At 46.8% G+C, this 144,179-nt stretch overlaps 1 protein-coding gene and 3 long non-coding RNA genes across 5 annotated transcripts; all 4 read right to left on the bottom strand.

Annotated features, from left to right (window-relative positions):
* Positions 1–4,224: 4,224 nt before the first annotated feature.
* LOC130367640 (uncharacterized) lies at positions 4,225–10,540 on the bottom strand. Its single transcript, XM_056570208.1, has 2 exons — positions 10,005–10,540; positions 4,225–5,988 (listed from the first exon to the last, which is right to left on the bottom strand). The coding sequence occupies exon 2, from the start codon at positions 5,605–5,607 to the stop codon at positions 4,786–4,788; it is 822 nt and encodes a 273-aa protein (XP_056426183.1). The 5' UTR covers positions 5,608–5,988; positions 10,005–10,540; the 3' UTR covers positions 4,225–4,785.
* A 17,836-nt stretch (positions 10,541–28,376) lies between these two features.
* Positions 28,377–59,167, bottom strand: LOC130367645 (uncharacterized). 2 transcript variants are annotated; one of them, XR_008892128.1, is made up of 4 exons: positions 58,983–59,167; positions 58,718–58,882; positions 28,793–28,957; positions 28,377–28,690 (listed from the first exon to the last, which is right to left on the bottom strand). It is a non-coding gene; the product is annotated as an uncharacterized LOC130367645 (long non-coding RNA). The 2 variants fall into 2 exon arrangements; XR_008892129.1 differs by lacking the exons at positions 28,793–28,957; positions 58,718–58,882; positions 58,983–59,167 and adding an exon at positions 29,060–29,246.
* A 30,901-nt stretch (positions 59,168–90,068) lies between these two features.
* Positions 90,069–134,785, bottom strand: LOC130367646 (uncharacterized). Its single transcript, XR_008892130.1, has 4 exons — positions 134,642–134,785; positions 134,377–134,541; positions 134,030–134,274; positions 90,069–90,134 (listed from the first exon to the last, which is right to left on the bottom strand). It is a non-coding gene; the product is annotated as an uncharacterized LOC130367646 (long non-coding RNA).
* On the bottom strand, positions 90,256–90,854 carry LOC130367652 (uncharacterized). Its single transcript, XR_008892136.1, has 3 exons — positions 90,741–90,854; positions 90,478–90,642; positions 90,256–90,375 (listed from the first exon to the last, which is right to left on the bottom strand). It is a non-coding gene; the product is annotated as an uncharacterized LOC130367652 (long non-coding RNA).
* Positions 134,786–144,179: the final 9,394 nt, after the last annotated feature.

The following is a 144,179-nucleotide window of genomic DNA, read 5'->3' as shown; positions in this document are numbered from 1 at the left end:
AACATCTGGAGGCACCCTGGTTGGGAAACACTGGCCTAAAACAGTGTTTCCCAACCAGGGTGACTGTTTTAGGCCAGTGTTTCCCAACTGTTTTAGGCCAGTGTTTCCCAGCCAGGGTGCCTCCAGCTGTTGCTAAACTACAACTCCCAGCATGCCTGGACAGCCAAAGGCTGTCCAGGCATGCTGGGAGTTGTAGTTTTGCAACAACTGGAGGCACCCTGGTTGGGAAGCCTGCGCAACTTACCGGCTTCCGTAGGATCCAGCGCTGCACGACACTGCCGCGCGACACTGCCGCGCGACAGTGCCGCGCGACGATCTCCGACAGCGATCGTCGCTGGAGCCTCGGAAGGGTAAGTGAACTTCTTCGCCGGTCCCCTTCAGCTGTTTAGTTTTGCAACAGCTGGAGGACTACAGTTTACAGACCACAAACCAGGGGTCTGCAAACTGTGGCCCTCCAGCTGTTGCAAAACTACAACTCCCAGCATGCCTGGACAGCCAATGGCTGTCCAGGCATGCTGGGAGTTGTAGTCTTGCAACATCTGGAGGCACCCTGGTTGGGAAACACTGTTTTAGGCCAGTGTTTCCCAACAAGGGTGCCTCCAGCTGTTGCAAAACTACAACTCCCAGCATGCCTGGACAGTCAAAGGCTGTCTAGGCATGCTGGGAGTTGTAGTTTTGCAACATCTGGAGGCAACCTGGCTGGGAAACACTGGCCTAAAACAGTGTTTCCCAACCAGGGTGCCTCCAGATGTTGCAAAACTACAAGTCCCAGCATGCCTGGACAGTCAAAGGCTGTCTAGGCATGCTGGGAGTTGTAGTTTTGCAACATCTGGAGGCAACCTGGCTGGGAAACACTGGCCTAAAACAGTGTTTCCCAACCAGGGTGCCTCCAGATGTTGCAAAACTACAAGCCCCAGCATGCCTGGACAGTCAAAGGCTGTCCAGGCATGCTGGGAGTTGTAGTCTTGCAACATCTGGAGGCACCCTGGTTGGGAAACACTGGCCTAAAACAGTGTTTCCCAACCAGGGTGACTGTTTTAGGCCAGTGTTTCCCAACTGTTTTAGGCCAGTGTTTCCCAGCCAGGGTGCCTCCAGCTGTTGCTAAACTACAACTCCCAGCATGCCTGGACAGCCAAAGGCTGTCCAGGCATGCTGGGAGTTGTAGTTTTGCAACAACTGGAGGCACCCTGGTTGGGAAGCCTGCGCAACTTACCGGCTTCCGTAGGATCCAGCGCTGCACGACACTGCCGCGCGACACTGCCGCGCGACAGTGCCGCGCGACGATCTCCGACAGCGATCGTCGCTGGAGCCTCGGAAGGGTAAGTGAACTTCTTCGCCGGTCCCCTTCAGCTGTTTAGTTTTGCAACAGCTGGAGGACTACAGTTTACAGACCACAAACCAGGGGTCTGCAAACTGTGGCCCTCCAGCTGTTGCAAAACTACAACTCCCAGCATGCCTGGACAGCCAATGGCTGTCCAGGCATGCTGGGAGTTGTAGTCTTGCAACATCTGGAGGCACCCTGGTTGGGAAACACTGTTTTAGGCCAGTGTTTCCCAACAAGGGTGCCTCCAGCTGTTGCAAAACTACAACTCCCAGCATGCCCGGACAGCCAATGGCTGTCCAGGCATGCTGGGAGTTGTAGTCTTGCAACATCTGGAGGCACCCTGGTTGGGAAACACTGTTTTAGGCCAGTGTTTCCCAACAAGGGTGCCTCCAGCTGTTGCAAAACTACAACTCCCAGCATGCCCGGACAGCCAAAGGGTGTCCAGGCATGCTGGGAGTTGTAGTCTTGCAACATTTGGAGGCACCCTGGTTGGGAAGCTTGCGCAACTTACCGGCTTCCGTAGGATCCAGCGCTGCACGACACTGCCGCGCGACACTGCCGCGCGACAGTGCCGCGCGACGATCTCCGTCAGCGATCGTCGCTGGAGCCTCGGAAGGGTAAGTGAACTTCTTCGCCGGTCCCCTTCAGCTGTTTAGTTTTGCAACAGCTGGAGGACTACAGTTTACAGACCACACACCAGTGGTCTGCAAACTGTGGCCCTCCAGCTGTTGCAAAACTACAACACCCAGCATGCCCTGACAGCCAAAGCCTATGGCTCTCAGGGCAGGAGCCCGGGCTGACATTACAGTGCAGCCGCCCGGGCTCCTCATACGGTCTCCCCGCTACCCCCCTTGTCTCCCGCCCGGGCTCCTCATACGGCCTCCCCGCTACCCCCCCCCTTGTCTCCCGCCCGCGCCGCTCAGCTCCCGCTGCTACAAGACTGCAACTCCCAACATGTCCTCACTGTAAGGGCATGCTGGGACTTGTAGTCTTGCAACAGCAGACACATGGGAGTTGTGTGGCGCTGGCAGGTGAGAGGGGGGATGTAAATCACTGTAGTGTCCCGGTAGTGAGGGTAGCGGGGAGAAAGTATGTCGGAGCCCGGGCGGCAGTAGCTTTTCCTGCTCCATGTTGGAGCTGGAGTAAATTTAGTCAATTTTTATGGCCGTTGCGACAGTTTATTGCGCAACTGCGACTGTCTCAGTTAATAAATTCCTGACCACTGCAAGTAAAAAGTGAAAACTTGCGTAAATTAAGCGGGAAATTTTTTTTTTACTTTCTAGCTCTTGCTAGGGAAAGTCGCACAATTTATAGGGTAGGCGCAATTGCGACAATTTTGCGCCAAAAATAGTCAGAAAAAAATGACTAAACCCCTTAGTAAATGCCTGTCATAGTGTTTCTGGATTTTGCTAAAGCATTTGATACTGTCCCTGATAGACGTCTGACAGGTAAGTTAAGGTCTTTGGGTTTGGAAATTTTAGTTTGTAACTGGATTGAACACTGGCTCATGGATCGTACCCAGAGAGTGGTGGTCAATGATTCGTACTCTGATTGGTCCCCGGTTATTAGTGGTGTACCCCAAGGTTCAGTACTGGGCCCGCTGTTGTATAATTTATTTATCAATGATATAGAGGATGGTATTAACAGCTCTGTTTCTATCTTTGCAGATGACACCAAGCTTTGTAGCATGGTACAGTCTATAGAGGATGTGTATAGGTTACAAGATGACTTGGATAGACTAAGTGTCTGGGCATCCACTTGGCAAATGAGGTTCAATGTGGATAAATGTAAAGTTATGCATCTGGGTACTAATAACCTGCATGCGTTGTATGTCTTAGGGGGGATTAAACTGGCAGAGTCACTGGTAGAGAAGGATCTGGGTGTACTTGTAGATCACAGACTACAGAATAGCATGCAATGTCAGGCTGCTGCTTCCAAAGCCGGCAGGATATTGTCATGTATCAAAAAAGGCATGGACTCAAGGGACAGGGACATAATACTCCCCCTTTATAAAGCATTGGTACGGCCTCACCTGGAATATGCTGTTCAGTTTTGGGCACCTGTACATAAAAGGGACACTGTGGAGCTGGAAAGGGTGCAGAGACGCACAAATAAACTAATATGGGGCATGGAACATCTTAGCTATGAGGAGCGATTAAAGGAGTTACAATTGTTTAGTCTTGAGAAGAGACGTTTAAGGGGGGATATGATAAACGTATATAAGTATATTAATGGCCCATACAAAAAATATGGAGAAAAACTGTTCCAGGTTAAACCCCCCAAAGGACGAGGGGGCACTCCCTCCGTCTGGAGAAGAAAAACTTTAGTCTCAAGGGGCGACACGCCTTCTTTACCATGAGAACTGTGAACTTATGGAACAGTCTACCTCAGGAACTGGTCACAGCAGGAAAAATTAACAGCTTTAAAACAGGATTAGATACATTCCTGGAACAAAATAACATTAATGCTTATGAAGAAATATAAAATCCCATCCCTTCCCCAATATCGCGCCACACCCCTACCCCTTAATTCCCTGGTTGAACTTGATGGACATATGTCTTTTTTCGACCGTACTAACTATGTTACTATGTTACTATGATGCCGCTGTTGGGGGTGATTTGACTGGTGTTACTGCAATTCGCACGGAGGGGGTTCTTCGGGTCCAGCCTCCTGTCGTCGATGTGAGCCGAGTCCGTGATGTCCGGAGCCGTCCCGCAGCTGGAGTTACGGCCGCTGGTCCAGAGACGGTGAGGTCGGGTGAGTACACTGTAAGGAGATCTGATCTTATCTAGGTACCCCTGGTACCGAACTTCGGTGGTTAGCTTGATTTAAGTCTTTATCTGGATCCAGGAGAATGAATTTACCAGAAATAACACGTAACAACAGTTTATCTGGTCAAATTCACTCTAGTTTATTCGGTAGTCCGTAAGCACATAATATAGGGGGGGGGGGGGGTTGCACCCCTCCTTCCGTCACTCAAATATTTGGTATAATCTCTAGCCTATAATATTAGGTATATGGAGGTTTCTGAGAGAATTCATGGGAGAGACAGATGATAGAGAAAGCCATAACACATGTAAGAATAGGAAGTCCTAATATGGTTAATTAACCTTCGCGGCTACATTCCTAGAAAAGAGATAACATTAAATGCTGACAGGATAAAGACACTGTGTGATGGATACATACAATACAGTAACCCCTTCAATCCCCTCTTAGAACCTTATATTATTTTATACTATACGGTTCTCCTTTTTTTAACTTCCTTTCTCTGTAGAGTTTTAGGTATTGCATGTATCCACTGGGTGTAGTGTCTTCATTAGCCAATGAGGGCGTGGCCTGGTAAAAAGTGGCCGTGGCATTGGCGACTCCCTTTTCTAGCAACCTCCTAATACATGGTATCACACATAGAGAAAATGCAGCAATAACTATAATGATTACAAAAATTATAATGGCTAATTGTGTTAATGCATGTTTCCAGTTAGTAAACCATCCAAAATATTGATCCCAAGGATCTGTAATACCTGAGTTCTTTTTTTAGACAGGTCCTCTAACTTTTGTATTGCAATAGTTACTTTACCATTGGGACCAGTGTTGTTAGGTATGAAGGTGCAGCATGATGTAGGATCCACAAGCACTTTGCACACCCCACCTTTTTCTGCCAGAATCATATCTAAGACCATTCTGTTCTGGAATGTCATAATTGAATCAGCTTGGAGCTGCTCTGCAACACCTCGTAACGCATCCCTTGTGTAGTTTACAAACCTTTGTTGTTTATAGTAAATGTAATTAATCCAGTCTACATTTTTGTTCACAGTGATTATAGAAAGGATAGATTCAAAGCCCGCAGCTACTTGATTCCTGGCTTTGAACTCATCAGGGACCCCTCTTGGGACCCCTATTGTGTCTATGTATACATGTGGATCGAAGCTACCTGCAGGTGTTGACCTCTTTATCCTTTTTGTGGCAGAGTTTACGTGTTCTCCCCCTTCTGCGAATATGTGAATGTTCATAATGGCTTTAGCTAGAGCACACTCTCCTTTCCACTTGCCCTCTAGCTTGAACCTTATTCTACCATCGCCACAGATCCAGTAAATGTCACCTATTGAAAAAACTTGGTTCTGAGTGAGTGACACTTCTACAGAGCTATAACTAGCACAATATCCCTTTGTGAAGTTCTTTCTATTGACACCTTCCTTTTCTCCCCTATAGCATGTGTAATTCCCTGGGTATATGTGTATACCTGCCCCTGAGTGTGGGGTCTCTGTTAGCAAAGGGTATTTCATTTTCCAGGTTCCGCAATCAGTGTCATTATTAGAAATTAACTGCCAGAACTTATGGAGACTTTCGCTTAGTTGGGGGTCAGGGCTGTCTGCCCCCGTTTGTACCCCTTCTTCGCCTAGTTGGGGGTCAGGGCTGTCTGCCCCCGTTTGTACCCCTTTTCCGCCTTTTTCGAGGTCAAGGCTGTCTGCCTCCGTTAGTACCTCTCTTTTCTTTAGCAGCTTGATCCTTGTGGCGTGGATCCAGGTGGGTGACTGCTCAGTGAGGACCGCTGTTCTGGTGATGGCCTCGGTGGGTTGTCCGTAGATGAAGCTCCCCGGCTTCTTTCCCTTCTGGAGGGCCTTGACAATCACCTGGTCTCCTACCCGGAATGGGTGAGTTGGTTCCTGTGGAAGAGAGGGAGATTTACAAGCAACTTTTTCTTCAGTTTTACTGAGGACCTTGATCAGATTAATAACATACTCATCTCTGATCAGGTCCAAATCCCCTTCCTGTATCACTAGGGGGGCGCTGTGCCCAGGGTGTAGGGAAGGGCCTATCCATTAGAATTTCAAATGGTGACAACCCTAGCTTCTTATTAGGTGTCATTCTGATCTCTGCAAGTATTATGGGCAGGATTTGTTTCCATTTTTCAAATGTTCCAGCAGTGGCCTTCCTAAGTTTGTCTTTCACTGTTCTGTTCATCCGTTCCACGACCCCTGAACTCTCTGGGTGATATGGAATATGGAATAATTTCCACTCCACCTGTAATAGTCTTACTATGTCCTTGTTGAGCTTTGTGGTAAAGGCCGGCCCACGGTCTGATTCAATGACCAGAGGACAGCCCCACCTTGGGACTATCTGTTGGGTCAGGATTTTGGCTGTAGTTTTAGCATCCTCTGACTTTGTAGGAAAGACTTCTGGCCATCTGGAGAACATGTCCACTATCACTAATGCATATTCCTGTTTTCCTTTTGTTTTACGTATATGCGTGTAATCCACCTGCAAGTGAGTGAATGGTGTAGTGGGGTAGTCAAGGTGTTGGTGAGGAATTATCAATGGGTTGTTAGGATTGTTTCTCAAACATGTGATGCATCTGTGTATGTAGTCTGTGACTAACTGCTTGGCATCAGTGATGTGAAAACATCAGTAGAGAGACTCAAGGTTGTGAAGGGAAAAGCATGTGAAGCAGTGTGAGGAATGTAGGATTAGCAGAGCTGAAACTGTATAAAAATGTGCAATGAAGACAGATGCGTTGTGTTTTGGTAGGCACAGCTTCCCCTCTTTGCAGATCAATCCTGTTTTTGGATTTTTCTGCAAAATTGGATAGCACCAATCTTTGTTCTGACATGTGCTGTGTATGTACACCTTTAAGTAAGCCTACAACATCATGTGTGGTTTGCAGGAAGGTCAAGTGTCCCAGGGTAATAGGAGTTGTCAGTTCTACCATCATTGCACAGGCTGCAAGAGAACGCAGACATGCCGGCATCCCCTGTACAGAGGTGGGCATCACCTTTGAGAAAAATGCACAAGGACGTAACTTGCCTCCATGTTCTTGTGTCAGTACCCCCGCCATGGTTTTACAATTTTGGTGTGCAAACATGTGAAAAGGCATTTTATAGTCAGGGAGGCCAAGCCCCGGACTCGACATGAGCGAACATTTCAAATAATCAAATGCATCATACATTCCAGGAGACCATTTCACCAAATCTGGACTCTGTTCCAGAGTGGCTTGCCTCAGAACATTGTCATAGTAGGAGCAATCAGGGATCCATTGTCTACAGCAGTTTATCATACCAAGGAAGGAAAGCATTTCTTTCTTGGTGTGCGGGGTGACCAGGCCCGCAATAGACTTGACCCTTTCTGTGCTGATTCTCCTTTCTCCCTTCGTGAGGACAAACCCTAAATATTTCACCTGCGTTTTACACCATTGCATTTTCTTAAGCGCCACTTTGTGACCACATCCTGATAACCATTGTAACAGTGATAAACCATCCTGAATGCTGGCCTCCGCTGACATGCTACATAACAACAAATCATCCACATATTGCAGCAGCACAGAACCTTGGGGGGAGTACCATGGTTTTAATGTGGCTTGGAGGACTATGCTGTACACAACAGGTGAATCAGCATATCCCTGGGGCATTCTGCACCAGGTCAGTTGACGTCCGTCAAAGGAAAAAGCAAAAAGTGGTCTGGTCACCTTATCAACTGGGATAGAAAAGAAAGCATTCTTCAGATCTATCGCACTGAAATAGACAGCGTCTGCAGGAATGGCAGAAAGAAGTGAATTGACATCTGGGACAATAGGAGCAATAGGCACAATAATGTTGTTTATTGCCCTCAAATCCTGTACAAAGCAGGTAGTACCATCTGCCTTTGTCACTGGATTGACGGGCGTGCTGTAGGGTGAAATCACCTCTTCCAGGATTCCTTTTTTAAGGAATTCTTCTATCATTGGCCTAAGTCCATCAAGTTTTTCTCTTGAAAGGGGGTATTGTTTCTGATATACAGGTGTACTGCCTTCCCTTAGGGTAGCTTTGTATGGTGTGCAATCAATGAGCCCTGTGTCATAGTCCCCATTTGCCCACAGTGATGGGTCTATGTCCCCTAGCTCTGGGTGTTCCTGTATGTTTGTAAAGATCAGTGGAGTTACAATGGGCAAAGCATCAGAGTATATACTGATACCGTTGTTTTCAACTGTGAGCTGTAATCCCAGCTTTACAAACAGATCTCTCCCAAGAAGACTCACGGGGCACTCAGGTATAATGCTGAAAGTGTGATCTGTAATGTATTCCCTGTCAATGGTCTCTACTGGCAAGGACTCTGTGCAATAGGTCTTTGTTAAAACCCCATTTATTCCCATAGAGGGCTCAGACTTTCTCAATGGTCCCTTGTACATTGAACTGTTCAACACACTAGAAGTAGCTCCACTGTCTACCATGAATCCCACCTTTCTTTCCAATGTGTTGTGACCTGTGTGAAAGTCGGGTTTTGTCCCTCCGGGCACCCTCAGTAGGGCTGTTGCTGGCTCCAGTCCAGTGGGAATCTGGGCTGTCCCTGTGTGGATCCCTGTGAACCCTGTGCCTGAAGTGTCTGACCCACTTGATTGTGTTGTGACTGAACATCAGGTCCCTGTGCGTTTTGTGTTTGAGCAGCTTTCTTTGGTGCGCAGCACTGTCTAGCCCAATGTCCACTCTTCCCACAATTGTAGCAGCAATCATTAGCTATGTATGAGCCCTGCTCTCTGTTGTAGCCCTGTCCTGCACTGTGGGATCTGCTGCTGTTCCTCCCTCTTCCTCTACTGCTAATTCTGCTAAAGGTTGTGGCTGGGGAGCTCTCCTAGCTACGACTGCTGTGACTGCATCGTCTTCATCTGGAGTCAAAACTGGGTACTGAGGCACTACTGGAGGGGGTCTGTTATACGGTGAAGGGGGTGGTGGTGGAAATTTCTGGTCTCTCCCTTTCAAACTTATTTCCCGTTCTATCTCATGAAGGGACCTATCATCTTTGGGACAGCTGTGGTTCTTATTCCTTTTCTTATTACCTGCATCATACCAATGGGGGGCTATTTCTAGCCACTGTTCCCCTCCCTTGGACATATAATCCATGTCCCAGGAAGGGTCCGCATCGAAATGCGGCCAGGCTGCCTTATCACCCAGACATAGTCCTTTGACCATATCCATATGATACACACTATTGTCACCGTCTCTGGGGAATGGATCTGCAGCATCCATTACCTCAGTCCAGCCTGCTAAATCGTCTACCCATGGATTGATCAGGTAATAGTTTTTTTTGGACTAACACAGGCTACATAACATTTGCAAGTTTCCCCTGGCTCTGGTTTAGGGTACTTAGTTTTAGAGCCTTTTGCTCCCATGTTAGTATGTTTGGTTTTGGAGTGCGATCATACAATCACTGTCAGGACTGGCTGTACTGTTTGCTCACTCTCCCAAAACCCCTATCGACTAGTGCTGTTTTGAGCCGCCACTTGCGTTCACCGGTCTCTGGGTCAACAGATTCTCTCCTAGCCAGAGGGGTGGGGTGTCTTGCAGCTCTCCACAACGCATGCAATTTTACACAGTCAATGATGTTAGTACAAAAAAAATCACAGTGAGATTTGACCGTACACTTACCACCCGGTCAATGTCTCACACAAACAAATGATCTTATCACTTCTAAAATTTCTTATTATTACAAACTACATATATATATATATATATATATAAGAGTTAAATCAAGCTTGTAACCTTCTGTTCCCCGAACAGCTTCTTTTAGTTTTAAGTGCACTTATCTCTGACTAAGGTGATATGGGGCTCCCGGAGCACCTCTTATAATCACCTATGACTCCCTGAGCCTTTGTCTATTGTGTCCCTGACACTCTGTGTCCCAGACACAGCAACCCCCCGAAGTTTCTACTTACTTGGATCGAGACGCTGTCAGTGCCCTCGGATCAGCCAGAGGATAAAACAGATATCCCTCATACGGATCCGGGGATGACTTTCTCGATCCCGGACGAGCCCCCAGATTGTAAGGAGATCTGATCTTATCTAGGTACCCCTGGTACCGAACTTCGGTGGTTAGCTTGATTTAAGTCTTTATCTGGATCCAGGAGAATGAATCTACCAGAAATAACACGTAACAACAGTTTGTCTGGTCAAATTCACTCTAGTTTATTCAGTAGTCCGTAAGCACATAATATAGGGGGGGGGGGGTTGCACCCCTCCTTCCGTCACTCAAATATTTGGTATAATCTCTAGCCTATAATATTAGGTATACGGAGGTTACTGAGAGAATTCATGGGAGAGACAGATGATCGAGAAAGCCATAACACATGTAAGAATAGGAAGTCCTAATATGGTTAATTAACCTTCGCGGCTACATTCCTAGAAAAGAGATAACATTAAATGCTGACAGGATAAAGACACTGTGTGATGGATGCATACAATACAGTAACCCCTTCAGGTACGGTGTGTGGTAGTATTATATTCAGAGAGTGCAGTGTGTGGTAGTATTATATTCAGAGAGTGAAGTGTGTGGTAGTATTATATTCAGAGAGTGCAGTGTGTGATAGTATTATATTCAGAGAGTGCAGTGTGTGGTAGTATATTCAGAGAGTGCAGTGTGTGATAGTATTATATTCAGAGAGTGCAGTGTGTGGTATTATATTCAGAGAGTGCAGTGTGTGATAGTATTATATTCAGAGAGTGCAGTGTGTGGTAGTATATTCAGAGAGTGCAGTGTGTGGTAGTATATTCAGAGGGCACAGTATGTGGTAGTATTATATTTAGAGGGCACAGAGTGTGGTAGTATTATATTCAGAGGGTGCAGTGTGTGGTAGTATTATATACAGAGGGTACGGTGTGTGGCGGTATTATATTCAGAGGGTACAGTGTGTTGTATATTCAGGAGGTACCGTGTGTCAGAATTATATTCAGAGGGTGTGTGGCGGTATTGTATTAGAACAATACAGTGTTTAGCAGTATTATAATAATTATTGTTTTCATATAGAGGATCAGAATCTGCTGACATAGTGAGGAGACGTCTGGGCATCAAGTTCTGCAGGGAGAACATTTAGCTGGACCTGGCGGTATGTACCATCTGAATTAGATAAGGGAAGACTATAGAGAAGACGTCACCTGTAGTCACTGATATCATTCTGTATTCTCCTCACTATGTCCCATCAGAGCTGGAGTCACTTGTAAGTTCTGCAGTTATGATGGGTGAAACAACAACTCCCAGCATCCCCTTACCACTACTTAGGTCATACTGGGAGCTGTAGTTTTAAATGGTAAAAACTTCTTTAGCACTTTCCCATTCTGTGGCAATTGGTATATTTGATAATTATTCTGACATGTGAACATGGCCAAAAAGTCTTAAACAAGGTTAGGACTGTATGATACATTTAATAATATTGTAAGTTCCGTGAGCAACATCTTGTTTTCTGTCCGCCAACACAAAATACTCTAATAGTGCCCCTCCCGAGACTCCACTCTGGATCCGCCCCTGTTATGTCAGCTATTACTATAGGAACAGTGTAATTCACAGTGTAAACCTATGGGGGCAGTGCATTCTTTTGCAACCAACACATTTACAGATGACAAAATGATGACAAAATAAAATTTAGCAGCCAGTGTCAGGCAGTTGCTCCCAAAGCCAATAAAGTCCAATAGGTGCATATGATGAGAAAAAGTTTACCTCAATATACATTCTTAGGCGGGTCATACATGCAAGACTATCAACACTTGAGATTGGGTTTGAAGGTGGGTGAGGAAAAATACGTAAGTGCATTGCGCTACACAGAAAATACATTTTCGGGATAACTTGAAGGGGTTTTCCATAGGATTAGCAGTGCCCATCTGCCAGTTATGACGAGGGCCTGACTCTTGAGCCCATGACATACTGCCTCACCCGACCCTTGATGAATATGTCATATTAGATGAGAGGGGGCTAAATTGGTTCTCAGGCTGATGGTAAAAACATACAAAAATATGTATATATATATATATATATATATATATATATATATATATATACATATATATATATTCCCTATGCTTCCCTGCCTCTGCCACTTGGGTGGCCAATTGGATTTATCTTGGCCTTTTTTTCGGGATATATCAGCTGATAACATTAGATACAAGTCTTCAAAACCCGCTTATTTCCTTGGGAATGGCCAACCATGGGGGCCTCCTGAATCTCCCCGATTTGCAGATACCAGAGTAAAGGCGGATCAGGTAGTTTGAATTCAATATACCTGAGGCATCTGACCGCGGCTTACTGCCCTCTCCCTATTCAGAACACTCAGCCTAGATGAAAGTTTTGTGAGTGGTTGTGAGTGATAGCTGTCTGTTGGATGAACATTCAGCCAAAAGCCACTGGAAGTATATTATCATCTTAACAGTGGAGGTATATAGCCAGCTTAAAAAGTAAACATGAAAAAGTAGGGAATTCCTTTAGAATATATTCCTCTGCTAGTTACCACAAAGCCCTCCATCCATTCTTAATTTACTACCAATAACACCAGTACTGATGAGAAAAAGAATGAACACGCTCTCTATTTCTAAAGTTTTACAAATACAACCTCAGATAGTTACATAGTTAGTATAGTTGAAAAAAGACATACGTCCATCAAGTCCAACCAGGGAATTGAAGTGAAGGGTGTAAGGGGGTAAGGGAAAGGGATGGGATTTTATATTTCTTCATAAGCATTAATGTTATTTTGTTCCAGGAATGTATCTAATCCTGTTTTAAAGCTGTTAATTGTTCCTGCTGTGACCAGTTCCTGAGGTTGACCGTTCCATAAATTCACAGTCCTCACGGTAAAGAAGGCATGTCGCCCCTTTAGACTAAACCTTTTCTTCTCCAGACGGAGGGAGTGCCCCCTCGTCCTTTGGGGGGGTTTAACCTGGAACAGTTTTTCTCCATATTTTTTGTATGGGCCATTTATATACTTATATACGTTTATCATCTCCCCCCTTAAACGTCTCTTCTCAAGACTAAACAATTGTAACTCCTTTAATCGCTCTTCATAGCTAAGATGATCCATGCCCCATATTAGTTTAGTCGCGCGTCTCTGCACCCTTTCCAACTCCGCAGTGTCCCTTTTATGGACAGGTGCCCAACACTGAACAGCATATTCCAGGTGAGGCCGTACCAATGCTTTATAAAGGGGGAGTATTATGTCCCTGTCCCTTGAGTCCATGCCTCTTTTGATACATGACAATATCCTGCTGGCTTTGGAAGCAGCAGCCTGACATTGCATGCTATTCTGTAGTCTGTGATCTACAAGTACACCCAGATCCTTCTCTACCAGGGACTCTGCCAGTTTAATCCCCCCTAAGACATACGACGCATGCAGGTTATTAGTACCCAGATGCATAACTTTACATTTATCCACATTGAACCTCATTTGCCAAGTGGATGCCCAGACACTTAGTCTATCCAAGTCATCTTGTAACTTATGCACATCCTCTATAGACTGTACCGTGCTACAAAGCTTGGTGTCATCTGCAAAGATAGAAACGGAGCTGTTAATACCATCCTCTATATCATTGATAAATAAATTATAAAACAGCGGGCCCAGTACTGAACCTTGGGGTACACCACTAATTACCGGGGACCAATCAGAGTACGAATCTTTGACCACCACTCTCTGGGTACGATCCATGAGCCAGTGTTCAATCCAGTTACAAACTAAAGTTTCCAAACCCAAAGACCTTGACTTACCTGTCAGACGTCTGTGAGGGACAGTATCAAATGCTTTGGCAAAATCCAGAAACACTATATCCACAGCCATTCCTCTATATACACAGCCCCCCCTCTATATACACAGCCCCCCTCTATATACACAGCCCCCCTCTATATACACAGCCCCCCTCTATATCCACAGCCCCCCCTCTATATACACAGCCCCCCTCTATATCCACAGCCATTCCTCTATATACAGAGCTCCCCCTCTATATACACAGCCCCCTCTATATACACAGCCCCCCTCTATATCCACAGCCATTCCTCTATATACACAGCCCCCCCCCCTCTATATACACAGCCATTCCTCTGTCAAGGCTTCTACTCACCTCTTCATAAAAGCAAATTAGATTGGTTTGACAACTTCTATCCTTAGTAAACCCATGCTGGTTATCACTTATAATACAATTATCCCCTATGTATTCCTGTATGTAATCCCTTATAAGTCCTTCAAACAATTTACCCACAATGCACGTTAGACTTACCGGTCTATAATTGCCTGGTGAAGACCTTGAGCCCTTCTTGAAGATTGGCACCACATTAGCCTTGCGCCAGTCCCTTGGCACAATACCAGACACCAGAGAATCTCTAAATATCATGAACAAGGGTACAGATATTACTGAACTTACCTCTCTAAGAACTCTTGGGTGTAGTCCATCCGGCCCTGGAGATTTGCTTACATTTACTTTACTTAACTTACCTTGTACCATCTCTACATTAAGCCAGTTCAGTACATTACATGATGTGTTACCAGCACTGATCTGTCCAATGTCAGCTCCTTTTTCCATAGTGTATACAGAACTAAAGAACCCATTCAGTAGCTCCGCCTTCTCTTTATCGCCTGTGACAACCTCCCCATTATCATTATTAAGGGTTCCTACATGCTCTGTCCTTGGTTTTTTTGCATTTATATATCTAAAATTATTTAGGATTAGTTTTGCTTTCTTTGGCCACCTGTCTCTCATTTAGAATTTTTGCTGTTTTATTACTTTTTTACAGATTTTATTAAGCTCCTTGTACTGTTTAAATGTTATCGCTGACCCCTCAGATTTGAATTTTTTGAAGGCTATTTTTTTGTTGTTTATTGCTCTTTTAACATCATTTGTCAGCCATGTAGGATTTAGTTTTAATGGTTTATATTTGTTCCCCTTTGGTATATATTTAGCTGTATAGTTATTTAGAGTTGATTTAAAGATGTCCCATTTACCTTCTGTATCAGTATTTGAGAACACCTCCCCCCAGTCTATGTCCTGTAGTGCAGCCCTCAGCCCAGGGAAATTTGCCTTTTTAAAGTTATATGGTTTTGCCTTCCCCGCCTGTCTTTGTTTTCTACATTTTAAGTGAAAAGTAACTATATTGTGGTCGCTATTACCAAGGTTTTCCCGCACAGTTACATTACCAACCAGCTCTGCGTTGTTGGAAATGATCAGATCCAACAAGGCATCACTTCTTGTTGGGTCCTCCACAAACTGGCCCATAAAATTATCCTGCAATAAATTTAGGAATTGTCGCCCCTTTGTAGTTTTAGCCATGCCCGGCCCCAATCTATATCTGGATAGTTAAAATCTCCCATTATTACCACTGTACCTGCCCGGGCGGCCCTCTCTATTTGTTTATGCAGTTGACCTTCTATCTCTTCAGTGATATTAGGGGGTCTGTAGATTACACCAAATATTATTTTTTCAGTATTTCCCTCCTTTTGTAATTCTACCCACAGTGATTCCACCTCCTCAGAATCATCACACACTATGGCATCGTTCACACTGACTTTCATACCACTTCTTACATACAGACAGACTCCACCACCTTTTCTGTTCATTCTATCCTTGCGAAACAATGTAAACCCTTCAGATTAACAGCCCAGTCATGCGAGGAGTCCAGCCATGTCTCAGTGACCCCAACTATATCACCAGCCATGTCTCAGTGACCCCAACTATATCACCAGCCATGTCTCAGTGACCCCAACTATATCAATATATTCCTCCAGTATCAAGGCCTCAAGCTCCCCAATTTTATTTGTTAGGCTTCTGGCATTTGTGAACATACACTTTACATTTCCATTAATTTTTACACATATAGTCTCACTAATGGGATTTTCAGAGTCATTGGGGTTAATGTTATTTTTTGAGTTATAAGGGCTAATTGTACTATTTAAGTTATTGGGGCTAATGTGATTTTTTGCGTTATTGGGCTAATGGTATTTTTTAATTTAATGGGGCTTATTGTAGTTATTGGGGCTAATGGAATTTTTGAATTATTGGGATTACAATTTTTCGGGCTACATACAACAATACTCAGCTAATTCCACTTTGTCATTTAAAAAAAAAAATGTTACCCCCCCCCCCTTAGCATATAAGTTCCCCCCTTAGGTAAGCAAGTTCTTAAGTAGGTAGTTTCACCTCTTAGGTAAGTATGCCCCCAGTAGGTTGGTTTGCACACTAAAGTAAAAAGGGTCCTCTAGTAGGTAGATATGCTCCCTTAGTAAGTAGGTAGGTTCTCCCATAGGTAAGTACATCCTCCAATAGGTAGGTATGTAGGTTCCCCCTTAGGTAAGTATGTCGCCCAGTAGGTAGGTACCCCCTCATCTGTGCCATCATAAAAAAACATATCACACGTTCTCTCCGTTCCTACGCAGAGCAGAAGGGCCCCTCTTCACCTTGTTCCACCTCTGCTCTGACGGCAGCACTCGCAATGATGATGTAATCATATGTGCCTGGATGTAGAGGTCCTCGGCGGGTGGTACCTTACAGCATCCTATAGGTACCACGTAGCTAATTGCAGGCACAAAGCTACCAATAGCTCCTTGACGTATCACATCTTTCAGCCGCATGTGTGTCTAAACAATGCACATGCAGCTGGAAAGAGGGCACTACACCAATACTGGCCATGATCAGGAATATACAGGGCCTGACGGTTGCCCTGGCCCCGTGATTCCACAGGTCCTGTGGCAACCAATATGGCTGCTATGGCACTAACTCCACTTCTGTTTATGGTGCCCTGAGTGTAGTGCTGTTTATATTTCATTGATACGCCTCCCCCTTCTTCATTCCTAAGATTTAACCCCTTCCACAGTGATTTTTGCAATGCTTGTTACTCCACATCATCTAAGAGCCATAATGGTATTTTACCATAAAATATGCTGCAAAAGAAAGCAGAAACAAATATTTGGAATATAATTTAAAAAAAAACAATTTTGCAATTTTTGAAGGATTAAGTTGAGACATAGTCTTGTTTTTTGTTTTTCTTTTATTTCTTTTTTTGTGCATTGCAAGGTCTGATTGGGATCGGTTGTCAACTATCTTGAATGTTTTCCACTTTTTCACTGTAGAATAATCAACTTCAAATTGTTTAGGAATGGTCTTTCCAACTAGCAAACTTCTGCTTTTATAGAGGTGGTCACACTTGCTGTTGACTACCAGCACCTGACTGCTTCTTGCCCTCTTAATTCCTATGGAAGCAGTAAGGGTGTATTTATTTTTTCACACACTGCTTCTGCATTTTGGCCTAGAGTCCATCCACACACAAAAAAAGAATATGACATTAGATTTTATCTTAACTGTAATTCTAGTTTTGTCATCTATGTCTTGTGGTGCCCGTGTGAGATGCTTTATGTAGGAGAAACCAGTCTAGATTTTAAAACTAGACTGAACCAGCACCGTTACACCATACGGAAGAAGAGACTGGATTTACCAGTCTCAAAGCACTTCACAGAGGCTAACCACAAAGAAAGAGACCTAAAGTTTATGATTATTGACCATATCCCAGTGCCAAAAAGAGGTGGTAACAGAAGTTTACTTTTAAAAAAACGTGAACTGCAATGGATCTGTAGACTGGGCGCATTAAAACCTAGAGGGCTAAATGTAGATTTTAAAGTAACCCCTGGTATGTCAATCTAATATTTGTAATTTATTTTATAATACCAGATAAGTTGAATTAATATTTAGGACTTATTCACATTATTTTATCACATTGATATTATTAATTACACAATTTTATGGTATTTTTCTGATACATTATTTAGATTTTAGACTATTATGATGATGTGAAACCAGGAGATTTAGTCTATATGGTGGGATTGCTTGGATTGGGGCACCCCCGCAGTGGTCCTCAGGGTGATGGGTTTGCTGTGATCCGAGTAGCATGTTCATTTGACAGTAACATATTCTAAACACTCTTTTTCTCTTTTATTTTTCTAGAAACGTGGAATGGGGAGGCGTTTGCACATAACCATTCACTTTAGAGTCAAGATCCTCATTAATAATGCTCGTCCAAACAGTGTATATCATTGGAAAACTCTGAGTATCTATACTTATCACCTATGGCTTCCAACAGGTCCCATATTATGCATGAATGATTTGACACCCTATACCCTATACTGTGAGCGGCGGTGTGGGTTAGCCAATTGAGTGGGAGGAGCATCGCGCCGACTATGTGGTTGGTGCGGTGCCTCGTTCCGCTTTTTCCAGAGACCGTGGTGCCAATAGCTCCATGGTCTCTGGATTAGTCTGCTCACGCACCGCCAACAGGGATATGGGTTAATCTTTTATATGCACGGACTTTATGTAACTTGCCCATATCTAAGATGGCGACTTGGGGAGCATAGGAGGTCGGCGCGCATGCACAAATCATTACTGAAGAGTTTCCGTGACTACGGTGAAGCTTCTACACTATTGGATGAAGATGGGAGCTACAACTTCCGGCTTATCCGGTGCGCGGCTGCGCACCAGAGAGGATCCACGCCAATATGGAGGACAAGCATGGAGATGCGATGTACTGTGTTTACAATGGTATGTGCAACGCCCCCCTCCACTGATTATCGCTATTATTGTTTTTATGAAACACAGGTGGATTAGTTTATAAGGTATTACATGCACTGGCACTTTATGTTTGTAACATTCTTGAATTTGCACTTATTTTTTATGTGAGACTGTACACTGATGCACTTTATAATGTGTTTACTTGAAAATTATACCGTATATGCACTTTGTTATGTTAAATTATGTATAATTATGTACAATTATGTAATGACACTGAATAATGGGAGGGGCTATATATACCCTCCCCATAAGTCACTTGAGCATGCTTGAAAATGGCGGCGAGAGGCTGCTGAAACGTAGCACCTATTTTGTAACACTGGGAATGAAATAAATCACCTTCTCTTTTTTTTGGAAAAACTCCTGTGTGCTGTGGAATCATTGGATGTTATATACTGAAGGAGTTCTTCACCTAGACTCTGACCTCTGCGAGCACCTCTTCATTTATTTTTCTACATTTTTAAATTTGTAGTTGTGCTGTTCTGTTTGGGATTATACATTGTTGATTGGTGATTTATGATTTTCCTCCCTTAGTTCTGTCACTGACAAGACTATATCTGGTTCCGTCCCAACAATCGACATCAAGACAGATCAGCGCTTTTCTGGTAAGGTTGTAGGCCTTCTGGTATCTCCCTTCAAAATTTTTATATTTTGAGATGAAATATGCTTTGACCAGCAAATACAGTAATCGAAATCTGATGGACCCCATTCAAGTCAATGGGATCTATGGGGATCCCTTGGTGCCCATTGCTGTTCTTCAGTGATTATTATCATTATTATTATTATTATTATTATTATTATTATTATTTGTAGAGCGCCAACAGATTCCACAGCACTTTACTATTGACAAATATATGCAAATTTATACACTGATAGTTGTCAATCATTCAGTAGGACCGCCCACTTGACAAATTAACCCAGAATGTGCAGAGGTTTACATGAATAAATGATACGTTATAGGAAGATTACGGCTCTCTCTCTATGTATAAATGTGAGTGCATTTTTATAATAAAATCAATAAGGTGACACTCCACTTGCAGTGAAAAATTATGAAATATTTATTTTTGCTATCCAAAATAAAGGTAACATTTTGGTCATTCAGACCTTCATCAGACCTACATCAAAACAAAATGATAATTTAACCCCTTAAGGACCAAGGACGTACCAGTACGTCCTGAGTCCTTTCCCTTTCTCTAACGCGAGGCCATGACATGGCGGAAATACTTGCAGAACATATTACGGTATATTGGAGACTGCAGTGTCCACGCAGTATTAGCACCGACTGATTCAGTCGGCACTGGCCACACTCGAAATTTTCTGCCCGGAGATTCCGCAGTGTGAATCTTGCCTTACGGTCATTTACGCTCTAGTCTTTTCTCCCTGGCTGACTATTTTACTGCAATTGCCAAATAAATTGTCCTCCAAAAGAATGAGTCTATCTGTAGATAGGGAGGGTGATGGTTTTCACTGAACAGACCCAGTGTTTTATGTATTCGTTTCTGTACTGAAAGAAAAGCTGTCTACAGATGGGCGACTCCTCATTTTGGAGGACACTCTGATTTAGTTAAATGGACCTGATAATAAGTCTCCATTTACCATTTGGTCTCTTTGATGACAGTCAGTATTTTTCCAAATTGATAATTTTATGAAAAACCATATTAACTCATGATTTATCCATGATAACTACCAGAGGTTGCGCCTCAGCCTTTTGGTTAAGATACAAATTAGCCCAATGGCTACTGTGAGCAACCCAGACCCCAGGATCAAAGGGGTACTCTGCTGGAAAACATTTTTTTTTTATCAACTGGTGCCAGAAAGTTAAACAGATTTGTAAATTACTTTTATTTAAAAATCTTAATCCTTCCAGCACTTAGCTGCTGTATGCTCTAGAGGAAGTTCTTTGCTTTTTAAATTTCTTTAATGCCTGACCATAGTGCTCTCTGCTGACACCTCTCTCCATGTAGGAAACTGTCCAGAGCAGGAGATGTTTGCTATTTGCTGATACTCTGGACAGTTCCTAAAATGGACAGAGGTGTCAGCAGAGAGCACTGTGGTCAGACAGAAAGGAAATTCAAAAAGAAAAGAACTTAACAGCTGTTAAATACCAGAAGGATTAACATTTTTAAATAGTAGTAATTTACAAATCTGTTTAACTTTCTGGCACCAGTTGACAAAAATAATGTTTTCCAGAGGAGTACTCCTTTAACAATTGTAAGTTGTGGGTACAGAAAATGAGATGGAGGATTTCATTGGGGGGCGGGAGTCATTGAGTGACAATACTAGCATACACTTTTCCTTTACTCTTCTGAGCACATACTTCTGATTGCCCGGCCTTCTGGCTTTTACTAGGAAATTTTATAGACATGTCACTGTTTGTTAACTTTTACATGTGTTTGCCATAAAGAATTTGCAGGGTGTGGTGCTCTTTGTGAAGTGCTTCTGAAGGTCTAGGTGAGATATGTGGTGATAAAGCTGAGCAGAAAATCATTTGATACTAGACAAAGTCAATTTTAAAAAGTGAAATGAAACTCATGGAGAACAAAATGTTTTCATTGGAAAATGTCGTCTACGTACCAGCTCTTGACATAATAAAATTGTAGTTATCTTGTCACATTAACCCCTACCTACGAAAAAAGTATTCATTTTTATTAATTCATTTTATAATTTTAATATAAAAAAGTAACAATTATTACCTATCCTCGTCCCCCACAACACCCGTTCTGACAGCTCCCCACTTGTGGTTCTTTTCGAGACAATATATAAGAGTAGGACCTGCCTTCTCAGTCAATCACTGGCTGCATTGGTGTTCCGTCCTGGACAGTGATTGGATGGGTAACAGGCCCTGCTCTAATGCATAATTTTAGAAGCAACTATAAGTGGGGAGCAGTGGGGGACAAGCTCTTGGCATCACATGACCAGGCCAGATATTTATAACTGTTGAATGATGGGAAGCCGAGACCTTCATAATTGTTAGGAATTGTTACAGAACATATATTTGAAAACGTTTCTTTCCATCATATAACTTTTATGTTGGAACCCATGAAATCCCTTTAAAGTGCAACTGTCACCAAGAATATGCTTTTGAAGCTGCACACACAGTGTACTAGGGTTTCACAAGTATATTCTAGGCATACCGTTATAAATGCATTAGGCTGTTATATACTTACAAAAAATAAAAAACGCTTTAGAATTTCTCTTAGAGCCTGGCCAACATTCGGAGAGGCAGAGCCCTGGGTCCGCTCTGCTCCAGGGTCACACCACCTCTCTACAGCTACGTCCTGCAGTTGATTGATAGTTGGCGCGCAGGGCCATAGCAGGCAGGCAAGCTCTCTGGAACGTTTGTGGATACATCTAGGCCTAAAGTATCCCACATATGGGAAATCAATTTTGGGGGGGTATGAACTTTAATTTACTGCACTTGGGCCTCTTTGGTGCTCCTATAGAGAATAAATAGAACATGTGCTGTCTGTAGCACAAGCTCCTCCTTTCAGAGAGGCAGGGTGCCAGGGTCCTCATAAAGAGATCTTTACGGCCCCGCTTAGTTTACGGGGCGTAGATGTTAATGAGCCGGAGCTCTTGTCCCTTCATGAAGACATCTAAGATCAGGCACCTCCCAATTTCTAACTCAATAACCCGTCTGCATTCAACAGGAGCAGTAAAAAGGACCGCCACCCCACTATACGGCTCAGCCGCAAGAGACCAGTGGGAGGGACTGCGCCTCCACTCTCTTCTGGCTTTTACCAGGGAGGCTAGATCTGACAACCTGGTCTCTTGCAAAAAGAAAATGTCAGCTTCAACACGGCCGAGAAAATGAAAGGCTGCGAATCTAGCCGTATCTGATTTTATGCTGGCACAGTTAATGGATGCCAACGTCAGTGGAGTGAGTGCCGCCATCCTGGGTGATTGAGTTAGATGGCCTCACCCCTTAAACCTTCTTCCTCTCCTTCCCTCCACCCCCATCTGAATCGGAGGAAGACCCTTTGCCTCTTTTTAAACTCAGGGATATATCCATCCCAGGATCTTTACCTCCAGCATCTGGTGTTACCTCAGCCCCTGAAGAAACTGCCCCAGAGGAAGGAGGCTCGGCACCTCCTGGAGGCCGCACTGCCTCCGGACCCTCGAGAAGAGGAGGGGAGATGGTATCCCCAAGGGCCTCATATCGATTTGAAAGGACGATCAGAGGGTCAGAGACTGAGTTGTTCCTTCTATGGTCTGAGGCTACAACTGAAGAGGAGGACGGCGCTGCCTTACTCTTATCCTTCTTCTTCCTCCTCTTCTTCTTTTCCTGGCCACCATTTACTGTCTGCCCCTCCTTCTCCTGCTCATCCACAGTTTCGCATTCAGAGGCATGACTGGAGGAAGGAGCATCTTGACCTTCTTCCCTACGCAGTCTCCCTATCTCCTCATCCAGTTCGGCCCCACCCAAAGCCTCAGAGTTATTCTGACCTCCTTCTGAGACAGTGTCTGGAGTGGGACCCCGAGCCACCCCTGGCACCTGGGCATTCTCAAGGGCCCTCTCCAACCTGCGCTTCTCCTCTCGCCTCCGCATAGAGGGGGTCTTATGTTTTTCCTTCACTGGCTTTGGTGCCCCCTCTCCTCCACTAGTCCCCTCCCCCGCTGGGGCAACCGTTAGGCTCTCCCCAGCCGGGGCGGTCACAGTGTTAGAGAACGAGCGTGGACACCGGCTGAACGGGTGACCTAGGTCACCACACAAGTTACACCGAATCTGCCCGCAGGTGGCCGCCAGAGGACCCACCCCACAGCAGAGGGCGCATATCTGCTGAGTGCAGTTGGCACTAAAGTGGTTTGGGTCACCACACCTGTGACACAGCCTCGGCTGCCCCTGGTAGAAGATCTGAATCCTGTCGCGTCCCAGAAAGGCGGCCGAAGGGATGTGGGTGACTGTGTTCACTGAACGCCTGAGACGAACGGAAAACGTCCAGGCCCCAGACCATATATTGTGCTCGTCAAAGTTCTTCCGGGGGACGTCCGTCACCTCCCCGTACCTGCCCAGCAAGGTCATAATGTCATAACAAGAAAGTGACTCGTTACGGGTCAAAACGGTCACTTTCTTTACCATACTCTGGCGAGATACCGCTTTTACAGCGAAATCTCGCCATCCGGGCTCGTTTTTCATCAGCTCATAATTAGACCAAAAGAGATCTAGTCCTTCTGGCCTAACAAAGCTGACGTCAAACTCGGAGGAGCCGAAGGGGTGAATCAGGTCAAAGATGTCCCCAGCCCTGAAACCCATCTGGAAAAGAAGCTCCACCATCACCACGCATCTTCGCCTTTCCAGACCAAACGGGCTACATTCCTGCGACCTACCTCCTGCCCTGGTATCTGGAGGGACCATACGGCCTACCCATTCCTCTCTCGGAACGCTCCCAGACCATGTCTCTCCACCCAAAAAGACAGGTCCATCTCCTTTCCCTCTACCTGGAGCGTCCTTTCTCCTCTCTTTAGTGCCTCCAGGAGGCGCCGTTGCAACTGACCTTCACCAGATGCAGGAGGTAAAGATCCTACTGAACCCCCAGCCGCCACACTTGCATAACTCCTGACGACCGGGGGGGCAGCCGGACCAGACACCGTCCGTCCCTACATCCCCACCTAGGCCACCTGTACTGCCACAAAAGCCACTCTTATTCCTACCATCCACACCACTACTACTACTCTCATTCACACCACTACTCCTCCCATCTGCACCACTACCACTCCTCTCATTCACACCACTACCACCCCTCCTCTTCACTCCACTATCACCACTCTTATTCACTTCACTGCCACTCCTCCCAATCACTCCACTACCACTCCTCCCATCTGCACCACTACCACTCCTCTCATTCACTCCACTATCACCACTCTCATTCACACCACTACCACTCCTCCCATCCACAACACTACCACTCCTCCCATCTACACCACTACCACTGCTCCCATCTACACCACTACCACTCCTCCCATCTGCACCACTACCACTCCTCCCATCTGCAACACTACCACTCCTCCCATCTGCACCACTACCACTCCTCCCATTTGCACCACTACCACAGCCACATACACCCCTCTCATCCACAGCACTACCACTCCCATCTTTCACACACCTTGTATTAACATTGCTTTTATTGACAGTATTTTTGGGATCAGCAGCTGCTTCACCCACTACCTCTGGGCTGGCCTGGACATGCTTTAGCTTGGCCTTTTTGTACATTCTCAGGTCACCGGCGGCTGCCATTGTCGGCGACGCTGACTCCTCCTCCATTCGAGATGTTACCGCCGACATCACCTCCCGAAGCTGAGGCTGCCCCTCCGGGCGCAACTTCACCCCTCCTCGTGCCACTGATGTGCAGGGACTCCCCTCTCTCACAGGGGAGATCCCTGCAGTGTCCACACACTGTGCCCAACCGCACGGGCTCAGCAGCAGGTTCTGACACCTGGACGCTCCCCCCCCTCTCAGGGGAGTGCCCCGCAGCACCGACACTACTAGCAGTGCCCAGGGGACCGCCCCCCGAGCAGAAGATCTCACCACACACCTCAGGCGCCTGGACACTCCCCCACCCCTCTCAGGGAAGTGCCCCGCAGGGCTAGTAACAATGCCCACAATACTCGGGGAACCGCTCCCCTTGCAAACTGCCGCATAACTATTGCCCACCATTAGCCCGTCCTGCTATTCCCTACCAGCAGGACGCGTGACTGTAGCACCTGCGGCCATGTTGGATGCAGCACTGGTCCCGTTCCACAGCAGAAGCGGGATCTGGCAGGGTGGGAGGCCCAGCAGCCTGAATCAACTTTTCAGGTGGCCCAGACTGCTGGATTGGAGAGAAAACAAACTTTATCTGCTCCTCAGCCTTTTTCTTCTTCTTCTTCTTTTTTTTCCTCTTCCTCCCCTCAGGGCCCAGGTCCTGGCCAAAACTGCAATTTTCCAGACGGGTGGGTGTCTCCTGCATCACTATGGCCCGCAGGAGCCCCCCACAGACCAGTCCACTGTCACCGCCATCATTACTGCCACTTTCCTCAGAGGTGGCTGGTAAGGCGACTTGGGCAGGGTTGATGTAATCTGCACTCGGGGTGACAGAGGTCTTAGGGGTACACGGGGTATCACACACATCCCCCTCACTCTCATCTCCCTCACTGCCGCCATCTCCCTCACCACCGTCCTCCATCTTCTCCTCCGTGACACGCAAGCACTCTTCCTCCCCCTGACTATCCTCTTCCTCCTTCACAGGGGTACGCATGGTTTTATAGCGGTCTTCATTCTTTAATTTTTCTTTCAACATGCCTGCACCCTCTACAATCAGCATTCGGGCTCTCACCACCTCCTGCTCCTCTGCCTTCAGCTGACACACCCTGGCAGTGAACCTTGCCCTCATGGCCTTGGCAGAGTTATCTGTTTGGTAGCGAGCAAACTTCAGGTCTTCCCTTATGATTTTCAGCCTTTTTCCCAGCTACTCATATTCTACTAGATTTGCCTGCATGCGGGAACCGAAAGTAGCTAGCGACTCCCTGGGACCCTTCACCCCCCATTGCTGGGGTTCCATAGTATCAGACACAGTCCCCGAAGACATAACCATAAGCTTCTTACCGGACGCCTTGCGGTTTCCAGCGACGGACGGGGGAGTGGGCTCCACATTACTGCGGAGCCTGCTGGATCTTCTCACCCTGTCCTGGGAATCGGCCGTAGCTCTCTCACTCCCACCCCCCGCCGTTCTAGTTCGAGGGGTGGAAGTCTGGGGCTCCATAGCAGGAGGCTCTCCCAAGGAAGCTGCCACGCTCCTGGGGAAAAGGCTGTAGGAAACACTGCTTCAATCCTCTCTCTCTGGAAAACTCTAGAAGTCAGACACACTCAACAGCTGCTGTGTTCCACAGGAAGTGCTCTCTGCTGACACCTCTGTCCAAGTCAGGAACTGTTCGGAGTAGGAGAAGTTTACTATGGAGATTTGCTACTACTCACAGAGAGCACTGTAGTCAGACCGAAAAGAACTATACAACTTCCTCTGTAGCATACGGCAGCTGATAAGTACTGTAAGGATTAAGATTTTTAAGAAGTAATTTACAAATCTGTTTAACTTTCTGGCACCAGTTGATTTAAAAAAATAAAATAAAATAATGTTTTCCCCAGAAGTACCCCTTTTACGTAACACCTGTAAATTCTGTACTACGAATATCAGCAGCCACTGATGAGAGAGGTCATCCAACAACTGAAGTCCCAAAAAAATCTGCCACTAAATCCCTCAAGCAACCGTTCAGCCCCAGTCCAGAACCATCTGACCGGACCACAGGGACCAGTGTGGAGGAGAACAGTGTCCAGGCTGTAAAAGAGAAGAACACCGGAGCAGCCAGATACACTGACTCTAAGGCTGAGCCTCATACTTCTACCGAAGCTGCAGAGTTATAGGGGAACTGTAAAAATGAAAGTACTACAACCCCCAGTGTGGTCCGTCTATGCCCCTCTAAGGGTCAGGGTTGGAGGAGGCATAGGTTGAACAGACACACTACAATGGGAGTTGTAGTACTGTAGTTGTTAAAGAAAAAAAAGATGTTTTCATCAGGTTGCCCATAGCAACCAATCAGATTGCTTCTTTCATTCTTGAGAAGACCTCTGAAAAATAAAAGAAGTAATCTGATTGGTTGCTAAGAGCAACTGGACAACATTTCCTCTCCACAGGTACATTTCCCCGATTGTCTTCATATTTAGGATGAGAATCTACTGACAAAGTGAGTAGCCAATCATTTCTGGGCATAAAACTCTGTAAGAGACAGCAGTCTGGGGGCGTCTGTGGTGGACATGAAGGAAGGGGGGGGTCCAGGGAAATTGAGTTTTGACATCTGCAGCGAGCGCTTCTCACTGAGCGACGAGTCTCATCCCAGGTATTGCAGGGGGACCCCCCACGATCAGCTACTTATCCCATAACCCATGGATAGGGGATAAGTTAATTTTTGCCATAGTTCTCCTTTAATTGGCCAGAACACACCCAAAATCGGTCCCAGCCAAATATTGCTTCGTGTCCTGTCATTTCTCCCAGCTGTTCTTTTTCTACCTGCTTGTAAGGCATGCCTACACTCTCTAATTCCTTAAAGTGGTACTCCGCCCCTAGATATCTTATCCCCTACCTTAAGGATAGGACAAAAGATGAATGATCACTGGGACCCCCGCGATCTTCATGCAGCACCCGGCGTTCCAAATAATATATTTAGAACTCTGGGTTCTCGCCGTGCGGGTCGTGACCTCACGCCACGCCCTTTCCATTTATGTCTATGGGAGGTGGTGTGATGTCACAAGAAGGTGTGGCATGATGTCACGAATCCCACCACAGGAACCAGTGATCTAAACATACTATTTAGAATTTTGGTTGCTGCATGGAGATTGCTGGGGTCCCAGCAGCAGGATCCCCTTGATCAGACATCTTATCCCCTATCCTTTACATAGGGGATAAGATATCTAGAGGCGGAGTACCCCTTTAAGGGACAGTTCATGTACCCAAAAGTTGATCCTTTGCAACCGTATGACCCCTAGCAAGTTCCCTGCATGAGTCCCATTCATCAGAAAAAGGCTTGTGCATGGAACTTGCTGGGTGTTGTACGTTTGCCTCATAAACTGCACCACCCAGCACCAGTTACCTCTCTCCGCACCGCATTATGCAGATCGTGCAGGAGAGCAGCTTTGGTCATCCATGTTTTGCTAACTCTATTTTCACACACAGAAATAAATAAATGAGTCGAACAAGTCAAAGAACAGTTTAAAAAAAGGGGAACTTTATTTATTATTTATTAAAATGTTTGTGTAGGGGATTTTTTGTAACCTCCCATCACTCACAAAGAGCGGACAGTAACTAATACTCAGGACAGGAAAAACCTCCAGAGGGGAGGAAACCTGTAGGGAATCCATGGCTACTGTATGGCCCTTCCTCTGGGCATACTAAAGGAGGTTACCTCTAGAATTTGGGCAAATGTTTCTGTGTATGTGCATGATTCCTAGGCCTGTGCCTTCATCCAACGTCTTGCTGTAGGTCCCGAAATGCTACTCCATGTCCTGGAAATAGTGCATCTAAGATAGGGGACAAAAAAGATAGATTATTTACATGTTTATCATAGAAATACACATGGAACTGCACTAAAGACCTTTTGGACAAAACAATGTAACACTTACCAGTCACAGTCATGTGCATGACTTTGCATTCCCGCGTCCCTACACAGTGTCCAGCACCGGCCCCTCACTGATGAACAGGACCAGTGTTATTTCTGGGGCTATGCCTTCATCCAACGTCTTGCTGTAGGTCCCGAAATGCTACTCCATGTCCTGGAAATAGTGCATCTAAGATAGGGGACAAAAAAGATAGATTATTTACATGTTTATCATAGAAATACACATGGAACTGCAATAAAGACCTTTTGGACACAACAATGTAACACTTACCAGTCACAGTCATGTGTATGACTTTGCATTCCCGCGTCCCTACACAGTGTCCAGCACCGGCCCCTCACTGATGGAGAATGAACAGGAGCCGTGTTATTTCTGCTCATTGCTGCTCTTTGGTGGACAATGGTTATGACATCACATGTGTGACACGCTGTTACCTCCTGGGAGTTCTATTTCAGTAGTGCTGCTCTCTGATTGGCTGAAAATAAAAAAAGCTTTCTAATATATTCTGTATGACTGTTATCTAAGGTTTTTGACAATTTTTATTAAAATGGAGCCACTCCCTGTGGGTGCGTTATATTTGTTTCTCCTAACCAGACATTCTGTATAAGTAATATCATTTGGTGGCCCCAACAGCCTGGGCCCATAGGTTTCTTACATAGATCAATGCTACTCCGGTAGGCTCAATGAGCAGCGCTGGCCGCCGGGACGTCTGACGAGTGACGTCCCTGACGTTGCGGTCTGGAGCGAAGGATGTCACTAGTCAGACGTCCCAGCAGCCATTGATTTAAAGTGGTCGTGGCTCCTGCTGCCAGTTCAAGATCAGACACCATGGCCCTAGATTGACATACTGCAACACCGATCCCCTGTGGCTGCCCACCTGTTGCAAAACTACAACTCTCAGCCTTCGGCTGTCAGGGCATGCTGGGAGTTGTAGCTTTGCAATAGCTGGACAGACGTCTGTCGAAAGGGGGGAAAAGCACCAGAAATAAAGCAATGTGGGCTTTGAAAAACACCATTTATATGTTGTTTTTAATCACAGCCTAAGCCTAGGAACAAACACAATTCTTGTTTGATGTTTTGGGTTTTTTTTGCAAAAAAAAACAAACATCAAAATCTTCCCACTCATGTCTTTTCTCAGCTATCTTTATGTTATTTTTGCTAAAAGCACTGGGGGGGGGTGGGGGGGGTGTCTTAGAGATTTATCAAAACCAGGGAAGAGGGAAAGTGGACCAGTTGCCCATAGCAACCAATCAGGTAGTTTCTTTCATTTTTAAAAAGGCCTCTGAAAAGTGAAAGAAGCGATCTGATTGGTTGCTATGGGCAACTGGTCCACTTGACCTCTGCACAGGTTTTCATACATCCGTCCCAATGTGTATTATTATTATCATCATCATCATCATCATCATCATCATCATCATCATCATTATTATTATTATTATTATTATTATTATTATTATAGGAAGTGTTTTTTCTTTGGTGTTTTTTTCCCCTCTGGCTTTTCTCATTACAAGTCATGTGATTCTTTCATCATTTGACTGAAGGATTTCTATAAAAAAAAATAGTGAGAAAATACCCCCCCCCCAAAAAAAATAAACATGCTCTCGGCATCCCACAGATTTGATAGCCTAAAAACACCATAAAAGGATGAAGAAACCCCCATTAGTGTCTGGTGTTTCATATTACCCTATTGATTCCAACCTAACATGTGCCCGCAGCGAGCATGGTGTTTTTTATGACAAACACGCCAAGTGTAATCCCAGCTGAAATGAATGTTTTCACAATAGGTGTGAACAGGCTGCAGGCTGTGCTAGATATATTTGCATAGTTGCGGCATACAGCACGTGCAGCATTTATGTGGCGGCTTTCCGCTGGTGTATATGGCTTTCTGTGCTGGTGAATGCAGCGGGCACTTACTGGCGGTTTTTTCCTAGCTGCACAGTTTTGCACCACAACCACTCCGGTTGGGACCAGGCTGACCGATCTAATGACCAAGATGCCGCAGTGAACGGCTTTCTTTCTGTGAAAGTTCTGGCGAACTACAATGCTCAATACAATACAAAGAGGAGGAGCGCCATTGAGCTTTTGGAAAGAGAATTAGTTTGGAATGGTCAGGGCCATGTGAGTTTACAAAGCCCCCCGTGGTGCCAGAACAGTGGACCCCCCCACATGTGACCCCATTTTGGAAACTACACCCCTCACAGAATTTAATAAGGGGTGCAGTGAGTATTTACACCCCACAGCTCTTTGGAACAGTGGGCTGTGCAAATGAAAAATTTAATTTTTCATTTTCACGGACCACTGTTCCAAAAATCTGTCAGACACCTGGGGGCGTAAATTCTCAATGTACCCCTTATTACATTACGTGAAGGGTGTAGTTTCCAAAATGGGGTCACATGTGTCGGGGGTCCATTGTTCTGGCACTATGGGGGCTTCAATTCCGGACAAATTTTCTCTACAAAATCCCAATGGCGCTCCTTCTCTTCTGAGCATTGTAGTTCACCCGCAGAGTACTTAAAATTCACATATTGGGTATTTTCTTACTCAGAATAGATGGGGTTACAAATTTGGGGGGGCTTTTTTCCTATTTTCCCTTGTGAAAATGAAAATTTTAGGGTAACACCAGCATTTTAGTGAAAAATTTTTTTTTTTTTCATTTTCCCATCCAACTTTAAAGAAAATTTGTCAAACACCTGTGGGGTGTTCAGGCTCATTATACCCCTTGTCACGTTCGGTGAGGGGTGTAGTTTCCAAAATAGGGTCACATGTGGGTATTTATTTTTTTGCGTTTGTCAGAACCGCTGTACAATCAGCCACCCTTGTGCAAATCACCAATTTAGGCCTCAAATGTACATGGTGCGCTCTCACTCCTGTGCCTTGTTGTGAGCCCGCAGAGCATTTTTTGCTCACATCTGGGGTATTTCCGTACTCAGGAGAAATTGCGTTACAAATTTTGGGGGTGTTTTTTCCTTTTACCGCTTGTGGAAATAAAAAGTATGGGGCAACACCAGCATGTTAGTGTAAATTTTGTTTTTGTTTTTTACACTAACAGGCTGGTGTAGCCCCCAAATTTTCCTTTTCACAAGCAGTAAAAGGAAAAAAAGACCCCCAAAATTTGTAGTGCAATTTCTCCCGAGTACGGAGATACCCCATATGTGGCCCGAAACTGTTTCCTTGAAATACGACAGGGCTCCAAAGTGAGAGAGCGCCATGCGCATTTGAGGACTAAATTAGGGATTGCACAGGGGTGGACATAGGGGTATTCTACGCCAGTGATTCCCAAACAGGGTGCCTCCAGCTGTTGCTAAACTCTCAGCATGCCTGGACAGTTAGTGGCTGTCCAGAAATGCTGGGAGTTGTTGTTTTGCAACAGCTGGAGGCTCCGTTTTGGAAACCCTGCCGTACAAGACGTTTTTAATTTTTTATTGGGGGGGGGGACAGTGTAAGGGGGTGTACATGTAGTGTTTTACCCTTTATTATGTGTTAGTGTAGTGTAGTGTTTTTAGGGTACATTCACACTGGCGGGTTACGGTGAATTTCCCGCTAGGAGTTTGCGCTGCGGCAAAAAATTTGCCGCAGCCCAAACTTGAAGCAGGAAATTTACTGTAAACCTGTCTGTGTGAATGTACCCTGTACATTCACATGGGGGGGGGGGGCAAACCTCCAGCTGTTTCAAAACTACAACTCCCAGCATGTACTGACAGACCGTGCATGCTGGTAGTTGTACTTTTGCAACAGCTGGAGGCACACTGGTTGGAAAACCTTCAGTTAGGTTCTGTTACCTAACTCAGTATTTTCCAACCAGTGTGCCTCCAGCTGTTGCAAAACTACAATTCCCAGCATGTACTAATCACCGAAGGGCACGCTGGGAGATGTAGTTATGCAACAGCTGGAGGTACCCAACTACAATTCCCAGCATGCCGAGACAGCTGTTTGCTTTCTGGGCATGCTGGGGATTGCAGTTTTGCAACATCTGGAGAGCTACAGTTTTTTGACCACTGCACAGTGATCTCCAAACTGTGGACCTCCAGATGTTGCAAAACTACAACTCCCAGCATGCCCAGACAGCAAACAGCTATGTGGGCATGCTAGGAGTTGTAGTTTTGCAAGATCTGGAGGGATATAGTTCAGAGACCACTGTATAGTGGTCTCAAACTGCAGCCCTCCAGCTGTTGCAAAACTACTTATTCCAGCATGCCCAAACAGCTGTCTGGGCATGCTGGGAGTTGCAGTTTTGCAACATCTGGAGGGCTACAGTTAGAGACCACAGTCTCAGACTGTAGCCCTCCAGATCAACTTACCGGCTTCCATAGGATCCCGGGAGCCGTCCTCTTCAGAAGCACATGACGCCGCCCACCGATCAACGTCGCCGCAGCCTCCGGACGGGTAAGTGGACGTCGGCGCCCGGTCCCCTTCGGTTCCCCGTTCTGCCCCGCCTATTGTGGGTGGGCAGGATGGGGAAAACGAAAGTTAACCCCCCCGCCCCCGGTCTGCTATTGGTCGTCCCCTCTGACGATCAATAGCAGACCAATAGCAGGGATAGGAGGGGTGGCAGGGGGATCATGGGTGTCTTAAACAACCGCAATCCCCCTTCTATTCCGGGTCACCGGGTCACAATAGACCCGTATGACCCGGAATCGGCGCAAATCGCAAGTGTGAATTCACTTGCGATTTGCGCCGATCACCGATGGGGGGGTCTGATGACTCCCCTGGGCATTCGCGCGGGGTGCCTGCTGATTGATATCAGCAGTCTCCCCGGCCCGGTCCCCGCCCAGCGCGCGGCGGGGACTGAAATTCCCAGGGGCGTATGGATACGCCCTGGGTCCTTAAGTACCTAACCGGCCAGCCCAGCTTTACTAAGATACTAAAATACTAAGATATTAACCCCTTCCCGCAGAATGTCATATATAAACGCCGGGTTGTGCAGTGCGTTCGCGCATCCCGACATTTATAAATGACATTCAGTTAACCCGGCGATTCCAGCAGGGGACAATTTCTGCTTCACCCCCAGGACCATCCATTGATGGTCCTGGTCAGCGATCACTGTGATTGGTCCCTGTGGACCAATCACAGTGATCTGGGGTGAAAGTTCAGATCCCCCGCACTGCCCGCCCCTGGAAGTCAGGCAGAACGGGGGACGATGGCTGCGGGGGCTCGCGGCATAGGTGGGGGAATACGCGGGGACCGGCGGCCTTACCTGAACCAGCGGTGGGACCGAGGAGCAGCGGCAGGACCGGCCACGTGGACGAGCAGCGCCGGGACCGGCAGGTAAGTACATGGTCCTCAGAAGCAGCAGTGAAGATCTTCACTGCTGCTTCTAGGAGTCTGAAAACTACAACTCCCAGCATGCCTAGACAGCCTTTGGCTGTCTGGGCATGCTGGGAGTTGTAGTTTTGCAACATCTGGAGGGCCCCAGTTTGGAGACCATTGTATAATGGTCTCCAATCTGTGCTCTTCCAGCTGTTGCAAAACTACAACTCCCAGCATGAACTGACTGTCCAGGCATGCTGGGAGTTTTAGTTCAGCAACATCTGGCCCTTCAGATGTTGCCGAACTACAACTCCCAGCATGCCCTTCAGCTGTCTGGGCATGCTGGGAGTTGTAGTTTTGCAACAACTGGAGACACACTGGTTGGGAAACATTGTTTCTAACTCAGTGTTTCCTAACCTGTGTGCCTCCAGCTGTTGCAAAACTATAACTCCCAGCATGCAGTATGCAACAGACCATGCATGCTGGGAGTTGTGGTTTTGCAACAGCTGGTGCACCCCCCCCGTGAATGTACAGGGTACATTCACATGGGCGAGGCTTTTACAGTGGGTTTCTCGCTGCAAGTTTGAGATGCAGCAAATTTTGCGCTGGGAATCTCGCTGTAATCCCCCGCCCATGTGACTGTACCCTAAAAACACTACACTACACAACACAAAATAAAATAAAAAGTTAAAAACACTACATATACACATACCCCTACACAGCCCCCCTCCCCCAATAAGAACGTCCGGTACACCACTGTTTCCAAAGCAGAGCCTCCAGCTGTTGAAAAACAACAACTCCCAGTATTGCCGGACAGTCTTTGACTGTCCACGCATGCTGGGAGTTTTGCAACAGCTGGAGGCACCCTGTTTGGGAATCACTGTTTGGGAATGTCCACCCCTATGCAAATCCCTAATTTAGGCCTCAAATGCACATGGCGCTCTCACTTTGGAGCCCTGTCGTATTTCAAGGCAACAGTTTAGGGTCACATATGGGGTATCGCCGTACTCGGGAGAAATTGCGTTACAAGGTTTGGGGGGTATTTTCTTCTTTAACCCTTCATGAAAAGGAAATGTTGGGGTCTACACCAGAATATTAGTGTAAAAAATTTAATTTTTTTACACTAACATGCTGATGTTGCCCTATACTTTACATTTTCACAAGAGATAAAAGGGAAAAAAGCCCCCCAAAATTTGTAACGCAATTTCTCCTGACTACGGAGATACTCCATATGTGGGCGCAAAGTACTCTGGGGGTGCACGACAAGGCCCAGAAGGGAGAGCGAACCATGTACATTTGAGGTGATTTGCACAGGGGTGGCTGATTGTTACAGCGGTTTTGACAAACGCAAAAAAAACAAAACCCCACATGTGACCCCATTTCGGAAACGACACCCCTCAGGGAATGTAATGAGGGGTGCAGTGAGAATTTACCCCCCACAGGTGTCTGACGGATCTTTGGAACAGTGGTCCGTGAAAATGAAAACTTGTACAGCCCACTGTTCCAAAGATCTGTCAGACACCAGTGGGGGGCAAATGCTCACTGTACCCCTTGTTACGTTCCTCAAGGGGTCTAGTTTCCAAAATGGTATGCCATTTGTTTTTTTTTTTGCTGTCCTGGCACCATAGGGGCTTCCTAAATGCGACATGCTCCCCGAGCAAAATTTGCTCTCAAAAAGCCAAATATGACTCCTTCTCTTCTGAGCATTGTAGTTCGCCCATAGTGCACTTCAGGTCAACTTATGGGGTACCTCCATACTCAAAAGAGATGGGGTTACAAATTTTGGGGGGTATTTTCACATATTAACCCTTGCAAAAATGTGAAATTTGGGGGGAAACACACATTTTTGTGGAAATTTTTTTTATTTTTTTTTTTACATATGCAAAAGTCGTGAAACACCTGTGGGGTATTAAGGCTCACTTTATTCCTTATTATGTTCCTCAAGGGGTCTAGTTTCCAAAATGGTATGCCATGTGTTTTTTTTTGCTGTTCTGGCACCATAGGGGCTTCCTAAATGCGACATGCCCCCCGAGCAAAATTTGCTCTCAAAAAGCCAAATATGACTCCTTCTCTTCTGAGCATTGTAGTTCACCCGTAGAGTACTTCAGGTCAACTTATGGGGTACCTCCATACTCAGAAGAGAAGGGGTTACAAATATTGGGGGGTATTTCCTGCAATTAACCCTTGGAAAAATGTGAAATTTGGGGGGAAACACATTTTAGTGAAAAAAAATATTTTTTTTTTTACATATGCAAAAGTCGTGAAACACCTGTGGGGTATTAAGGCTCACTTTATTCCTTATTACTTTCCTCAAGGGGTCTAGTTTCCAAAATGGTATGCCATGTGTTTTTTTTTTTGCTGTTCTCGCACAATAGGGGCTTCCTAAATGCGACATGCCCCCCGAGAAAAATTTGCTCTCAAAAAGCCAAATATGACTCCTTCTCTTCTGAGCATTGTAGTTCGCCCGTAGTGTACTTCAGGTCAACTTATGGGGTACCTCCATACTCAGAAGAGAAAGGGTTATAAATATTGGGGGGTATTTCCTGCTATTAACCCTTGGAAAAATGTGAAATTTGGGGGGAAATACACATTTTAGTGAAAAAAAATAATTATTTTTTTACATATGCAAAAGTCGTGAAACACCTGTGGGGTATTAAGGCTCACTTTATTCCTTGTTATGTTCCTCAAGGGGTCTAGTTTCCAAAATGGTATGCCATGTGAGGGTTTTTTGCTGTTCTGGCACCATAGGGGCTTCCTAAATGCAACATGCCCCCCAAAAACCATTTCAGAAAAACATACTCTCCAAAATTCCCTTGTCGCTCTTTTCCTTCTGAGCCCTCTACTGCGCCCGCCCAACACTTTACATACACATATGAGGTATGTGCTTACTCAAGAGAAATTGGGCTACAAATACAAGTATACATTTTCTCCTTTTACCCCTTGTAAAAATGCAAAAATTGGGTCTACAAGAACATGCGAGTGTAAAAAATGAAGAGTGTGAATTTTCTCCTTCACTTTGCTTCTATTCCTGTGAAACACCTAAAGGGTTAAAATTATGACTGAATGTCATTTTGAATACTTTGGGGGGTGCAGTTTTTATAATGGGGTCTTTTGTGGGGTATTTCTAATATGAAGACCCTTCAAATCCACTTCAAACCTGAACTGGTCCCTGAAAAATAGTGAGTTTGAAAATTTTGGGAAAAATTGGAAAATTGCTGCTGAACTTTGAAGCCCTCTGGTGTCTTCCAAAAGTAAAAACTCGTCACTTCTATGATGCAAACATAAAGTAGACATATTGTATATGTGAATAAAAATTTTTTTTATTTGTAATATACATTTTCCTTACAAGCAGAGAGCTTCAAAGTTAGAAAAATGCAACATTTTCAAATTTTTCATCAAATTTTAGGATTTTTCACAAGGAAAGGATGCAAGTTACCACAAAAATTTACCACCATGTTAAAGTAGAATATGTCACGAAAACACAATCTCGGAATCAGAATGATAACTAAAAGCATTCCAGAGTTATTAATGTATAAAGTGACAGTGGTGTCACGATTCGGCTGGCTGGAGGTGGATCCTCTGTGCCAGAGAGGGATTGGCGTGGACCGTGCTGGTGGACCGGTTCTAAGTTGCTACTGGTATTCACCAGAGCCCGCCGCAAAGCGGGATGGCCTTGCAGCGGCGGTAGCAACCAGGTCGTATCCACCAGCAACGGCTCAACCTCTCTGACTGCTGAAGATAGGCGCGGTACAAGGGAGTAGACAAGAGCAAGGTCGGACGTAGCAGAAGGTCAGGGCAGGCAGCAAGGATCGTAGTCAGGGGCAACGGCAGGAGGTCTGGAACACAGGCTAGGAACACACAAGGAAACGCTTTCACTGGCACAATGGCAACAAGATCCGGCGAGGGAGTGCAGGGGAAGTGAGGTATAAATAGGGAGTGCACAGGTGAGAATACTGATTAGGCCTGCTGCGCCAATCAGTGGCGCAGCGGCCCTTTAAATGGCAGAGACCCGGCGCGCGCGCGCCCTAAGGAGTGGGGCCGCGCGCGCCGGGACAACACAGACGGGGAACGGGTCAGGTACGGGAGCCGAGATGCGCATCGCGAGCGGGCGCGTCCCGCATCGCGAATCGCATCCCGGCTGGGAGTAATATCGCAGCGCACCCGGTCAGCAGGTCTGACCGGGGCGCTGCGAATGAGAGAACGCTGCGAGCGCTCCGGGGAGGAGCGGGGACCCGGAGCGCTCTGCATAACAGTACCCCCCCCCCCCTTGGGTCTCCCCCTCTTTTTGGAGCCTGAGAACCTGAGGATAAGACTTTTGTCCAGGATGTTGTCCTCAGGTTCCCAGGATCTCTCTTCTGGGCCACAGCCCTCCCAATCCACCCAAAAATTTTTTTTTCCTCTGATCGTCTTGGAGGCCAGAATCACCTTCACGGAGAAGACGTCAGAAGAACCGGAAACAGGAGTGGGAGAAACAAGTTTGGGAGAGAAGCGGTTAATGATGAGTGGTTTAAGGAGAGAGACATGGAAGGCATTGGGAATACGAAGAGAAGGAGGAAGAAGGAGTTTGTAAGAGACAGGGTTAATCTGGCACAAGACTTTGAAAGGACCAAGATAGCGTGGTCCCAGTTTGTAACTGGGGACACAAAAGCGGACATATTTAGCGGAGAGCCATACCTTGTCTCCGGGAGCAAAAATGGGGGGAGTTCTTCTTTTCTTATCGGCAAATCTTTTCATCCGGGATGAAGCCTGTAAAAGAGAATTTTGGGTCTCTTTCCATATGGTGGAAAGATCACGAGTCACTTCATCCACAGCGGGCAAACCAGAGGGCAAGGGGGTAGGGAGGGGGGGAAGAGGGTGACGGCCGTACACCACGAAAAATGGGGACTTAGCAGAAGACTCTGAGATTCTGAAGTTGTATGAGAACTGATTAATTCTTTCTACTTGCCCATTGGATTGGGGATGATAAGAAGAAGAGAAGTTTAGTTTAATCTTGAGCTGTTTACAGAGGGCCCTCCAGAATTTTGACACGAATTGGACGCCTCTATCCGAGACGATCTGCGTGGGCAAACCGTGAAGACGAAAAATGTGTACAAAAAATTGTTTTGCCAACTGAGGCGCTGAAGGAAGACCAGGAAGAGGAATAAAATGTGCCATCTTGGAAAATCGATCAACGACCACCCAAACAACAGTGTTGCCACGGGATGGGGGTAAGTCTGTAATAAAGTCCATACCAATCTGTGACCAAGGCTGTTCGGGGACAGGCAGAGGATGAAGGAGACCAGCAGGCTTCTGGCGAGGAGTCTTATCCCGGGCACAGACAGTACAGGCCCGCACAAAATCAACAACATCCGTCTCCAGAGTCGGCCACCAATAAAAACGAGAGATGAGTTGCAAGGATTTTTTGATGCCCGCATGGCCTGCAAGGTGGGAGGAGTGTCCCCATTTGAGAATCCCGAGACGCTGGCGTGGAGAAATGAAGGTCTTCCCTGGAGGAGTTTGCCTGATGGAGGCTGGAGAAGTAGAGATCAGACAGTCAGGAGGAATGATGTGTTGCGGAGAGAGCTCTACTTCAGAGGCATCCGAGGAACGAGAGAGGGCATCGGCCCTAATGTTCTTGTCGGCAGGGCGAAAATGAATTTCAAAGTTAAAACGGGCAAAGAACAACGACCACCTGGCCTGGCGAGGGTTCAGCCGTTGGGCAGACTGGAGATAGGAGAGATTCTTGTGATCAGTGTATATGATAACTGGAAATTTTGATCCCTCCAGCAGATGCCTCCATTCCTCAAGCGCCAATTTAATGGCCAGTAGTTCTCGATCCCCGATGGAGTAGTTCCTCTCCGCCGGAGAAAAGGTCCTAGAAAAAAAACCACAAGTAACAGCATGCCCGGAAGAATTTTTTTGTAGAAGGACAGCTCCAGCTCCCACTGAGGAGGCATCTACCTCCAATAGAAAGGGTTTAGATGGGTCAAGTCTGGAGAGCACGGGAGCAGAAGAAAAGGCAGACTTGAGATGTTTAAATGCGTCTTCCGCTTGGGGAGACCAGGACTTGGGATTGGCATTTTTCATGGTTAAAGCCACGATAGGAGCCACAATAGTGGAAAAGTGTGGAATAAATTGTCTGTAATAATTGGCGAACCCCAAAAAACGTTGGATAGCACGGAGTCCGGAGGGGCGTGGCCAATCTAATACAGCAGCTAGCTTATCTGGGTCCATTTGTAGTCCCTGGCCAGAAACCAAGTACCCTAGGAAAGGAAGAGATTGACATTCAAAGAGACATTTCTCCATTTTGGCATAAAGTTGATTGTCTCGAAGTCTCTGAAGAACCATGCGGACATGCTGGCGGTGTTCTTCTAAGTTGGCAGAAAAAATCAGAATATCGTCCAGATAAACCACAACACAGGAATATAAGAGATCACGAAAAATTTCATTAACAAAGTCTTGGAAGACAGCAGGGGCGTTGCACAGGCCAAAGGGCATGACCAGATACTCAAAGTGTCCATCTCTGGTGTTAAATGCAGTCTTCCATTCGTCCCCCTCCCTGATGCGGATGAGATTATAAGCACCCCTTAAGTCCAGTTTGGTAAAGATGTGGGCACCTTGTAGGCGATCAAAGAGTTCCGAGATAAGAGGTAGGGGGTAGCGGTTCTTTACCGTGATTTTATTAAGTCCGCGGTAATCAATGCAAGGACGTAGGGAGCCATCTTTTTTGGACACAAAAAAAAATCCAGCTCCGGCAGGAGAGGAGGATTTGCGGATAAACCCCTTTTTTAAATTTTCCTGGATGTACTCTGACATGGCAAGAGTCTCTGGAGCAGACAGAGGATAGATTCTGCCCCGTGGTGGAGTAGTACCCGGGAGGAGGTCAATAGGAGGACAGTCATAAGGCCTGTGAGGAGGTAAAGTCTCAGCTTGCTTTTTGCAGAACACGTCAGCATAGTCCATATAAGCCTTAGGAAGACCGGTTACAGGGGGAACCACAGGGTCACGGCAGGGAGTACTGGGAACCGGTTTAAGACAGTCCTTGAGACAAGAAGTACCCCAATTCTTGATTTCTCCTGTGGACCAATCAGGGGTTGGGGAATGGCGTTGAAGCCACGGTAATCCAAGAAGAATTTCGGAAGTGCAGTTGGAGAGGACCAAAAATTCAATTTTTTCGTGATGAGGTCTGATGCACATTAGGAGAGGTTCCGTGCGGTAACGCACGGTACAGTCCAGTCTTTCATTGTTAACAGAATTGATGTAGAGGGGTCTGGCGAGACTGGTCACCGGGATGTTGAACCTGTTGATGAGAGAGGCCAAAATAAAATTTCCTGCAGATCCGGAATCCAAGAAGGCCATAGTAGAGAAGGAGAAGGTAGAAGAAGATATCCGCACAGGCACAGTAAGGCGTGGAGAAGCAGAGTTGACATCAAGAACTGTCTCACCTTTGTGCGGAGTCAGCGTACGTCTTTCCAGGCGGGGAGGACGGATAGGACAATCCTTCAAAAAGTGTTCGGTACCGGCACAGTACAGGCACAGATTCTCCATGCGGCGTCGTGTCCTCTCTTGAGGTGTCAAGCGAGACCGGTCAACTTGCATAGCCTCCACGGCGGGAGGCACAGGAACGGATTGCAGAGGACCAGAGGAGAGAGGAGCCGGGGAGAGAAAACGCCTCGTGCGAACAAAGTCCATATCCTGGCGGAGCTCCTGACGCCTTTCGGAAAAACGCATGTCAATGCGGGTGGCCAGATGAATAAGTTCATGCAGGTTAGCAGGAATTTCTCGTGCGGCCAGCACATCTTTAATGTTGCTGGATAGGCCTTTTTTAAAGGTCGCGCAGAGGGCCTCATTATTCCAGGATAATTCGGAGGCAAGAGTACGGAATTGGATGGCATACTCGCCAACAGAAGAATTACCCTGGACCAGGTTCAGCAGGGCAGTCTCAGCAGAAGAGGCTCGGGCAGGTTCCTCAAAGACACTTCGAATCTCCGTGAAGAAGGAGTGTACAGAGGCAGTGACGGGGTCATTGCGGTACCAGAGCGGTGTGGCCCATGACAGAGCTTTCCCAGACAGAAGGCTGACTACGAAGGCCACCTTAGACCTTTCAGTAGGAAACTGGTCCGACATCATCTCCAAGTGCAGGGAACATTGCGAAAGAAAGCCACGGCAAAACTTAGAGTCCCCATCAAATTTATCCAGCAAGGATAATCGTAGGCCGGAAGCGGCCACTCGCTGCGGAGGAGGTGCAGGAGCTGGCGGAGGAGATTGTTGCTGGAGTTGTGGTAGTAGCTGCTGTAGCATCACGGTCAGTTGAGACAGCTGGTGGCCTTGTTGCGCTATCTGTTGCGACTGCTGGGCGACCACCGTGGTGAGGTCGGCGACAACTGGCAGTGGGACTTCAGCGGGATCCATGGCCAGATCTACTGTCACGATTCGGCTGGGTGGAGGTGGATCCTCTGTGCCAGAGAGGGATTGGCGTGGACCGTGCTGGTGGACCGGTTCTAAGTTGCTACTGGTATTCACCAGAGCCCGCCACAAAGCGGGATGGTCTTGCAGCGGCGGTAGCAACCAGGTCGTATCCACCAGCAACGGCTCAACCTCTCTGACTGCTGAAGATAGGCGCGGTACAAGGGAGTAGACAAGAGCAAGGTCGGACGTAGCAGAAGGTCAGGGCAGGCAGCAAGGATCGTAGTCAGGGGCAACGGCAGGAGGTCTGGAACACAGGCTAGGAACACACAAGGAAACGCTTTCACTGGCACAATGGCAACAAGATCCGGCGAGGGAGTGCAGGGGAAGTGAGGTATAAATAGAGAGTGCACAGGTCAGAATACTGATTAGGCCTGCTGCGCCAATCAGTGGCGCAGCGGCCCTTTAAATCGCAGAGACCCGGCGCGCGCGTCCTAAGGAGCGGGGCCGCGCGCGCCGGGACAACACAGACGGGGAACGGGTCAGGTACGGGAGCCGAGATGCGCATCGCGAGCGGGCGCGTCTCGCATCGCGAATCGCATCCCGGCTGGGAGTAATATCGCAGCGCACCCGGTCAGCAGGTCTGACCGGGGCGCTGCGAATGAGAGAACGCTGCGAGCGCTCCGGGGAGGAGCGGGGACCCGGAGCGCTCGGCGTAACAAGTGGCCAGATGTGCAAAAAACGCTCTGGTCCTTAAGGTCAAAATGGGCTTGGTCCTGAAGGGGTTAAAATATGCCCAAAATATCTAATCAAACACTCACACGCTTACCGAAAATGAACATAAGAAAAATAAATAAATAAAATAGCACAACTTGGCTTGTCAAAATATAAACATAAAAGTTATCATTACCCGTCTATGACTCAAAACCATCCATACTTGGGAACATGCAACAAGAAAACTAAACAGAAAAGTAGCAAGCACACCTAAAAAAAAATAAATAAATAAATAAAATAAAAAATAATTATTGTATGTTTTTTTACATTTTATTTTTTTATATATTTTTTAATTTATTTTTTACATTTTTTATATTTTTTTAATCTATATATATATATATATATATATATTATTTTTTTTCTCATATATTAAAATAAAAACTAAATAAATAAATAAATAATAAAAAAAAAATATTACAAATTTTTTTTTTTTATTGTAATAATAATAATAAAAATAATCAAAATAATCATATCACACATACATTCACTTACAAAACGTCCAAATTAACTGGATCCTCTATCCGGGACTAATGAAAATACCAAAGAAAACATAAAACAGACCAAATAACTGAAATAAACAAAATAAACCACATATCAACACAACAACTGGTCCGGCTACCATAACGCTATAACATGAAACAATATGAAACAATATAGATATAACACAATATAGGTACAAAATTACTAAATTTACTATATAAATAAAATATAATATAAACAAAATATATGCACTACAGAAAACACCTACAAAATCAATAGAAAACCCTAGGAAAAACCCTACACTAAAACTGTACCCTCACCCACACCCTGGTCATCAGAGTTCCTACACTTCAAATTGTCCCTCACATATAGCTTCCCCTGAAAGCAGCGCCAGGCCAAGTCCCAAAACTTCTGGGGGATCCTTTTCATGTTTAAAAGGTACAACCCCACCCTCAGATCCCGACCTGGGCAGTCCCTGAGCGCCAGAGGCTTCTGAAAGTGGGTCAACAGAACCCGTTTGTCAAGGAACTGCCTTGACTGGGTCCTGATCTCCCACACTCCCAGACCCCACCGACGTATCGCCTTCAGAGTCGGAGTAGCGTAAGCCGGAAGATATCCATGGGGCGTACGGAGGTCCTTCACTTGCCCTCCTGTCTCCCATTCTTGGAAGAAAGGCCGAAACCATTCCCTGCAGGAGAGTACCCACGGAGAAGCCCTCTCTGACCAGAGGTTTGAGATGTTAGCTTTCAAGAAGGTGTTGGTTAAGAACACCACAGGGTTTACCATAGATAAACCCCCTAGTCTCCTCGTGCGGTACGTAACCTCCCTCTTGACTAGGTTCATCCTGTTTCCCCATAACAGTTGGAAAAACAGGCTGTAGATTCTAATGTAGTAAGCTTCTGGCAAGATACATACACTGACCAGATAGATAAACAAGGGGAGCAGGTACGATTTGATCAGGTGTACCCTTTCCCTGAGGGTCATAGACCAACCCTTCCATTGGTCCACCTTCTGAGCGGCATCCTGGAGCTTACCATCCCAGTTTTTGTTTGGATAATCATCCTGGCCGAATATGATGCCCAAAACTTTTGCTGACTCTTGGGGCCCAGGAAGAGTGTCCGGGAGATCAAATGTGGGATCTCCCCCTCCCAGCCAGAGACTCTCACACTTATCCCGGTTGATCTTAGACCCAGATGCCTCCGAGTAGCGGTCCACTTCCAACATCACCACATCGACCTCCTCTCGCGAGGAGACAAAAATAGTGACATCGTCAGCGTACGCCACCACTCTCTGGGCGACATCCAGCTCCGCCAGACTCATCCTGACTCCCGCCACAATCTACCCTCCGGACGAAGGGATCGATCGCAAACACGTATAAAAGCAGGCTCAAAGGACAACCCTGATGGACTCCGGACCCCACCTCAAAACAGCGGCCAGACCAACCGTTCACCAGTGGGAAACTCTCTGCCCCTGAATACAAGATCTTAAGCCAATTAACAAAAGTACTCGGTAAGCCATATCTCAGGAGGACGGACCAGAGGTACTCGTGGTTCACCCGATCAAACGCTTTGGCCTGATCCAGGGACAGCAAGTACCCCTTCCAGAAACCCGCACTACTCCGCTCCACTGCCTCCCTGACACTAAGGACCGCACTTAAGGTGCTTCGGCCTGGAACAGAGCAGTGCTGAGCCCCCGAAAGGAGCTGGGGTGCAAACTTCACCAGCCGATTAAACAGTATCTTAGCCAGAAGCTTCCAGTCCGTATTGAGAAGAGCTATGGGCCTCCAATTCTCAATACGGCTGGGATCTTTACCCTTTGACAGAAGAATCAGGGCTGACCTCCTCATTGAATTCGGCAGAGTGCCCGAGGAGAGACACTCATTGAATACCTCAGTCAAGAGGGGAGCTAAAGACTCCTTAAAGGTCCTGTACCACTCGGATGTTAAGCCATCCGGACCTGGCAACTTCTTAGGGGCGAGCCCCTCGATCCCCAGTCTCACTTCCTCTTCCCTGATTTCTTCTGCCAAAACATCAAGAGAGGGGTCTACCCCTGGCTCAGGAATGGTTTCAGGCAGGAAAGCCGACATCTTGTCTTGATCTAGATCCTTCCTTCCCAAGAGGTGCGAGTAGAAGGATCTGACGACCTCCAAGATCCCTGATCTGGACCGATTCAGAGATCCTGTACTATCAATCAGTCCTGAAATGACTTTACTACTCACTGACATCTTACAGTTTGTGTAAGGGTCGGGCGAGCGGTACTTCCCGAAATCCCTCTCAAAAACCAAAGATGCGTGCCTATCGTACTGACACCCCATCAGCAAGGATTTCACTCTGGAGATATCCTCACGGCTACCTCCAGTCGAGACAAGAAGCTCGAGTTTCCTCCTCAGACCCTGATACAGGCGATACCTGTTCAGGGACCTGAGGCTCGAGAGCTGGCGGAAGAACCCCGCAACCCGCTTCTTAAATATCTCCCACCACTCTGACTTACTACTACATAGGCCCAGTAAAGGTACCTGACTCTGAAGAAAATCCTCAAAGGACTGTCTTATCTCCGCTTCCTCCAGGAGGGACGAATTCAGCTTCCAATAACTTTTTCCCATCCGGGGGGTCTCTGAAACATTCAGGGAAAACAAAATCATACAGTGGTCGGAGAACTCCACCTCAACCACGGACACTGCGGAAGCTACGGCTTCCTCCTTTAAATAAAACCTATCTATCCTAGACCTGCGACTACCTTGATGGTAGGTGAAACCCGTGTGGCCTGAGGGGCTCCGGATGTGGGCATCCTCTAGGCGAGCTTCTCTAGCTATGCTAATCAGTGCCACACTATCGCAAGTCAGCGGACCATTGGAGCCTCTCCTATCTTGGGACTTCGTGACATTATTGAAGTCCCCTCCAAAGATCACTTGCCGACTCGTAAAAAGAAAGGGCTTAATCCTCATAAAGAGATCTTTACGGCCCCGCTTAGTTTGCGGGGCGTAGATGTTAATGAGCCGGAGCTCTTGTCCCTTCATGAAGACATCTAAGATCAGGCACCTCCCCATTTCTAACTCAATAACCCGTCTGCATTCAACAGGAGCAGTAAAAAGGACCGCTACCCCACTATACGGCTCAGCCGCAAGAGACCAGTGGGAGGGACCGCGCCTCCACTCTCTTCTGGCTTTTACCAGGGAGGCTAGATCTGACAACCTGGTCTCTTGCAAAAAGAAAATGTCAGCTTCAACACGGCCGAGAAAATCAAAGGCTGCGAATCTAGACGTATCTGATTTTATGCTGGCACAGTTAATGGATGCCAACGTCAGTGGGGTGAGTGCCGCCATCCTGGGTGATTGAGTTAGATGGCCTCACCCCTTAAACCTTCTTCCTCTCCTTCCCTCCACCCCCATCTGAATCGGAGGAAGACCCTTTGCCTCTTTTTAAACTCAGGGATATATCCATCCCAGGATCTTTACCTCCAGCATCTGGTGTTACCTCAGCCCCTGAAGAAACTGCCCCAGAGGAAGGAGGCTCGGCACCTCCTGGAGGCCGCACTGCCTCCGGACCCTCGAGAAGAGGAGGGGAGATGGTATCCCCAAGGGCCTCATATCGATTTGAAAGGACGATCAGAGGGTCAGAGACTGAGTTGTTCCTTCTATGGTCTGAGGCTACAACTGAAGAGGAGGACGGTGCTGCCTTACTCTTATCCTTCTTCTTCCTCCTCTTCTTCTTTTCCTGGCCACCATTTATTGTCTGCCCCTCCTTCTCCTGCTCATCCACAGTTTCGGATTCAGAGGCATGACTGGAGGAAGGAGCATCTTGACCTTCTTCCCTACGCAGTCTCCCTATCTCCTCATCCAGTTCGGCCCCACCCAAAGCCTCAGAGTTATTCTGACCTCCTTCTGAGCCAGTGTCTGGAGTGGGACCCCGAGCCACCCCTGGCACCTGGGCATTCTCAAGGGCCCTCTCCAACCTGCGCTTCTCCTCTCGCCTCCGCATAGAGGGGGTCTTATGTTTTTCCTTCACTGGCTTTGGTGCCCCCTCTCCTCCACTAGTCCCCTCCCCCGCTGGGGCAACCGTTAGGCTCTCCCCAGCCGGGGCGGTCACAGTGTTAGAGAACGAGCGTGGACACCGGCTGAACGGGTGACCTAGGTCACCACACAAGTTACACCGAATCTGCCCACAGGTGGCCGCCAGAGGACCCACCCCACAGCAGAGGGCGCATATCTGCTGAGTGCAGTTGGCACTAAAGTGGTTTGGGTCACCACACCTGTGACACAGCCTCGGCTGCCCCTGGTAGAAGATCTGAATCCTGTCGCGTCCCAGAAAGGCGGCCGAAGGGATGTGGGTGACCGTGTTCCCTGAACGCCTGAGACGAACGGAAAACGTCCAGGCCCCAGACCATATATTGTGCTCGTCAAAGTTCTTCCGAGGGACGTCCGTCACGTCCCCGTACCTGCCCAGCAAGGTCATAATGTCATAACAAGAAAGTGACTCGTTACGGGTCAAAACGGTCACTTTCTTTACCATACTCTGGCGAGATACCGCTTTTACAGCGAAATCTCGCCATCCGGGCTCGTTTTTCATCAGCTCATAATTAGACCAAAAGAGATCTAGTCCTTCCGGCCTAACAAAGCTGACGTCAAACTCGGAGGAGCCGAAGGGGTGAATCAGGTCAAAGATGTCCCCAGCCCTGAAACCCATCTGGAAAAGAAGCTCCACCACCACCACGCATCTTCGCCTTTCCAGACCAAACGGGCCACATTCCTGCGACCTACCTCCTGCCCGGGTGTCTGGAGGGACCATACGGCCTACCCATTCCTCTCTCGGAACGCTCCCAGACCATGTCTCTCCACCCAAAAAGACAGGTCCATCTCCTTTCCCTCTACCTGGAGCGTCCTTTCTCCTTTCTTTAGTGCCTCCAGGAGGCGCCGTTGCAACTGACCTTCACCAGATGCAGGAGGTAAAGATCCTACTGAACCCCCAGCCGCCACACTTGCATAACTCCTGACGACCGGGGGGGCAGCCGGACCAGACACCGTCCCTACATCCCCGCCTAGGCCACCTGTACTGCCACAAAAGCCACTCTTATTCCTACCATCCACACCACTACTACTACTCTCATTCACACCACTACTCCTCCCATCTGCACCACTACCACTCCTCTCATTCACACCACTACCACCCCTCCTCTTTTTTTTTTTGCAATATGTTTTTATTCAACATTTTCAGAACAATACAGAAACATATCAGAAATAGCACGATCCCCACCTGGGAAAAATAATGGAACGCGATCCAACATACAATTCAACAACTGTCTTAAAAATGACAAATACTGAGGTGCTGTAGTGAAGTGATGTAGGATTCCCTCTCTCCCCAAGGATTCAATAAGCTTAATCCTTACAGTCTAAACTGAATCAGGAAGCTGTAATGCCCCTAGCGTCCCTTTCAATGATTCCGTAAGGTACCATGTGGTATGTCTAAAAGGATACACTATGTCTGCTACCTCCCGGGGATTATAGTGTGTAACAATAAACGGCGTCCACTTTTTGAAGAAACGTGCCGTGCCAGAGTTGCAATGGCGTTCAGCATCCAATCTGTCTACCCCTTAAAAGAACTTCAATTGAGCTATCAATAATTGCAGGTCCGGTACCCGGTCCTCCAACCACCGGAGAAACAAGCATCGGAGAGCAACCAGCAAGACCACATGTATTATTTTAGGGATCTTCTGGATCCCCGCCTGATCCTCCTCCGGAGGATGAAGCTGGTGAAATATAAGGGTCTGAATCTTAAAAGGAAGACTTACCCGCCAGTGGTCCCTGATGTAGGAGCAGACCGAGCGCCAGTAGCCAGCCGAGTGAGCACAGTCCCAGATCCCGTGAAAAAGATTTGTCATAGGTGTAAGACATTTGGGGCAGTGTGATCTTTGCCCGGCTTGGGGAGAACCTTAATGAAGGCTAGTTTTGCTCCCGGCGACAAGTTTCCACCAGACAGGACACCGTTAAAGTAAGCCGTCAGGGCAGGAGTGACCTGTTCAACTAGGGGTTTATAAAATTCCCCCGGATAACCGTCCGGTCCCGGGGCCTTCCCATTGGCTAGAGATCTGATAGCCCCCCTAACCTCTTCTACTGTGATGGCCATGTTCAGCTCCCGTCGTTGGTCCTCAGACAGCTTTGGGAGACTCACTTTGTCCAAAAAGTCCCGACCCTCAGAACCTACGTTAGGTGGAGCGGAGTACAAGTCCGCATAGTAAGCACCCAATAGAGCACTTACAGCCTTCGGATCTCTACTAATTTGACCCTGGGTGTCCTTCAGAGCAAGCACATGCGTGGACGAATGTGGGCCCTTCGCTAGTCTGGCCAGCAAGCGACCTGCCTTGTTTCCCTGTTTAAACAGCTGGAGATCATAATGTGAGCGATAAACTCGCTCCCTCCTGTCTAACCATAGTTCATAGTCGGCACGTGCTGTCTGCCATGCTAGTTTATTGGGGGGGGTCGAGGAGGATACAAACTTGGAATAGGCTGCAGCTAAGCGAGAGCTGGCGGCCGCATGTCCCTCTTGCGATTTACGTTTTAACGTGGAATGATAGGCCATTACTTTACCTCTCAGGACTACCTTGGCTGTCTCCCAGAAAAGGGCAGGGTCCCCTTCATGTTGGGCATTGTCAATTTGAAATTCCAGCCACCACCCCCGAAGAAGATCTTGAAAAGACTCATCCTTCGCTAAATAAGAAGGGAAGCGCCACAAAAAGTCAGTCCCCTTCGGGTGTGATTGCCGAAACTCCAACACTACGGGGGAGTGGTCAGAAATGATCAGGTCAGAGATGTCCGTTACAGTCACCCTCGGGCATAGGGAAGGGCTCACCATGAGGTAATCAATTCGGGACCAGGAATTGTGTGTATGGGAGTAGTGCGTATACTCACGACCGTCGGGATGAAAATGTCTCCAGGCATCCACCAAGCCTGTACTGGATAGAAACGGTTGCAGGACCCTGTCACTCTGTCGGATGGCCACTGGCGCCGATGTCGCCCCTCTCCTGTCCACCAGGGGATCCACCACCGAGTTCAGATCACCTCCAACCACCACCTGCAGACCTGCTGCACTAGTTAACTCATCTGTTAGGGAACGAAAGAAAGAGGCGTTATCTCCATTTGGTGCATATACATTATAGATAGCATAAGATTGCTCGCCATGTACTAAGGAAATATGGGAAAGACGTCCCGCATCATCATGGGTATGGGAGATCAAATGGTGTTGGAATGCTTTGTGTATCAGGATCAATACACCCGCCTTTCGGTCCACCGCCGGGGAACCATACACACTACCCACCCACAACTTCCTCATTCTAGGGAAATCGGTTGCGGTCAGATGTGTCTCCTGCAAAAGAACCACATCCGGCCTCAAGCGCTTAAGATATCGAAGGATGGACATTCTCTTTTGAGGTGATCTTAGACCCTTCACATTCCACGAAACAATTCTACACATTGTGGATACAGTGAGGAAGGGTAGTAGGAATGCACAGGGAGACGTAGGGACACAACACAAAAACCCACCCAAAGGAAACTCCCAGGACTATGGGCAGACAGGGGAAGAGCAGGCATCGCCAGCGCAAGTTATCGAAGTACCTCAGCACATGACAAGAGCTCGCAAAAGGGGAGCGCCACAGTAATCCTAAACCCTCCAACCTAGAGTGTGCCCCTGCTTGCGCAGCTTGTAAGAAAAAAACATTCAAATTATAAAAAAAACAGGAAAAAACAATATTTGTAACTCCAACAGTGAGGGAAGCCCTGTGTGGAAAAATGGCAACCCCCTGACTGGATGTGGACCTCACTTTTTTCAGACATGAGAGGAGACAGGAACACCCCTCCCCACACCCACCCGTACACGTGGCCCCGCCCCACTCCCGAAACGTACCCATTAACGATAAGCAAAGAACCGCCATGGCCCAATCTGATAATAATGGAACAGTCCCCTCAAAATACTATGGCCAATAACTCAAAATCTCAAGTCCCAAGAGTCAAGCACGGGGGATAAGGATGAACAATACCCGTTATACAGTGCAGTCTTATACTCTCAGCCATGGTATAAATGAGAACAGCTTCTATGATGGCTCCATGGATCAACTGCTCGGCAAGTCCGTACGTCCGTGTACTTTATCGGAAGCTGGGAGAAAAAAAAAAATTAAGAAAAAAGAGAGGGGGGGGGGTGTGGAAACAATAGCTGGAAGACCGGGATTCAGTCCGGTGACGAGGATCTGCTGCTACGGCTTCTGCTCCTCCGTCTTGGAGACTTCTTTCTCTTCCTTCCTTCTGCAGGGGATCGGTCCCTCCCCTCCTTACGACGAGCGGGTCTCTGTGCCAGGGGACCTTGATCTCTTGAGGGGTCTTGGCGGGTAGGTGAATGTCTGGGCTGTCTCTGGTGGTCCGCTAGCACATCTCGCAGTTCCGCCTCGGCTGCTGACGGAGTCTGGTAGGAGCGAAAAGATCCATCCGGCATGTGCACTTTTAATGTGGCTGGGTATTGCAGTTGAAAGCGGCGTTTGGTATTGTATAAGGCAGTGCAAACATTGCTGAAAGCTTTCCTTCTCTTCGCTACATCAGCCGAAAAATCTTCAAATATCAGCATCTTCTTGTTACGGAATGTCAGAGGTGTTGTGCGCTTTCGAAACGCTCTCAGGATGTTAACCTTGTCGTTGTAGTCGAGCAGTTTAAATATGACTTGACGCGGACGGTTATCTAAACTCGCCTTGGAAGCAACATTACGGTCAGGCAATTTGCCTATACGGTGTGCCCTCTCCACCCTGCACTTGTGTGGCAGACCCAGCGCCTTAGGTAGATCACTCTCGCAAAAATCTTGAAGATCCGCAGGAAGGAGCGACTCAGTAACGCCTACCAAACGCAGATTGTTGCGCCGCGAACAGTTCTCCAAATCTTCCAGCTTTACACTAACATAGCATAAATCTGTGTCCATTTGGCGCAATTTGGTAGCCAGGCCGCTGTTCTCATCCTCAAGCGCAACAATTCTATGCTCCATCTCGCCAATGCGGCCCTCCTGAGCGCCCAAATCTGTGCGTATCTGCGTTAGGGTGTCACGTATGGTATTTTCTAAAGTTTTCTGTATCGTGGGGGTGATGAGAGAAACTAGCGCTGCGGCCAGTGCCTGTAGATCAGGGTGGGCCGGTAAACCCCCCACAGAGGGTCCTGCGGCCATGGCATCTGAGAGCTGGACCCCCAGACCCGAGGACTCTGCAAGTTGAGAGAACAGGAGTTGGCTACCATTCACTTCCATTGCAGCAGAAAGAGAGGCGCCGTTTGTGGTCTCGTGCTGAGGGGTAGGGGGGCCCAGAAGGCGAAGGAGATGCGTGTAATCCAGAGACTGCAGTGCCCTGAGGTCCCTTGTGGACAAACTTATCCATGACCAGGCTGTTATGTCCGTATAAAGTCACTCCCTAAAGTAAGTTTGGGAATGCCCTGTTGCAATAACAGCTCAGCAGGGAACAGGGGAGAGTAGTCAGTGGTGGCTCAGAGGGGCCAAGATGGCGCTGAGGAGCGCTGTGCAGGGAGCCAGCTGAGTGCACCCGATGAGGGCCCCCTCTCCCCTCACCGGAGCTTGTCCTGGCTGCGGGCACCTGTTTTTGTGCTCACCGGGTTTTCCGCAGTCTTCCTCAGGCCGCCCAGCTGTATTCCCGGTCCTCTCTCCGGCACCGGCTATCTCAGTCAGCTATCTTCTGCTGCCTCCCGGACAGAGTTCCCGTCGCGGCTTCCGGAACTCCGGCCGAGATTAATGCGCTGCCCGGTACAGCACGGGGAGTGGGAGCTTCGCTGCTGGCTGATCTCCGTAGCGCTCACGGGGATGCAGGTTCGTGCAGGGACTGCTAGCGGGGCAAAGTCGCCCGGGACTGTGCCGTTCTGGGGTGTGGGGTACAGGAGCTCCGTCCCTCCGCTCCTCACATGGCCGCGCCGGAACCGGAAGTCACCACCCCTCCTCTTCACTCCACTATCACCACTCTTATTCACTTCACTGCCACTCCTCCCAATCAGTCCACTACCACTCCTCCCATCTGCACCACTACCACTCCTCTCATTCACTCCACTATCACCACTCTCATTCACACCACTACCACTCCTCCCATCTACACCACTACCACTGCTCCCATCTACACCACTACCACTCCTCCCATCTGCACCACTACCACTCCTCCCATCTGCACCACTACCACTCCTCCCATTTGCACCACTACCACTGCCACATACACCCCTCTCATCCACAGCACTACCACTCCCATCTTTCACACACCTTGTATTAACATTGCTTTTATTGACAGTATTTTTGGGATCAGCAGCTGCTTCACCCACTACCTCTGGGCTGGCCTGGACATGCTTTAGCTTTGCCTTTTTGTACATTCTCAGGTCACCGGCGGCTGCCATTGTCGGCGACGCTGACTCCTCCTCCATTCGAGATGTTACCGCCGACATCACCTCCCGAAGCTGAGGCTGCCCCTCCGGGCGCAACTTCACCCCTCCTCGTGCCACTGATGTGCAGGGACTCCCCTCTCTCACAGGGGAGATCCCTGCAGTGTCCGCGCCACACACTGTGCCCAACCGCACTGGCTCAGCAGCAGGTTCTGACACCTGGACGCTCCCCCCCCTCTCAGGGGAGTGCCCCGCAGCACCGACACTACTAGCAGCGCCCAGGGGACCGCCCCCCGAGCAGAAGATCTCACCACACACCTCAGGCGCCTGGACACTCCCCCCCCCCCTCTCAGGGAAGTGCCCCGCAGGGCTAGTAACAATGCCCACAATACTCGGGGAACCGCTCCCCTTGCAAACTGCCGCATAACTATTGCCCACCATTAGCCCGTCCTGCTCTTCCCTACCAGCAGGACGCGTGACTGTAGCACCTGCGGCCATGTTGGATGCAGCACTGTACCCCCCGTGCTGGTCCCGTTCCACAGCAGAAGCGGGATCTGGCAGGGTGGGAGGCCCAGCAGCCTGAATCAACTTTTCAGGTGGCCCAGACTGCTGGATTGGAGAGAAAACAAACTTTATCTGCTCCTCAGCCTTTTTCTTCTTCTTCTTTTTTTCCCTCTTCCTCCCCTCAGGGCCCAGGTCCTGGCCAAAACTGCAATTTTCCAGACGGGTGGGTGTCTCCTGCATCACTATGGGCCGCAGGAGCCCCCCACAGACCAGTCCACTGTCACCGCCATCATTACTGTCACTTTCCTCAGAGGTGGCTGGTAAGGCGACTTGGGCAGGGTTGATGTAATCTGCACTCGGGGTGACAGAGGTCTTAGGGGTACATGGGGTATCACACACATCCCCCTCACTCTCATCTCCCTCACTGCCACCATCTCCCTCACCACCTTCCTCCATCTTCTCCTCCGTGACACGCAAGCACTCTTCCTCCCCCTGACTATCCTCTTCCTCCTTCACAGGGGTACGCATGGTTTTATAGCGGTCTTCATTCTTTAATTTTTCTTTAAACATGCCTGCACCCTCTACAATCAGCATTCGGGCTCTCACCACCTCCTGCTCCTCTGCCTTCAGCTGACACACCCTGGCAGCGAACCTTGCCCTCATGGCCTTGGCAGAGTTATCTGTTTGGTAGCGAGCAAACTTCAGGTCTTCCCTTATGATTTTCAGCTTTTTTCCCAGCTACTCATATTCTAATAGATTTGCCTGCATGCGGGAACCAAAAGTAGCTAGCGACTCCCTGGGACCCTTCACCCCCCATTGCTGGGGTTCCATAGTATCAGACACAGTCCCCGAAGACATAACCATAAGCTTCTTACCGGACGCCTTGCGGTTTCCAGCGACGGACGGGGGAGTGGGCTCCACATTACTGCGGAGCCTGCTGGATCTTCTCACCCTGTCCTGGGAATCGGCCGTAGCTCTCTCACTCCCACCCCCCGCCGTCCTAGTTCGAGGGGTGGAAGTCTGGGGCTCCATAGCAGGAGGCTCTCCCAAGGAAGCTGCCACCCTCCTGGGGAAAAGGCTGTAGGAAACACTGCTTCAATCCTCTCTCTCTGGAAAACTCTAGAAGTCAGACACACTCAACAGCTGCTGTGTTCCACAGGAAGTGCTCTCTGCTGACACCTCTGTCCATGTCAGGAACTGTCCGGAGTAGGAGAAGTTTACTATGGAGATTTGCTACTACTCACAGAGAGCACTGTAGTAAGACCGAAAAGAACTATACAACTTCCTCTGTAGCATACGGCAGCTGATAAGTACTTGTCACGATTCGGCTGGCTGGAGGTGGATCCTCTGTGCCAGAGAGGGATTGGCGTGGACCGTGCTGGTGGACCGGTTCTAAGTTGCTACTGGTATTCACCAGAGCCCGCCGCAAAGCGGGATGGTCTTGCAGCGGCGGTAGCAACCAGGTCGTATCCACCAGCAACGGCTCAACCTCTCTGACTGCTGAAGATAGGCGCGGTACAAGGGAGTAGACAAGAGCAAGGTCGGACGTAGCAGAAGGTCAGGGCAGGCAGCAAGGATCGTAGTCAGGGGCAACGGCAGGAGGTCTGGAACACAGGCTAGGAACACACAAGTAAACGCTTTCACTGGCACAATGGCAACAAGATCCGGCGAGGGAGTGCAGGAGAAGTGAGGTATAAATAGGGAGTGCACAGGTGAGAATACTGATTAGGCCTGCTGCGCCAATCAGTGGCGCAGCGGCCCTTTAAATGGCAGAGACCCGGCACGCGCGCGCTCTAAGGAGCGGGGCCGCGCGCGCCGGGACAACACAGACGGGGAACGGGTCAGGTACGGGAGCCGAGATGCGCATCGCGAGCGGGCGCGTCCCGCATCGCGAATCGCATCCCGGCTGGGAGTAATATTGCAGCGCACCCGGTCAGCAGGTCTGACCGGGGCGCTGCGAATGAGAGAACGCTGCGAGCGCTCCGGGGAGGAGCGGGGACCCGGAGCGCTCGGCGTAACAGTACTGTAAGGATTAAGATTTTTAAGAAGTAATTTACAAATCTGTTTAACTTTCTGGCACCAGTTGATTTAAAAAAATAAAATAAAATAATGTTTTCCCCCGGAGTACCCCTTTTACGTAACACCTGTAAATTCTGTACTACGAATATCAGCAGCCACTGAAGAGAGAGGTCATCCAACAACTGAAGTCCCAAAAAAATCTGCCACTAAATCCCTCAAGCAACCGTTCAGCCCCAGTCCAGAACCATCTGACCGGACCACAGGGACCAGTGTGGAGGAGTACAGGGTCCAGGCTGTAAAATAGAAGAACACCGGAGCAGCCAGATACACTGACTCTAAGGCTGAGCCTCATACTTCTACCGAAGCTGCAGAGTTATAGGGGAACTGTAAAAATGAAAGTACTACAACCCCCAGTGTGGTCCGTCTATGCCCCCCTAAGGGTCAGGGTTGGAGGAGGCACAGGTTGAAAAGACACACTACAATGGGAGTTGTAGTACTGTAGTTGTTAAAGAAAAAAAAGATGTTTTCATCAGGTTGCCCATAGCAACCAATCAGATTGCTTCTTTCATTCTTGAGAAGACCTCTGAAAAATAAAAGAAGTGATCTGATTGGTTGCTAAGAGCAACTGGACAACATTTCCTCTCCACAGGTACATTTCCCCGATTGTCTTCATATTTAGGATGAGAATCTACTGACAAAGTGAGTAGCCAACCATTTCTGGGCATAAAACTCTGTAAGAGACAGCAGTCTGGGGGCGTCTGTGGTGGACATGAAGGAAGGGGGGGGGTCCAGGGAAATTGAATTTTGACGTCTGCAGCGAGCGCTTCTCACTGAGCGACGGGTCTCATCCCAGGTATTGCAGGGGGACCCCCCACGATCAGCTACTTATCCCATAACCCATGGATAGGGGATAAGTTAATTTTTGCCATAGTTCTCCTTTAATTGGCCAGAACACACCCAAAATCGGTCCCAGCCAAATATTGCTTCGTGTCCTGTCATTTCTCCCAGCTGTTCTTTTTCTACCTGCTTGTAAGGCATGCCTACACTCTCTAATTCCTTAAAGTGGTACTCCGCCCCTAGATATCTTATCCCCTACCTTAAGGATAGGACAAAAGATGACTGATCACTGGGACCCCCGCGATCTTCATTTAGCACCCGGCGTTCCAAATAATATATTTAGAACTCTAGGTTCTCGTGGTGCGGGTCGTGACCTCACGCCACGCCCTTTCCATTTATGTCTATGGGAGGTGGTGTGATGTCACAAGAAGGTGTGGCATGATGTCACGAATCCCACCACAGGAACCAGTGATCTAAACATACTATTTAGAATTTTGGTTGCTGCATGGAGATTGCTGGGGTCCCAGCAGCAGGATCCCCTTGATCAGACATCTTATCCCCTATCCTTTACATAGGGGATAAGATATCTAGAGGCGGAGTACCCCTTTAAGGGACAGTTCATGTACCCAAAAGTTGATCCTTTGCAACCGTATGACCCCTAGCAAGTTCCCTGCATGAGTCCCATTCATCAGAAAAAGGCTTGTGCATGGAACTTGCTGGGTGTTGTACGTTTGCCTCATAAACTGCACCACCCAGCACCAGTTACCTCTCTCCGCACCGCATTATGCAGATCGTGCAGGAGAGCAGCTTTGATCATCCATGTTTTGCTAACTCTATTTTCACACACAGAAATAAATAAATGAGTCGAACAAGTCAAAGAACAGTTTAAAAAAAGGGGAACTTTATTTATAATTTATAAAAATGTTTGTGTAGGGGATTTTTTGTAACCTCCCATCACTCACAAAGAGCGGACAGTAACTAATACTCAGGACAGGAAAAACCTCCAGAGGGGAGGAAACCTGTAGGGAATCCATGGCTACTGTATGGCCCTTCCTCTGGGCATACTAAAGGAGGTTACCTCTAGAATTTGGGCAAATGTTTCTGTGTATGTGCATGATTCCTAGGCCTGTGCCTTCATCCAACGTCTTGCTGTAGGTCCCGAAATGCTACTCCATGTCCTGGAAATAGTGCATCTAAGATAGGGGACAAAAAAGATAGATTATTTACATGTTTATCATAGAAATACACATGGAACTGCACTAAAGACCTTTTGGACAAAACAATGTAACACTTACCAGTCACAGTCATGTGCATGACTTTGCATTCCCGCGTCCCTACACAGTGTCCAGCACCGGCCCCTCACTGATGAACAGGACCAGTGTTATTTCTGGGGCTATGCCTTCATCCAACGTCTTGCTGTAGGTCCGGAAATGCTACTCCATGTCCTGGAGATAGTGCATCTAAGATAAGAAAAAAAAGATAGATTATTTACATGTTTATCATAGAAATACACATGGAACTGCACTAAAGACCTTTTGGACACAACAATGTAACACTTACCAGTCACAGTCATGTGCATGACTTTGCATTCCCGCGTCCCTACACAGTGTCCAGCACCGGCCCCTCACTGATGGAGAATGAACAGGAGCCGTGTTATTTCTGCTCATTGCTGCTCTTTGGTGGACAATGGTTATGACATCACATGTGTGACACGCTGTTACCTCCTGGGAGTTCTATTTCAGTAGTGCTGCTCTCTGATTGGCTGAAAATAAAAAAAGCTTTCTAATATATTCTGTATGACTGTTATCTAAGGTTTTTGACAATTTTTATTAAAATGGCGCCACACCCTGTGGGTGCATTATATTTGTTTCTCCTAACCAGACATTCTGTATAAGTAATATCATTTGGTGGCCCCAACAGCCTGGGCCCATAGGTTTCTTACATAGATCAATGCTACTCCGGTAGGCTCAATGAGGGGCATTTACTAATCTTTTACTATGTAGTCTGGTTTTTACCCTGTTTTTTTCTACTTCATTTTTGACTATGTGCGACAAATTTACTAAATTGTTGCACGGCATTAATAAATTTGGCACACATAGGCAAAAGTGGGAAATTTACTTCATGTAGTAGAAAAAATAGTCTGTTCCTTTTTCCAGCTGTCTGAATAGGTTTGGCTGCTGGTTTCCTTCTGAATCTTTTGTTTTTGAGTTTTTTTTTAGCTTTTTCACCACATCTAAATAATTCAATAACTACAGTGGTCCCTCAAGTTACAATATTAATTGGTTCCAGGAAAACCATTGTAAGTTGAAACCATTGTATGTTGAGACCATAACTCTATGGAAACTTGGTAATTGGTTCTAAAGGCACCAAAATGTCATCCAAAATAGGAAAAAGTGACAAAGAAAAATAAGTAGAACTAATATAGATAAAGCAAATCCTTACATATAAAAGTAAGAAAGATCTGCTGGGAGCTGTAAATCACTGTCTATGTCAGTGTTTCCCAAGCAGGGAGCCTCCAGCTGTTGCAAAACTATAACTCCCAGCATGCCTGGACAGCCAAAGGCTGTCCGGGCATGCTGGGAGTTGTAGTTTTGCAAAAGATGGGGCCACCCTGCTTGGCAAACACTGGTCTATGTAGAGGACAGGATCTTCTTCAGGGGTCCTGTACAGTACAGGCAATGTCCCAAACAAGTAATGGAGTCGCCCTCACCTGGTGTCCAAAAGAGCAGCTAACCCTGATACAGGTAAAGTGTACAGAACATGTAATACCAGACACCAGTCAGTGCATACACTTCAGTAATACAGGGGTTTTACCAGTGAATGCCCATTTTGATTGGTTGGTTCTTCCAGCCATTGACACGTTTTACAGATCTGGACTGTCTGTAGCATTGTATGTTGAGTCTGGTTTCAACTTACGATGGTCCAGAAAAGACCATTGTATGTTGAAACTATTGTATGTTGAGGCCATTGTAAGTTGAGGGATCACTGTAAATTGTAGTCATGGCTCAGAAGTGGTAAACGGCGTTTAGTGTGTGTGTGTGTGTTTATTACATTTTTTTAACACAGTTTTTTTCTCCCTAAATGTACTTACACTTTTTTTTTTTTTTGGTTACTTCTTCTACAGATCTGTGTATCCTGTGGACTCCTTCGGATTCGGTGGACTACTTCGATGACCAGCGTTTTTCTTTGCTTGATGTTAATAAAATGGTTAACGAGGGCTTGTGGGGGAGTGTTTTTTGTAATAAATTTTTTTTTAAACCTGTTGTGTTTGATTTTTATTTTACTTTACTAGACAGGCTTAGCAGTGGAAGCTGTCTTATAGACTGAGTCCATTACTAAGCCGGGCTTAGCGTTAGCCACAAAAACAGCTAGCGCTAACCCCCAATTATTACCCCGGTACCCAACACCACAGGGGTGCCGGGAAGAGCCGGTACCAACAGGCCCGGAGCGTCAAAAATGGCGCTCCTGGGCCTAGGCGGTAACAGGCTGGCGTTATTTAGGTTGGGGAGGGCCAGTAACAATGGTCCTCGCCCACCCTGGTAACGTCAGGCTGTTACTGTTTGGTTGGTATTTGGTTGAGAATAAAAATAGGGGGACCCTATGCGTTTTTTTAATATATTTAATTATTTATTTAAAAAAAAAAAACGCATAGGGTCCCCCCTATTTTCATTCTCAGCCAAATACCAACCAAACAGTAACAGCCTGACGTTCCCAGGGTGGGCGAGGACCATTGTTACTGGCCCTCCCCAGCCTAAATAACGCCAGCCTGTTACCGCTTAGGCCCAGGAGCGCCATTTTTGACGCTCCAGGCCTGTTGGTACCGGCTCTTCCCGGCACCCCTGTGGCGTTGGGTACCGGGGTAATAATAGGGGGTTAGCGCTAGCTGTTTTTGTGGCTAGCGCTAAGCCCAGGTTAGTAATGGACTCTGTCTATAAGACAGCTTCCACTACTAAGCCTGTCTAGTAAAGTAAGAAAAAAACACAACAGATTTTAAAAAATTTTTATCACAAAAAACACTCCCCCACAAGCCCTCGTTAACCATTTTATTAAAATCAAATAAAGAAAAACGCTGGTCATCGAAGTAGTCCACCGAATCCGAAGGAGTCCACAGGATACACGAATCTGAAATGAGAAGAAAACAAAAAACATGGGTTAGTACATTTATTATCACCTGCTCACACATCTCCCGCCCCGCACGACTACAACTGCCAGCATGCCCTAACAGAAGGACATGCTGGGAGTTGTAGTTGTGTGGTGCAGGAGATGTGTGGGCAAGTGACAAGCTTGTCCCCTGCCCCCAGCTGCAGGACTACAACTCCCAGCATGCCCTTACAGTAAGGTGGGGCGGAGGCCGGGCACAGTATTTCCCAACCTGGGACTTGTAGTTTTGCAACATCTGGAGGCACCCTGGTTGGGAAACACTGTTTTAGGCCAGTGTTTCCCAACCAGGGTGCCTCCAGATGTTGCAAAACTACAAGCCCCAGCATGCCTGGACAGTCAAAGGCTGTCTAGGCATGCTGGGAGTTGTAGTTTTGCAACATCTGGAGGCAACCTGGCTGGGAAACACTGGCCTAAAACAGTGTTTCCCAACCAAGGTGCCTCCAGATGTTGCAAAACTACAAGTCCCAGCATGCCTGGACAGTCAAAGGCTGTCTAGGCATGCTGGGAGTTGTAGTTTTGCAACATCTGGAGGCAACCTGGCTGGGAAACACTGGCCTAAAACAGTGTTTCCCAACCAGGGTGCCTCCAGATGTTGCAAAACTACAAGTCCCAGCATGCCTGGACAGTCAAAGGCTGTCTAGGCATGCTGGGAGTTGTAGTTTTGCAACATCTGGAGGCAACCTGGCTGGAAAACACTGGCCTAAAACAGTGTTTCCCAACCAGGGTGCCTCCAGATGTTGCAAAACTACAAGTCCCAGCATGCCTGGACAGTCAAAGGCTGTCTAGGCATGCTGGGAGTTGTAGTTTTGCAACATCTGGAGGCAACCTGGCTGGGAAACACTGGCCTAAAACAGTGTTTCCCAACCAGGGTGCCTCCAGATGTTGCAAAACTACAAGTCCCAGCATGCCTGGACAGTCAAAGGCTGTCTAGGCATGCTGGGAGTTGTAGTTTTGCAACATCTGGAGGCAACCTGGCTGGGAAACACTGGCCTAAAACAGTGTTTCCCAACCAGGGTGCCTCCAGATGTTGCAAAACTACAAGCCCCAGCATGCCTGGACAGTCAAAGGCTGTCCAGGCATGCTGGGAGTTGTAGTCTTGCAACATCTGGAGGCACCCTGGTTGGGAAACACTGGCCTAAAACAGTGTTTCCCAACCAGGGTGACTGTTTTAGGCCAGTGTTTCCCAACTGTTTTAGGCCAGTGTTTCCCAGCCAGGGTGCCTCCAGCTGTTGCTAAACTACAACTCCCAGCATGCCTGGACAGCCAAAGGCTGTCCAGGCATGCTGGGAGTTGTAGTCTTGCAACAACTGGAGGCACCCTGGTTGGGAAGCCTGCGCAACTTACCGGCTTCCGTAGGATCCAGCGCTGCACGACACTGCCGCGCGACACTGCCGCGCGACAGTGCCGCGCGACGATCTCCGACAGCGATCGTCGCTGGAGCCTCGGAAGGGTAAGTGAACTTCTTCGCCGGTCCCCTTCAGCTGTTTAGTTTTGCAACAGCTGGAGGACTACAGTTTACAGACCACAAACCAGGGGTCTGCAAACTGTGGCCCTCCAGCTGTTGCAAAACTACAACTCCCAGCATGCCTGGACAGCCAATGGCTGTCCAGGCATGCTGGGAGTTGTAGTCTTGCAACATCTGGAGGCACCCTGGTTGGGAAACACTGTTTTAGGCCAGTGTTTCCCAACAAGGGTGCCTCCAGCTGTTGCAAAACTACAACTCCCAGCATGCCCGGACAGCCAATGGCTGTCCAGGCATGCTGGGAGTTGTAGTCTTGCAACATCTGGAGGCACCCTGGTTGGGAAACACTGTTTTAGGCCAGTGTTTCCCAACAAGGGTGCCTCCAGCTGTTGCAAAACTACAACTCCCAGCATGCCCGGACAGCCAAAGGGTGTCCAGGCATGCTGGGAGTTGTAGTCTTGCAACATTTGGAGGCACCCTGGTTGGGAAGCTTGCGCAACTTACCGGCTTCCGTAGGATCCAGCGCTGCACGACACTGCCGCGCGACACTGCCGCGCGACAGTGCCGCGCGACGATCTCCGTCAGCGATCGTCGCTGGAGCCTCGGAAGGGTAAGTGAACTTCTTCGCCGGTCCCCTTCAGCTGTTTAGTTTTGCAACAGCTGGAGGACTACAGTTTACAGACCACACACCAGTGGTCTGCAAACTGTGGCCCTCCAGCTGTTGCAAAACTACAACACCCAGCATGCCCTGACAGCCAAAGCCTATGGCTCTCAGGGCAGGAGCCCGGGCTGACATTACAGTGCAGCCGCCCGGGCTCCTCATACGGTCTCCCCGCTACCCCCCTTGTCTCCCGCCCGGGCTCCTCATACGGCCTCCCCGCTACCCCCCCCTTGTCTCCCGCCCGCGCCGCTCAGCTCCCGCTGCTACAAGACTACAACTCCCAACATGTCCTCACTGTAAGGGCATGCTGGGACTTGTAGTCTTGCAACAGCAGACACATGGGAGTTGTGTGGCGCTGGCAGGTGAGAGGGGGGATGTAAATCACTGTAGTGTCCCGGTAGTGAGGGTAGCGGGGAGAAAGTATGTCGGAGCCCGGGCGGCAGTAGCTTTTCCTGCTCCATGTTGGAGCTGGAGTAAATTTAGTCAATTTTTATGGCCGTTGCGACAGTTTATTGCGCAACTGCGACTGTCTCAGTTAATAAATTCCTGACCACTGCAAGTAAAAAGTGAAAACTTGCGTAAATTAAGCGGGAAATTTTTTTTTTACTTTCTAGCTCTTGCTAGGGAAAGTCGCACAATTTATAGGGTAGGCGCAATTGCGACAATTTTGCGCCAAAAATAGTCAGAAAAAAATGACTAAACCCCTTAGTAAATGCCTGTCATAGTGTTTCTGGATTTTGCTAAAGCATTTGATACTGTCCCTGATAGACGTCTGACAGGTAAGTTAAGGTCTTTGGGTTTGGAAATTTTAGTTTGTAACTGGATTGAACACTGGCTCATGGATCGTACCCAGAGAGTGGTGGTCAATAATTCGTACTCTGATTGGTCCCCGGTTATTAGTGGTGTACCCCAAGGTTCAGTACTGGGCCCGCTGTTGTATAATTTATTTATCAATGATATAGAGGATGGTATTAACAGCTCTGTTTCTATCTTTGCAGATGACACCAAGCTTTTTAGCACAGTATATAGAGTCTATAGAGGATGTGCATAAGTTACAAGATGACTTGGATAGACTAAGTGTCTGGGCATCCACTTGGCAAATGAGGTTCAATGTGGATAAATGTAAAGTTATGCATCTGGGTACTAATAACCTGCATGCATCGTATGTCTTAGGGGGGATTAAACTGGCAGAGTCACTGGTAGAGAAGGATCTGGGTGTACTTGTAGATCACAGACTACAGAATAGCATGCAATGTCAGGCTGCTGCTTCCAAAGCCGGCAGGATATTGTCATGTATCAAAAAAGGCATGGACTCAAGGGACAGGGACATAATACTCCCCCTTTATAAAGCATTGGTACGGCCTCACCTGGAATATGCTGTTCAGTTTTGGTCGCCTGTACATAAAAGGGACACTGTGGAGCTGGAAAGGGTGCAGAGACGCACAAATAAACTAATATGGGGCATGGAACATCTTAGCTATGAGGAGCGATTAAAGGAGTTACAATTGTTTAGTCTTGAGAAGAGACGTTTAAGGGGGGATATGATAAACGTATATAAGTATATTAATGGCCCATACAAAAAATATGGAGAAAAACTGTTCCAGGTTAAACCCCCCCAAAGGACGAGGGGGCACTCCCTCCGTCTGGAGAAGAAAAACTTTAGTCTCAAGGGGCGACACGCCTTCTTTACCATGAGAACTGTGAACTTATGGAACAGTCTACCTCAGGAACTGGTCACAGCAGGAAAAATTAACAGCTTTAAAACAGGATTAGATACATTCCTGGAACAAAATAACATTAATGCTTATGAAGAAATATAAAATCCCATCCCTTCCCCAATATCGCGCCACACCCCTACCCCTTAATTCCCTGGTTGAACTTGATGGACATATGTCTTTTTTCGACCGTACTAACTATGTTACTATGTTACTATGATGCCGCTGTTGGGGGTGATTTGACTGGTGTTACTGCAATTCGCACGGAGGGGGTTCTTCGGGTCCAGCCTCCTGTCGTCGATGTGAGCCGAGTCCGTGATGTCCGGAGCCGTCCCGCAGCTGGAGTTACGGCCGCTGGTCCAGAGACGGTGAGGTCGGGTGAGTACACTGTAAGGAGATCTGATCTTATCTAGGTACCCCTGGTACCGAACTTCGGTGGTTAGCTTGATTTAAGTCTTTATCTGGATCCAGGAGAATGAATTTACCAGAAATAACACGTAACAACAGTTTATCTGGTCAAATTCACTCTAGTTTATTCGGTAGTCCGTAAGCACATAATATAGGGGGGGGGGGGGGTTGCACCCCTCCTTCCGTCACTCAAATATTTGGTATAATCTCTAGCCTATAATATTAGGTATATGGAGGTTTCTGAGAGAATTCATGGGAGAGACAGATGATAGAGAAAGCCATAACACATGTAAGAATAGGAAGTCCTAATATGGTTAATTAACCTTCGCGGCTACATTCCTAGAAAAGAGATAACATTAAATGCTGACAGGATAAAGACACTGTGTGATGGATACATACAATACAGTAACCCCTTCAATCCCCTCTTAGAACCTTATATTATTTTATACTATACGGTTCTCCTTTTTTTAACTTCCTTTCTCTGTAGAGTTTTAGGTATTGCATGTATCCACTGGGTGTAGTGTCTTCATTAGCCAATGAGGGCGTGGCCTGGTAAAAAGTGGCCGTGGCATTGGCGACTCCCTTTTCTAGCAACCTCCTAATACATGGTATCACACATAGAGAAAATGCAGCAATAACTATAATGATTACAAAAATTATAATGGCTAATTGTGTTAATGCATGTTTCCAGTTAGTAAACCATCCAAAATATTGATCCCAAGGATCTGTAATACCTGAGTTCTTTTTTTAGACAGGTCCTCTAACTTTTGTATTGCAATAGTTACTTTACCATTGGGACCAGTGTTGTTAGGTATGAAGGTGCAGCATGATGTAGGATCCACAAGCACTTTGCACACCCCACCTTTTTCTGCCAGAATCATATCTAAGACCATTCTGTTCTGAAATGTCATAATGGAATCAGCTTGGAGCTGCTCTGCAACACCTCGTAACGCATCCCTTGTGTAGTTTACAAACCTTTGTTGATCATAGTAAATGTAATTAATCCAGTCTACATTTTTGTTCACAGTGATTATAGAAAGAATAGATTCAAAGCCCGCAGCTACTTGATTCCTGGCTTTGAACTCATCAGGGACCCCTCTTGGGACCCCTATTGTGTCTATGTATACATGTGGATCGAAGCTACCTGCAGGTGTTGACCTCTTTATCCTTTTTGTGGCAGAGTTTACGTGTTCTCCCCCTTCTGCGAATATGTGAATGTTCATAATGGCTTTAGCTAGAGCACACTCTCCTTTCCACTTGCCCTCTAGCTTGAACCTTATTCTACCATCGCCACAGATCCAGTAAATGTCACCTATTGAAAAAACTTGGTTCTGAGTGAGTGACACTTCTACAGAGCTATAACTAGCACAATATCCCTTTGTGAAGTTCTTTCTATTGACACCTTCCTTTTCTCCCCTATAGCATGTGTAATTCCCTGGGTATATGTGTATACCTGCCCCTGAGTGTGGGGTCTCTGTTAGCAAAGGGTATTTCATTTTCCAGGTTCCGCAATCAGTGTCATTATTAGAAATTAACTGCCAGAACTTATGGAGACTTTCGCTTAGTTGGGGGTCAGGGCTGTCTGCCCCCGTTTGTACCCCTTCTTCGCCTAGTTGGGGGTCAGGGCTGTCTGCCCCCGTTTGTACCCCTTCTTCGCCTAGTTGGGGGTCAGGGCTGTCTGCCCCCGTTTGTACCCCTTTTCCGCCTTTTTCGAGGTCAAGGCTGTCTGCCTCCGTTAGTACCTCTCTTTTCTTTAGCAGCTTGATCCTTGTGGCGTGGATCCAGGTGGGTGACTGCTCAGTGAGGACCGCTGTTCTGGTGATGGCCTCGGTGGGTTGTCCGTAGATGAAGCTCCCCGGCTTCTTTCCCTTCTGGAGGGCCTTGACAATCACCTGGTCTCCTACCCGGAATGGGTGAGTTGGTTCCTGTGGAAGAGAGGGAGATTTACAAGCAACTTTTTCTTCAGTTTTACTGAGGACCTTGATCAGATTAATAACATACTCATCTCTGATCAGGTCCAAATCCCCTTCCTGTATCACTAGGGGGGCGCTGTGCCCAGGGTGTAGGGAAGGGCCTATCCATTAGAATTTCAAATGGTGACAACCCTAGCTTCTTATTAGGTGTCATTCTGATCTCTGCAAGTATTATGGGCAGGATTTGTTTCCATTTTTCAAATGTTCCAGCAGTGGCCTTCCTAAGTTTGTCTTTCACTGTTCTGTTCATCCGTTCCACGACCCCTGAACTCTCTGGGTGATATGGAATATGGAATAATTTCCACTCCACCTGTAATAGTCTTACTATGTCCTTGTTGAGCTTTGTGGTAAAGGCCGGCCCACGGTCTGATTCAATGACCAGAGGACAGCCCCACCTTGGGACTATCTGTTGGGTCAGGATTTTGGCTGTAGTTTTAGCATCCTCTGACTTTGTAGGAAAGACTTCTGGCCATCTGGAGAACATGTCCACTATCACTAATGCATATTCCTGTTTTCCTTTTGTTTTACGTATATGCGTGTAATCCACCTGCAAGTGAGTGAATGGTGTAGTGGGGTAGTCAAGGTGTTGGTGAGGAATTATCAATGGGTTGTTAGGATTGTTTCTCAAACATGTGATGCATCTGTGTATGTAGTCTGTGACTAACTGCTTGGCATCAGTGATGTGGAAACATCAGTAGAGAGACTCAAGGTTGTGAAGGGAAAAGCATGTGAAGCAGTGTGAGGAATGTAGGATTAGCAGAGCTGAAACTGTATAAAAATGTGCAATGAAGACAGATGCGTTGTGTTTTGGTAGGCACAGCTTCCCCTCTTTGCAGATCAATCCTGTTTTTGGATTTTTCTGCAAAATTGGATAGCACCAATCTTTGTTCTGACATGTGCTGTGTATGTACACCTTTAAGTAAGCCTACAACATCATGTGTGGTTTGCAGGAAGGTCAAGTGTCCCAGGGTAATAGGAGTTGTCAGTTCTACCATCATTGCACAGGCTGCAAGGGAACGCAGACATGCCGGCATCCCCTGTACAGAGGTGGGCATCACCTTTGAGAAAAATGCACAAGGACGTAACTTGCCTCCATGTTCTTGTGTCAGTACCCCCGCCATGGTTTTACAATTTTGGTGTGCAAACATGTGAAAAGGCATTTTATAGTCAGGGAGGCCAAGCCCCGGACTCGACATGAGCGAACATTTCAAATAATCAAATGCATCATACATTCCAGGAGACCATTTCACCAAATCTGGACTCTGTTCCAGAGTGGCTTGCCTCAGAACATTGTCATAGTAGGAGCAATCAGGGATCCATTGTCTACAGTAGTTTATCATACCAAGGAAGGAAAGCATTTCTTTCTTGGTGTGCGGGGTGACCAGGCCCGCAATAGACTTGACCCTTTCTGTGCTGATTCTCCTTTCTCCCTTCGTGAGGACAAACCCTAAATATTTCACCTGCGTTTTACACCATTGCATTTTCTTAAGCGCCACTTTGTGACCACATCCTGATAACCATTGTAACAGTGATAAACCATCCTGAATGCTGGCCTCCGCTGACATGCTACATAACAACAAATCATCCACATATTGCAGCAGCACAGAACCTTGGGGGGAGTACCATGGTTTTAATGTGGCTTGGAGGACTATGCTGTACACAACAGGTGAATCAGCATATCCCTGGGGCATTCTGCACCAGGTCAGTTGACGTCCGTCAAAGGAAAAAGCAAAAAGTGGTCTGGTCACCTTATCAACTGGGATAGAAAAGAAAGCATTCTTCAGATCTATCGCACTGAAATAGACAGCGTCTGCAGGAATGGCAGAAAGAAGTGAATTGACATCTGGGACAATAGGAGCAATAGGCACAATAATGTTGTTTATTGCCCTCAAATCCTGTACAAAGCAGGTAGTACCATCTGCCTTTGTCACTGGATTGACGGGCGTGCTGTAGGGTGAAATCACCTCTTCCAGGATTCCTTTTTTAAGGAATTCTTCTATCATTGGCCTAAGTCCATCAAGTTTTTCTCTTGAAAGGGGGTATTGTTTCTGATATACAGGTGTACTGCCTTCCCTTAGGGTAGCTTTGTATGGTGTGCAATCAATGAGCCCTGTGTCATAGTCCCCATTTGCCCACAGTGATGGGTCTATGTCCCCTAGCTCTGGGTGTTCCTGTATGTTTGTAAAGATCAGTGGAGTTACAATGGACAAAGCATCAGAGTATATACTGATACTGTTGTTTTCAACTGTGAGCTGCAATCCCAGCTTTACAAACAGATCTCTCCCAAGAAGACTCACGGGGCACTCAGGTATAATGCTGAAAGTGTGATCTGTAATGTATTCCCTGTCAATGGTCTCTACTGGCAAGGACTCTGTGCAATAGGTCTTTGTTAAAACCCCATTTATTCCCATAGAGGGCTCAGACTTTCTCAATGGTCCCTTGTACATTGAACTGTTCAACACACTAGAAGTAGCTCCACTGTCTACCATGAATCCCACCTTTCTTTCCAATGTGTTGTGACCTGTGTGAAAGTCGGGTTTTGTCCCTCCGGGCACCCTCAGTAGGGCTGTTGCTGGCTCCAGTCCAGTGGGAATCTGGGCTGTCCCTGTGTGGATCCCTGTGAACCCTGTGCCTGAAGTGTCTGACCCACTTGATTGTGTTGTGACTGAACATCAGGTCCCTGTGCGTTTTGTGTTTGAGCAGCTTTCTTTGGTGCGCAGCACTGTCTAGCCCAATGTCCACTCTTCCCACAATTGTAGCAGCAATCATTAGCTATGTATGAGCCCTGCTCTCTGTTGTAGCCCTGTCCTGCACTGTGGGATCTGCTGCTGTTCCTCCCTCTTCCTCTACTGCTAATTCTGCTAAAGGTTGTGGCTGGGGAGCTCTCCTAGCTACGACTGCTGTGACTGCATCGTCTTCATCTGGAGTCAAAACTGGGTACTGAGGCACTACTGGAGGGGGTCTGTTATACGGTGAAGGGGGTGGTGGTGGAAATTTCTGGTCTCTCCCTTTCAAACTTATTTCCCGTTCTATCTCATGAAGGGACCTATCATCTTTGGGACAGCTGTGGTTCTTATTCCTTTTCTTATTACCTGCATCATACCAATGGGGGGCTATTTCTAGCCACTGTTCCCCTCCCTTGGACATATAATCCATGTCCCAGGAAGGGTCCGCATCGAAATGCGGCCAGGCTGCCTTATCACCCAGACATAGTCCTTTGACCATATCCATATGATACACACTATTGTCACCGTCTCTGGGGAATGGATCTGCAGCATCCATTACCTCAGTCCAGCCTGCTAAATCGTCTACCCATGGATTGATCAGGTAATAGTTTTTTTTGGACTAACACAGGCTACATAACATTTGCAAGTTTCCCCTGGCTCTGGTTTAGGGTACTTAGTTTTAGAGCCTTTTGCTCCCATGTTAGTATGTTTGGTTTTGGAGTGCGATCATACAATCACTGTCAGGACTGGCTGTACTGTTTGCTCACTCTCCCAAAACCCCTATCGACTAGTGCTGTTTTGAGCCGCCACTTGCGTTCACCGGTCTCTGGGTCAACAGATTCTCTCCTAGCCAGAGGGGTGGGGTGTCTTGCAGCTCTCCACAACGCATGCAATTTTACACAGTCAATGATGTTAGTACAAAAAAAATCACAGTGAGATTTGACCGTACACTTACCACCCGGTCAATGTCTCACACAAACAAATGATCTTATCACTTCTAAAATTTCTTATTATTACAAACTACATATATATATATATATATATATATATATATAAGAGTTAAATCAAGCTTGTAACCTTCTGTTCCCCGAACAGCTTCTTTTAGTTTTAAGTGCACTTATCTCTGACTAAGGTGATATGGGGCTCCCGGAGCACCTCTTATAATCACCTATGACTCCCTGAGCCTTTGTCTATTGTGTCCCTGACACTCTGTGTCCCAGACACAGCAACCCCCCGAAGTTTCTACTTACTTGGATCGAGACGCTGTCAGTGCCCTCGGATCAGCCAGAGGATAAAAGAGATATCCCTCATACGGATCCGGGGATGACTTTCTCGATCCCGGACGAGCCCCCAGATTGTAAGGAGATCTGATCTTATCTAGGTACCCCTGGTACCGAACTTCGGTGGTTAGCTTGATTTAAGTCTTTATCTGGATCCAGGAGAATGAATCTACCAGAAATAACACGTAACAACAGTTTGTCTGGTCAAATTCACTCTAGTTTATTCAGTAGTCCGTAAGCACATAATATAGGGGGGGGGGGGGGGGGTTGCACCCCTCCTTCCGTCACTCAAATATTTGGTATAATCTCTAGCCTATAATATTAGGTATACGGAGGTTACTGAGAGAATTCATGGGAGAGACAGATGATCGAGAAAGCCATAACACATGTAAGAATAGGAAGTCCTAATATGGTTAATTAACCTTCGCGGCTACATTCCTAGAAAAGAGATAACATTAAATGCTGACAGGATAAAGACACTGTGTGATGGATGCATACAATACAGTAACCCCTTCAGGTACGGTGTGTGGTAGTATTATATTCAGAGAGTGCAGTGTGTGGTAGTATTATATTCAGAGAGTGAAGTGTGTGGTAGTATTATATTCAGAGAGTGCAGTGTGTGATAGTATTATATTCAGAGAGTGCAGTGTGTGGTATTATATTCAGAGAGTGCAGTGTGTGATAGTATTATATTCAGAGAGTGCAGTGTGTGGTAGTATATTCAGAGAGTGCAGTGTGTGGTAGTATATTCAGAGGGCACAGTATGTGGTAGTATTATATTTAGAGGGCACAGAGTGTGGTAGTATTATATTCAGAGGGTGCAGTGTGTGGTAGTATTATATACAGAGGGTACGGTGTGTGGCGGTATTATATTCAGAGGGTACAGTGTGTTGTATATTCAGGAGGTACCGTGTGTCAGAATTATATTCAGAGGGTGTGTGGCGGTATTGTATTAGAACAATACAGTGTTTAGCAGTATTATAATAATTATTGTTTTCATATAGAGGATCAGAATCTGCTGACATAGTGAGGAGACGTCTGGGCATCAAGTTCTGCAGGGAGAACATTTAGCTGGACCTGGCGGTATGTACCATCTGAATTAGATAAGGGAAGACTATAGAGAAGACGTCACCTGTAGTCACTGATATCATTCTGTATTCTCCTCACTATGTCCCATCAGAGCTGGAGTCACTTGTAAGTTCTGCAGTTATGATGGGTGAAACAACAACTCCCAGCATCCCCTTACCACTACTTAGGTCATACTGGGAGCTGTAGTTTTAAATGGTAAAAACTTCTTTAGCACTTTCCCATTCTGTGGCAATTGGTATATTTGATAATTATTCTGACATGTGAACATGGCCAAAAAGTCTTAAACAAGGTTAGGACTGTATGATACATTTAATAATATTGTAAGTTCCGTGAGCAACATCTTGTTTTCTGTCCGCCAACACAAAATACTCTAATAGTGCCCCTCCCGAGACTCCACTCTGGATCCGCCCCTGTTATGTCAGCTATTACTATAGGAACAGTGTAATTCACAGTGTAAACCTATGGGGGCAGTGCATTCTTTTGCAACCAACACATTTACAGATGACAAAATGATGACAAAATAAAATTTAGCAGCCAGTGTCAGGCAGTTGCTCCCAAAGCCAATAAAGTCCAATAGGTGCATATGATGAGAAAAAGTTTACCTCAATATACATTCTTAGGCGGGTCATACATGCAAGACTATCAACACTTGAGATTGGGTTTGAAGGTGGGTGAGGAAAAATACGTAAGTGCATTGCGCTACACAGAAAATACATTTTCGGGATAACTTGAAGGGGTTTTCCATAGGATTAGCAGTGCCCATCTGCCAGTTATGACGAGGGCCTGACTCTTGAGCCCATGACATACTGCCTCACCCGACCCTTGATGAATATGTCATATTAGATGAGAGGGGGCTAAATTGGTTCTCAGGCTGATGGTAAAAACATACAAAAATATGTATATATATATATATATATATATATATATATATATATATATATATATATATATATATATATATATATATACATATATATATATTCCCTATGCTTCCCTGCCTCTGCCACTTGGGTGGCCAATTGGATTTATCTTGGCCTTTTTTTCGGGATATATCAGCTGATAACATTAGATACAAGTCTTCAAAACCCGCTTATTTCCTTGGGAATGGCCAACCATGGGGGCCTCCTGAATCTCCCCGATTTGCAGATACCAGAGTAAAGGCGGATCAGGTAGTTTGAATTCAATATACCTGAGGCATCTGACCGCGGCTTACTGCCCTCTCCCTATTCAGAACACTCAGCCTAGATGAAAGTTTTGTGAGTGGTTGTGAGTGATAGCTGTCTGTTGGATGAACATTCAGCCAAAAGCCACTGGAAGTATATTATCATCTTAACAGTGGCGGTATATTGTCAGCTTAAAAAGTAAACATGAAAAAGTAGGGAATTCCTTTAGAATATATTCCTCTGCTAGTTACCACAAAGCCCTCCATCCATTCGTAATTTACTACCAATAACACCAGTACTGATGAGAAAAAGAATGAACACGCTCTCTATTTCTAAAGTTTTACAAATACAACCTCAGATAGTTACATAGTTAGTATAGTTGAAAAAAGACATACGTCCATCAAGTCCAACCAGGGAATTGAAGTGAAGGGTGTAAGGGGGTAAGGGAAAGGGATGGGATTTTATATTTCTTCATAAGCATTAATGTTATTTTGTTCCAGGAATGTATCTAATCCTGTTTTAAAGCTGTTAATTGTTCCTGCTGTGACCAGTTCCTGAGGTAGACCGTTCCATAAATTCACAGTCCTCACGGTAAAGAAGGCATGTCGCCCCTTTAGACTAAACCTTTTCTTCTCCAGACGGAGGGAGTGCCCCCTCGTCCTTTGGGGGGGTTTAACCTGGAACAGTTTTTCTCCATATTTTTTGTATGGGCCATTTATATACTTATATACGTTTATCATATCCCCCCTTAAACGTCTCTTCTCAAGACTAAACAATTGTAACTCCTTTAATCGCTCTTCATAGCTAAGATGATCCATGCCCCATATTAGTTTAGTCGCGCGTCTCTGCACCCTTTCCAACTCCGCAGTGTCCCTTTTATGGACAGGTGCCCAACACTGAACAGCATATTCCAGGTGAGGCCGTACCAATGCTTTATAAAGGGGGAGTATTATGTCCCTGTCCCTTGAGTCCATGCCTCTTTTGATACATGACAATATCCTGCTGGCTTTGGAAGCAGCAGCCTGACATTGCATGCTATTCTGTAGTCTGTGATCTACAAGTACACCCAGATCCTTCTCTACCAGGGACTCTGCCAGTTTAATCCCCCCTAAGACATACGACGCATGCAGGTTATTAGTACCCAGATGCATAACTTTACATTTATCCACATTGAACCTCATTTGCCAAGTGGATGCCCAGACACTTAGTCTATCCAAGTCATCTTGTAACTTATGCACATCCTCTATAGACTGTACCGTGCTACAAAGCTTGGTGTCATCTGCAAAGATAGAAACGGAGCTGTTAATACCATCCTCTATATCATTGATAAATAAATTATAAAACAGCGGGCCCAGTACTGAACCTTGGGGTACACCACTAATTACCGGGGACCAATCAGAGTACGAATCTTTGACCACCACTCTCTGGGTACGATCCATGAGCCAGTGTTCAATCCAGTTACAAACTAAAGTTTCCAAACCCAAAGACCTTGACTTACCTGTCAGACGTCTGTGAGGGACAGTATCAAATGCTTTGGCAAAATCCAGAAACACTATATCCACAGCCATTCCTCTATATACACAGCCCCCCCTCTATATACACAGCCCCCCTCTATATACACAGCCCCCCTCTATATACACAGCCCCCCTCTATATCCACAGCCCCCCCTCTATATACACAGCCCCCCTCTATATCCACAGCCATTCCTCTATATACAGAGCTCCCCCTCTATATACACAGCCCCCTCTATATACACAGCCCCCCTCTATATCCACAGCCATTCCTCTATATACACAGCCCCCCCCCCCCTCTATATACACAGCCATTCCTCTGTCAAGGCTTCTACTCACCTCTTCATAAAAGCAAATTAGATTGGTTTGACAACTTCTATCCTTAGTAAACCCATGCTGGTTATCACTTATAATACAATTATCCCCTATGTATTCCTGTATGTAATCCCTTATAAGTCCTTCAAACAATATACCCACAATGCACGTTAGACTTACCGGTCTATAATTGCCTGGTGAAGACCTTGAGCCCTTCTTGAAGATTGGCACCACATTAGCCTTGCGCCAGTCCCTTGGCACAATACCAGACACCAGAGAATCTCTAAATATCATGAACAAGGGTACAGATATTACTGAACTTACCTCTCTAAGAACTCTTGGGTGTAGTCCATCCGGCCCTGGAGATTTGCTTACATTTACTTTACTTAACTTACCTTGTACCATCTCTACATTAAGCCAGTTCAGTACATTACATGATGTGTTACCAGCACTGATCTGTCCAATGTCAGCTCCTTTTTCCATAGTGTATACAGAACTAAAGAACCCATTCAGTAGCTCCGCCTTCTCTTTATCGCCTGTGACAACCTCCCCATTATCATTATTAAGGGTTCCTACATGCTCTGTCCTTGGTTTTTTTGCATTTATATATCTAAAATTATTTAGGATTAGTTTTGCTTTCTTTGGCCACCTGTCTCTCATTTAGAATTTTTGCTGTTTTATTACTTTTTTACAGATTTTATTAAGCTCCTTGTACTGTTTAAATGTTATCGCTGACCCCTCAGATTTGAATTTTTTGAAGGCTATTTTTTTGTTGTTTATTGCTCTTTTAACATCATTTGTCAGCCATGTAGGATTTAGTTTTAATGGTTTATATTTGTTCCCCTTTGGTATATATTTAGCTGTATAGTTATTTAGAGTTGATTTAAAGATGTCCCATTTACCTTCTGTATCAGTATTTGAGAACACCTCCCCCCAGTCTATGTCCTGTAGTGCAGTTCTCAGCCCAGGGAAATTTGCCTTTTTAAAGTTATATGGTTTTGCCTTCCCCGCCTGTCTTTGTTTTCTACATTTTAAGTGAAAAGTAACTATATTGTGGTCGCTATTACCAAGGTTTTCCCGCACAGTTACATTACCAACCAGCTCTGCGTTGTTGGAAATGATCAGATCCAACAAGGCATCACTTCTTGTTGGGTCCTCCACAAACTGGCCCATAAAATTATCCTGCAATAAATTTAGGAATTGTCGCCCCTTTGTAGTTTTAGCCATGCCCGGCCCCAATCTATATCTGGATAGTTAAAATCTCCCATTATTACCACTGTACCTGCCCGGGCGGCCCTCTCTATTTGTTTATGCAGTTGACCTTCTATCTCTTCAGTGATATTAGGGGGTCTGTAGATTACACCAAATATTATTTTTTCAGTATTTCCCTCCTTTTGTAATTCTACCCACAGTGATTCCACCTCCTCAGAATCATCACACACTATGGCATCGTTCACACTGACTTTCATACCACTTCTTACATACAGACAGACTCCACCACCTTTTCTGTTCATTCTATCCTTGCGAAACAATGTAAACCCTTCAGATTAACAGCCCAGTCATGCGAGGAGTCCAGCCATGTCTCAGTGACCCCAACTATATCACCAGCCATGTCTCAGTGACCCCAACTATATCACCAGCCATGTCTCAGTGACCCCAACTATATCAATATATTCCTCCAGTATCAAGGCCTCAAGCTCCCCAATTTTATTTGTTAGGCTTCTGGCATTTGTGAACATACACTTTACATTTCCATTAATTTTTACACATATAGTCTCACTAATGGGATTTTCAGAGTCATTGGGGTTAATGTTATTTTTTGAGTTATAAGGGCTAATTGTACTATTTAAGTTATTGGGGCTAATGTGATTTTTTGCGTTATTGGGCTAATGGTATTTTTTAATTTAATGGGGCTTATTGTAGTTATTGGGGCTAATGGAATTTTTGAATTATTGGGATTACAATTTTTCGGGCTACATACAACAATACTCAGCTAATTCCACTTTGTCATTTAAAAAAAAAAATGTTACCCCCCCCCCCTTAGCATATAAGTTCCCCCCTTAGGTAAGCAAGTTCTTAAGTAGGTAGTTTCACCTCTTAGGTAAGTATGCCCCCAGTAGGTTGGTTTGCACACTAAAGTAAAAAGGGTCCTCTAGTAGGTAGATATGCTCCCTTAGTAAGTAGGTAGGTTCTCCCATAGGTAAGTACATCCTCCAATAGGTAGGTATGTAGGTTCCCCCTTAGGTAAGTATGTCGCCCAGTAGGTAGGTACCCCCTCATCTGTGCCATCATAAAAAAACATATCACACGTTCTCTCCGTTCCTACGCAGAGCAGAAGGGCCCCTCTTCACCTTGTTCCACCTCTGCTCTGACGGCAGCACTCGCAATGATGATGTAATCATATGTGCCTGGATGTAGAGGTCCTCGGCGGGTGGTACCTTACAGCATCCTATAGGTACCACGTAGCTAATTGCAGGCACAAAGCTACCAATAGCTCCTTGACGTATCACATCTTTCAGCCGCATGTGTGTCTAAACAATGCACATGCAGCTGGAAAGAGGGCACTACACCAATACTGGCCATGATCAGGAATATACAGGGCCTGACGGTTGCCCTGGCCCCGTGATTCCACAGGTCCTGTGGCAACCAATATGGCTGCTATGGCACTAACTCCACTTCTGTTTATGGTGCCCTGAGTGTAGTGCTGTTTATATTTCATTGATACGCCTCCCCCTTCTTCATTCCTAAGATTTAACCCCTTCCACAGTGATTTTTGCAATGCTTGTTACTCCACATCATCTAAGAGCCATAATGGTATTTTACCATAAAATATGCTGCAAAAGAAAGCAGAAACAAATATTTGGAATATAATTTAAAAAAAAACAATTTTGCAATTTTTGAAGGATTAAGTTGAGACATAGTCTTGTTTTTTGTTTTTCTTTTATTTCTTTTTTTGTGCATTGCAAGGTCTGATTGGGATCGGTTGTCAACTGTCTTGAATGTTTTCCACTTTTTCACTGTAGAATAATCAACTTCAAATTGTTTAGGAATGGTCTTTCCAACTAGCAAACTTCTGCTTTTATAGAGGTGGTCACACTTGCTGTTGACTACCAGCACCTGACTGCTTCTTGCCCTCTTAATTCCTATGGAAGCAGTAAGGGTGTATTTATTTTTTCACACACTGCTTCTGCATTTTGGCCTAGAGTCCATCCACACACAAAAAAAGAATATGACATTAGATTTTATCTTAACTGTAATTCTAGTTTTGTCATCTATGTCTTGTGGTGCCCGTGTGAGATGCTTTATGTAGGAGAAACCAGTCTAGATTTTAAAACTAGACTGAACCAGCACCGTTACACCATACGGAAGAGACTGGATTTACCAGTCTCAAAGCACTTCACAGAGGCTAACCACAAAGAAAGAGACCTAAAGTTTATGATTATTGACCATATCCCAGTGCCAAAAAGAGGTGGTAACAGAAGTTTACTTTTAAAAAAACGTGAACTGCAATGGATCTGTAGACTGGGCGCATTAAAACCTAGAGGGCTAAATGTAGATTTTAAAGTAACCCCTGGTATGTCAATCTAATATTTGTAATTTATTTTATAATACCAGATAAGTTGAATTAATATTTAGGACTTATTCACATTATTTTATCACATTGATATTATTAATTACACAATTTTATGGTATTTTTCTGATACATTATTTAGATTTTAGACTATTATGATGATGTGAAACCAGGAGATTTAGTCTATATGGTGGGATTGCTTGGATTGGGGCACCCCCGCAGTGGTCCTCAGGGTGATGGGTTTGCTGTGATCCGAGTAGGATGTTCATTTGACAGTAACATATTCTAAACACTCTTTTTCTCTTTTATTTTTCTAGAAACGTGGAATGGGGAGGCGTTTGCACATAACCATTCACTTTAGAGTCAAGATCCTCATTAATAATGCTCGTCCAAACAGTGTATATCATTGGAAAACTCTGAGTATCTATACTTATCACCTATGGCTTCCAACAGGTCCCATATTATGCATGAATGATTTGACACCCTATACCCTATACTGTGAGCGGCGGTGTGGGTTAGCCAATTGAGTGGGAGGAGCATCGCGCCGACTATGTGGTTGGTGCGGTGCCTCGTTCCGCTTTTTCCAGAGACCGTGGTGCCAATAGCTCCATGGTCTCTGGATTAGTCTGCTCACGCACCGCCAACAGGGATATGGGTTAATCTTTTATATGCACGGACTTTATGTAACTTGCCCATATCTAAGATGGCGACTTGGGGAGCATAGGAGGTCGGCGCGCATGCACAAATCATTACTGAAGAGTTTCCGTGACTACGGTGAAGCTTCTACACTATTGGATGAAGATGGGAGCTACAACTTCCGGCTTATCCGGTGCGCGGCTGCGCACCAGAGAGGATCCACGCCAATATGGAGGACAAGCATGGAGATGCGATGTACTGTGTTTACAATGGTATGTGCAACGCCCCCCTCCACTGATTATCGCTATTATTGTTTTTATGAAACACAGGTGGATTAGTTTATAAGGTATTACATGCACTGGCACTTTATGTTTGTAACATTCTTGAATTTGCACTTATTTTTTATGTGAGACTGTACACTGATGCACTTTATAATGTGTTTACTTGAAAATTATACCGTATATGCACTTTGTTATGTTAAATTATGTATAATTATGTACAATTATGTAATGACACTGAATAATGGGAGGGGCTATATATACCCTCCCCATAAGTCACTTGAACATGCTTGAAAATGGCGGCGAGAGGCTGCTGAAACGTAGCACCTATTTTGTAACACTGGGAATGAAATAAATCACCTTCTCTTTTTTTTGGAAAAACTCCTGTGTGCTGTGGAATCATTGGATGTTATATACTGAAGGAGTTCTTCACCTAGACTCTGACCTCTGCGAGCACCTCTTCATTTATTTTTCTACATTTTTAAATTTGTAGTTGTGCTGTTCTGTTTGGGATTATACATTGTTGATTGGTGATTTATGATTTTCCTCCCTTAGTTCTGTCACTGACAAGACTATATCTGGTTCCGTCCCAACAATCGACATCAAGACAGATCAGCGCTTTTCTGGTAAGGTTGTAGGCCTTCTGGTATCTCCCTTCAAAATTTTTATATTTTGAGATGAAATATGCTTTGACCAGCAAATACAGTAATCGAAATCTGATGGACCCCATTCAAGTCAATGGGATCTATGGGGATCCCTTGGTGCCCATTGCTGTTCTTCAGTGATTATTATCATTATTATTATTATTATTATTATTATTATTATTTGTAGAGCGCCAACAGATTCCACAGCACTTTACTATTGACAAATATATGCAAATTTATACACTGATAGTTGTCAATCATTCAGTAGGACCGCCCACTTGACAAATTAACCCAGAATGTGCAGAGGTTTACATGAATAAATGATACGTTATAGGAAGATTACGGCTCTCTCTCTATGTATAAATGTGAGTGCATTTTTATAATAAAATCAATAAGGTGACACTCCACTTGCAGTGAAAAATTATGAAATATTTATTTTTGCTATCCAAAATAAAGGTAACATTTTGGTCATTCAGACCTTCATCAGACCTACATCAAAACAAAATGATAATTTAACCCCTTAAGGACCAAGGACGTACCAGTACGTCCTGAGTCCTTTCCCTTTCTCTAACGCGAGGCCATGACATGGCGGAAATACTTGCAGAACATATTACGGTATATTGGAGACTGCAGTGTCCACGCAGTATTAGCACCGACTGATTCAGTCGGCACTGGCCACACTCGAAATTTTCTGCCCGGAGATTCCGCAGTGTGAATCTTGCCTTACGGTCATTTACGCTCTAGTCTTTTCTCCCTGGCTGACTATTTTACTGCAATTGCCAAATAAATTGTCCTCCAAAAGAATGAGTCTATCTGTAGATAGGGAGGGTGATGGTTTTCACTGAACAGACCCAGTGGTTTATGTATTCTTTTCTGTAGTGAACAAAAAGCTGTCTACAGATGGGCGACTCCTCATTTTGGAGGACACTCTGATTTAGTTAAATGGACCTGATAATAAGTCTCCATTTACCATTTGGTCTCTTTGATGACAGTCAGTATTTTTCCAAATTGATAATTTTATGAAAAACCATATTAACTCATGATTTATCCATGATAACTACCAGAGGTTGCGCCTCAGCCTTTTGGTTAAGATACAAATTAGCCCAATGGCTACTGTGAGCAACCCAGACCCCAGGATCAAAGGGGTACTCTGCTGGAAAACATTTTTTTTTTATCAACTGGTGCCAGAAAGTTAAACAGATTTGTAAATTACTTTTATTTAAAAATCTTAATCCTTCCAGCACTTAGCTGCTGTATGCTCTAGAGGAAGTTCTTTGCTTTTTAAATTTCTTTAATGCCTGACCATAGTGCTCTCTGCTGACACCTCTCTCCATGTAGGAAACTGTCCAGAGCAGGAGATGTTTGCTATTTGCTGATACTCTGGACAGTTCCTAAAATGGACAGAGGTGTCAGCAGAGAGCACTGTGGTCAGACAGAAAGGAAATTCAAAAAGAAAAGAACTTAACAGCTGTTAAATACCAGAAGGATTAACATTTTTAAATAGTAGTAATTTACAAATCTGTTTAACTTTCTGGCACCAGTTGACAAAAATAATGTTTTCCAGAGGAGTACTCCTTTAACAATTGTAAGTTGTGGGTACAGAAAATGAGATGGAGGATTTCATTGGGGGGCGGGAGTCATTGAGTGACAATACTAGCATACACTTTTCCTTTACTCTTCTGAGCACATACTTCTGATTGCCCGGCCTTCTGGCTTTTACTAGGAAATTTTATAGACATGTCACTGTTTGTTAACTTTTACATGTGTTTGCCATAAAGAATTTGCAGGGTGTGGTGCTCTTTGTGAAGTGCTTCTGAAGGTCTAGGTGAGATATGTGGTGATAAAGCTGAGCAGAAAATCATTTGATACTAGACAAAGTCAATTTTAAAAAGTGAAATGAAACTCATGGAGAACAAAATGTTTTCATTGGAAAATGTCGTCTACGTACCAGCTCTTGACATAATAAAATTGTCGTTATCTTGTCACATTAACCCCTACCTACGAAAAAAGTATTCATTTTTATTAATTCATTTTATAATTTTAATATAAAAAAGTAACAATTATTACCTATCCTCGTCCCCCACAACACCCGTTCTGACAGCTCCCCACTTGTGGTTCTTTTCGAGACAATATATAAGAGTAGGACCTGCCTTCTCAGTCAATCACTGGCTGCATTGGTGTTCCGTCCTGGACAGTGATTGGATGGGTAACAGGCCCTGCTCTAATGCATAATTTTAGAAGCAACTATAAGTGGGGAGCAGTGGGGGACAAGCTCTTGGCATCACATGACCAGGCCAGATATTTATAACTGTTGAATGATGGGAAGCCGAGACCTTCATAATTGTTAGGAATTGTTACAGAACATATATTTGAAAACGTTTCTTTCCATCATATAACTTTTATGTTGGAACCCATGAAATCCCTTTAAAGTGCAACTGTCACCAAGAATATGCTTTTGAAGCTGCACACACAGTGTACTAGGGTTTCACAAGTATATTCTAGGCATATCTAGGCATACCGTTATAAATGCATTAGGCTGTTATATACTTACAAAAAATAAAAAACGCTTTAGAATTTCTCTTAGAGCCTGGCCAACATTCGGAGAGGCAGAGCCCTGGGTCCGCTCTGCTCCAGGGTCACACCACCTCTCTACAGCTACGTCCTGCAGTTGATTGATAGTTGGCGCGCAGGGCCATAGCAGGCAGGCAAGCTCTCTGGAACGTTTGTGGATACATCTAGGCCTAAAGTATCCCACATATGGGAAATCAATTTTGGGGGGGTATGAACTTTAATTTACTGCACTTGGGCCTCTTTGGTGCTCCTATAGAGAATAAATAGAACATGTGCTGTCTGTAGCACAAGCTCCTCCTTTCAGAGAGGCAGGGTGCCAGGGTCCTCATAAAGAGATCTTTACGGCCCCGCTTAGTTTACGGGGCGTAGATGTTAATGAGCCGGAGCTCTTGTCCCTTCATGAAGACATCTAAGATCAGGCACCTCCCAATTTCTAACTCAATAACCCGTCTGCATTCAACAGGAGCAGTAAAAAGGACCGCCACCCCACTATACGGCTCAGCCGCAAGAGACCAGTGGGAGGGACTGCGCCTCCACTCTCTTCTGGCTTTTACCAGGGAGGCTAGATCTGACAACCTGGTCTCTTGCAAAAAGAAAATGTCAGCTTCAACACGGCCGAGAAAATGAAAGGCTGCGAATCTAGCCGTATCTGATTTTATGCTGGCACAGTTAATGGATGCCAACGTCAGTGGAGTGAGTGCCGCCATCCTGGGTGATTGAGTTAGATGGCCTCACCCCTTAAACCTTCTTCCTCTCCTTCCCTCCACCCCCATCTGAATCGGAGGAAGACCCTTTGCCTCTTTTTAAACTCAGGGATATATCCATCCCAGGATCTTTACCTCCAGCATCTGGTGTTACCTCAGCCCCTGAAGAAACTGCCCCAGAGGAAGGAGGCTCGGCACCTCCTGGAGGCCGCACTGCCTCCGGACCCTCGAGAAGAGGAGGGGAGATGGTATCCCCAAGGGCCTCATATCGATTTGAAAGGACGATCAGAGGGTCAGAGACTGAGTTGTTCCTTCTATGGTCTGAGGCTACAACTGAAGAGGAGGACGGCGCTGCCTTACTCTTATCCTTCTTCTTCCTCCTCTTCTTCTTTTCCTGGCCACCATTTACTGTCTGCCCCTCCTTCTCCTGCTCATCCACAGTTTCGCATTCAGAGGCATGACTGGAGGAAGGAGCATCTTGACCTTCTTCCCTACGCAGTCTCCCTATCTCCTCATCCAGTTCGGCCCCACCCAAAGCCTCAGAGTTATTCTGACCTCCTTCTGAGACAGTGTCTGGAGTGGGACCCCGAGCCACCCCTGGCACCTGGGCATTCTCAAGGGCCCTCTCCAACCTGCGCTTCTCCTCTCGCCTCCGCATAGAGGGGGTCTTATGTTTTTCCTTCACTGGCTTTGGTGCCCCCTCTCCTCCACTAGTCCCCTCCCCCGCTGGGGCAACCGTTAGGCTCTCCCCAGCCGGGGCGGTCACAGTGTTAGAGAACGAGCGTGGACACCGGCTGAACGGGTGACCTAGGTCACCACACAAGTTACACCGAATCTGCCCGCAGGTGGCCGCCAGAGGACCCACCCCACAGCAGAGGGCGCATATCTGCTGAGTGCAGTTGGCACTAAAGTGGTTTGGGTCACCACACCTGTGACACAGCCTCGGCTGCCCCTGGTAGAAGATCTGAATCCTGTCGCGTCCCAGAAAGGCGGCCGAAGGGATGTGGGTGACTGTGTTCACTGAACGCCTGAGACGAACGGAAAACGTCCAGGCCCCAGACCATATATTGTGCTCGTCAAAGTTCTTCCGGGGGACGTCCGTCACCTCCCCGTACCTGCCCAGCAAGGTCATAATGTCATAACAAGAAAGTGACTCGTTACGGGTCAAAACGGTCACTTTCTTTACCATACTCTGGCGAGATACCGCTTTTACAGCGAAATCTCGCCATCCGGGCTCGTTTTTCATCAGCTCATAATTAGACCAAAAGAGATCTAGTCCTTCCGGCCTAACAAAGCTGACGTCAAACTCGGAGGAGCCGAAGGGGTGAATCAGGTCAAAGATGTCCGCAGCCCTGAAACCCATCTGGAAAAGAAGCTCCACCATCACCACGCATCTTCGCCTTTCCAGACCAAACGGGCTACATTCCTGCGACCTACCTCCTGCCCTGGTATCTGGAGGGACCATACGGCCTACCCATTCCTCTCTCGGAACGCTCCCAGACCATGTCTCTCCACCCAAAAAGACAGGTCCATCTCCTTTCCCTCTACCTGGAGCGTCCTTTCTCCTCTCTTTAGTGCCTCCAGGAGGCGCCGTTGCAACTGACCTTCACCAGATGCAGGAGGTAAAGATCCTACTGAACCCCCAGCCGCCACACTTGCATAACTCCTGACGACCGGGGGGGCAGCCGGACCAGACACCGTCCGTCCCTACATCCCCACCTAGGCCACCTGTACTGCCACAAAAGCCACTCTTATTCCTACCATCCACACCACTACTACTACTCTCATTCACACCACTACCACCCCTCCTCTTCACTCCACTATCACCACTCTTATTCACTTCACTGCCACTCCTCCCAATCACTCCACTACCACTCCTCCCATCTGCACCACTACCACTCCTCTCATTCACTCCACTATCACCACTCTCATTCACACCACTACCACTCCTCCCATCCACAACACTACCACTGCTCCCATCTACACCACTACCACTCCTCCCATCTGCACCACTACCACTCCTCCCATCTGCAACACTACCACTCCTCCCATCTGCACCACTACCACTCCTCCCATTTGCACCACTACCACTGCCACATACACCCCTCTCATCCACAGCACTACCACTCCCATCTTTCACACACCTTGTATTAACATTGCTTTTATTGACAGTATTTTTGGGATCAGCAGCTGCTTCACCCACTACCTCTGGGCTGGCCTGGACATGCTTTAGCTTGGCCTTTTTGTACATTCTCAGGTCACCGGCGGCTGCCATTGTCGGCGACGCTGACTCCTCCTCCATTCGAGATGTTACCGCCGTGACATCACCTCCCGAAGCTGAGGCTGCCCCTCCGGGCGCAACTTCACCCCTCCTCGTGCCACTGATGTGCAGGGACTCCCACTCTCTCACAGTGGGAGATCCCTGCAGTGTCCGCGCACACACTGTGCCCAACCGCACGGGCTCAGCAGCAGGTTCTGACACCGGGACGCTCCCCCCCTCTCAGGGGAGTGTGCCCCGCAGCACCGACATCTAGCAGTGCCCAGGGACCGCCACCCCGAGCAGAAGATCTCACCACACACCTCAGGCGCCTGGACACTCCCCACCCCTCTCAGGGAAGTGCCCCGCAGGGCTAGTAACAATGCCCACAATACTCGGGGAACCGCTCCCCTTGCAAACTGCCGCATAAACTATTGCCACCATTAGCCCGTCCTGCTCTTCCTACCAGCAGGACGCGTGACTGTAGCACCTGCGGCCATGTTGGATGCAGCACTGTACCCCCCGTGCTGGTCCCGTTCCACAGCAGAAGCGGGATCTGGCAGGGTGGGAGGCCCAGCAGCCTGAATCAACTTTTCAGGTGCCCAGACTGCTGGATTGGAGAGAAAACAAACTTTATCTGCTCCTCAGCCTTTTTCTCTTCTTCTTCTTTTTTTTCCTCTTCCTCCCCTCAGGGCCCAGGTCCTGGCCAAACTGCAATTTTCCAGACGGGTGGGTGTCTCCTGCATCACTATGGCCCGCAGGAGCCCCCCACAGACCAGTCCACTGTCACCGCCATCATTACTGCCACTTTCCTCAGAGGTGGCTGTAAGGCGACTTGGGCAGGGTTGATGTAATCTGCACTCGGGGTGACAGAGGGTCTTAGGGGTACACGGGGTATCACACACATCCCCCTCACTCATCATCTCTCACTGCCGCCATCTCCCTCACCACCGTCCTCCATCTTCTCCTCCGTGACACGCAAGCACTCTTCCTCCCCCTGACTATCCTCTTCCTCCTTCACAGGGGTACGCATGGTTTTATAGCAGGTCTTCATTCTTTAATTTTTCTTTCAACATGCCTGCACCCTCTACAATCAGCATTCGGGCTCTCACCACCTCCTGCTCCTCTGCCTTCAGCTGACACACACCCTGGCAGTTGAACCTTGCCCTCATGGCCTTGGCAGAGTTATCTGTTTGGTAGCGAGCAAACTTCAGGTCTTCCCTTATGATTTTCAGCCTTTTTCCCAGCTACTCATATTCTACTAGATTTGCCTGCATGCGGGAACCGAAGTAGCTAGCGACTCCCTGGGACCCTTCACCCCCCAGTTGCTGGGGTTCATAGTATCAGACACAGTCCCCGAAGACATAACCATAAGCTTCTTACCGGACGCCTTGCGGTTTCCAGCGACGGACGGGGGAGTGGGCTCCACATTACTGCGGAGCCTGCTGGATCTTCTCACCCTGTCCGTAGCTCTCTCACACTCCACCCCCCGCCGTTCTAGTTCGAGGGGTGGAAGTCTGGGGCTCCATAGCAGGAGGCTCTCCCAAGGAAGCTGCCACGCTCCTGGGGAAAAGGCTGTAGGAAACACTGCTTCAATCCCTCTCTCTGGAAAACTCTAGAAGTCAGACACACTCAACAGCTGCTGTGTTCCACAGGAAGTGCTCTCTGCTGACACCTCTGTCCATGTCAGGAACTGTTCGGAGTAGGAGAAGTTTACTATGGAGATTTGCTACTACTCACAGAGAGCACTGTAGTCAGACCGAAAAGAACTATACAACTCCTCTGTAGCATACGGCAGCTGATAAGTACTGTAAGGATTAAGATTTTTAAGAAGTAATTTACAAATCTGTTTAACTTTCTGGCACCAGTTGATTTAAAAAATAAAATAAAATAATGTTTTTCCCAGAAGTACCCCTTTTACGTAACACCTGTAAATTCTGCACTACGAATATCAGCAGCCACTGATGAGAGAGGGTCATCCAACAACTGAAGTCCCAAAAAAATCTGCCACTAAATCCCTCAAGCAACCGTTCAGCCCCAGTCCAGAACCATCTGACCGTGAGACCACAGGGACCAGTGTGGAGGTGAACAGTGTCCAGGCTGTAAAAGAGAAGAACACCGGAGCAGCAGATACACTGACTCTAGGCTGAGCCTCATACTTCTACGAAGCTGCAGAGTTATAGGGGAACTGTAAAAATGAAAGTTACTACAACCCCAGTGTGGTCCGTCTATGCCCCTCTAAGGGTCAGGGTGGAGGAGGCATAGGTTGAACAGACACACTACAATGGGAGTTTGTAGTACTGTAGTTGTTAAAGAAAAAAAGATTGTTTTCATCAGGTTGCCCATAGCAACCAATCAGATTGCTTCTTTCATTCTTGAGAGACCTCTGAAAAATAAAAGAAGTAATCTGATTGGTTGCTAAGAGCAACTGGACAACATTTCCTCTCCACAGGTACATTTCCCCGATTGTCTTCATATTTAGGATGAGAATCTACTGACAAGGTGAGTAGCCAACCATTTCTGGGCATAAAACTCTGTAAGAGACAGCAGCAGTCTGGGGCGTCTGTGGTGGACATGAGGAAGGGGGGGGTCCAGGGAAATTGAGTTTTGACATCTGCAGCGAGCGCTTCTCACTGAGCGACGAGTCTCATCCCAGGTATTGCAGGGGGACCCCCCACGATCAGCTACTTATCCCATAACCCATGGATAGGGATAAGTTAATTTTTGCCATAGTTCTCCTTTAATTGGCCAGAACACACCCAAAATCGGTCCCAGCCAAATATTGCTTCGTGTCCTGTCATTTCTCCACAGCTGTTCTTTTTCTACCTGCTTGTAAGGCATGCCTACACTCTCTAATTCCTTAAAGTGGTACTCCGCCCTAGATATCTTATCCCCCTACCTTAAGGATAGGACAAAAGATGAATGATCACTGGGACCCCCGCGATCTTCATGCAGCACCCGGCGTTCCAAATAATATATTTAGAACTCTGGGTTCTCGCCGTGCGGGTCGTGACCTCACGCCACGCCCTTTCCATTTATGTCTATGGGAGGTGGTGTGATGTCACAAGAAGGTGTGGCATGATGTCACGAATCCCACCACAGGAACCAGTGATCTAAACATACTATTTAGAATTTGGTTGCTGCATGGAGATTGCTGGGGTCCCAGCAGCAGGATCCCCTTGATCAGAACATCTTATCCCCTATCCTTTACATAGGGGATAAGATATCTAGAGGCGGAGTACCCCTTTAAGGGACAGTTCATGTACCCATAAGTTGGATCCTTTGCAACCGTATGACCCCTAGCAAGTTCCCTGCATGAGTACCATTCATCAGAAAAAGGCTTGTGCATGGAACTTGCTGGGTGTTGTACGTTTGCCTCATAAACTGCACCACCCAGCACCAGTTACCTCTCTCCGCACCGCATTATGCAGATCGTGCAGGAGAGCAGCTTTGGTCATCATGTTTTGCTAACTCTATTTTCACACACAGAAATAAATAAATGAGTCGAACAAGTCAAAGAACAGTTTAAAAAAAGGGGAACTTTATTTATTATTTATTAAAATGTTTGTGTAGGGGATTTTTGTAACCTCCCATCACTCACAAAGAGCGGACAGTAACTATACTCAGGACAGGAAAAACCTCCAGAGGGGAGGAAACCTTAGGGGAATCCATGGCTACTGTATGGCCCTTCTCTGGGCATACAAAGGAGGTACCTCTAGAATTTGGGCAAATGTTTCTGTGTATGTGCATGATTCCTAGGCCTGTGCCTTCATCCAACGTCTTGCTGTAGGTCCCGAAATGCTACTCCATGTCCTGGAAATAGTGCATCTAAGATAGGGGACAAAAAAGATAGGTTATTTACATGTTTATCATAGAAATACACATGGAACTGCACTAAAGACCTTTTGGACAAAACAATGTAACACTTACCAGTCACAGTCATGTGCATGACTTTGCATTCCCGCGTCCCTACACAGTGTCCAGCACCGGCCCCTCACTGATGAACAGGACCAGTGTTATTTCTGGGGCTATGCCTTCATCCAACGTCTTGCTGTAGGTCCGGAAATGCTACTCCATGTCCTGGAGATAGTGCATCTAAGATAAGAAAAAAAAGATAGATTATTACATGTTATCATAGAAATACACATGGAACTGCACTAAAGACCTTTTGGACACAACAATGTAACACTTACCAGTCACAGTCATGTGTATGACTTTGCATTCCCGCGTCCTACACAGTGTCCAGCACCGGCCCCTCACTGATGGAGAATGAACAGGAGCCGTGTTATTTCTGCTCATTGCTGCTCTTTGGTGGACAATGGTTATGACATCACATGTGTGACACGCTGTTACCTCCTAGGAGTTCTATTTCAGTAGTGCTGCTCCTCTGATTGGCTGAAAATAAAAAAAGCTTTCTAATATATTCTGTATGACTGTTATCTAAGGTTTTTGACAATTTTTATTAAAATGGCGCCACTCCCTGTGGGTGCGTTATATTTGTTTCTCCTAACCAGACATTCTGTATAAGTAATATCATTTGTTGGCCCCAACAGCCTGGGCCCATAGGTTTCTTACATAGATCAATACTACTCCGGTAGGCTCAATGAGCAGCGCTGGCCGCCGGGACGTCTGACGAGTGACGTCCCTGACGTTGCGGTCTGGAGTGAAGGATGTCTCTAGTCAGACGTCCCAGCAGCCATTGATTTAAAGTGGTCGTGGCTCCTGCTGCCAGTTCAAGATCAGACACCATGGCCCTAGATTGACATACTGCAACACCGATCCCTGTGGCTGCCCGCCTGTTGCAAAACTACAACTCTCAGCCTTCGGCTGTCAGGGCATGCTGGGAGTTGTAGCTTTGCAATAGCTGGACAGACATCTGTCGAAAGGGGGGAAAAAGGCACCAAAAATAAAGGCAATGTGGGCTTTGAAAAACACCATTTATATGTTGTTTTTAATCACAGCCTAAGCCTAGGAACAAACACAATTCTTGTTTGATGTTTTGTTTTTTTTTTGCAAAAAAAAACAAACATCAAAATCTTCCCCCTCTTGTCTTTTCTCAGCTATCTTTGTGTTATTTTTGCTAAAAGCACTGGGGGGGGGGGGGGGGGGGGGGTCTTAGAGATTTATCAAAACCAGGGAAGAGGGAAAGTGGACCAGTTGCCCATAGCAACCAATCAGGTAGTTTCTTTCATTTTTAAAAAGGCCTCTGAAAAGTGAAAGAAGCGATCTGATTGGTTGCTATGGGCAACTGGTCCACTTGACCTCTGCACAGGTTTTCATACATCTGTCCCAATGTGTATTATTATTATCATCATCATCATCATCATCATCATCATCATCATCATCATCATCATTATTATTATTATTATTATAGGAAGTGTTTTTTCTTTGGTGTTTTTTTCCCTCTGGCTTTTCTCATTACAAGTCATGTGATTCTTTCATCATTTGACAGAAGGATTTCTATAAAAAAAAAATAGTGAGAAAATACCCCCCCCCCCCCCAAAAAAAAATAAACATGCTCTCGGCATCCCACAGATTTGATAGCCTAAAAACACCATAAAAGGATGAAGAAACCCCCATTAGTGTCTGGTGTTTCATATTACCCTATTGATTCCAACCTAACATGTGCCCGCAGCGAGCATGGTTTTTTTTTTTATGACAAACACGCCAAGTGTAATCCCAGCTGAAATGAATGTTTTCACAATAGGTGTGAACAGGCTGCAGGCTGTGCTAGATATATTTGCATAGTTGCGGCATACAGCACGTGCAGCATTTATGTGGCGGCTTTCCGCTGGCATATATGGCTTTCTGTACTGGTGAATGCAGCCGGCACTTACTGGTGGTTTTTTCCTAGCTGCACAGTTTTGCACCACAACCACTCCGGCTGGGACCAGGCTGACCGATCTAATGACCAAGATGCCGCAGTGAACGGCTTTCTTTCTGTGAAAGTTCTGGCGAACTACAATGCTCAGAAGAGGAGGAGCGCCATTGAGCTTTTGGAAAGAGAATTAGTTTGGAATGGTCAGGGCCATGTGAGTTTACAATGCCCCCCGTGGTACCAGAACAGTGGACCCCACCACATGTGACCCCATTTTGGAAACTACACCCCTCACAGAATTTAATAATTGGTGCAGTGAGTATTTACACCCCACAGATCTTTGGAACAGTGGGCTGTGCAAATGAAAAATTTTATTTTTCATTTTTACGGACCACTGTTCCAAAAATGTGTCAGACACCTGTGGGGGTAAATTCTCAATGTACCCCTTATTACATTACGTGAGGGGTGTAGTTTCCAAAATGGGGTCACATATGTCGGGGGTCCATTGTTCTGGCACTATGGGGGCTTTGTAAACACATGTGGCCTTCAATTCCGGACAAATTTTCTCTACAAAATCCCAATGGCGCTCCTTCTCTTCGGAGCATTGTAGTTCACCCGCAGAGCACTTTAAATTCACATATGGGGTATGTTCTTACTCAGAAGAGATGGGGTTACAAATTTGGGGGGAAGCTTTTTTCCTATTTTCCCTTGTGAAAATGAAAAATTTAGGGTAACACCAGCATTTTAGTGAAAAAATATTTTTTTTTTCATTTTCCCTTCCAACTTTAATGAAAATTCATCAAACACCTGTGGGGTGTTCAATCTCATTATACCCCTTGTCACGTTCGGTGAGGGGTGTAGTTTCCAAAATGGGGTCACATATGGGTATTTTTTTTTTTTTGCGTTTGTCAGAACCGCTGTACAATCAGCCACCCCTGTGCAAATCACGAATTTAGGCCTCAAATGTACATGGTGCGCTCTCACTCCTGAGCCTTGTTGTGCGCCCGCAGAGCATTTTACGCTCACATCTGGGGTATTTCCGTACTGAGGAGAAATTGCCTTACAAATTTTGGGGATCTTTTTTTCCTTTTACCGCTTGTGGAAATAAAAAGTATGGGGCAACACCAACATGTTAGTGTAAACATTTGTATTTTTTTACACTAACAGGCTGGTGTAGCCCCAACTTTTCCTTTTCACAAGCGGTAAAAGGAAAAAAAGACCCCCAAAATTTGTAGTGCAATTTCTCCCGAGTACGGAGATACCCCATATGTGGCCCTAAACTGTTTCCTTGAAATACGACAGGGCTCCGAAGTGAGAGAGCGCCATGCGCATTTGAGGACTAAATTAGGGATTGCACAGGGGTGGACATAGAGGTATTCTACGCCAGTGATTCCCAAACAGGGTGCCTCCAGCTGTTGCTAAACTCCCAGCATGCCTGGACAGTCAGTGGCTGTCCAGAAATGCTGGGAGCTGTTTTTTTGCAACAGCTGGAGGCTCCATTTTGGAAACCCTGCCGTACAAGACGTTTTAAATTTTTTATTGGGGGGGGGGGGGGGGGACAGTGTAAGGGGGTGTATATGCAGTGTTTTACCCTTTATTATGTGCAAGTGTAGTGTAGTGTTTTTAGGGTACATTCACACTGGCGTGTTACGGTGAATTTCCCGCTAGGAGTTTGCGCTGCGGCGAAAAATTTGAAGTAGGAAATTTACTGTAAACCTGTCCGTGTGAATGTACCCTGTACATTCACATGGGGTGGGAAAACCTCCAGCTGTTTCAAAACTACAACTCCCAGCATGTACTGACAGACCGTGCATGCTGGGAGTTGTACTTTTGCAACAGCTGGAGGCACACTGGTTGGAAAACCTTCAGTTAGGTTCTGTTACCTAACTCAGTATTTTCCAACCAGTGTGCCTCCAGCTGTTGCAAAACTACAACTCCCAGCATGTACTAATCACCGAAGGACATGCTGGGAGATGTAGTTATGCAACAGCTGGAGATACCCAACTACAATTCCCAGCATGCCGAGACAGCTGTTTGCTTTCTGGGCATGCTGGGAATTGCAGTTTTGCAACATCTGGAGAGCTACAGTTTTTAGACCACTGCACATTGATCTCCAAACTGTGGACCTCCAGATGTTGCAAAACTACAACTCCCAGCATGCCCAGACAACAAACAGCTATGTGGGCATACTAGGAGTTGTAGTTTTGCAAGATCTGGAGGGATATAGTTTAGAGACCACTGTATAGTGGCCTCAAACTGCAGCCCTCCAGCTGTTGCAAAACTACATATTCCAGCATGCCCAAACAGCTGTCTGGGCATGCTGGGAGTTGTAGTTTTGCAACATCTGGAGGGCTACAGTTAGAGACCACAGTCTCAGACTGTAGCCCTCCAGATCAACTTACCGGCTTCCATAGGATCCCGGAAGCCGTCCTCTTCAGAAGCACGTGACGGGTCCCCTTTGGTTCCCCGTTCTGCCCCGCCTATTGTGGGTGGACAAGACGGGGAAAGTGAAAGTTAACCCCCCCGCCCCCGGTCTGCTATTGGTCGTCCCCTCTGACGATCAATAGCAGACCAATAGCAGGGATAGGAGGGGTGGCAACCCTGCCACCTCACTCCTATTCCTACAGGGGGATCGTGGGTGTCTTAGACAACCGCGATCTCCCTTCTATTTCGGGTCACCGGGTCACAATAGAACCGTATTACCCGGAATCGGCGCAAATCGCAAGTGTGAATTCACTTGCGATTTGCGCCGATCACCGATGGGGGGGGGGGGGGTCTGATGACCCCCCTGGGCATTTGTGCGGGGTGCCTGCTGATTCATATCAGCAGTCACCCCGGCCCGGTCCCCGTCCAGCGCGCGGCGGGGACTGAAATTCCCACGGGCGTATGGATACGCCCTGGGTCCTTAAGTACCAGGACGTCAAAGCGTATCCATACGCCCTAAGTCCTTAAGTGGTTAAACACTAACCTTGAGGTTGAGGAAATTTGCCAGATTTGTAAATTATTTCTATTTAAAAATCTTAATCCTTCCAATACTTATCAGCTGCTGTAATCTACAGAGGAAGTTATTTTCTTTTTGGATTTCTTTCCAGTCTGACCACAGTCTGCTGACACCTCTGTCCATGTCAGGAACTGTCCGGAGTAGGAGAAGTTTACTATGAAGATTTGCTTCTACTCACAGAGAGCACTGTAGTCAGACCTAAAAGAACTATACAACTTCCTCTATAGCATACGGCAGCTGATAAGTACTGTAAGGATTAAGATTTTTAAGAAGTAATTTACAAATCTGTTTAACTTTCTGGCACCAGTTGATATAAAAAAAAAAAAAAAATGTTTTCCCCCGGAGTACCCCTTTTACGTAACACCTGTAAATTCTGCACTACGAATATCAGCAGCCACTGAAGAGAGAGGTCATCCAACAACTGAAGTCCCAAAAAAATCTGCCACTAAATCCCTCAAGCAACCGTTCAGCCCCAGTTCAGAACCATCTGACCGGACCACAGGGACCAGTGTGGAGGAGAACAGAATGCCCTGGAAGGGAAAGCAGTGGACTGGAGGGGCACATGACAGGGGGATTAGGCAGCGAGGAAAGGGTTAATGGGTTAGAGCGGGAGGTTCAAGGAGGAAAGGGAGGAGCTAGGTACAGGGGTCATAAGTAGGTAGGCAGGAAGTTAGGGCCAGTCGGGACACGAGGAGGAACGTGAGAAGAGCTCCCTACCTGATGGAGGACATGGACGCGATCTTGAGGCGAGTGAGGGAGGAGGCGCTGCTCCGTGGGCCCCAGTGGTTCGTGGAGCAGTTTCCGGGATTCGCGGCGCAGTCGGTGGGGGAGTCCGGGCCCTGTCCAGCGGCCGGCGCTCTCGCCCTCCGGAGCGCCTTTCACCTGCGGGCCTGGCAGTCACCCAGGCCTTGATTCATGCTGCACCTGCGGCCTCCTCCACTAGAGGGGGCAGGCGGCATACTAGATTGTCGCAGGCTGCTGCTGCTGCAGGGGGAGCTGCAGTGTACGGTGGAAATGAAATTAGCCCCGCCCCTAGCGATGCCAGCGGTGATGAGCTGCTGCTGGCTGATGGTTCTGCTGTTGCCCTGGACCCGTTGGCCAATCCCCTGCTTCCCCTCGGGGTCGCAGGCACGGAGGTTAGCACATCGCGGATCGGGTTGACAGGTTGCTGGTCGGGGCTGGAGAGGACCCAGCAGTCATGGTACATATTGGCACCAATGACAAAGTCAGAGGTAGGTGGAGTGTCCTTAAAAATGATTCCAGGGACTTAGGCGGCAAGCTTAAGGCAAGGACCTCCAAGGTAGTATTTTCTGAAATACTACCAGTACCACGAGCCACACCAGAGAGGCAGCGGGAGATCAGGGAGGTAAACAAGTGGCTCAGAAGCTGGTGTAGGAAGGAAGGGTTTGGGTTCATGGAGAACTGAGCTGACTTTGCTGTCGGTTACCAGCTCTACCGTAGGGACGGGCTACACCTCAATGGGGAGGGTGCAGCTTTGCTTGGGGAGAAGATGGCTAGAAGGGTGGAGGAGTGTTTAAACTAGGGACTTGGGGGGAGGGAACCTACAGCAAAGAGGGGGAAGATAGTGTAGATAGAGAGGTGGGAATTATAAATGTACCTGGGGGTGGAGCGGAGGGAGGGGTTAGAATAGTTAATAGGAATAGGCTTCATAGGAAAATAAAACTTACACCCTTGAATCCCATTAACCCCAATAACATAAAGGATGGAAATGTAAAGTGTATGTTCACAAATGCCAGAAGCCTAGCAAATAAAATGGGGGAGTTTGAGGCCTTGATACTGGAGGAACATATTGATATAGTTGGGGTCACTGAGACATGGCTGGACTCCTCGCATGACTGGGCTGTTAATCTGCAGGGTTTACATTGTTTCGCAAGGATAGAATGAACAGAAAAGGTGGTGGAGTCTGTCTGTATGTAAGAAGTGGTATGAAAGTCAGTGTGAACGATGCCATAGTGTGTGATGATTCTGAGGATGTGGAATCATTGTGGGTAGAATTACAAAAGGAGGGAAATACTGAAAAAATAATATTTGGGGTAATCTACAGACCCCCTAATATCACTGAAGAGATAGAAGGTTGACTGTATAAACAAATAGAGAGGGCCGCCCGGGCAGGTACAGTGGTAATAATGGGAGATTTTAACTATCCAGACATAGATTGGGGTCCGGGGTTGGCTAAAACTACAAAGGGGAGAAAATTCCTAAATTTATTGCATGATAATTTTATGGGCCAGTTTGTGGAGGACCCAACAAGAAGTGATGCCTTGTTGGATCTGATCATTTCCAACAACGCAGAGCTGGTTGGTAATGTAACTGTGCGGGAAAACCTTGGTAATAGCGACCACAATATAGTTACTTTTTACTTAAAATGTAGAAAACAAAGACAGGCGGGGAAGGCAAAAACATATAACTTTAAAAAGGCAAATTTCCCTGGGCTGAGAGCTGCACTACAGGACATAGACTGGGGGGAGGTGTTCTCAAATACTGATACAGAAGGTAAATGGGACATCTTTAAATCAACTCTAAATAACTATACAGCTAAATATATACCAAAGGGGAACAACTATAAACGATTAAAACTAAATCCTACATGGCTGACAAATGATGTTAAAAGAGCAATAAACAACAAAAAAATAGCCTTCAAAATATACAAATCTGATGGGTCAGCTATAACATTTAAACAGTACAAAGAGCTTAATAAAATCTGTAAAAATGTAATAAAAACAGCAAAAATTCAAAACGAGAGACAGGTGGCCAAAGAAAGCAAAACTAATCCTAAATATTTTTTTAGATATATAAATGCAAAAAAAACAAGGACAGAGCATGTAGGACCCCTTAATAATGATAATGGGGAGGTTGTCACAGGCGATCAAGAGAAAGCGGAGCTACTGAATGGGTTCTTTAGTTCTGTATACACTATGGAAAAAGGAGCTGACATTGGCCAGGTCAGTGCTGGTAACACATCATGTACAGGTCAGTGCTGGTAACACATCATGTAATGTACTGAACTGGCTTAATTTAGAGATGGTACAAGGTAAGTTAAGTAATATAAATGTAAGCAAATCTCCAGGGCCAGATGTACTACACCCAAGAGTTCTTAGAGAGGTAAGTTCAGTAATATCTGTACCCCTGTTCATGATATTTAAAGATTCACTGGTGTCTGGTATTGTGCCAAGGGACTGGCGCAAGGCGAATGTGGTGCCAATCTTCAAAAAGGGCTCTAGGTCTTCCCCAGGAAACTATAGACCGGTAAGTTTAATGTGCATTGTGGGTAAATTGTTTGAAGGACTTATAAGGGATTACATACAGGAATACATAGGGGATAATTGTATTATAAGTGATAACCAGCATGGGTTTACTAAGGATAGAAGTTGTCAAACCAATCTAATTTGCTTTTATGAAGAGGTGAGTAGAAGCCTTGACAGAGGAATGGCTGTGGATATAGTGTTTCTGGATTTTGCTAAAGCATTTGATACTGTCCCTCATAGACATACACATAGGGAATTTAGGAGGCGCATCCTTGAACAAGTGGGGGATATTAAAAATAAACGCGACAAAACCTTGGCGAATCATATGCATAGGTTTCATGCCAGTACCCCCCTCCAAATTCAATTTCAGATGATAGAAACCGTTAAACTAGATACTAGAGGAGGTGACGTGGACAAATTACTGTTACAAACGGAGGCTAGATGGATCTATCGCCTCCATACAGTTACACCTTCTGGACTCAATGATTGTCTATCATTCACCTCATTCATTTGAACAGCCTTATTTTATTTTATTTTATTTTATTTTACTTACTCCAGGTCTATCACGACAAGTATCTGATAACTTTCTCGCTCTAACATATCTGGTTTATCTTACAGTAATGCAGGCTCTTTGTGGCTTATTCTTTTTGATATTTTGATATATTGTCCATTAGTTTGTCCCCCTTTTATACTTTCTCCCTTTTTCACCTGACTGTGTATATCGCATACTTACCGTATTCCCAGGATGCCTCTATCTAAGCCAACAACTTTCTACATTTATATAGAATGATTTGATCTATTTTTGCTAATGTGGAACGCTTTGCGTTCCAAACATTATGTATCGGAAGTATATACGGCTGTGGAACGCATATTGCGCTCCACGGCCCCGGAAGTGACGATATTCGTCAACTTCCGGTTCGGCCACTTGCGCCTATTTCCGGTCTAGCTATTTTACGCCTCTTTTGTGTGTATATGTGGAACGCAATATGCGTTCCACACGACCGGAAATAACACTGCCTATCAACATCCGGGCAGGGTATTTAAACCTGAGCGCCTACCAAAACAGTATGCGGCGTCCTCGTGGCACATCGATATTCACCTACACGGCATCACTATCAGGTTTGCAAATATATATATTTCCTCTTTTCTTGATACATCTTTTTACCAGTATTCTTGTTTTAATAAATCCATGCTGGATTTTACTTTATAGTGCGGGATACCACACCGCCATAGAGCACAATTCTATCACCAGCATCAGGTGTTGTTCTTCCTACCATAAATATCTCAGGTAGGATTTTCTTTTGAATTGTTGCTTGTTTGTATCTAACTGGCTTATTGTTTATAAAAGCTCACTATACATTGTAGTTATGTCATGTTCTTGTCTTGATCTAGTGATCTAGAACTCTAGACTTACGTACATCTGTTTATATTGGATGTGCCTTACATCTAACTGCATTCTGGCCTACTATCCAGGTGAGCCGTACATAGATCCTTGGTAAACACAGTGTTCTTTTGACATCTAATGGGGGTTCATCATTAATTTTTTTTATTTTCCATCTAATTATTGCCATCCGTAGGAATCTGTGGTCATGTATATGGTTATATGAATAATATATCTGGCAGCCTGTTGTGCAATATCCAATTTTGGGTAAGCCCTCTAAACGCTTTATGAGTAATATTATTAATTTCTACTTATGAATATATTTTTTCTAAGTGAGATTTTTTCTCTCTTTTTTTCATCAACAGTGCGGCTGTTACCTTTTGTATGCACAATACAGGCTATTATTTGTGTAATACCCTCTGAAGCCATCAACTTCTATAGTGGATGTGTATCATTAATGCATCTGTATTACATATTGGATATATATGTTCACTATATCTGCATCATCCTTTATGTAAATTGCACTATATTTCTAAGACATATCTCTGACTAAGACTGACACAGACTTCTTCTCTAAGACGCCTGCTAATTTCTGCTACTCTTTATCATATTATTGATTACTTTATTGTATATGTCCTATCAGGTACACCCATTCATATCATTTATGTTTTTGTGGTTCTCTTATCCCTGATGAGTCCCCCCTTCATTAAGGAGGGCGAAACGCGTAGGTAAAAGAGACCTACCACAATTTTAAGATTGTATTGTACTACCCCCCTCTATATTGTTCTTTTTCTATTTCCACACTTATATTAGGAGTAGAATTGATTAGGGACGCTTAGAATAGGGTTTCACCTGTACCCCCTTTTTTCCTTACGCCCCCAATTTATGTGTGTACCCCTCATTATTATCATTTTTTACTAATATCAGTAAAAGCTATGTTTTAATCTAACTCGAATGGTGTTTAAACTAAGTGGTGCTTGAAACTCAATTCTTATCACCAAGAGCTCTATATCATTGTAAGGTTTTGGTACCTACTATCCTTACCATAAGTTGTGTTGTCCCTCATAGACGTCTGACAGGTAAGTTAAGGTCTTTGGGTTTGGAAATTTTAGTTTGTAACTGGATTGAACACTGGCTCATGGATCGTACCCAGAGAGTGGTGGTCAATAATTCATACTCTGATTGGTTCACGGTTATTAGTGGTGTACCCCAAGGTTCTGTACTGGGACCGCTGTTGTATAATTTATTTATCAATGATATAGAGAATGGTATTAACAGCTCTGTTTCTATCTTTGCAGATGACACCAAGCTTTTTAGCATGGTACAGTCTATAGAGGATGTGTATATAGAGGGGGGGCTGTGTATATATAGAGGATGTGCATAAGTTACAAGATGACTTGGATAGACTAAGTGTCTGGGCATACACTTGGCAAATGAGGTTCAATGTGGATAAATGTAAAGTTATGCATCTGGGTACTAATAACCTGCATGCGTCGTATGTCTTAGGGGGGATTAAACTGGCAGAGTCACTGGTAGAGAAGGATCTGGGTGTACTTGTAGATCACAGACTACAGAATAGCATGCAGTGTCAGGCTGCTGCTTCCAAAGCCAGCAGGATATTGTCATGTATCAAAAGAGGCATGGACTCAAGGGACAGGGACATAATACTCCCCCTTTATAAAGCATTGGTACGGCCTCACCTGGAATATGCTGTTCAGTTTTGGTCGCCTGTACATAAAAGGGACACTGTGGAGCTGAAAAGGGTGCAGAGACGCGCAAATAAACTAATATGGGGCATGGAACATCTTAGCTATGAGGAGCGATTAAAGGAGTTACAATTGTTTAGTCTTGAGAAGAGACGTTTAAGGGGGGATATGATAAACGTATATAAGAATATTAATGGCCCATACAAAAAATATGGAGAAAAACTGTTCCAGGTTAAACCCCCCAAAGGACGAGGGGGCACTCCCTCCGTCTGGAGAAGAAAAACTTTAGTCTCAAGGGGCGACACGCCTTCTTTACCATGAGAACTGTGAACTTATGGAACAGTCTACCTCAGGAACTGGTCACAGCAGGAAAAATTAACAGCTTTAAAACAGGATTAGATACATTCCTGGAACAAAATAACATTAATGCTTATGAAGAAATATAAAATCCCATCCCTTCCCCAATATCGCGCCACACCCCTACCCCTTAATTCCCTGGTTGAACTTGATGGACATATGTCTTTTTTCGATCGTACTAACTATGTTACTATATTACTATGATGCCGCTGTTGGGGGTGATTTGACTGGTGTTGCTGCATTCCGCACAGAGGGGGTTCTTCGGGTCCAGCCTCCTGTCATCGATGTGAGCCGAGTCCGTGATGTCCGGAGCCGTCCCGCAGCTGGAGTTACGGCCGCTGGTCCAGAGCCGGTGAGGTCGGGTGAGTACACCACTGTCTCCACTGCTGCGGGTTCAGGGGGTGTGGGGGGGGTTGGAGGGTTTGCAATATTTCGTAGATGGGTTGCAAGCGTTGCTGCGCAGTAGCGGGTTGTCTGCGGGTGGGTCGCCGGTACCTGTGTGGGGCGCAGCGTCTTTGTCCAAGGGGCTGGTGGATATAGTCGGGGGTCCTGGGGTTGCTCGGGCGAGCTCACCCCCGGTGGTGGGGGCGTTGGGATCGGTGGGGGGGTTCGTTTGGCTGCTTCTGCTCGGGGGAGGTGTACGTGTGTTTCGAGGGCCCCTTGGGCGCGCACCTTAAGGCTGAGGTGCGGGAAAGGATTTGGAAGCGGCAGTTTGTGTCACGATGCCGGCTGGCAGGAGGTGGATCCTCTGTGCCAGAGAGGGATTGGCGTGGACCGTGCTAGTGGGCCGGTTCTAAGTCACTACTGGTGTTCACCAGAGCCCGCCGCAAAGCGGGAAGGTCTTGCTGCGGCGGTAGTGACCAGGTCGTATCCACTAGCAACGGCTCAACCTCTCTGACTGCTGAAGATAGGCGCGGTACAAGGGAGTAGACAGAAGCAAGGTCGGACGTAGCAGAAGGTCGGGGCAGGCAGCAAGGATCGTAGTCAGGGGCAACGGCAGGAGGTCTGGAACACAGGCTAGGAACACACAAGGAAACGCTTTCACTGGCACAATGGCAACAAGATCCGGCGAGGGAGTGCAGGGGAAGTGAGGTATACATAGGGAGTGCACAGGTGAACACACTGATTAGAACCACTGCGCCAATCAGCGGCGCGGTGGCCCTTTAAATCGCAGAGACCCGGCGCGCGCGCGCCCTAGGGAGCGGGGCCGCGCGCGCCGGGACAGGACCGACGGAGAGCGAGTCAGGTACGGGAGCCGGGGTGCGCATCGCGAGCGGGCGCCACCCGCATCGCGAATCGCATCCCGGCTGGAGGCGGTATCGCAGCGCACCGGGTCAGTGGATCTGACCGGGGCGCTGCAGTGGCGAGAGTGTAGCGAGCGCTCCGGGGAGGAGCGGGGACCCGGAGCGCTCGGCGTAACAGTACCCCCCCCTTGGGTCTCCCCCTCTTCTTGGAGCCTGAGAACCTGAGGACCAGACTTTTGTCTAGGATATTGTCCTCAGGTTCCCAGGATCTCTCTTCAGGACCACAGCCCTCCCAATCGACCAAAAAAAAGGTTTTCCCTCTGACCTTCTTGGAGGCCAGTATCTCCTTTACGGAGAAGATGTCCGAAGAGCCGGAAACAGGAGTGGGAGAAACAAGTTTGGGAGAGAAACGGTTGATGATGAGAGGTTTAAGAAGAGAAACGTGAAAGGCATTAGGAATACGAAGAGAAGGAGGAAGAAGAAGTTTGTAAGAGACAGGATTAATCTGGCACAAAATTTTGAAAGGACCAAGATAGCGTGGTCCCAATTTGTAGCTGGGAACACGGAAGTGGACATATTTAGCGGAGAGCCATACCTTGTCTCCGGGAGAAAAAATGGGGGGAGCTCTTCTTTTCTTATCAGCAAACTTCTTCATGCGAGATGAAGCCTGTAAGAGAGAATTTTGGGTCTCTTTCCATATGGTGGAAAGATCACGAGTTATTTCATCCACAGCGGGCAAACCAGAGGGCAAGGGAGTAGGGAGGGGGGGAAGAGGGTGACGGCCGTACACCACGAAAAATGGGGATTTGGAAGAAGATTCAGAGACTCTGAAGTTATACGAGAATTCGGCCCATGGTAGAAGATCTGCCCAGTCATCCTGGCGGGAGGAAACAAAATGCCGTAAATAATCACCCAGGACCTGGTTAATTCTTTCTACTTGCCCATTGGATTGAGGATGATAAGCAGAAGAAAAGTTTAATTTAATCTTGAGTTGTTTACAGAGAGCCCTCCAGAATTTTGACACGAATTGGACGCCTCTATCCGAGACGATCTGCGTGGGCAACCCGTGAAGACGAAAAATGTGTACAAAAAATTGTTTTGCCAACTGAGGCGCTGAAGGAAGACCCGGAAGAGGAATAAAATGTGCCATCTTGGAAAATCGATCAACGACCACCCAAACAACAGTGTTGCCACGGGATGGGGGTAAGTCTGTAATAAAGTCCATACCAATCAGAGACCAAGGCTGTTCGGGGACAGGCAGAGGATGAAGAAGACCAGCGGGCTTCTGGCGAGGAGTCTTATCCCGGGCACAGACAGTGCAGGCCCGCACGAAATCAACAACATCCGTCTCCAGAGTCGGCCACCAATAGAAACGAGAGATGAGTTGCACGGATTTCTTGATGCCCGCATGGCCTGCGAGATGGGAGGAGTGACCCCATTTGAGGATTCCGAGGCGTTGGCGTGGAGAGACGAAGGTCTTCCCTGGAGGAGTTTGCCTGATGGAGGCTGGAGAAGTGGAGATCAGGCAGTCAGGAGGAATGATGTGTTGCGGAGAGAGCTCTACTTCCGAGGCATCCGAGGAACGAGAGAGAGCATCGGCCCTAATGTTCTTATCGGCAGGGCGAAAGTGAATTTCAAAATTAAACCGGGCAAAGAACAGAGACCACTTGGCCTGGCGAGGATTCAGCCGTTGGGCAGACTGGAGATAGGAGAGATTCTTGTGATCGGTGTAAATGATAACTGGAAATTTTGATCCCTCCAGCAGATGCCTCCATTCCTCAAGTGCTAATTTAATGGCCAGTAGCTCTCGATCCCCGATGGAGTAGTTCCTCTCCGCCGGAGAGAAGGTCCTAGAAAAAAACCCACAGGTAACAGCATGCCCGGAAGAATTTTTTTGTAGAAGAACCGCTCCAGCTCCTACTGAGGAGGCATCAACCTCCAATAGGAAGGGTTTAGAAGGGTCAGGTCTGGAGAGCACGGGAGCAGAAGAAAAGGCAGACTTGAGCCGTTTAAAGGCGTCTTCCGCTTGAGGAGGCCATGACTTAGGATTGGCATTCTTTTTGGTTAAAGCCACGATAGGAGCCACAATGGTGGAAAAATGTGGAATAAATTGTCTGTAATAATTGGCGAACCCCAAAAAACGTTGGATAGCACGGAGTCCGGAGGGGCGTGGCCAATCTAAGACGACAGAGAGTTTGTCTGGATCCATTTGTAGTCCCTGGCCAGAGACCAAGTATCCTAGGAAAGGAAGAGATTGACATTCAAACAGACATTTCTCCATTTTGGCATATAGTTGATTGTCACGAAGTCTCTGAAGAACCATGCGGACATGCTGGCGGTGTTCTTCTAGGTTGGCCGAAAAAATCAGAATATCGTCCAGATACACAACAACACAGGAATATAAGAGATCACGAAAAATTTCATTAACAAACTCTTGGAAGACGTCAGGGGCGTTGCACAGGCCAAAGGGCATGACCAGATACTCAAAGTGTCCATCTCTGGTGTTAAATGCCGTTTTCCATTCATCCCCCTCCCTGATGCGGATGAGATTATAAGCACCTCTTAAGTCCAGTTTGGTAAAGATGTGGGCACCTTGGAGGCGATCAAAGAGTTCAGAGATAAGAGGTAGAGGGTAGCGGTTCTTTACCGTGATTTTATTAAGACCGCGGTAGTCAATGCAAGGACGTAGGGAGCCATCTTTTTTGGACACAAAGAAAAATCCAGCTCCGGCAGGAGAGGAGGATTTGCGGATAAAGCCCTTTTTTAAATTTTCCTGGATGTACTCAGACATAGCAAGAGTCTCTGGGGCGGACAGAGGATAAATTCTGCCCCGGGGTGGAGTAGTGCCCGGGAGGAGGTCAATAGGACAGTCATAAGGCCTGTGAGGAGGTAGAGTCTCAGCTTGTTTTTTGCAAAACACATCAGCAAAGTCCATATAGGCCTTAGGGAGACCGGTTACAGGGGGAACCACAGGGTCACGGCAGGGAGTACTGGGAACCGGTTTAAGGCAGTCCTTGAAACAAGAGGTACCCCAGCTCTTGATCTCCCCTGTGGACCAATCCAGGGTTGGGGAATGGTGTTGAAGCCAGGGTAGTCCAAGGAGAATTTCGGAAGTGCAATTGGGGAGGACCAAAAACTCAATTTTTTCGTGATGAGGTCCGATGCACATTAGGAGGGGCTCCGTGCGGAAACGTATGGTACAGTCCAATCTTTCATTGTTAACACAATTGATGTAGAGGGGTCTGGCGAGACTGGTCACTGGGATGTTGAACCTGTTGATGAGAGAGGCCAAAATAAAATTTCCTGCAGATCCGGAATCCAAGAAGGCCATAGTAGAGAAGGAGAAGGTAGAGGCAGATATCCGCACAGGCACAGTAAGACGTGGAGAAGCAGAGTTGACATCAAGGACTGCCTCACCCTCGTGCGGAGTCAGCGTACGTCTTCCCAGGCGGGGAGGACGGATAGGACAATCCTTCAGGAAGTGTTCGGTACCGGCACAGTACAGGCAGAGATTCTCCATGCGGCGTCGTGTCCTCTCTTGAGGTGTCAGGCGAGACCGGTCAACTTGCATAGCCTCCACGGCGGGAGGCACAGGAACGGATTGCAGGGGACCAGAGGAGAGAGGAGCCGGGGAGAAAAAATGCCTCGTGCGAACAAAGTCCATATCCTGGCGGAGCTCCTGACGCCTTTCGGAAAAACGCATGTCAATGCGAGTGGCTAGATGAATGAGTTCATGTAGGTTAGCAGGGATTTCTCGTGCGGCCAGAACATCTTTAATGTTGCTGGATAGGCCTTTTTTAAAGGTCGCGCAGAGGGCCTCATTATTCCAGGATAGTTCTGAAGCAAGAGTACGGAATTGTACGGCGTACTCGCCAACGGAAGAATTACCCTGGACCAGGTTCAGCAGGGCAGTCTCAGCAGAAGAGGCTCGGGCAGGTTCCTCAAAGACACTTCGAATTTCTGAGAAGAAGGAGTGTACAGAGGCAGTGACGGGGTCATTGCGGTCCCAGAGCGGTGTGGCCCATGACAGAGCTTTTCCAGACAGAAGGCTGACTACGAAAGCCACCTTAGACCTTTCAGTAGGAAACTGGTCCGACATCATCTCCAAGTGCAGGGAACATTGTGAAAGAAAGCCACGGCAAAATTTAGAGTCCCCATCAAATTTATCCGGCAAGGATAGTCGTAGGCCTGAAGCGGCCACTCGCTGCGGAGGAGGTGCAGGAGCTGGCGGAGGAGATGATTGCTGAATCTGTGGAAGTAGCTGCTGTAGCATCACGGTCAGTTGAGACAGCTGGTGGCCTTGTTGCGCTATCTGTTGTGACTGCTGGGCGACCACCGTGGTGAGGTCGGCGACAACTGGCAGAGGAACTTCAGCGGGATCCATGGCCGGATCTACTGTCACGATGCCGGCTGGCAGGAGGTGGATCCTCTGTGCCAGAGAGGGATTGGCGTGGACCGTGCTAGTGGGCCGGTTCTAAGTCACTACTGGTGTTCACCAGAGCCCGCCGCAAAGCGGGATGGTCTTGCTGCGGCGGTAGTGACCAGGTCGTATCCACTAGCAACGGCTCAACCTCTCTGACTGCTGAAGATAGGCGCGGTACAAGGGAGTAGACAGAAGCAAGGTCGGACGTAGCAGAAGGTCGGGGCAGGCAGCAAGGATCGTAGTCAGGGGCAACGGCAGGAGGTCTGGAACACAGGCTAGGAACACACAAGGAAACGCTTTCACTGGCACAATGGCAACAAGATCCGGCGAGGGAGTGCAGGGGAAGTGAGGTATACATAGGGAGTGCTCAGGTGAACACACTGATTAGAACCACTGCGCCAATCAGCGGCGCGGTGGCCCTTTAAATCGCAGAGACTCGGCGCGCGCGCGCCCTAGGGAGCGGGGCCGCGCGCGCCGGGACAGGACCGACGGAGAGCGAGTCAGGTACGGGAGCCGGGGTGCGCATCGCGAGCGGGCGCCACCCGCATCGCGAATCGCATCCCGGCTGGAGGCGGTATCGCAGCGCACCGGGTCAGTGGATCTGACCGGGGCGCTGCAGTGGCGAGAGTGTAGCGAGCGCTCCGGGGAGGAGCGGGGACCCGGAGCGCTCGGCGTAACAGTATGTGGATATTTTTTCGCTACTCCTGCTTGAAAAATTTCATCTGGACAGGGTTAGGCCGGATGAGTTGAAGCGTATGGAGATGGTTGAGGAGGAGGAGCGCCAGCGGTATCGGCTGATACCGCGGACCTTCTCCAACTGGCTTCAGGCGTTCGCTATTTTGGGCAGCGTTGTGGGAGAAAAGTCGCCGGAGCATTGCTCTGGTCTCTTTTGTTATTTGGACGCTGTTGGGGAGGCGTATTGGGTGTATGGGGGTTCGGCGTGGCTTCGGTACGACGAACAGTTTAGGCAGCGGATGGCGGTGCGCCATGATTTGAGGTGGGACCATAAGGACATAGGGCTGTGGATGCGGCTTATGGCGGCTCCACGCAGTGGGGGCGGCCTGCAGTCCTTTCGGGACAGCGCCGGAGGTGCAGGGCCGGGGTCAGGGTGGTCCGGGGGGGCTGGTAAGGGTGTTTGCTGGCAATTCAATGAAGGGAATTGCAAGTTCGGAGCAGAGTGCCGTTTTAAGCACGAATGCTCCGGGTGCGGAGTGGTTGGCCACGGGCTGTCGCGCTGTTTCCGGCGGGGTAAAGCCAAATTGGGGGAGGTTGATGCGAAGAGGGGCGACCCCGGTGCAGGTGGCAAGGATGGAGCCTTTCCTCGCCAAGTACCCAAATAGGGCGGCGGCGGAATTTTTGAGGGCGGGGTTTACGGACGGATTCCGTATCCCCTTTGAGGGGGTTCTGGATGGGAATGGGGAGGTTAGGAATTTGGTCTCGGCTCTTGTCCGGCCAGATTTGGTGGAGGAGAAACTGATGAAAGAGGTGTTTTTGGGTCGGATGGCTGGTCCTTTTGACTCGCCTCCGTTGGTGGGCTTGAGGGTTTCCCCATTGGGTTTGGTTCCTAAAAAGGAGCCTAATAAGTTCCGCCTGATTCACCACCTTTCACATCCTTCTGGAGGGTCGGTGAATGATGGCATTGACCCAGCTATCTGTGCTGTGACTTATACTTCTTTTGATGCGGCATTGGCGTGGGTCCGGAGGTACGGCCAGGGGGCCTTGTTGGCCAAGACGGACATTGAGGCCGCTTTTCATCTGTTGCCGGTACACCCGGACAGTTTTGCGTTATTGGGGTGCTGTTTTGGAGGTTTTTTTTTTGTAGACATGTGTTTGCCCATGGGCTGCTCAGTTTCACGTGCGTTTTTTGAGCAGTTTAGCTCCTTTTTGGAGTGGGTGGTGCGGATAGAGTCGGGTTTGGATTCGGTTTTGCACTACCTTGATGACTTCCTGTTTTTGGGCCCGGCGGGGTCTAGGGTGTGTGCTATTTTACTACAGGAAATGGAGAGGGTGTCGGGCTGGTTTGGCGTTCTGTTGGCGCCTGACAAGACTGAGGGCCCGTCTACGTCGATGACGTAGTTTTTGGGCATAGTGATCGACACTGTGGCCATGGAGTGTCGGCTGCCAGAAGATAAGCTGGGCGAGCTGAGGGAGGATGTGGCAAGGGCGTGTCGGGTTCGGAAGCTGCAGCTGCGGGAGGTCCAGTCTTTGCTGGGGCGTCTCAATTTTGCGTGCCGGATCATGCCTATGGGGAGGGTTTTTTGCAGACGTCACGCGGCGGGCACGGTGGGTGTTTCTCGGCCTAATCACTATGTGCGGTTGCCGGTGGGGTTGCGTGAGGACCTGAGGGTGTGGCAGGATTTTTTGGGTCGGTATAATGGGCGCTCTGTGGTGATGGGGAGGCCGGTATCGAGCGTTGACCTGGATCTGTATACCGATGCGTCTGGGGCCTGCGGGTTTGGGGCTTACCTTCAGGGTCAGTGGTGTGTGGAGGTATGACGGGAGACGGGGCTGACTAGGAACCTTGCATTCCTGGAATTGTTCCCGATCGTGGTTGCGGTGTTTGTATAGGGGGAGCTGTTTCGCAATAGGAATGTGTGCTTCCATTGTGACAACCTGGGGGTGGTTTTGGCTATCAACAACCAGACGGCGAGTTCTCCGCCAGTGGTCACGTTGCTGAGGCGATTAGTGTTGAGGGTGCTAGAGCTTAATTCTCAGGTGGTGGCGTTGCATGTGCCGGGGGTGGATAATTCGGTGGCTGACGCTCTCTCTCGCTTACAGTGGGACCGTTTCCGGGAACTGGCGCCGGAGGCCGTGTCCGGAATGGCTGTGGCATCTGGTTTAGAGGTGGCGCTCGCTTTAGTCTGTCGGTCAGTAAGCCAGGCTTCTTGGGCTTCTTATCGACGCTGGTGGTCGGAAGCTACTGGGACAGTTGTCGTTTATGGGCGGCCCTATTGTATTATGTTGGTAGGCCGTTTTGCGAGGACGTGTCTCCGGCGGGGATTGGCCGTCGGATGTCGGCTTTTGCGTTCTGGTTCAAAGTTCGTGGTTTGCCGGACGTCTCTAAGTCGTTTTTGGTGCGTTAGGCACTGCGGGGGTTTCGGAGGGGGGCGGTGTCCAGGGATTCGAGGCGTCCGGTGACTTTTCCGCTTTTGTGTCGGTTGGGGATGGCGTTGGATGGGATTTGTATTTCGGATTATGAGCGTTGTTTGTTTTGATTGGCGTTTGTTTTGGCGTTTTTTGGGGCATTTCGGATGTTAGTTTGGAAGGTGGGGTTTTGCGTTCTTTGCTGCGCCGTTCCAAAACGGATCAGGAGGGTCGTGGGGTTACTGTGCGTTTGGCGGCCTTACGGGGCTCGGCTATGTGTCCGGTTTTTTGCTATGCGGCTTTTTTGGAGGTGAGGGTGGGGGTTGTGGGTCCTTTCTTGGTACACGCAGACGGGAGTTTTTTATTGCGTTTTCAATTCGTGGGGGTTTTTCGGAAGTGTTTGGCGGTGGTGGGTTGTGTGGCACGGGATTATAGCTCGCATGCGTTCCGCATTGGGGCGGCTACCGAGGCGTCTCGTTGGGGCTTGGGACCCGAGATCGTTAGGCGGATTGGGAGGTGGGAGTCGGAGAGGTTTCAGTTGTATGTTCGTCCTCATTTGCTGTGATTGTTGTGTGTTGGGGGAGTGCGGTTTGTATTTTGGTATTGTTTTTTGTCTTTCAGGTGGCGGCCCGGGACTTGTGTGGATTATCGGCCACTCCTATGTGGTGAGGGGTGGGGTGCGGGCTGGTGTTCGTCCAGCGGGCCGGCAGTTGGGCTTGACGAGTTCGGCAGGTCAGGTCCACTGGTTGGGGAAGAGCGGAATGCGGAATTGTTGGCCAGGGTTCAGTTTTTTGTACACTTGGACAGAGCCCCCAACGACCTTGTCATACACCTAGGAGGGAATGATTTGGGTGTGAGGAGATCCCGGGATCTGACCCGGGACATCAAGCTGGACTTGATGCGATTGTGGTCGTCCTTTCCAGGCCTGATCATCGTGTGGTCTGAAATGGTGGCCAGGAGGAAATGGAGGCAGACCAGGTCTGTGGTTGCCATTAATAGAGCACGGATTAAACTCAAATAGGTGGTGGGCAAATTCGTGGCCCGTAATGGTGGCCTGGTGGTGCGTCATAGAGAATTGGAGGGGAGCTCTTCGGAGTTCTTGGATGATGATGGCGTTCATCTGAATATTTTTGGTGTGGATCTTGGAGATTCGGGAGGTGGTGGAGCGGGCACTTAGTCTGTGGTGGAACGGGCACAGGTGAGGAGTCACTTGTCGCCATTGTGGCAGTGGCAGGAGAGAGACCCGGAGGTACAAGTGGATGGCATGGAGGTGATGGGATACAGTGTGGAGGTGGGCTGGGAGCGGTCCCAGCCCGATGGAAAATTCTGCAAGGGAACATGGGTTCCCAGGATGGTTGGGGGGCCTCACAAAATGGTGCTCCTGTGCAGGCGCTAACGGCTAGGAGCAAGTGAGGCCCCATTCTAGCTTGGGCTCGGTAACAGTGCCTTCAGGTCCTCCTCCTGTATTAGGGACATGTATGTTAATTGGTTAACTTATGTTAAGAATGTTTTATTCAGGGCGTGGCTGGACACGCTAGAGAGAGGAAGCATGGTGTGAGAGCTCCCGCCGGACTGGACTGAAAACGGGCTAATCTGAAGGTTATGGGTGGTAGATCTCGTGCCAAACGGAAGAAGAAGCAGCCTGCACCCACTGTTCCTCCTCTGAGCGGTATCGCCCGCTATTTCGCATCTCAGCCATCCGATCGGACCGACCAGCCTGTGGTGCGGCCTTCAGACGCCATTCCCCAACAACAGCAGTGCGAGGCGGGGAGAAGGAGTGAGCAGGCGCTCCACGCGGCGTCTGCATCAAGTGACCCCGCTGACAGTGCAGCTCACACGGCCTGCAGACAGAGAGAGACCGGCGACAATACACAGGACTCTGCTCCGGGCTTTGACAACGCGCCGTGCGCGATACTGGAAGTAAGTGCCGCCGCCTCCCTCCAGCACCAGTGCTCGGCTACCTCACGGCCTCCACTGCTGCCATCTCCTGCTGCGCCGCAGCGTCCGGCACAGACCTGTGCCGTCCAGCACCCGGTCACCTACTGGTGCGGAACTGCACTTAACTTAGAGACTCCTTCCCCACTTACCTCCACATCCCTACCTGAGTGCTTATCTGCCTCTGTCAGACCACCAATGCCCGGGCATCAACCCGCTAAGAAGCTAGGCCCTGCCATACAGCCTATATCCACCAACCTCTATGTGACACAGACAGGGATGGGATCCTCACAGTCTACTGATCACAAACCAGTAGGGCAGTCTGCAATACCTGCCTCCCCGGCTCCTGACCACAGCTTGATGCCACAACCTGAACATCAGGTACTTCCTGCACCTGAATTTCGCCAGGGCTTGCAGCCTGAGTCCCCAACTCCCAATAATACATCACCCGACACAATAGCCTCCTCCATGGCTGCCGGTCCTGCCGCAATGAATCCACAGGCTGCTGGCCCCTCGCCATCCTTGCCGTCTCCTGCCACTGGCCAACACGTTTCACGTGAGATCCAGTATACGAATCCTACATCTATGACACCTTTATTACCTACCTGCCAGGACTCCGGGAATGCCCAGCAGTCACAAGATGGCGATTGGAGGCTGGTTGAGAAACGACATAAATCGCAAGGGACTTTACGTACACCACCTGTACGCGTAGCGGCTGTGCCACCCCAGCTACCTGTGCTCCCAGAAAAGGTTCCTGGCCCTCCGGCATGCGACACAACTGACTGGGCCAATGAAATGTACTCTGATGGCTCCAACTCTGATAGAGACTCTCAAGACTCATCTGTGGATAGTGACGCCCCTGAGTACTGGGGTGAAAGTCCCCCTGCAAAGAAAAAATTATTCAAGACCCCGATGAAAGTGAGACATAATAAACGCCGCTCCCGTGACCATTCATCCTCTGAGGACTCTCATACTCCAACGGAGGATGCCCCTCATAGGTCTGCACCCTCTAGACAGCAGATGCCAGCCATAGCTGCCACGCTTCAGTCACATGTGCCGCCTCCTACCTTTCCACTTACTCCTGAGATGGCGCTCTCGACATTGCAGGGACACCCTGAATTGCAAGCACTCTTGACCCTGATCCCCACTAAAGCTGACTTGGCAACGCTGGCGACCGATCTCAAACTTGCTTGGAACCGTGACCTGGAACCCGTTAAGGCTGAGGTGTCTAACTTACATAAGAAGGTCCAGAGACTGGAGGATTTTTGCTCTACTACTACAATCCACCTCCAGAAACTACAGGAAGCCACAGAGAAATTGACATTACAGCAAATCCACACAATTGATCACTTGGACGATCTTGATAATAGGAATCGGCGCAATAATCTTAGGATCAAGGGCCTTCCGGAAACAGTTCTACCTCAGAACTTGCCAGATACATTGCAACGTCTCTTTAATGAACTACTAAAGAAACCGCCGTATTCGAACATAGAACTGGATCGTGCTCACAGGGCTCTCAAAGCGAAACATCCTGATCCGAAAAAGCCCTGTGATGTTGTCTGCAGAGTGCATCATTTTCTCCAGAAAGAGGCAATCCTGAGAGGTGCTAGACAGGTTAAAAACCTTTCCTATAATGGTTCCCCTATACAGATATACCCAGATCTTTCTCTACGGACCCTCCGTTTGAGAGCCTCCTTGAAACCGTTGCTGACTCTGCTACAAAATGCTAAAATTGTTTACAGATGGGGCTTCCCCTTCTCTCTGATTGCAAAGTATGGATCCAATATCTCTACGCTCAAGAGACCGGAAGATTTGCCTGCCTTCCTTGAAGCCTTCCGTCTCCCCCATGTCAGTCTGCCTGAGTGGGAAGCCTTGTTCTTATCTCCCCTTCCTGCTGCACCGCAAAACCGTCCTGATCGATCTCCGAGAGACCGTCCATCCGAGGTCACCACAAGTGTCCCGCTGCAGCAAAGATCGAAACGTAAAACCTGAACTGCCTATCTGAGATATTAGTGTATTACCTCATATGTAACAAAGTCCAAAGTGTTAGGCACAGCTCACTCGTACGCCCTTTCTGCGTCTCGGAGGAGACTGAACCACAACTCGTATAGTAATATAAAGAATGAAGAGATGTCCAGCGCAGGTTCCAAGCAATACGGAATAATTTATTCAGCAGTAACACGACATGATGACAGGTAGGTGACGCGTTTCAGCCACAATCTGCGGCCTTAGTCATACAACAATACAATATAAATGAATCTCTTTTATAAGGGAGAGAGGCGGGGTTCTGTCCAGCAGGAAGGGTGTACCCGGTGAGTGCAATCACCCTCAGGGTTAACCCGTTGCTGGAAGTTAACTCGCTCATCCCCCGTACAATTGTGATATAAGATAAAAACGCATGGTTTGTGTGAACACATGCTAAAAATTACAAATATTACAAAAAGACCCATATTGAATGGGATTCACAATTATAAAAAGTTCTCATGTGCGGATTAAATAATGGTGTCTGTAAATTAGCCATGAACCAATATTTAATGGTCACTATATAGCTTATAAAAATAGCAATTTCATATGAAAATATTTATCAAGTATATACAATACAATAATTTGCTAAATTTTATACGACAAACACCATGTATTAGAGAAGTGGTAAGACGAATGGAAATATACGAAATACTGAAACAGACTCATATATATTAATGTTGCAAATTATTTATCTGGATTTTCTTCATATGAACAAGATCACATGTTGGTAACGATAATTTAATCCTAAATAATTAGATAATATTCATTATATTATATGGAGAGCATGAAGCGATATAAATTCAATTTAATTATCTGTGTATTCTAAATATTAGATATTTTAACTACTAGATTCGCAATATATATAAAGAGTCATAATTTTAATAATGCAATATTACATCTTGTCTTTGATTCAGGCCTTGGGAGTACCTGGTTTGTAATGTTATTATCCAATAAACTTCCCTATCCAGTAGTTTTTGTTTAATATTTCCACCCCTAATTGTGTGGGCAACTTGTTCTATTCCCTGAAGGCTAAGACCGGAGAAATCCCCCTCATGGTTTTCTGCACAATGTCTGCTGACCATGGATAAATGTCTAGTTTGGAAATGAGGAATATCAGACAGGTGTTTTCTGATCCTCGCCTTCAGGGGATTCGTGATACACCCAACATATTGGACTTGGCATAGTTCACATGTCATTAGATACACCACGTTATTAGTGTTACAATTTATGTATCCAGACATGTTAAATGTTTCTTTTGTAGTGGTGGAGAAAAAAGTTTTACTGTTTTTCATAATTGTACAACAAATACATTTCAGGTGTCCACATTTATAATTTCCTTTCACTTTTAACCAGGTAGAATTTTTCTTTTCTGTTGAACTATAAAGACTGGGAGAAATATACTGCCCAATGGTTTTTGCTTTTTTCGAAATACATTTATATCCATTTTCAAATATTTTTATGTAATGACTATCATTCGCTACCATTGGCAGATATTTTTCTACTATCTGGCAAATTTGTCTAAAATTTTGGCTGTAATTAGTAGAAAAAATAAGTGGTTTTTTATGATTCTGTGATATATGTCGCTTAAGTTTTTTATTATCTCCATATATTAGCTCGCTTCTATTTCTTTTACTGGCAATATTTTTTGCTCTTTCTAATGACCATTTTTGATATCCTCTCTGGCTTAATCTTTGCGATATATCGTCCACTTCACGATCAAAGATCTCTGGAGTGGAACAATTACGTCTGGCCCTTATCATCTCCCCCACTGGACGATTTTTAATTACGTGGGGGGGATGACAAGACCCTGCCTGTAATATGGAGTTTGCTGAAAGTTCCTTACGGTATGTGGAGGTCTCAATCTTGGCATTTATTACATCACCTCTTAATGTTAAATCCAAAAAATGTATTTCATTTTCGTGACTATGTAATGTAAATTTGAGATTGCAAGGATTATGACTTAGATATTCACCAAAGTGCTGTGTAGTCGGCATAGACGACCTCCCGATAAACAGGAGGTCGTCTATATACCGACCATACCACAAAATATGCTGACCACAACTATTGTTATGAGAAAACAAAAACTCTTTTTCCCACCAACTCATAAAGATATTTGCTAATGAGGGCGAGAATTTTGCTCCCATGCTCGCTCCGGTGATCTGCAGAAAAAATATACTATCAAACATTAAAAAGTTGTGTTTCAGTAAATAATCTACCACCAAAATAATAAAATCCTGCAGATCCTCGGAGTATGGTGCATATGTGGACAAAAACCATTCTAAGGCAATACATGCCTCCTTGTGTGGAATGACCGAGTATAGGGCCGATACATCAGCTGTTATCCATCTCATCCCGGGTTCCCACTTGATGTTGTCCATAGCAACCAGAACACCTCTGGTATCTTGGAGGAAACCCGGGATGAGAGGGACCAACGGCTGAAGTCTAGAATCTACCCATTCACACAATCTCTCATTGAGCGAGCCAATTCCGGCAACTATGGGTCGCATTTGTGGAGGAAATACATTCTTGTGTATTTTCGGCAGTGAATGGAAAATTGACATGATAGGGTTAGATACCTTAATATAATCACCTTCTTTTGTAGTTAGATGACCCTCACTTATGCCTCGATCCACTATGTTAAAAAGGAGGTTTTTGAACTGTGGTGTCGGATTGGTCCTCAATATCCGATATGTATTGGTGTCGGATAGCATTTCCATATTTAATTGCATATAAAGTTTACTATCCAACACCACAATTCCACCTCCCTTATCCGCTTCGCGAATAACAATTTCCTTTGCTGACATAAGTTCTTTGAGTGCTTTTCTCTCATGTGTATTGAGATTGTGTTTAATTGGGGGGATATTTTGGGACAATTTATAAAGGTCTTTTTCCACCAAGGCTTGAAATTGATCAAGAACCGGGGTACGGGACATAATGGGGTAGAAGCTGGGGTTAGGGGTACAAAATACAGGTGTAATATTTTTTCTATGCGATGATAATTGTTGTAATTCGGAGAGGGTGGTGAGATCTTTGAATGTGAGTCCCTCCACTCTCTCCGAATATGCATTCGTATTCATAGGTAATTGTATACCAATAACATCTGAATCAGAATTTGTTATATTCACCCTTTCTGTACGTAAATCATATGCATGAACAAAAACATCCCCATTAGTGCTTAACCCTTGAGACCCCACCGCCCCTCCTCCCTCCATATTGAAAGTCCCATCCCGTATATTATCACGCTCCTCGATGTAATGGAAATGTTTACGCACTGTGATGGAGCAAACAAAACGGTTTATGTCCAACATGGTTTTATAAAAGTCAAAAGAACAGGCAGGGGAAAAGGAAAGTCCTTTGGAGAGTACCTTAAGTTGCAAATCCAATAGTATTCTTGCCGAAAGATTGAAGACCGGAATGGAAGCAGGTTCTACTTGGCGTTCTGTCTCCTGGTTCTTTTTGGAGCTACGGTGCTTCCGGCCCCTGCGTCGTTTTTTGATGACCTCATTCCCCTCTGACCCTGTGGTAGGGGTGAAGATGCTGCGTCTGGAGTATATGGAACGGATGTTTCTCCGGACTCCGCTCCGGACGCAAATTCCACGTCCGTTTCGCTGAAGCTCACTCTGGCAGGTTTATTATCTTTATTTCTTTTGTATTTTTTGCCACGTTGATTTTTGAGAATAGACTTTGGAGTGGACTTAGAGATTTTATTTTGTGGCCACTCATGGACATTATTGGACTTGTAGTCCTGCAAGTCGCGTAGGAATTTATTTTCCTTTATCTGTGATATAACAGTCTCAAGTTTAGTGATATTGCCACTTATCTTTAGGTTCAATTCCTGGTAGGTAGGATAGTTTTCAAACTTGGCTACTGACGTTTGTAATTCCGTAATTTTTGACGTAATGTTCATCAAGGCAACTTCCTCATGCCTGATAATAAGTTTAATAAAACGCAAAGACGAGTCGTTCAGTAGTTCTTCCCATTCAGCTTTAAACTGATCGGAGAATATTGTGGTGGGGAACTTTTTAATTCTAAGGCCCCGTGGGACCATTTCTCTCTCCACGTATTTTTTCAAGGTGGAGGCATCCCACCACAATTTAGTTTCCGAGATCAAAGCAGTCTCTAAATCCGACATAAGAATTTTAAGATCCACTGCTTCATCAATGTTAGTGTTACCTCTGCTGAAGATGTCATACATTCGGCTTGTTCGGGCTAGGCGTTCCTCTATAGGCTTAAGGCATAAATCCGCCACATGATTTGGCTCCTTATCCGCCTCTTTTGTTGATGGACACGCCATTTTGGGGAGCACGTTGCCTTGGTCCAAGTATTGCAACAAAGTCCAAAGTGTTAGGCACAGCTCACTCGTACGCCCTTTCTGCGTCTCGGACGAGACTGAACCACAACTCGTATAGTAATATAAAGAATGAAGAGATGTCCAGCGCAGGTTCCAAGCAATACGGAATAATTTATTCAGCAGTAACACGACATGATGACAGGTAGGTGACGCGTTTCAGCCACAATCTGCGGCCTTAGTCATACAACAATACAATATAAATGAATCTCTTTTATAAGGGAGAGAGGCGGGGTTCTATCCAGCAGGAAGGGTGTACCCAGTGAGTGCAATCACCCTCAGGGTTAACCCGTTGCTGGAAGTTAACTCGCTCATCCCCCGTACAATTGTGATATAAGATAAAAACGCATGGTTTGTGTGAACACATGCTAAAAATTACAAATATTACAAAAAGACCCATATTGAATGGGATTCACAATTATAAAAAGTTCTCATGTGCGGATTAAATAATGGTGTCTGTAATTTAGCCATGAACCAATATTTAATGGTCACTATATAGCTTATAAAAATAGCAATTTCATATGAAAATATTTATCAAGTATATACAATACAATAATTTGCTAAATTTTATACGACAAACACCATGTATTAGAGAAATGGGAAGACGAATGGAAATATACGAAATACTGAAACAGACTCATATATATTAAGGTTGCGAATTATTTATCTGGATTTTCTTCATATGAACAAGATCACATGTTGGTAACGATAATTTAATCCTAAATAATTAGATAATATTCATTATATTATATGGAGAGCATGAAGCGATATAAATTCAATTTAATTATCTGTGTATTCTAAATATTAGATATTTTAACTACTAGATTCGCAATATATATATAAAGAGTCATAATTTTAATAATGCAATATTACATCTTGTCTTTGATTCAGGCCTTGGGGGTACCTGGTTTGTAATGTTATTATCCAATAAACTTCCCTATCCAGTAGTTTTTGTTTAATATTTCCACCCCTAATTGTGTGGGCAACTTTTTCTATTCCCTAAAGGCTAAGACCGGAGAAATCCCCCTCATGGTTTTCTGCACAATGCCTGCTGACCATGGATAAATGTCTAGTTTGGAAATGAGGAATATCAGACAGGTGTTTTCTGATCCTCGCCTTCAGGGGATTCGTGGTACCTCATATGTAGTTTAACACTGTCAAATGTGGTTGCATTATGTCACCGCAGATAGATTACTGATATTTCTTGTCTTTTATAGCTTGTCCTCATATGGTCACTGTTTCCTGGCCTGTTAGTCTTATATTCTTTACTTGTTTATTTTATGTCTCCTTTGCTCCCATGGTACCCACTCTTCCTAAATATAATTTACTACCTGCACACATAATGCCCATAACCTACCAACTACCATTGTTCCCCTAATTTAGTTGCTATTGTTGTCACACTTAGCCCGTTTCATACTCGCCTCATCCCCTTAAGCGGGGATGAAGCTCTGACCTGTTACTCATAAGTCCAACCCAGGACCACTAAATGCTGTCCTTTCTGGCTTGTCTATCACGTTACCCCACTAGTATGTACATCGGACTGGTTCCGTTGGTACCTCTGACCCTTATGGTCTACTCCTTTAGTCCCTTTGCTTCTGTGTCTGTGCAGAAGCTTCTCTTCCCTTGCTTTCCTCCCTTTTCCCTTCCTCCCCACTTACTTGTGCTCTCTTCTATACGCAGACTTGAATACTCGGACACTTGCCTGACTGATGGGCTGGACCCTCCACCTGTCTACCAACGGTGTGGTGAATATTGGCATTTACACATTACATCTGATGGCGGTTGACCTTCACATTACTACCCTTAATGTCAAGGGTTTCAACACCCCCGAAAAGCGTGCCCAGACGTTGTTCTCCATTCATAAGCAAAGATCCCATATCATAGCTCTACAGGAAACACATTTTAAAAAAGGTCACCTCCCTACCATACCAACCAGGCACTACGATAAATGGATACATAGTGTTAACCCTGATTCCAGGACTAAGGGTGTATCCATAGCTTTTCACAGGATGCTTCCCATTACGATCCAGACATCCCTAGTTGACACAGACGCTCGATTTGTCTTCGCCAATTGCCTCCTTGCGGGACATAATCTGACGGTGGCCTCTATATACGCTCCGAACCATAACCAAATTCAGTTCTTACTGAAGACTTTGGAGAGACTCTCCTCCTTTGCCACGGGTCAGATTCTCCTGTGTGGAGACTTTAACACACCTCTATTCCCTCAGGTGGACACCTCATCAGGACACTCATACATCTCTCATAGTAAACTCAGGGCCCTTAGGCATAAGCTACATCTACTACAATTAATTGATACCTGGAGAGCCTTCCATCCACAAGGACGAGATTATACCGTCTTCTCACACCCTAGACAAACATACAGTAGAATAGACTACATTCTCTGTTCACACTCCCTCCTCCCCTCTTTTACTTCTGTTACGATTGGTGTTGTCTCTATGTCTGATCATGCCCCAGTTTAGGGTTCATTTACGCTTCCGACCTTGGCCAAGCCACATGCCTCTTGGAAGCTTAATGAGTCGTTGCTTTCTGATGCTCTTTGCATTCAGGAACTGAAATCGACGATTCCCCATTTTATTCAAGACCACTCGTCAGATCCGTCGTCACCGCTAATCAAGTGGGAAACATTGAAATGTGTCTTGAGGGGAGTTTTGATGAGGCATGGGGCTCGGCTGAAAAGGGAAGCCTCAGCTAAGCTGATGACATTATACCGAGAGCTGCACATCCTAGAGACACGGCACAAACAACACCAACAGGACTCAACTTACCGTGAACTCATCAGAGTCAGGAGTGATCTGTTAGAGACGCTCAACAAAAAACACTGCCACTATAGACAACTAACGGGTAGACTGTTCTACGAGTGGAGTAATAAATAGGGGAAGATGCTGGCGAGGGCCCTTAGGGCGACACGCTCGACCCTCTATGTCCCCTCCATTCGCACTCGATCAGGCACCCCTTCTTCCCTCACGCCGGAAATACTGGAAACTTTTCAGAAATATTATACAGACCTATATAACCTCCCTAAACCTACCGCTCTCTCCTCTCACACTGACACTCAACCCTCCTTACAGAATTACTTACATGAAACGGCATTGCCCATCCTAACTGCTGAATCTATCTCGGACTTGGAGGCTCAGTTCACCCCTGAGGAACTCCACCTGGCGATATCGGCCCTACCTGTTGGTAAAAGTCCGGGACCAGATGGCTATACTGCCAAGTTCTATAAGACCCTCAGGGATGACCTGTCCTCCACACTCCTGCTGACTTTTAATGCTATCTCATCTTCCTCCTCAATCCCCCAGGCCTTCCTTGACGCATATATCACAGTCATTCCAAAAGATGGGAGGGACCCCCTGCAGTGCTCTAACTACCGACCAATATCTCTCCTTAACACTGACACAAAATTATTCGCGAAATTAATAGCAAATAGATTGGCACCCTACATGAGCTTCCTCATCTACCCGGATCAGGTGGGCTTCGCCCGCGGAAGGGAGGCAAGAGATAATACTCTAAGAGCATTCTCTGCAGTGCATTGTGCTCGATTACACGCTTCTCCCCTATTCTTGCTCTCTCTGGACGCGGAGAAGGCCTTTGACCGGGTGGACTGGGAATTTTTGGGATCGACTCTGAGACAAATAGGTTTGGGCCCCCATATGTTTGCCAGAATCATGGCGCTGTATTCCTCACCCCAGGCTAGAATCAGAATCAATGGACAGCTGTCGGCTCCCTTTAGCATTCGCAACGGTACGAGGCAAGGATGCCCATTATCACCTATCCTTTATGTCCTATGCATGGAGCACTTGCTCAATGCAATACGCTCGAATCCAGATATAAGAGGCCTCTCCTCTCCCTCGTGCAGTTGCAAATGCTCAGCGTTCGCTGACGATGTCCTTCTATTTCTCTCCTCCCCGCTCACTACCCTCCCTTCCCTCCTCTCCACCATAGCACAATATTCGGCTTATAGTAACTATAAACTGAACCCATCCAAAAGCGAAGCTTTGAATATCACACTGCCCTCCCAAATGATCACTCACATTTCTTCCACTTACCCTTTTAAATGGCAGAGGTCATCACTGAAATATCTTGGGATCCTAGTCCCTAGTGATCTGGCTAGCACTTTTCAATTAAATTTTCCCCCATTGTTCCACACCCTGAGAACTGACTTGTCGAAATGGGACAATAAAAACTTCTCATGGATTGGCAGGGTAAATATTTTTAAAATGAACATCCTACCCCGCTTATTCTATCTCTTTGCCTGTATCCCCTGTCATATCCCCCTTTGTTTGGAGTAAGAAACATCCCCGCTTGGCAGGAAAGGTGCTTTATAGACGCAAGAGGGAAGGTGGCCTCGCACTGCCAGACTGCCTATCGTATTACAAGGCGATCACATTAGCCAGAATACTAGACTGCTACCACAGTCAGACTGCTAAGCAATGGGTTGTCTTTGAAAGAAATCTCTGTGGTGTGGATGCTAGGTCTACCTTGTGGACCAAAAGACTGCCCGCCCCCTTGCACCCACCTGACCATTTACCCCCGGTAACACGTTCAATACTGCGAGCACATCAGTCCTACCTGAAAAATACATCTCACTATTTCCCGGATAGCCCCCTTATACCCCTGTTTGGCAATGTGCTCTTCCCTCCAGCGCAGACTTCTGCCACTTTCTTAACGCGTAAAAAGTCTGATTATGTCCTATTCTCTTCCTTACTGCAACCCACAGGCTTGAAATCCCTCTCCGACCTTTTGGGTGGAACTCAGCCTTCAACTATACATAGGTTCCAATATAGTCAACTTCTACACTTCTATAACACCAACAAAGCCGCACTCCGTCTTCATAGACAACTGACCCCCTTTGAAACCCTTTGTGCGGCCTCTGCTCCTGTCCCCCATGCAATCGGAACTCTCTATGCCCTGATCATAGGGGAACGCTCTGAAATTCCCCTGCCCTATCGAGTGGCATGGGAAAGGGAACTACAATGTTCTATTCCTGACAATGACTGGTCTCGTGCCCTGCTACATTGTCACAAATCTAGTATCTCATGCAAGGCACAAGAAACTAACTATAAAATCATCACGAGATGGTACAGAGTGCCGTCTCTTTTGGCGCAGATGTTCCCACAGGCTTCTGATACATGTTGGAGGTGCGGACGCTCAAAAGGGACAATGTCCCATATCTGGGTGACATGCCCGACATTGAATACGTTTTGGACACAAGTTTTATCTACCGTAAATAGGCTGACGACCCTTTCCATCGATAAGGACCCACGACCTATCCTCCTGTCCATATTCCCTAACACATGCCCCCGTCTGTCAGCCACTTTAGCACACTATTTACTTATCTCGGCTAGAGCTGTGATCCCTCGCCTTTGGAAATTTCCACTACCCCCGACCTACTCCTCATGGCTGAGGGAAGTTACCTATACTTGTAGGATGGAAGAACTCGGGGCAGACTCTACCCGACAGTTCGATAAATACCATGCTGTTTGGTCGCCTTGGCTATCCTATGTTGCCTCTCAGGAGTTCACTGATGATAACCTGGATCTGTCACCAAGCACGTTCATCCCCCTCTGTCCAACTCCGTAATAGCTCACCCACAGTTGCTGTTTACTGCTTAGACAGGTGGAGAGGTTCAGTCCGAACAGGTAAGACTCTCTGCCATATTACACTAAGTCTGCTGCATCCTATCTCCCCCTCTTCGATTCTTTTACACCCCCCCCTCCTTCCTCTATCCCCCCCCCCCCCCCCTGTATCTTTTCCTCTCTCTCCCTCCTCTCCTATCTTCCAGTTCCCTCTACCGCTATTGTGTTTCCTTTGTCTGCCCTGGTTCTCTGCTTCACTACTGGCGATGTTTGAATTTTCGCTAAAGTTATCGAATTGATACGTAGTTCTGAATCCTGTTAGCTACTCACAACCTCTGTTCTCTGGAGTTCATTTATGATGTGAGGCTCGGACTGCTGTAATGTTTAACTTCGCTGAGTGACCCAAACTCCTTGTTTACTTGAGCCATGTGGGCTTTGTTGCCTGACCAGTGTTGACACTTCTCATGTTGTAATTTTCATTTTACCTTGTATGTTGAAAACCTTAATAAAACTTTACTTTGAAAAAAAAAAAGAATGTTTTATTCATTGTTATGTATGATGTTCATACAAGGTTGCCTTACAATGTTTTATTGTTATTTATTGTTTGATATTTAATAAAGGGGCTGCTGTGGCCTTGTTACCACCAACACTGTGTCTGTCATGTTTAAGGTAAGGGATTCCTCGTTACAAAGGGGGCTTTTGGGGGTTGGTGGATGGTAGGCTTTAGCAGCTATAATATCCCCTAGTCAAGGGTCCAGGCTGTAAAATAGAAGAACACCGGAGCAGCCAGATACACTGACTCTAAGGCTGAGCCTCATACTTCTACCGAAGCTGCAGAGTTATAGGGGAACTGTAAAAATGAAAGTACTACAACCCCCAGTGTGGTCCGTCTATGCCCCCCTAAGGGTCAGGGTTGGAGGAGGCACAGGTTGAACAGACACACTACAATGGGAGTTGTAGTACTGTAGTTGTTAAAGAAAAAAAAAATGTTTTCATCAGGTTGCCCATAGCAACCAATCAGATTGCTTCTTTCATTCTTGAGAAGACCTCTGAAAAATAAAAGAAGTAATCTGATTGGTTGCTAAGAGCAACTGGACAACATTTCCTCTCCACAGGTACATTTCCCCGATTGTCTTCATATTTAGGATGAGAATCTACTGACAAAGTGAGTAGCCAACCATTTCTGGGCATAAAACTCTGTAAGAGACAGCAGTCTGGGGGCGTCTGTGGTGGACATGAAGGAAGGGGGGGGGTCCAGGGAAATTGAGTTTTGACGTCTGCAGCGAGCGCTTCTCACTGAGCGACGGGTCTCATTCCAGTTATTGCAGGGGGACCCCCCACGATCAGCTACTTATCCCATAACCCATGGAAGCAATATTTGGCTGGGACCGATTTTGGGTGTGTTCTGGCCAATTAAAGGAGAACTATGGCAAAAATTAACTTATCCCCTATAAGTAAATTTTTGCCATAGTTCTCCTTTAATTGGCCAGAACACACCCAAAATCAGTCCCAGCCAAATATTGCTTCGTGTCCTGTCATTTCTCCCAGCTGTTCTTTTTCTACCTGCTTGTAAGGCATGCCTACACTCTCTAATTCCTTAAAGTGGTACTCCGCCCCTAGATATCTTATCCCCTACCTTAACCCCTTAAGGACGCAGGACGTAAATGTACGTCCTGGTGAGGTGGTACTTAACGCACCAGGACGTACATTTACGTCCTAAGCATAACCGCGGGCATCGGAGCGATGCCCGTGTCATGCGCGGCTGATCCCGGCTGCTGATCGCAGCCAGGGACCCGCCGGCAATGGCCGACGCCCGCGATCTCGCGGGCGTCCGCCATTAACCCCTCAGGTGCCGGGATCAATACAGATCCCGGCATCTGCGGGAGTTCGCGATTAAAATGAACGATCGGATCGCCCGCAGCGCTGCTGCGGGGATCCGATCATTCATAACGCCGCACGGAGGTCCCCTCACCTTCCTCCGTGCGGCTCCCGGCGTCTTCTGCTCTGGTCTGTGATCGAGCAGACCAGAGCAGGAGATGACCGATAATACTGATCTGTTCTATGTCCTATACATAGAACAGATCAGTATTAGCAATCATGGTATTGCTATGAATAGTCCCCTATGGGGACTATTCAAGTGTAAAAAAAAATGTAAAAAAATGTAAAAGTAAAAGTAAAAAAAAAGTGAAAAATCCCCTCCCCCAATAAAAAAGTAAAACGTCCGTTTTTTCCTATTTTACCCCCAAAAAGCGTAAAAAACATTTTTTATAGACATATTTGGTATCGCCGCGTGCGTAAATGTCCGAACTATTAAAATAAAATGTTAATGATCCCGTACGGTGAACGGCGTGAACGAAAAAAAATAAAAAAGTCCAAAATTCCTACTTTTTTAATACATTTTATTAAAAAAAAAATTATAAAAAATGTATTAAAAGTTTTTTATATACAAATGTGGTATCAAAAAAAAGTACAGATCATGGCGCAAAAAATGAGCCCCCATACCGCCGCTTATACGGAAAAATAAAAAAGTTATAGGTCATCAAAATAAAGGGATTATAAACGTACTGTCACGATGCCGGCTGGCAGGTAGTGGACCCTCTGTGCCAGAGAGGGATTGGCGTGGACCGTGCTAGTGGACCGGTTCTAAGCCACTACTGGTTTTCACCAGAGCCCGCCGCAAAGCGGGATGGTCTTGCTGCGGCGGTAGTGACCAGGTCGTATCCACTAGCAACGGCTCACCTCTCTGGCTGCTGAAGATAGGCGCGGTACAAGGGAGTAGGCAGAAGCAAGGTCGGACGTAGCAGAAGGTCGGGGCAGGCAGCAAGGATCGTAGTCAGGGGCAACGGCAGAAGGTCTGGAAACACTGGCAAGGGACACACAAGGAACGCTTTCACTGGCACTAAGGCAACAAGATCCGGCAAGGGAGTGCAAGGGAAGTGAGGTAATATAGGGAGTGCACAGGTGATAACTCTAATTGGAACCACTGCGCCAATCAGCGGCGCAGTGGCCCTTTAAATCGCAGAGACCCGGCGCGCGCGCGCCCTAGGGAGCGGGGCCGCGCGCGCCGGGACAGAACAGACGGGGAGCGAGTCAGGTAGGAGAGCCGGGGTGCGCATCGCGAGCGGGCGCTACCCGCATCGCGAATCGCATCCCGGCTAGCAGCAGGATCGCAGCGCCCCGGGTCAGAGGACGTGACCGGGGCGCTGCAGCGGAGGAGGTGAAGCGAGCGCTCCGGGGAGGAGCGGGAACCCGGAGCGCTCGGCGTAACAGTACCCCCCCCCTTGGGTCTCCCCCTCTTCTTGGAGCCTGAGAACCTGAGGAGCAGACTTTTGTCAAGGATGTTGTCCTCAGGTTCCCAGGATCTCTCTTCAGGACCACAACCCTCCCAGTCTACTAAAAAAAAATTTTTTCCTCTGACCTTTTTGGCAGCCAAAATCTCCTTGACCGAGAAGACGTCCGAGGAGCCGGAAACAGGAGTGGGAGGAACAGATTTGGGAGAAAAACGGTTGAGGATGAGTGGTTTGAGAAGAGAGACGTGAAAGGCATTAGGGATACGAAGAGAAGGAGGAAGAAGAAGTTTATAAGAGACAGGATTAATTTGACACAGAATTTTGAAAGGACCAAGATAGCGTGGTCCCAACTTGTAGCTAGGGACACGGAAGCGGACATATTTAGCGGAGAGCCATACCTTGTCTCCAGGGGAAAAAACGGGGGGAGCTCTTCTTTTCTTATCCGCGAACCTCTTCATGCGTGAAGAAGCCTGCAAGAGAGAATTTTGGGTCTCTCTCCATATAATGGAAAGGTCACGAGAAATTTCATCCACAGCGGGCAGACCAGAGGGCAAGGGGGTAGGGAGGGGGGGAAGAGGGTGACGGCCGTACACCACGAAAAATGGGGATTTGGAGGAAGATTCAGAGACCCTGAAGTTATACGAGAATTCGGCCCATGGAAGGAGATCTGCCCAGTCATCCTGGCGGGAGGAAACAAAATGTCGCAAATAATCACCCAGGATCTGGTTAATTCTTTCTACTTGTCCATTGGACTGGGGATGATATGCAGAGGAAAAATTTAATTTAATCTTGAGTTGTTTACAGAGAGCTCTCCAGAATTTAGACACGAATTGGACCCCTCTATCCGAGACAATCTGCGTAGGCAACCCGTGAAGACGAAAAATGTGTACAAAAAATTGTTTAGCCAACTGAGGCGCAGAAGGAAGACCAGGAAGAGGAATGAAATGTGCCATTTTGGAGAATCGATCAACGACCACCCAAATAACGGTGTTGCCACGGGAAGGGGGTAAATCAGTAATAAAATCCATACCAATCAGAGACCAAGGCTGTTCGGGGACAGGCAGAGGATGAAGAAAACCAGCGGGCTTCTGGCGAGGAGTCTTATCCCGGGCACAGATAGTGCAGGCTCGCACAAAGTCCCCAACATCCGTCTCCAGAGTTGGCCACCAATAGAAGCGGGAGATGAGTTGCACAGATTTCTTGATGCCCGCATGACCTGCGAGATGGGAGGAGTGACCCCATTTGAGGATTCCGAGGCGTTGGCGTGGAGAAACAAAGGTCTTTCCTGGAGGAGTCTGTCTGATGGAGGCAGGAGAAGTGGAGATCAGGCAGTCAGGTGGAATGATGTGTTGCGGAGGGAGATCAACTTCTGAGGCATCCGAGGAACGAGAGAGAGCATCGGCTCTAATGTTCTTATCGGCAGGACGAAAGTGGATCTCAAAATTAAATCGGGCAAAGAACAGAGACCACCGGGCCTGGCGAGGATTCAGCCGTTGGGCCGACTGGAGGTAGGAGAGGTTCTTGTGGTCGGTGTAGATAATAACAGGAAATCTTGATCCCTCCAGCAGATGCCTCCATTCCTCAAGTGCTAATTTAATGGCTAGAAGTTCTCGATCCCCGATGGAGTAGTTCCTCTCCGCTGGAGAGAAGGTCCTAGAGAAAAAACCACAAGTGACAGCATGCCCGGAAGGATTTTTTTGTAGAAGAACAGCTCCAGCTCCTACTGAGGAGGCATCAACCTCCAATAGGAAGGGTTTGGAAGGGTCAGGTCTGGAGAGCACGGGAGCCGAAGAAAAGGCAGACTTGAGTTGTTTAAAGGAGTCTTCTGCTTGAGGAGGCCAGGACTTGGGATCAGCATTTTTCTTGGTTAAAGCCACGATAGGAGCCACAATGGTAGAAAAATGTGGAATAAATTGCCTGTAATAATTGGCGAACCCCAAAAAGCGTTGGATAGCACGGAGTCCGGAGGGGCGTGGCCAATTTAAGACGGCAGAGAGTTTGTCTGGATCCATCTGTAGTCCCTGGCCAGAGACCAAATATCCTAGAAAAGGAAGAGATTGGCATTCAAACAGACATTTCTCAATTTTGGCATAGAGTTGGTTGTCACGAAGTCTCTGAAGAACCATACGGACATGCCGGCGGTGTTCCTCTAGATTGGCAGAAAAAATTAGGATATCGTCCAGATATACCACAACACAGGAGTATAATAGATCACGAAAAATTTCATTGACAAAGTCTTGGAAGACGGCAGGGGCATTGCACAGTCCAAAGGGCATGACCAGATACTCAAAGTGTCCATCTCTGGTGTTAAATGCCGTTTTCCACTCGTCCCCCTCTCTGATGCGGATGAGGTTATAGGCGCCTCTTAAGTCCAATTTAGTGAAGATGTGGGCACCTTGGAGGCGATCAAAGAGTTCAGAGATGAGGGGTAAGGGGTAGCGGTTCTTAACCGTGATTTTATTAAGACCGCGGTAGTCAATGCAAGGACGTAGGGAGCCATCTTTTTTGGAGACAAAGAAAAATCCGGCTCCGGCAGGAGAGGAGGATTTACGGATAAAGCCCCTTTTTAGATTCTCCTGGACGTATTCGGACATGGCAAGAGTCTCTGGGGCAGAGAGAGGATAAATTCTGCCCCGGGGTGGAGTAGTACCCGGGAGGAGGTCGATAGGGCAATCATAAGGCCTGTGAGGAGGTAGAGTCTCAGCTTGTTTTTTGCAGAAAACATCCGCGAAGTCCATATAGGCCTTGGGGAGACCGGTTACTGGAGGAACCACAGAGTTACGGCAAGGGTTACTGGGAACCGGTTTTAGACAGTTCTTGGAACAAGAGGACCCCCAACTCTTGATCTCCCCAGTGGACCAATCCAGGGTTGGGGAATGAAGTTGAAGCCAGGGAAGTCCAAGGAGAATCTCCGAGGTGCAATTGGGGAGGACCAAAAGTTCAATCCTCTCATGATGAGATCCGATGCTCATAAGAAGGGGCTCCGTGCGGAAACGTATGGTACAGTCCAATCTTTCATTATTTACACAATTGATGTAGAGGGGTCTGGCGAGACTGGTCACTGGGATGTTGAACCTGTTGACGAGAGAGGCCAAAATAAAATTTCCTGCAGAACCAGAGTCCAAGAAGGCCACTGTAGAGAAGGAGAAGGCAGAAGCAGACATCCGCACAGGCACAGTAAGACGTGGAGAAGCAGAGTAGACATCAAGGACTGTCTCACCTTTGTGCGGAGTCAGCGTACGTCTTTCCAGGCGGGGAGGACGGATAGGACAATCCCTCAGGAAGTGTTCGGTACTAGCACAGTACAGGCAGAGGTTCTCCATACGGCGTCGTGTCCTCTCTTGAGGTGTCAGGCGAGACCGGTCGACCTGCATAGCCTCCACGGCGGGAGGCACAGGAACAGATTGCAGGGGACCAGAGGAGAGAGGAGCCGAGGAGACGAAACGCCTCGTGCGAACAGAGTCCATATCTTGGCGGAGTTCCTGACGCCTTTCAGAAAAACGCATGTCAATGCGAGTGGCTAGGTGAATAAGTTCATGTAGATTAGCAGGAATTTCTCGTGCGGCCAGAACATCTTTAATGTTGCTGGATAGGCCTTTTTTGAAGGTCGCGCAGAGGGCCTCATTATTCCAGGACAATTCTGAAGCAAGTGTACGGAATTGTACGGCATACTCGCCAACGGAAGAATTACCCTGGACCAGGTTCAACAGGGCAGTCTCAGCAGAAGAGGCTCGGGCAGGTTCCTCAAAGACACTTCGGATTTCCGAGAAGAAGGAGTGTACTGAGGCAGTGACGGGGTCATTGCGGTCCCAGAGCGGTGTGGCCCATGACAGGGCTTTTCCGGACAGAAGACTGACTACGAACGCCACCTTAGACCTTTCAGTGGGAAACAGGTCCGACATCATCTCCAGATGCAGGGAACATTGGGAAAGGAAGCCACGGCAAAACTTAGAGTCCCCATCAAACTTATCCGGCAAGGATAAGCGTATCCCAGGAGCGGCCACTCGCTGCGGAGGAGGTGCAGGAGCTGGCGGAGGAGATGACTGCTGAAGCTGTGGTAGCAACTGTTGTAGCATAACGGTCAGTTGAGACAGCTGTTGGCCTTGTTGCGCAATCTGTTGTGACTGCTGGGCGACCACCGTGGTGAGGTCAGCGACAACTGGCAGAGGAACTTCAGCGGGATCCATGGCCGGATCTACTGTCACGATGCCGGCTGGCAGGTAGTGGACCCTCTGTGCCAGAGAGGGATTGGCGTGGACCGTGCTAGTGGACCGGTTCTAAGCCACTACTGGTTTTCACCAGAGCCCGCCGCAAAGCGGGATGGTCTTGCTGCGGCGGTAGTGACCAGGTCGTATCCACTAGCAACGGCTCACCTCTCTGGCTGCTGAAGATAGGCGCGGTACAAGGGAGTAGGCAGAAGCAAGGTCGGACGTAGCAGAAGGTCGGGGCAGGCAGCAAGGATCGTAGTCAGGGGCAACGGCAGAAGGTCTGGAAACACTGGCAAGGGACACACAAGGAACGCTTTCACTGGCACTAAGGCAACAAGATCCGGCAAGGGAGTGCAAGGGAAGTGAGGTAATATAGGGAGTGCACAGGTGATAACTCTAATTGGAACCACTGCGCCAATCAGCGGCGCAGTGGCCCTTTAAATCGCAGAGACCCGGCGCGCGCGCGCCCTAGGGAGCGGGGCCGCGCGCGCCGGGACAGAACAGACGGGGAGCGAGTCAGGTAGGAGAGCCGGGGTGCGCATCGCGAGCGGGCGCTACCCGCATCGCGAATCGCATCCCGGCTAGCAGCAGGATCGCAGCGCCCCGGGTCAGAGGACGTGACCGGGGCGCTGCAGCGGAGGAGGTGAAGCGAGCGCTCCGGGGAGGAGCGGGAACCCGGAGCGCTCGGCGTAACACGTACTAATTTGGTTAAAAAGTTTGTGATTTTTTTAAAGCGCAACAATAATATAAAAGTATATAATAATGGGTATCATTTTAATCGTATTGACCCTCAGAATAAAGAACACACGTCATTTTTACCAGAAATTGTACGGCGTGAAAACAAAACCTTCCAAAATTAGCAAAATTGCGTTTTTCGTTTTAATTTCCCCACAAAAATAGTGTTTTTTGGTTGCGCCATACATTTTATGATATAATGAGTGATGTCATTACAAAGGACAACTGGTCGCGCAAAAAACAAGCCCTCATACTAGTCTGTGGATGAAAATATAAAAGAGTTATGATTTTTAGAAGGCGAGGAGGAAAAAATGAAAACGTAAAAATGAAATTGTCTGAGTCCTTAAGGCCAAAATGGGCTGAGTCCTTAAGGGGTTAAGGATAGGACAAAAGATGACTGATCACTGGGACCCCCGCGATCTTCATGCAGCACCCGCCATTCCAAATAATATATTTAGAACTCTGGGTTCTCGCCGTGCGGGTCGTGACCTCACGCCACGCCCTTTCCATTTATGTCTATGGGAGGTGGTGTGATGTCACAAGAAGGTGTGGCATGATGTCACGAATCCCACCACAGGAACCAGTGATCTAAACATACTATTTAGAATTTTGGTTGCTGCATGGAGATTGCTGGGGTCCCAGCAGCAGGATCCCCTTGATCAGACATCTTATCCCCTATCCTTTACATAGGGGATAAGATATCTAGAGGCGGAGTACCCCTTTAAGGGACAGTTCATGTACCCAAAAGTTGATCCTTTGCAACCGTATGACCCCTAGCAAGTTCCCTGCATGAGTCCCATTCATCAGAAAAAGGCTTGTGCATGGAACTTGCTGGGTGTTGTACGTTTGCCTCATAAACTGCACCACCCAGCACCAGTTGCCTCTCTCCGCACCGCATTATGCAGATCGTGCAGGAGAGCAGCTTTGGTCATCCATGTTTTGCTAACTCTATTTTCACACACAGAAATAAATAAATGAGTCGAACAAGTCAAAGAACAGTTTAAAAAAAGGGGGAACTTTATTTATAATTTATTAAAATGTTTGTGTAGGGGATTTTTTGTAACCTCCCATCACTCACAAAGAGCGGACAGTAACTAATACTCAGGACAGGAAAAACCTCCAGAGGGGAGGAAACCTGTAGGGAATCCATGGCTACTGTATGGCCCTTCCTCTGGGCATACTAAAGGAGGTTACCTCTAGAATTTGGCCAAATGTTTCTGTGTATGTGCATGATTCCTAGGCCTGTGCCTTCATCCAACGTCTTGCTGTAGGTCCCGAAATGCTACTCCATGTCCTGGAGATAGTGCATCTAACATAGGGGACAAAAAAGATAGATTATTTACATGTTTATCATAGAAATACACATGGAACTGCACTAAAGACCTTTTGGACAAAACAATGTAACACTTACCAGTCACAGTCATGTGCATGACTTTGCATTCCCGCGTCCCTACACAGTGTCCAGCACCGGCCCCTCACTGATGAACAGGACCAGTGTTATTTCTGGGGCTATGCCTTCATCCAACGTCTTGCTGTAGGTCCGGAAATGCTACTCCATGTCCTGGAGATAGTGCATCTAAGATAAGAAAAAAAAGATAGATTATTTACATGTTTATCATAGAAATACACATGGAACTGCACTAAAGACCTTTTGGACACAACAATGTAACACTTACCAGTCACAGTCATGTGTATGACTTTGCATTCCCGCGTCCCTACACAGTGTCCAGCACCGGCCCCTCACTGATGGAGAATGAACAGGAGCCGTGTTATTTCTGCTCAGTGCTGCTCTTTGGTGGACAATGGTTATGACATCACATGTGTGACACGCTGTTACCTCCTGGGAGTTCTATTTCAGTAGTGCTGCTCTCTGATTGGCTGAAAATAAAAAAAGCTTTCTAATATATTCTGTATGACTGTTATCTAAGGTTTTTGACAATTTTTATTAAAATGGCGCCACTCCCTGTGGGTGCGTTATATTTGTTTCTCCTAACCAGACATTCTGTATAAGTAATATCATTTGGTGGCCCCAACAGCCTGGGCCCATAGGTTTCTTACATAGATCAATGCTACTCCGGTAGGCTCAATGAGCAGCGCTGGCCGCCGGGACGTCTGACGAGTGACGTCCCTAACGTTGCGGTCTGGAGCGAAGGATATCACTAGTCAGACGTCCCGACAGCCATTGATTTAAAGTGGTCGTGGCTCCTGCTGCCAGTTCAAGATCAGACACCATGGCCCTAGATTGACATACTGCAACACCGATCCCCTGTGGCTGCCCGCCTGTTGCAAAACTACAACTCTCAGCCTTCGGCTGTCAGGGCATGCTGGGAGTTGTAGCTTTGCAATAGCTGGACAGACGTCTGTCGAAAGGGGGGAAAAAGCACCAAAAATAAAGCAATGTGGGCTTTGAAAAACACCATTTATATGTTTTTTTTTATCAAAGCCTAAGCCTAGGAACAAACACAATTCTTGTTTGATGTTTCGGGGTTTTTTTTGCAAAAAAAAACAAACATCAAAATCTTCCCCTCATGTCTTTTCTCAGCTATCTTTATGTTGTTTTTGCTAAAAGCACTGGGGGGGGGGGGGGGGGGGGGTCTTAGAGATTTATCAAAACCAGGGAAGAGGGAAAGTGGACCAGTTTCCCATAGCAACCAATCAGGTAGTTTCTTTCATTTTTAAAAAGGCCTCTGAAAAGTGAAAGAAGCGATCTGATTGGTTGCTATGGGCAACTGGTCCACTTGACCTCTGCACAGGTTTTCATACATCTGTCCCAATGTGTATTATTATTATCATCATCATCATCATCATCATCATCATCATCATTATTATTATTATTATTATAGGAAGTGTTTTTTCTTTGGTGTTTTTTCCCCTCTGGCTTTTCTCATTACAAGTCATGTGATTCTTTCATCATTTGACTGAAGGATTTCTATAAAAAAAACAATTGTGAGAAAATACCACCCCAAAAATAAAAAATAAAACATGCTCTCGGCATCCCACAGATTTGATAGCCTAAAAACACCATAAAAGGATGAAGAAACCCCCATTAGTGTCTGGTGTTTCATATTACCCTATTGATTCCAACCTAACATGTGCCCGCAGCGAGCATGGTGTTTTTTATGACAAACACGCCAAGTGTAATCCCAGCTGAAATGAATGTTTTCACAATAGGTGTGAACAGGCTGCAGGCTGTGCTAGATATATTTGCATAGTTGCGGCATACAGCACGTGCAGCATTTATGTGGCGGCTTTCTGCTGGTATATATGGCTTTCTGTGCTGGTGAATGCAGCCGGCACTTACTGGTGGTTTTTTCCTAGCTGCACAGTTTTGCACCACAACCACTCCGGTTGGGACCAGGCTGACCGATCTAATGACCAAGATGCCGCAGTGAACGGCTTTCTTTCTGTGAAAGTTCTGGCGAAATACAATGCTCAGAAGAGGAGGAGCGCCATTGAGCTTTTGGAAAGAGAATTAGTTTGGAATGGTCAGGGCCATGTGCGTTTACAAAGCCCCCCGTGGTGCCAGAACAGTGGACCCTCCCACATGTGACCCCATTTTGGAAACTACACCCCTCACAGAATTTAATAAGGGGTGCAGTGAGTATTTACACCCCACAGCTCTTTGGAACAGTGGGCTGTGCAAATGAAAAATTTAATTTTTCATTTTCACGGACCACTGTTCCAAAAATCTGTCAGACACCTGTGGGGCGTAAATTCTCAATGTACCCCTTATTACATTACGTGAGGGGTGTAGTTTCCAAAATGGGGTCACATGTGTCGGGGGTCCATTGTTCTGGCACTATGGGGGCTTTGTAAACACATGTGGCCTTCAATTCCGGACAAATTTTCTCTACAAAATCCCAATGGCGCTCCTTCTCTTCTGAGCATTGTAGTTCACCCGCAGAGCACTTTAAATTCACATATGGGGTATGTTCTTACTCAGAAGAGATGGGGTTACAAATTTGGGGGGGCTTTTTGCCTATTTTCCCTTGTGAAAATGAATATTTTAGGGTAACACCAGCATTTTAGTGAAAAAATATATATTTTTTCATTTTCCCATCCAACTTTAAAGAAAATTCGTCAAACAACTGTGGGGTGTTCAGGCTCATTATACCCCTTGTCACGTTCGGTGAGGGGTGTAGTTTCCAAAATAGGGTCACATGTGGGTATTTATTTTTTTGCGTTTGTCAGAACCGCTGTACAATCAGCCACCCCTGTGCAAATCACCAATTTAGGCCTCAAATGTACATGGTGCGCTCTCATTCCTGAGCCTTGTTGTGAGCCCGCAGAGCATTTTTTGCTCACATCTGGGGTATTTCCGTACTCAGGAGAAATTGCGTTACAAATTTTGGGGGTGTTTTTTTCTTTTTACCACTTGTGGAAATAAAAAGTATGGGGAAACACCAGCATGTTAGTGTAAATTTTTTTTTTTTTTTACACTAACAGGATGGTGTAGCCCCCAACTTATCCTTTTCACAAGCGGTAAAAGGAAAGAAAGACCCCCAAAATTTGTAGTGCAATTTCTCCCGAGTACGGAGATACCCCATATGTGGCCCTAAACTGTTTCCTTGAAATACGACAGGACTCCAAAGTGAGAGAGCGCCATGCGCATTTGAGGACTAAGTTAGGGATTGCACAGGGGTGGACATAGGGGTATTCTACGCCAGTGATTCCCAAACAGGGTGCCTCCAGCTGTTGCTAAACTCCCAGCATGCCTGGACAGTTAGTGGCTGTCCAGAAATGCTGGGAGTTGTTGTTTTGCAACAGCTGGAGGCTCCGTTTTGGAAACCCTGCCGTACAAGACGTTTTTAATTTTTTATTGGGGGGGGGGGGGGGACAGTGTAAGGGGGTGTACATGTAGTGTTTTACCCTTTATTATGTGTTAGTGTAGTGTTTTTAGGGTACATTCACACTGGCGGGTTACGGTGAATTTCCCGGAAGGAGTTTGCGCTGCGGCAAAAAATTTGCCGCAACCCAAACTTGAAGCAGGAAATTTACTGTAAACCTGTCTGTGTGAATGTACCCTGTACATTCACATGGGGGGGCAAACCTCCAGCTGTTTCAAAACTACAACTCCCAGCATGTACCGACAGACCGTGCATGCTGGTAGTTGTACTTTTGCAACAGCTGGAGGCACACTGGTTGGAAAACCTTCAGTTAGGTTCTGTTACCTAACTCAGTATTTTCCAACCAGTGTGCCTCCAGCTGTTGCAAAACTACAATTCCCAGCATGTACTAATCACCGAAGGGCATGCTGGGAGATGTAGTTATGCAACAGCTGGAGGTACCCAACTACAATTCCCAGCATGCCGAGACAGCTGTTTGCTTTCTGGGCATGCTGGGGATTGCAGTTTTGCAACATCTGGAGAGCTACAGTTTTTTGACCACTGCACAGTGATCTCCAAACTGTGGACCTCCAGATGTTGCAAAACTACAACTCCCAGCATGCCCAGACAACAAACAGCTATGTGGGCATGCTAGGAGTTGTAGTTTTGCAAGATCTGGAGGGATATAGGTCAGAGACCACTGTATAGTGGTCTCAAACTGCAGCCCTCCAGCTGTTGCAAAACTACATATTCCAGCATGCCCAAACAGCTGTCTGGGCATGCTGAGAGTTGCAGTTTTGCAACATCTGGAGGGCTACAGTTAGAGACCACAGTCTCAGACTGTAGCCCTCCAGATCAACTTATCGGCTTCCATAGGATCCCGGGAGCCGTCCTCTTCAGAAGCACATGACGCCGCCCGCCGATCAACGTCGCCGCAGCCTCCGGACGGGTAAGTGGACGTCGGCGCCCGGTCCCCTTCGTTTCCTTGTTCTGCCCCGCCTATTGTGGGTGGGCAGGACGGGGAAAACGAAAGTTAACCCCCCCGCCCCCAGTCTGCTATTGGTCGTCGCCTCTGACGATCAATAGCAGACCAATAGCAGGGATAGGAGGGGTGGCACCTCTGCCACCTCACTCCTATGCCTACAGGGGGATCGTGGGTGTCTTATACAACAGCAATCTCCCTTCTATTCCGGGTCACCGGGTCACAATAGACCCGTATGACCCGGAATCGGTGCAAATCGCAAGTGTGAATTCACTTGCGATTTGCGCCGATCACCAATGGGGGGGGGGTCTGATGACCCCCCTGGGCATTTGTGCGGGGTGCCTGCTGATTGATATCAGCAGTCACCCCTGCCCGGTCCCCGCCCGGCGCGTGGTGGGGACTGAAATTCCCACGGGCGTATGGATACGCCCTGGGTCCTTAAGTACCAGGACGTCAAAGCGTATCCATACGCCCTAGGTCCTTAAGTAGTTAAACACTAACCTTGAGGTTGGGGAAATTTGCCAGATTTGTAAATTATTTCTATTTAAAAATCTTAATCCTTCCAATACTTATCAGCTGCTGTATTCTACAGAGGAAGTTATTTTCTTTTTGGATTTCTTTCCAGCCTGACCACAGTGCTCTCTGCTGACACTCTTTTTTATTAGAAATATACAAAACTTATCAAATACAAAACACAAAGCAAGCTTAACCAGCTATAACATAAATAAGAAATACTCTAGAACCAAAAACAAAACCTCATAAAGAAAACCCTGCCTAACCGGCCAGCCCAGCTTTACTAAGATACTAAAATACTAAGATATTAACCCCTTCCCGCAGAATGTCATATATATAAACGCCGGGTTGTGCAGTGCGTTCGCGCATCCCGACATTTATAAATGACATTCAGTTAACCCGGCGATGCGCAGCATCGCACGGGTTAACTGGCAGAAGTCCCGCTGTTTCCAGCAGGGGACAACTTCTGCTTCACCCCCAGGACCATCCATTGATGGTCCTGGTCAGCGATCACTGTGATTGGTCCCTGTGGACCAATCACAGTGATCTAGGGTGAAAGTTCAGATCCCCCGCACTGCCCGCCCCTGGAAGTCAGGTAGAACGGGGGACGATGGCTGCGGGGGCTCGCGGCATAGGTGGGGTAACACGCGGGGACCGGCGGCCTTACCCGAACCAGCGGTGGGACCGAGGAGCAGCGCGGGACCGGCCACGTGGACGAGCAGCGACGGGACCGGCAGGTAAGTACATGGTCCTCAAAAGCAGCAGTGAAGATCTTCACTGCTGCTTCTAGGAGTCTGAAAACTACAACTCCCAGCATGCCTAGACAGCCTTTGGCTGTCTGGGCATGCTGGGAGTTGTAGTTTTGCAACATCTGGAGGGCCCCAGTTTGGAGACCATTGTATAATGGTCTCCAATCTGTGCTCTTCCAGCTGTTGCAAAACTACAACTCCCAGCATGAACTGACTGTCCAGGCATGCTGGGAGTTTTTGTTCAGCAACATCGGGCCCTTCAGATGTTGCCGAACTACAACTCCCAGCATGCCCTTCAGCTGTCTGGGCATGCTGGGAGTTGTAGTTTTGCAACAACTGGAGACACACTGGTTGGGAAACATTGTCTGTTTCTAACTCAGTGTTTCCTAACCTGTGTGCCTCCAGCTGTTGCAAAACTATAACTCCCAGCATGCAGTATGCAACAGACCATGCATGCTGGGAGTTGTGGTTTTGCAACAGCTGGTGCACCTGCAGGGTACATTCACATGGGCGAGGCTTTTACAGTGGGTTTCTCGCTGCAAGTTTGAGATGCAGCAAATTTTGCGCTGGGAAACTCGCTGTAATCCCCCGCCCATGTGACTGTACCCTAAAAACACTACACTACACAACACAAAATAAAATAAAAAGTTAAAAACACTACATATACACATACCCCTACACAGCCCCCCTCCCCCAATAAGAACGTCCGGTACACCACTGTTTCCAAAGCAGAGCCTCCAGCTGTTGAAAAACAACAACTCCCAGTATTGCCGGACAGTCGTTGACTGTCCACGCATGCTGGGAGTTTTGCAACAGCTGGAGGCACCCTGTTTGGGAATCACTGGCGTAGAATACCCCTATGTCCACCCCTATGCAAATCCCTAATTTAGGCCTCAAATGCACATGGCGCTCTCACTTTGGAGCCCTGTCGTATTTCAAGGCAACAGTTTAGGGTCACATATGGGGTATTGCCGTACTCGGGAAAAATTGCATTACAAGGTTTGGGGGGTATTTTCTTCTTTAACCCTTCATGAAAAGGAAATGTTGGGGTCTACACCAGAATGTTAGTGTAAAAAATTTTAATTTTTTACACTAACATGCTGATGTTGCCCTATACTTTACATTTTCACAAGAGGTAAAAGGGAAAAAAGCCCCCCAAAATTTGTAATGCAATTTCTCATGACTACGGAGATACTCCATATGTGGGCGCAAAGTACTCTGGGGGCGCACAACAAGGCCCAGAAGGGAGAGCGCACCATGTACATTTGAGGTGATTTGCACAGGGGTGGCTGATTGTTACAGCAGTTTTGACAAACGCAAAAAAAACAAAACCCCACATGTGACCCCATTTCGGAAACGACACCCCTCAGGGAATGTAATGAGGGGTGCAGTGAGAATTTACCCCCACAGGTGTCTGACGGATCCTTGGAACAGTGGTCCGTGAAAATGAAAACTTGTACAGCCCACTGTTCCAAAGATCTGTCAGACACCAGTGGGGGGCAAATGCTCACTGTACCCCTTGTTACGTTCCTCAAGGGGTCTAGTTTCCAAAATGGTATGCCATGTGTTTTTTTTTGCTGTCCTGGCACCATAGGGGCTTCCTAAATGCGACATGCTCCCCGAGCAAAATTTGCTCTCAAAAAGCCAAATATGACTCCTTCTCTTCTGAGCATTGTAGTTCGCCCGTAGTGTACTTCAGGTCAACTTATGGGGTACCTCCATACTCAGAAGAGAAGGGGTTACAAATATTGGGGGGTATTTCCTGCTATTAACCCTTGGAAAAATGTGAAATTTGGGGGGAAATACACATTTTAGTGAAAAAAAATTATTATTTTTTTACATATGCAAAAGTCGTGAAACACCTGTGGGGTATTAAGGCTCACTTTATTCCTTGTTATGTTCCTCAAGGGGTCTAGTTTCCAAAATGGTATGCCATGTGAGGGTTTTTTGCTGTTCTGGCACCATAGGGGCTTCCTAAATGCAACATGCCCCCCAAAAACCATTTCAGAAAAACATACTCTCCAAAATCCCCTTGTCGCTCTTTCCCTTCTGAGCCCTCTACTGCGCCCGCCCAACACTTTACATACACATATGAGGTATGTGCTTACTCAAGAGAAATTGGGCTACAAATATAAGTATACATTTTCTCCTTTTACCCCTTGTAAAAATGCAAAAAATGGGTCTACAAGAACATGCGAGTGTAAAAAATGAAGATTGTGAATTTTCTCCTTCACTTTGCTTCTATTCCTGTGAAACACCTAAAGGGTTAAAATGATGACTGAATGTCATTTTGAATACTTTGGGGGGTGCAGTTTTTATAATGGGGTCTTTTGTGGGGTATTTCTAATATGAAGACCCTTCAAATCCACTTCAAACCTGAACTGGTCCCTGAAAAATAGTGAGTTTGAAAATTTTTGGAAAAATTGGAAAATTGCTGTTGAACTTTGAAGCCCTCTGGTGTCTTCCAAAAGTAAAAACTCGTCACTTCTATGATGCAAACATAAAGTAGACATATTGTATATGTGAATAAAAATTTTTTTTATTTGTAATATACATTTTCCTTACAAGCAGAGAGCTTCAAAGTTAGAAAAATGCAAAATTTTCAAATTTTTCATCAAATTTTAGGATTTTTCACAAGGAAAGGATGCAAGTTACCACAAAAATTTACCACCATGTTAAAGTAGAATATGTCACGAAAACACAATCTCGGAATCAGAATGATAACTAAAAGCATTCCAGAGTTATTAATGTATAAAGTGACAGTGGCCAGATGTGCAAAAAACGCTCTGGTCCTTAAGGCCAAAATGGGCTTGGTCCTGAAGGGGTTAAAATATGCCCAAAATATCTAATCAAACACTCACACGCTTACCGAAAATGAACATAAGAAAAATAAATAAATAAATAAAATAGCAAAACTTGGCTTGTCAAAATATAAACATAAAAGTTATCATTACCCGTCTATAACTCAAAACCATCCATACTTGGGAACACGCAACAAGAAAATTAAACAGAAAAGTAGCAAGCACACCTAAAAAAAAAAAAAAAAAATAAATAAATAAAATAAAAAATAATTATTGTATGTTTTTTAACATTTTTTTTTATATATTTTTAAATTTTTTTTTACATTTTTTATATTTTTTTATCTATATATATATATATATATATATATATATATATATATATATTATTTTTTTTTCTCATATATTAAAATAAAAAATAATGAAAAAAAAAATTTCCAAATTTTTTTTTTTTTTGTAATAATAATAATCAAAATAATCATATCACACATACATTCACTTACAAAACGTTCAAATTAACTGGATCCTCTATCCGGGACTAATGAAAATACCAAAGAAAACATAAAACAGACCAAATAACTGAAATAAACAAAATAAACCACATATCAACACAACAACTGGTCCGGCTACCATAACGCTATAACATGAAACAATATGAAACAATATAGATATAACACAATATAGGTACAAAATTACTAAATTTACTATATAAATAAAATATAATATAAACAAAATATATGCACTACAGAAAACACCTACAAAATCAATAGAAAACCCTAGGAAAAACCCTACACTAAAACTGTACCCTCACCCACACCCCGGTCATCAGAGTTCCTACACTTCAAATTGTCCCTCACATATAGCTTCCCCTGAAAGCAGCGCCAGGCCAAGTCCCAAAACTTCTGGGGGATCCTTTTCATGTTTAAAAGGTACAACCCCACCCTCAGATCCCGACCTGGGCAGTCCCTGAGCTCCAGAGGCTTCTGAAAGTGGGTCAACAGAACCCGTTTGTCAAGGAACTGCCTTGACTGGGTCCTGATCTCCCACACTCCCAGACCCCACCGACGTATCGCCTTCAGAGTCAGGGTAGCGTAAGCCGGAAGATATCCATGGGGCGTACGGAGGTCCTTCACTTGCCCTCCTGTATCCCATTCCTGGAAGAAAGGCCGAAACCATTCCCTGCAGGAGAGTACCCACGGAGAAGCCCTCTCTGACCAGAGGTTTGAGATGTTAGCTTTCAAGAAGGTGTTGGTTAAGAACACCACAGGGTTTACCATAGATAAACCCCCTAGTCTCCTCGTGCGGTACGTAACCTCCCTCTTGACTAGGTTCATCCTGTTTCCCCA

Source organism: Hyla sarda, chromosome 4, assembly GCF_029499605.1.
Source record: "Hyla sarda isolate aHylSar1 chromosome 4, aHylSar1.hap1, whole genome shotgun sequence".
Taxonomy (NCBI): domain Eukaryota; kingdom Metazoa; phylum Chordata; class Amphibia; order Anura; family Hylidae; genus Hyla; species Hyla sarda.
The sequence above is the reverse complement of the archived record's forward strand: the minus strand, read 5'-3'. Positions and strand labels throughout refer to the sequence as shown.

Coding starts and splice junctions, on each gene's coding strand:
- LOC130367640 (XM_056570208.1), bottom strand. CDS start 5,607: ATGAAATACCCTTTGCTAACAGAGACCCCACACTCAGGGGCAGGTATA.